Below are 144,179 nucleotides of genomic sequence, written 5' to 3'. Positions count from 1 at the left end.
GCTTTACCAGTATCTTGGTTAAGGGTAGTGCCATATCCTGGTCTCAGTGCCCATGATACGCAAACGTCACAGAGTGGCCAGAGACCCACTGCACCAGAGTCTGTGGTATCCACATCTTATTTATAAACTTGCTGAATTAGAATCTCCAAAGGTAGCGATAAGGATCATGTATTTTAGAGAAATCCTTAGGTGACTGTTGTTCAAGCCAAGACACAGAAATCACGAAGGTGTGACTCATCACAGTGTCGCTGTCCACATTCCAAAGACAGGAGCCGGTTCCTCTTTCAGTTCTGGGGCCACACTCCTAAGGGATGCTAGGCAAGTGCTCTGCCGTCATTTAGCATCCCGAGAGCGGGTATCTGTGTGCGTGCTGCCACTGATCCAGCTCTATCAACAGGACTCTCCCTTTGTAGGTCTCAGCAGTACCCTGCATTCACGAGTGTGAACTTCCTGCTTTCCTCGTGGGAAACACGTCTCCCGGTTCATAGCTGCAAATCTAATGGTTGTAACAGGTCTCTTTGTTAAGCAATTTTATTTTTTTAAAGAAAGAGTTTAGTGGGGCTGGAAAGATGACTCAGTGGTTAAGAGCACTGGCTGCTCTTCCAGAGGTCAATTCCCGGCAACCACATGGTGGCTCACAACCATCTGTAATGAGAGCTGGAACCTTCTTCTGGCATGCGGACATACATGGAGGCAGAATGTTGTATATGAAAGAAAGAAAGAGAGAGAGAAAGAGAGAGAGAGAGAGAGAGAGAGAGAGAAAGAGAGAGAGAGAAAGAAAGAAAGAAAAAGTTTAGTTGGGCATAGTAATGCATGTCCTTAGTCCCAGCACTTGGGAAGCAGAACCAGGCCAACTCCTGTGTTACAGGCCAGCCAGAACTACACAATGAGACACTGACTCAAAACAAAAACATCAAGTAAATAAATAAACAAACAAATAAATAATATGCTGTGGAATAATTCTTGTGAACACAGTGAATATATATTACTCTCATTGGTAAATAAAAAAACTGATTGACCTATAGCAAGGTAGGATAAAGTTAGGTGGTGTAACATGAGGGCCAGCTTGTTGGGGTTTCTGTCCCACCCGGTACTCCACAGCTGGCAAGCCCCAAAGAAAATCACACAGAGAGTCTGCATTAATTATAAACTGATTGGCCCATTAACTCAGGCTACTTATTAGCTCTTGTAGCTTATATTAACCCATTATTCTGATCTATGTTAGCCATGTGGCTCAGTACCTTTCAAAGCAGGGCAGATCACATGTTGCTTCTTCGGAGTCTGGGCAGGAGTGCGAGGAATGGGCTTCCTCCTTCCTAGAATTCTCTTGTTCTCATCACCCCGCCTCTACTTCCTGTCTGGTTGACCCACCTATACTTCCTGCCTGGCCAATCAGCGATTATTCAAAATATGATTGACAGAATACAGACAATTCTCCCACACCAAGGTGGGAAGATCAAACTGGGATGAAGAAGGGTGAGTCAGAGGAGATGCCAGCCAGCTGTCAAGGAAGAAGGATGTGTAGAAAATGAGGTAACAAGCCATGAGCCACATGGCAAATCATAGATAAGAAACAAGGGTTAATTTATGAGTAAGAGTTAGCTAGTAACAAGCCTAAGCTATCAACTGAACATTTATAAGTAATATTAAACCTCTAAGTGGTTATTTGGGAACATCCACCTACAATTATAAATAATAAATACAAAGAATTATTTTTGCCTTATGGTTCCAGAGGGATAAGAGTCCACCTGGCAGGGAGGCATGGTAGCTAAAACAGGAAGCGGAAAGCTCATATCTTTATCCACAAACACAAAACAGAGAGAGATGAACAATTTTAAATTACATCTAGAACATAACAATGTCAAAAAATAAAAGGAGGAGAAGGAAGAGGAGAAAATCGACATCAAGGTTGGGACAGAAATATGGCTCCGCCGGCAAAGGTGTGTGCCCTTCAGCCTGATGACAGCTGACAGCAGGAGAAATCTATGGGTACAAGAGCGATGTATACAAAAGGCACATCACATCCATCTGACAAAACAATAGTAGTGGCCTCCCTGCTGATGCCTATGACCTCCCAAGCCACATATCACTACTCTAGATTGCAATACCAAACATGAGCTTCTGTCTGTGGAGTAAGCCTTAAATCTAGTATGAAAATGCTGATTGAGTCCATAAAAGTTGTACCACCATTATACGAGTGACTACATCATGCCTGGAATGTTGGCTGTTCAATGTCCATTGTACATGTACATACCTGAAATCCAGCCAGCAAAGAGGAGGTTTTCATCTCAGGTCCTGGGTGATTTCTCCATATCTTACAAGTATGGCTAGTCCCTGGCATGTGACAGAGCCCACAGAAGTAGCACAGACTTTATAGGTATCCAGACCTAAGAAGCCTCTTTGGCCAACTACTCTTAGGGAGATAACCTATGAACTTTTCATTCAATAATCTCATGGTTTCTGGAAGTTTCCTCTTTTACTGATATAGTGTATCTTCATTCAGATGCCTAATTGCTATTTTTTTAAATGTCTTCCCACACCTATACAACACTCAAGAGCTTTTTACATACAATAGACAGAATCTCTGCAGACCCTCCACCACCCAGTCTAAGAAAGTGCCAGTTGGCATTCAGCATCTAGAAAGAGTATCTTTAAGAATTATACTCAAAAAGAAAAACACTGAGGTATTCTTTCATCTGAGACTACTAGCTCCAAACTTTCAGAGGTGAGGCCGGGCAGTGGTGGCTCACGCCTTTAATCCCAGCACTCGGGAGGCAGAGGCAGGTGGATCTCTGTGAGTTTGAGGCCAGCCTGGTCTACAAGAGCTAGTTCCAGGACAGGCTCCAAAGCCACAGAGAAACCCTGTCTCGAAAAATCTAAAAAAAAAAACAACAAAAAAAAACAAACAAACAAAAAAACTTTCAGAGGTGAGTCCATAACCTGAAGGAACCACAGACCTCAAGAGGGTAGAAAGGGAACACGACAGGAGAGTTGTGAGAGAGGAGAATAGCAGGACACAGGTGATCTGAAAGAGGAAATGGTAGTGGGATTTAAGTGGGGAGTGAGGAGGGATGTCAGTACAGGGGAGGGAGAAGCAATACTTAATACTAAGGATGTTTGAAAAAACCACAGGGGGTCATTATTTTATATTGAATAAAAATTAAAATGGCAAATAATATATATAAGGACATATAATATATAAAGACATATATATATACACACATATGCATCATATACACATACACATACAATGAAGTGGTGCCATTACAAAGATAATGCTCCCCCAAGAGCCGTAGATTACCTAGCAGAAATTCCAGTGCCAGCATGAAAAATCTTCTCTCCAGTTGTTGGTGAGAAGAGTCTAAGAAACTCTCAAAACAGTATATGCTATTGCTGTTGTCTTCGGTTGTGTCCCAGAAGGTGAAGATGAGTCCCCATTGCTAAAGACACTGTGCATTTCAGACCCAAGACTCAGGAGTCAAGAAGGAAGTCTCCTCTCCAAAAGCTACATTTCACAGGGCAGAAAGATGCTATGCAAGCTGCCAAAAGAGTAACGTAATCAATAGTCCTACCCAGTTATGATGCCTATGAACCAGCATGGCAAGATATCCCTAAAGGTGCAATATTGGAACTTATATTTTGGCAATGACCATTAGCTGTCTAATTGAACTTAAGCTCCCTCAATAAGAGGGAAAGAATACCTAATAATGGAAACTTAGACAACTCTCTGGGACTAATGAGACCATAGATCTTAGAGGAGACATCTAGTCAGAGAAATGTAGCTCTCACTCCTCGCTAGAGAAACTTCTCTTTGTAGCAAATGGATATCATTAAAAGAAGGCACCTGTGGTGGTTTGAAAGAAAATAGCCCCCCAAAGGGAATAGTACTATTAAAAGGTGTGACATTGTTGGAGTATGTGTGGTCTTGTTGGAGGAAGTGCGCCACTGTGGCGGGGACTCTGAGGTCTCATACATGCTCAAGCCACACCCAGGGAGACATACCACTTCCTGTTGCCTGCACAAGATGTAAATCCAACAAACATACCAACCTGTCAGGCAAGACATGCAAATCTGTATAATAGTTGCATGTTCTCTCACCCAGGTAGCACAATAGAGCCAGCCCTATTAGTGGACATGTGGGTAAGCCAACCCTGAAGTTGTGAGCATGGGAGCGCATGGGAGAGCTATCCCTATTTTTCATCTGTTTTGAGGCAGCATGGACTGGAGAGAGATGTTCCCTCACACCCATTAATGCTGAGGCAGGTGGGAAAGCTGGCTCTGAGGTCATCAGAGTGTCCCTGCCCCCACCCCACAAACACCAGCTGTAACTCTTGGGAGAGCAGGCCCTGCACCTCACCTGGACAGCATAGTAGAGCCAACCCTGTTGGCAAAGGGGTGGGTGAACCAGCCTCAATGTTGTGAGCATGGGAGAGCCCCATTACCCATCTGTATTAATGCAGCATGGGTGGGGGAGAGATACCCCTCCAACCCATCAACACTTGAGGCAGGTGGGAGAGTTGATCCTGAGGTCATACAAGCCAAAGAGCTCTTCCTGCCCCTCATCAGCTGCAGCACTTGGGAAAATGGGCCTACCCTTAGCCTGGGCAGCACATTAGAGCTGGCCTTAAAGGTATAGGTGTTGGAAAACAGACCTGGAGGACAAGAAAGTCAAAGAACTAGCCCCACCCCTTGCTCATTGCTACAGGGGTTGAACTAGTCAGAACAATGCTGGAGAGCTCACTCTGGTGGTGAAGTCAGGGGAGAGTTGGCAGGCTGACCAACCCTGCAACTACCCAGGCCCAGAGTCATGGTTATGTGTGGCCCACCCAAAAACTCATCCCACCTGTGATCTGCTGGAGCATGATGGGGGCAAGGGATGTCAGTCCTGTGGACCCAGGACTGCAGGATTTCCATGACACAGGCAGCAACAGCATGTCTAGGAAGAGATACAGTGAGGGCCCAGCATTAATGGTGTAGCAGTGATCAGGGGCCTCAAACCAGACCAACGATTCTTTTTCATAAATGCCTGTATGTAAGAAGTATGGATAAAGGGATTTACTGCGTGACTCACTGTGTCACATTGCAGCTTCCATGATGAGATTTTCCCCTTCTCCCTTTTTTCCTCTCCCCTCTTTTTCTCTTAAATTTTGTTTTGTTTTATTTTGGGGTGGGGAAGGAGATGGGTGGTATCAGAAGGCATGATGCAAAAGACACAAAGAATAAATAAATAATTGTTGCATGTTCGTTACAGTGGTGATCAATTGCCCTCTGGTTGAGTTTTAGGCCACTTCCACAGAAGAGAATCCATAGCTATTACTTTAAACCCCTCAAAAGCCAGTGGTGGGAAAGTTGTAAGATCAAGGTAGGGAAACATAATTCTGTTCTTTAGCTAAATTGGCATCCAACTGCCTTTCTAAAGATATGTGTTTATACCCACTGTGCTGCTTTTTTCCTGCTGTAATTAAACACCATGAGCAAGGCAACTTATAGAAGAAACAGTTTGATTTTATAGTTCCAGAAAGATAAACATCTGTCATGGCAGAGAAACAAGGCAACAAGCAACAGCCATGGCAGCTAGAGCAGAATGCTGAGAGCTCACATCCTTTTTTCTTTTTTTTCCCCCACCCGCCACATCCTTTTTTCTAAGCACAAAACAGAGAGAGCAAACTCAAGTAGGGTAAGGTCTCAACTCTCAAAGTCACCCCCGGTGTTGCACTAGCAAGGCCATACTTTCTAAGCCTCCCCCAAACATGCCAGCAAGTATTCATAAAGGGTTGGGGGAGGACATTCTCATTCAAACTCAGCACCCGTAGGCACTTGTAGTGTGAAGCGGCAGGGCTGCGTCCCGCCACCCGGCTAGCTTTGCCCAAAATAATTACACGGAAACTGTATTCTTTTAAACACTGCCTGGCCCATAGTTTCAGCCTCTTATTGGTTAATTCTCACATCTTCCTTTAACCCATATTTAGTAATCTGTGTAGCACCACGAGGTGTGGCTTACCAGGAGAGATCTTAACCTGCATCCATCTCGGAGAGGAGAATCATGGCGACTCACTATGGCGACTGAAGCGTCTCCCCACTCCTGCTACCCAGCATTCTGTTCTATCTACTCCGCCTACCTAATTTTCTGTTCTCTTAAAGGGCCAAGGCAGTTTTCTTTATTAATTAACCAATGAAAGAAACATAGACAGATAACTCTCCTCCATCAGGCACTCTCAGCCCTAATCAGAGAAACCTCTTTTGCAGCCAGTGATGGCGAATACAAAGACTCATTGCTGCCCATGATACTGAGGGTAAGTGAAGGTGTCCAACCCTAAATAAGACATTTATAACATCCTCTTCACATTGCAGGGGACATTCTGGAAAAGATGGTGGAAAAATTGTAATAGACAGCAGAGAGGGAGAAGGGCTACAAAATGCCACCTTTGGAGCAGTACAGTCATTGGAATCACAAAATTCCCCAGACTCTGGATGTTTGCACTGGATCTGTGGAAGAAAGGGTCCATTAACTAAGTTAAGTCTGCAGAACCCACACAATAGAAGGAAAACCAGCTCTCAAAAGCTGTCCGCTACCTCCACCTGTGTGAATCCCACTGCAAATAAATAAATGGGGAAAAATTCAGCTTTCAAAATGGCAATCTGTTTTAAAATCATTTTTGAAGGCAAAGATCTGAAAACATTTTAAAGACCAAAGAAGATAGATAGATGACAAACAATTACATGTTCAGTATGTCTGTCATGAGGGAACTTCAAATAAAGATAGTAAGATAGCACTCCACATTGACTCACATTCGTAACATTTAAACTCATAACAATGATGTAAACAGGAGCCCCTCTCACCCCTGGTTGGAATAAAAGATGGTATAGCTTATTAGCAGACAGTGCAGAAGGTTTCTTTTAAGTTACCAGATAGTCTAAATAGTCTCAGTGCATGATCCAGCAATTGTGCTCCTATTTGCCCACCTGATTCGAAAATTATACATACACAGAAACTTATATACAAATAGTTAAAGTAATGATTCATAATTGCCCCAAACTGAAAGCAAACCATTTGTTCTTCAACTAGTGAACAGAGAAACAAGCTGGCATATTCATAAAAGGAACTCATTCAGAGGTTACAGTAAAAAGATGAAGGTCATTGGGAACTGGTTTAGGGTGGTTATTTCCTGTTTACATCATTATTCTCCAACCAGCTTTTCACTTGTCACTTGTGGGAAAAAATACCAATGAAATTAGCATAATACCAATGAAATTAGCATAGTAGATACTATTATATTATTGTGAAATATCTGGAAAGTTTATAGTAATTTGAAATTATATTTATGTCTGCTTCACTTTTAATTAATAATTAAACTGCATTCAGCCCTTTTATTTTGACAGAAAATTTAAGTAGAAATAGATGTTCCTGCCAACCTCTTCTCCCCAGTGCCTTCTCAAATCAGTATCTCGTATCAGTGCTGTTTGTTAAAACTGGTGAGCCAATATTAATACATCATTACTAATCAAAGTCCATAACTTACATAAAGTTTCAGTGTTTACTTACACTGTGCATTCTATGGGTTTTGACAAATGCATGGTGACATGTATCCACATTACAGTGTCAAATAGACCAATCTTATAGCCTTAAACAAACCCTTCTTCTGCTTATCTGCCAGTCTTCCCTCCTTCCTCTCTGGCCACTGATCAACCTCAATTCTTTTTATTGTCACCACAGTTTTGCATTGTTCAGACAATTATATAGCTTGAATCATATGGTTTGAAACATTTTCAGATAGACTTATTTCACCTAGCAATATGGACCTGTGTTTCCTCCATGTCTTCTTTTGGCTTAACTCAATTCCTTTAATTAGGAATAATTTTCTTTTGAATGTCTGTGTCTTAGTTTAGGGCTATTGCTGTGAACAGACACCATGACCAAGGCAACTCTTATAAAGGAAGCATTTATTTGTGGTGGCTTGCTTACATTCAGAGGTTCAGTCAATCGTGGCAGAGAGCACGGCGTCAGGCAGGCAGGCTGGTGCTGGGTTAACAGCCGAGTGTCTTACATCCTTCAGCCATCAGGAAGTTGACTGAATGCCACACCGAGTGAAGTTTGAAAAAAAACCTCAAAGTCAGCCCCCACAGTGACACACTTCCAACAGTAGGTGTGGCCCAAATCAAAGGTGTGCTCTCAAACCTCAAGGTCTGTATTAAAGTTTTGTGTCATCCAGCCTCCTCCAGCAAGACCACACTTCCCCCAACAAGGCCACACCTTCTAATAGTGCCACTCCCTGTGAGCTTATGGGGGCCACATGAATTCGAACTGCCACAGTATATATGGTGGGATGCATTCTATTCATTTATTGAATGACATCTTATTTGGTTTCAGATTTAGGCACTTATAAATAAAATTATTTAAACATTCATGTTTCATTTTTATTTTGGTTTACTTGCTTACTTTTGTTGGCTAGGAATCCAACCCAGAGCCTTGTTCACACTAGGAAAAACATTCCACCACTGAGCTGGGCCCTCATCCCACCCTATGCAGGTTTGTATGTGAATATACACTTTGTTATTCTTGCATCTTCAGGTTTACATTGTTGGAATTTTCTGTGTATGTGTGCTTTCCCCCTCAAGATGGTTCATTTTTTTCCCCTTTTCTATCTCTTTGGAAAACTTTGATCAAAGATCAAAACTTTGATCTTGACTTTTTCCAGCCCGGATTCTCATTACATCAACATTAAATATTAAATACAACCAAGTTTTCTCAAAATTGATAGATGTTTTACAATGTGTTTGTGGCTTTCAAAGGCTCTTAAACTTCTAAGAACAAGGCCTTTTCCATAGAGAGGTAGGATATGTGCTGTAACTGAGTCTAGACCACTGAAGTTTTCCATAATGCAATCAAAAGTATCTTACGTTCCTTAAGTTTTATGTGTGTATTTGTAATTTCTCTTTTTACCCTTAACATGTCATTAAGTAAAACTTCTAGCATAAGCATGTCTCAATTTCTGCATATTCCTTTGAGAACAGAATGAAAATTATGATTCCTTAAGGGTAACTCTACAAATGTCACATTCAATTCATGTCTTTTACGCCGTTCTGGGGCCCTAAATATGCAGTAGGAACACATATTTTGCTTTCGTTCTAGACAGCTGGAATGGACAGCTGTACTTCATTGACTAGCAACTGTGTCCAACCCCCTCTTTCTGTCTGCAGGAATCCCCCACTGTTTTGGTGAGGGGGCATCCCCCTTCCCTCTCTGGAAGCACCAAAGGCCAAATTCTGGTGCTTCATAGTTTGGACATTCTGGGTCTGGGCACATTATCTGTGGAAAGCCAGTAATCTTTTTTTCTTTTTAAAGAAATTTCTCTGCCAAATGGCACAAAGATAAAGAGTGGATTTTTAATTCACAGTTGTGGGAAATTGTCTTCAATGACAGTGAGGAGAAATCTCCAAAAGACGTGAGCTGCGTCCTACAGCAAAGATAATTATATCCTTCTAGGCTGTTTCTGCTAAAGTCTTTCAGCTTCTTGGCTGTCTGGAGTCAATCAGTTTCTGTTATTCAAGTCTTATTGCACACTTCTTATACAGGCATCTGAGGAAGACAATGCATTGGATTCCCTAGAACTGGAAGTTGAAAGTAATTGTGAGGCACCCGATACGGGCGGTGGAAACTGGAATCAGGTCTTCTACAAGAGCATTGCCAGCTGTCAACCACTGACTTTTATCTTTTATTTTTTATTTTTATGTGTCTTTTTGTTTTATCTACATGTATTGTGTGCACTATGTGTGCACTCGAGCCCATACAGGCCAGAAAAGGGTGTCAGATCCCCAGCAACTGGTACTGTATATGGTTATGAAATGCCATGTGGGTGCTGGGAACTGAACCCAGTTCCTCTGAAAGAATTAGCAAGTGCTGTTAATCACTGAGCCATCTCTCCTGCCAGACCTTGTTGAAGTAAATTTAAACAGAAATTCTAACAGAACATAATCAGAAATTTAAGATTTTTCATAAATGTTTAGTTGTTAATCTGTCATGACATTTTAGATTTGATATGAACCACAAATACTAGTTACTGAGATTTCTTTATAAAATAATTTTTTGCTGAAAGTGAATTTTTCCCTGAGCATGGCTCCCTTTCAGGTCTCCTGGCAATTTCCTTCCCTTACTTTCACATAGGTAACATACATAAAAAGTTAAGAGGCTAGAAGAGACTGCTGTTCTTCCCAAGGACACAAACTCAGTTCTCAGCACCTATCTTAGGCAGCTCCTAGCCATCTGTAACTCTAGCCCCGGGTCATCTGATATCCTTCTCTTGCCTCTGAGGGTAGGACACCAGCTTATACATGGCATGCATACATACAAAGAGACACACGTGCATACATATAAAATGATCTTTGAAAAGCTTAGAAATTTAGCTCAGAAAGTGAGACAGAGCATGTTTATCTTCTCAAGCCTGAGTTACCTCATTTAATATAATATTTTCTATATTTCTAGTTCCATTCATTCACTTTTCCTGAAATTTTGCTATCACTATTTTTCTGAATACAATGCAATTGCCTATATGTATGGCATTTTATTAGCTATTCATACATGGATGAACATCTGGACTGACTTGATTTCCTTGCTATTATGAATAGAGCAACAATAAACATAGACTAGCAAGTATCTGTGCGATAAGATGTAGAATCCTTTAGGTAGATGCCCAGGAGTGGGGCATCTGGTCATTTGTTAGTTCTATTTTTAGCTTTTAGAGAAACCTCCACACTTCATTCCACAATGGCTGCCCTAGTTTAAACTCCCCCACAGTGAAGAAGTGTTCCTCTTTCCCAATACACTAAGGAGCATTTGTTGAGATCAGTTTTCTTTGTGACAGTCATTCTGACTGGGGTGAGACAGAAGCTCAGAGAAGCTTTAATTTGCATTCCTCTTATGATCAAGCATGATGAGTACTTTAAAATATTTATTTGATATTTGTATTCCCTCTTGGTAATTTTCTATTCAGGTCCTGAAGTGGTTTGAATGAGAATGGACCCCAGAGGTTTATATACTTGAATGTTTGGTCCACAGTTAGTGGAACTGTTAGGGAAGGATTAGGAGACGTGGCCTTGTTGGAGGAGGTGTGTCACTGGAGTGGACTTTGAGGTTTCAAAAGACTCCTGCCCTTCCATCTTTTTCTGTTTCTTACTTGTGGGTCCAAATATAAGCTCTCAGTTTTTCTTTCTGTCATGAAAACCATGACAGAAACCATGTAACCATGGACTCTAAATCCTTTGAAACAATAAAACCAAAACTAAATACATTCTTTTATAAGTTTCCTTAGTCGTTGATGTCTTATCCAATAATATAAAAGAAACTAGGATAGTTCCTTAGTCCTTTTTAATTATATTTTATTTTATTTGAGACAGAGTCTCACTGTTTAGCCCTGGCTAACCTGAAATTCACTTTGTATACCCGGCTGGCCTTGAACTCAGAGAGATCTGCCTTCCTCAGATTCCTGAATGCTGGGATTAGTGTGGTGCATGCCACCAAACCCAATCTTCACACATCACTTATTAATCCTTTACTAGATTATGGTTAGCAAAGATTTTCTCCCATTCTATAGTGTGGCAGTCCTCACCCTGTGGTTGTGAATGATCATTTCAGAGGGGTAGCTTATCAGATATTATGCATATCAGATGTTTACATTATAATTCATAACAGTAGAAAATTAGAGTTATGAAGTAGCAATGAAAATAATTTTATAGTTGGGGGTCACCACAACATGAGGACCTGATTAAAGGGTAATAGCATCAGTAAGGCTGAGAACCACTGACATAGTTAGCAGTTTGATTTATTTCCAGGTATGATGGTACATTCTTGCTATCTCAGCACTTGGAGAAAGGAAGCAGGAAGACTAGGAGATGAAGGTGATCCTTGGCTACATAGTGAGTTGAAGACTAGACTAAGTCAGGAGAGATGCTTCAAAATAAAAATTGAGTAGAGAAAGCCGGGAGGTGGTGGCGCATGCCTTTAATCCCAGCACTCGGGAGGCAGAGGCAGGCGGATCTCTGTGAGTTCGAGACCAGCCTGGTCTACAAGAGCTAGTTCCAGGACAGGCTCCAAAGCTACAGAGAAACCCTGTCTCGAAAAACAAAAACAAAAAAAAAAAATGAGTGGAGAGATGTCTCAGCAGTTAATAGCACTGTTGCTCCTGTAGAAGATCCAGATTCAGTCCCCAGCACCCACTAGGTAGTTCACAGCCAACTATAACTCCTCTTCCCAACGATCCAATGTCTTCTTCTGACCTCTGTGGGTACCAGGCACAAATATGGTACAGATACATACAGACAGGAAAAACACTTGTACACATGATTTTTAAAATCTAAAAATAATTTAAACATTTATTAATTTGCTTTTTATAATAATTATAAATATTGACTTAAAATGATTTTTTTTATTTTAGCCGGATAATTACATTTGCTGCTAACTGTGTTGTGCTTTTAGCTATTTAGAAAACTAAAATTTATTTTGAAATCTATTTTTTAAAACTTTAAATGTTATACTCTTGTGGAATATTATTTCATATATATGAATGTAAGATGTGTTACATTTGTTTGTACTGTGGAACATTTGTTTTAATGATGCAAAGATGTGTTTCATTCATTTATGTTGCATTTCTTTAACTCTGTGAAGCCATGTTACTTTGCCTGTTTGAAACACTTGATTGGGTTAATAATTAGCTGAACAGCCAATAGTAAGGCAGGAGAAAGGATAGACAGGGCTGGGGGCAGAGAGAATAAATAGGAAAAATCTGGGAGGAGAGATGAAGGAGAGAGAAAAGAAGGGGCAAGTTACACAGCCACACAGCCAGACATTGGTGCAGGAGAATTGTCTGTATTCTGTCATTCATATTTTAAATAAACACTGATTGGCCAGGCAGGAAGTATAGGCGGGTCAACCAGACAGGAAGTAGAGGTGGGGCGATGAGAACAGAAGAATTCTAGGAAGGAGGAAGCCCATTCCTTCCGTCCAGCCCAGACCACCGAAGAAGCAACATGTGACCTGCCCTGCTGTGAAAGGTACCGACACATGTGGCTAACATAGATCAGAATGGGTTAATATAAGCCTGTGCTAATGGGCCAATCAGTTTTATGATTTATGGAGATCTGTGTGATTTTCTTTGGGACTTGCTGGCTGTGGGAACTGGGCAGGACAGAAATCCCCACACCCGGCCCTCATGTTACAAGACATGAAATAAGAAGGAAAAAAAAGGATATACAGAAATAGAGAAAGGTAAAAGCTCAGAGGCAAAAAGTAGATGGGATCATTTAAGTTAAAAAAAAAGCTATCAAGAGATAAGCCAAATTAAAATTGGGCACTTATAAGAAAGAATTAAGCCTTTGTGTATATTTGGGAGCTGGGTTGCAGGCCCCTAAAAGAGTAAAAGAACAAAAAACAGCCAACATTGCACAACATCTAAATTTGAAATCACTATCCACTCTTCAAGACTGGTACCTCTAGCTAACTTTATGAATGTTCAACAGACATACTTAGCAGTCAAGACCAATTAGTATAAAGGACTTAAAAGGACAGCCAATATTGTGACCTCTGGCCAGGATCAGTCAAATCCCACGAATGATGGGACACCTCCTAAAAGTCTGGTGAGTTGGGGCTGGAGAGATGGCTCAGTGGTTAAGAACGCTGGCTGCCCTTCCAGAAAACCCAGGTTCAATTCCAAGCACCCACGAGGCAGCTCACACCTGTCTATAACTCAGTTCCAGGGAATCTGACACCCTCACAACAAAGCACATACAATAAAATTAAAGAAATGTTTTGTTTTGTTTTGTTTTTTAAAAAAGTCTGGTGAGTTACATGTCCTTGATCAGAGGTGCCATGGAGATCTCAGAAAATGCCAAAAGAGGAGAGTCATTGTTGATGGTAACATTATTAAAGCTTCTAGAGAAATTCATAAGTTCAGGAAAGCTTTAGCCCATGCTAGCAGATGACACGACTGGCAGAGGTAACTTAAAGGAGAAACAGGACCCTCTTTCCCTAAAAGCAGCTCCTAAGAAGCTTCAACTGACCGTAACAATAAGAGGCAAGGTTAACTTTAGCTGTCTTACACATTCTTTTAAGCAAACCCAGAAGAGAAGTATGACCAAAAAGTCAAAGTCTTGTTACCAAGCAAGTCTCTATCAGACTCTGTCAACATTCTCTTTCTGCCTACTTAGCCTGCCGTGCACCGCGCCCCCGTGTCTGCGTTCGGTGCGCTTTTACCCAGTATGCGAGATTCGGGTAAGGGGCAGGAGGTTAAAATACACAAACACACACACACACACACACACACAGACAGCGACACGGGTCATCCTTGAATTCTCCAAGAATGCCCTCTTTATTGTGTTCAGGGGCAGATTATATAGAGATAGCCACGCCCCAGCCAAACCCACCAGAAACCACTCTCCTGCCATCAGGAACTCCTGAAGTTCTCGTGCTCAGAACAGCTGTAGGCACTCAGATCAGGGGATTACAAGAAATTCAGGATCTGGGGTCTCACTGCTCCCAACATTAGCCCAGGGAACCTGTGTCCATAAAGACTTGCAAAGGCAACCACCCAGACAATCAGCTTTCGGTAATTTCAAAAGGGCCAAACCCAGTTAGAATAAATACTTCAACAGCTACCAAACTCCATGGAATTACTAATTCAGTTGTCCAGAAACTGCTCAAGGTAAAATACAAAGGAACAACTAAGAATTTATAATTTCTATTCAGATGGAATCCCAAAGTCACCTTCAGATAATAACGTCACACATAGCTCCTAATTTTAGAATTACCCAAAATTGGGTGGGAGTGGGAGGCTGGAGAGATGGCTCAGAGGTTAAGAGAACTGACTGCTCTTCCAGAGGTTCTGAGTTCAATTCCCAGCAACTACATGATGGCTCACAACCATCTGTAATGAGACCTCGTGCCCTCTTCTGGCCTGCAAACATACATTCAGGCAGATGCTGTATACATAATAAATAAATAAATCTTAAAAAAAAGAATTACCCAAAATGGGAGATAGCTTCATAATGTTTATAACTGCCCTTATTTATTCCTCACCACACAAATCCTTTCTTGGCTAATATAAGAATACTTCTAAGATGTTTATTTTTCTGGCAAAACTGATTCGTTCGGCTTTGAGTAAATAAAATTTCAATCTCTTCTGTTATTACCGAGAAAATCTCTATCATAACCAAAATCATCCAGGGACTTGACCTATTCTGCTTCTACTTTACCCCAGTCTTCAAAGCATGTCCCTTAACTCATTAATTGAGTCTTAGGTCACATCAAGGCACTACCAGGTAACTGGTATACACTAGTTGCCCAGTTACTAAGGCCCAAATCTGTCTTCTATTTGGATTCTCTCCTACCTCACAGAGGCTTCCTCCAGTCCCAAATCTATGCTCATGGCAAAACAATCCTTGCCTTCCTATTTTTCTTTAATGCATTAAACTTTTGTTCAGGCCAGGCCTGCTGTTCTGGTTTCTTCTTTTCATTGCCAACTTTCTAAATCATTATTTAAACAGATGTGACTGTAGTTGGCCCTTCTGATTTATCTGATAAGATTCCTATTTTGCAGCTTCCTTCAATAGCTAGCCAAGTTTCCTTCTTTCTAAATTAACCAGACTCAACTTTGAACGGTTGTAAACTTTCTCAGTGTCAGTTGAAGTCAGTGCCCCACTCAAAGCCTGTTCACCTGGGCTCAAGTTTCTCCATATTCTCTACTTGTATGGGATACCTTTAACCCTCTTACGGGGGCAACCATGCTGTAAGTATCAAACAGTCCATAATTTAATCTTTCCTTTACTGTGTGCTTAAATCCAGAGAACGTACATACTTTCTTTACAGGATCTGAGGCTATTTTTGTCTTCCAGTTAACTGGACAGGATCATGTACATTGACATTCATCTTTCTATAAATCACATTTAATCAGAGCTACATACCCCTATCATTATATACCATTCTGGCCCAAAAGAGCAGCATGTATATTTCATTGTTATTAGCCCCCAACTTCACCCTAACCAAAGGTACACAAATTGGGAGGCTTATTAATTCTATTTTTAGTGCCCAGAGACTACCCATAGGACTCACAAATCAAAACTACTATACTACCTAGGAATTTTCAGGAATGATTAAGTTAACTTATGACAGTTGTACTTTGAAACTTCTAGGTCCTAGATTTGCTGACAGCTACTGAAGGTATATCCTATGCCATGTTAAAGAAAGGAAGATGCTTTTATCTAAACAAATCTGTAACAGCACATTAGAACCTCCAAAGTAGCATCAAACATACCAGCAATTTTCAAGAACAAGGAATAATTGCCATCCTCTAATATTCAAGGTAGTTCTGAAATTCTCAATTAAAGCAACAGAAAAAGAAAAATGAAAGGGATACAAATAAGAATAAAAAATCTGATGTCTCTATAATTGCAGATGATATGATTCTATACAAAAGAATCCCTAATGACTCTATCAAAAAAACGTAGAATTGATCAACGTTTTCAGCAAAGTGGCAGGTTACAAAACTAACATACAAAATTCAAGTTTCCTATATAAAAATGACAAATATACTGGGAAACAGATAGTATCCCTGAAAAAAAATCTTGGAATAAACCAAACCAAGGATGTGAAATACTTTATAACAAAACTTAAAAACCTAGAAGGCAGAAATTGAGGAAGAGAATAGAAGATGGAAAGATCTCACATGCTCCTGGATTGGCAGAATTAGTATTGTAAACACTGGTCATCCGTAACTGGAGGTTTCTCTCCTGCTCACCCACCAGTTTCCAAATAATCACTTTGAGGCTTAATATTGATTACAAACTGTTTAGCCTATTAGCTCAGGTGTATTATTAACTAGCTCCTACAATTTAAACTAACTCATTTCTATTAATCTATATTTTACCAGGAGGCTCATGGTTTGGTACCTTACACCTTGCTTCCCTAGCAGCTGCTGGCTTCTCGACTCCACCTTCTTTCTCCCTGTATCTGTTTGGATTTTACACCTAGCTATATTCTGCCCTGCTATAGGCCAAAGCAGTTTCTTTATTAACTAACAGTAATAAAACCTATTCACAGCATACAGAGACACATCCCGCATCACATCCTAACAAAAGCAATCTACAGATGCAATCCTAACTAAATGCCAATTTAATTCTTCACTGCAATAGAAAAATAATATTAAGATTCATGTTCCAGGTCAAAAGACCTTAGCTATTAGGAAAGTCAAGGCAATTCTAAGTAAACACAAACAAACAAACAAAAACCCACTATTGTGGGTAGCACCACAGTTGCTTTCAAATTATGCTACAGAGCAGTGGCAATGAAAACATTTTAATGAGCTGGGTGGTGGTGGTGCACACCTTTACTCCCAGCACTTTGGAGACAGAGGCAGGCTGATCTCCATGAAATTGAGTCCAACGCAGTCTACAGAGTGAATTCCAGGACAGGCTCCAAAGCTACACAGAGAAACCCTGTCTTGAAAAAACAAAAACCATAGAAACAGCGCTAGGGTTAGCGAGAACCAGATGGGTACTGGGTGACTCTGTGCCTCACAGACAAAAATCAACTAAACATGGGCAAAGGAGATCGTAAGAAGCTGAGAGGCAAAATGTCCTCATATGCATTCTTTGTGCAAACTTGCCGGGAGGAACACAAGAACAAGCACCTGGATGCTTCTGTCAACTTCTCAGAGTTCTCCAAGAAGTGCTCAGAAAGGTGGGAGACCATGTCTGCTAAAGAAAAGGGGAAATATGAAGACATGGCCAAGGCTGACAAGGCTTGTTATGAAAGAGAAATGAAAACATACACCACCTCCCAAAGGGGAGACCAAAAAGAAGTTCAAGGACCCCAATGCACCCAAGAGGCCTCCTTCGGCCTTCTTGTTCTGTTCTGCGTATCACCCCCCAAATCAAAGGAGAATATCCTAATAATCATTTTTAGAGAAAGTGTCCCACATTCAGGAAAATACAAATGAAAATTAGTTTGAAATTCTAACTCACCCTGGAAAAAAATGGTTGTCAACAAGAAAGAAAAGGAAAACAAATATTGGTGCAAACATACGGAAAGATGAACTCTTATCTACTGTTGGTGGGAGAGAAAATTGGTACAGCCACAGTGGGAATCACCATGGAAATTGCTCAGGAAAACTAACACTAGAATTACCACATGATCCAGCTAGTCCATTACTGAGCATATGCCATATCCTACTACAGAAATACATGCACATCCATGTTCATTGCTGCTCTAGTCACAACAGTTAGGAGATGGGGCCAGCCTAGATGTCCATTAGGTGATGAATACCTAACAAAATTGTGGTGGTGTATATATCCAGTGAAATTTTTCTGAGTTCTTGGATAACTGTATTTTTCTAACTATTTATTATTATTTCAACAATAAATTGTAGACAACTGTCTAATAAGAATAATATTTTATGAACAATGGCTTGAGTGCAACTTGTCTTCGAAGAATTATGTATTAAGAATGTGCTTCCCAGTGTGGCAATGGCAAGAGTGAGTATGGCTTTTAAAACATGAGGCCTAGATGGAGATCACTGGAGACACTGCTCTTAAAGAGAAATAATATGGTTCTTCTGGGACACTGGCTAATGCTTTCAAGAATGGTATAATGAAAGAGCAAGCTTCTCGGCTTGTTGACCAACCATGTTCTTTCTTCATGCTAATGTGTCAATCAGAGTGTCACACAATAGAATTTTAAAACTTTCTATTTAATATTGACATGCACATATAATGCTTTTGGATGAAATATTTTCCTGGATGAAATGTTCCCTCTCCTCTAATTCCTACCGTATTCCCACACCACTTTCCTTTCCTACCTCCCTGATTAATACACAATCTGTTTAGTACTGCAAAGAAAGATAAAATTATGAAATTTACAACCAAATTGATGGAACTAGAAAATATTATATTGAGTAAGATAATCCAGGCCTGGAAAGATAAATGCCACCTAATCTTTCTCATATATGACACTTTGATCCAAATTTTTAGATTTGCATGTTAAATTTGGAGTGTCTGTAGAGGAAGCCAAAAACAGCCCGTAGTGGGGACAGAGGTAGGGAAAAAGAAACCTGAATGGTGACAGAACACATGCAATATTAATGCAGAAGGGAGAAAATTCCTGGAGGTTAAAGGTTTGAACAGTGTTCTGGATAGTTTTATGTTAACTTGGCACAAGGTCAAGACATCTGAGAGGAGGGACCTTCAATTAAAAAACACTTTCAGCCGGGTGGGCCGTAGAGGCGCACACCTTTAATCCCAGCACTTGGGAGGCAGAGGCAGGCGGATCTCTGTGAGTTCAAGGCCAGCCTGGTCTACAAGAGCTAGTTCCAGGACGGACTCCAAAGCTACAGAGAAACCCTGTCTTGAAAAAACAAACAAAAAAACCCAAAACAAAACAAAAAAACCCACTTCCGTAAGATTGGGCTGTAGGGAAGCCTATAGGATGTTTTCTTAATTAGTGACTGATGTAGGAGGGCCCAGACCATTGTGAGTCCCTAGGCTGGTGGTCCTGAGTTCTGTAAGAAAGCAGGATGAGTAAGTATGTTAGAAGGAGCAAGTCAGTAAGCAGCATGCCTCCCTGGCCTTTGCATCATCTCCTGCTTCCAGGTTTCTTCCCTTTGTTCTTGTCCTGAGTTCCTTCAATGATGAACTGTGATATTGTGGTAGTTTGAATGTAATTGACTCCCATAAACTCATAGGAAGTGGCACTATTAAGAGGTGTGGCTTTGTTGGGAGAAATGCGTCACTGTGGGGGCAGGTTTGAGGTCTTATATAAGTTCAAGCAACTTGTTGCAGGCCATTTCCTCTTGCCTGAAGATCAAGACATAGGACTCTCAGCCGCAGCACTATGTCTGCCTGCATGCTGTCATATGCTATGCTACCATGATGATAATGGACTAAAACTCTGAATGCTATATGCCACCCAATTAAATGTTTTCCTATAGGAAGAGTTTTCCCATCCTGGGAGCCATTTCCAAATTACTACACAGAGACTTACATTAATTGTAAATTCTTGGCCAATTATTAACTAGCTCTTATATTTTAAATTAATCCATATTCCTTATTTACACTCTGCAACATTGCAGTACTTTTATTAGCATGACACATTCATCTCCTGCTCCTTCTGCATCTGACTAGTGACTCACAACTCCACTTTCTCATTCCACAGTACTCTGTGTCTGACTGTCTCACTATACTTCCTGCCTGACTATTGGCCTATCAGCTTTTTATTAACCAATGAGAGTAATGCATATTTACAGTGTACAGAGGATTATTACACAGCATTCTCCTCCTCCTTTGTTTAATTAAAAAGGAAGGTTTTAATCTTAACATAGTAAAACTATATATAACAAAACAGTTTTTAAGTAAGAATTACAATGTCTAGTTTATTTGTATTTGGCAAAATTAAGGAAAATACTCTATCATCTAGCTGATCTTTGTGAGTCCAAAGTTTTATATCTAAATTACCTTTTTTTCCATGATATTTACTGAGCTCTACATTTTTCTCTGCTCCCCTCCCTGCCTCTCCCCTCCTCCCTTCAACCCTCTCCCAAAATCCTCATGCTCCCAATTTACTCAGGAGATCTTGTCTTTTTATATTTTCTACTTCCCATGTAGATTATATCTATGTAAGTCTCTCTTAGTGTCTGTATTGTTGTTCCGTATCGTGTCCATCTAAGTTCTCTGGGATTGTAGTTTGTAGGCTGGCTTTCTTTGCTTTATGTTTAAAAACCACCTATGAGTGAGTATATGTGATAGTTGTCTTTCTGTGTCTGGATTACCTCACCCAAAATAATGTTTTCTAGTTCTATCAATTTTCCTGCAAAATTCAAGCTGTTGTTATTTTTTCTGCTGTGTAGTACCCCATTGTGTAAATGTGCCACATTTTTTTTTATCTATTCTTTAATCGAGGGGCATTTAGGTTGTTTCCAGGTTCTGGATATGGCAAACAGAGCTGCTATGAACATAGTTGAGCACATATCCTTTTGGCACAATTGAGCATCCTTTGGATATATACCCAAAAGTGGCATTTCTGGGTCTTGAGGAAGGTTGTTTCCAAATTTTCTGAGAAATCACCACACTGACATCCAAAGGGGTTGTACCAGCTTGCACTCCCACCAGCAATGCAGAAGTGTTCCCTTTCCCCCACAACCTCTCCAGCATAAGTTGTTACCAGTGGTTTTGATCTTGGCCATTCTTACAGGTGTAAGACGGAATTTCAGAGTTGTTTTGAATTGCATTTCTCTGATGACTAAGGATGTTGAACATTTCCTTAAGTGTCTTTCAGCCATTTTAGATTCCTCTGTTGAGAGTTCTCTGTTTAGGTCTGTACTCCATTTTTTTTATTGGATTATGTGATCTTTTGGTGTCCAATTTCTTGAGTTCTTTGAATATTTTGGAGATCAGACCTCTGTCTGATGTGGAATTATTGAAGATCTTTTCCCATTCTGTAGGCTGTCATTTTGTCTTGTTGACCGTGTCCTTCGCTTTACAGAAGCTTTTCAATTTCAGGAGGTCCCATTTATTAATTGTTGCTCTCAGTGTCTGTGCTGCTGGGGTTATATTTAGGAAGTGGTTCCCTGTGCCAGTGCATTCAAGTGTACTTCCCACTTTCTCTTCTGTAAAGTTCAGTGTGGCTGGCTTTATGTTGAGGTCTTTGATCCATTTGGACTTGAATTTTGTGCATGGTGATAGATATGGGTCTATTTTCATTTTTCTACATGTTGATATCCGGTTATGCCACCACCACTTGTTAAATAGGTTTTCTTTTTTCCATTTGATATTTTTTTGTTCTTTATCAAATATCAGGTGCTCGAAGATGTATGGATTGATATCTGGGTCTTCTATTCGGTTCCATTGGTCCTCCTGTCTGTTCTTATGCCAGTACCAGGCTGTTTTCAGTACTGTAGTTCTGTAGCAGAGTTTGAAGTCAGGGATTGTGATGCATCCAGATGTTCTTTTATTTCCCAAGATTGTTTTGCCTATCCTGGGTTTTTTTTTTTTTTTTTTGATTTTTCAAATGAAGTTGAGTACCATTCTTTCGAGGTCTTTAATGAATTTTGCTGGGATTTTGATGGGCATTGTATTGAATCTGTAGATTGTTTTCAGTAAGATTGCCATTTTTACTATGTTAATTCTGCCTACCCAAGAGCATGGGAGGTCTTTCCACTTTCTGGTATCTTTTCCAATTTCTTTCTTCAAAGATTTAAAGTACTTGTCATACAAGTCTTCCACTTCTTTGGTTAGAGTTACTCCAAGATATTTTATGCTGTTTGTGGCTACTGTGAAGGGTGTTGATTCTCTGATTTCTTCCTCAGCCCTTTTATCATCTGTGTTCAGGAGGGCGACTGATGTTTTTGAGTTAGTCTTCTATCCTGCAACATTGCTGAAAGTGTTTATGAGTTGTAGAAGTTCCTTGGTAGAATTTTGGGATCACTTATGTAAACTATCATATCATCAGCAAACAGTGAGAGTTTGACTTCTTTTCCATTGTATCCCCTTGATCTCCCTTTGTTGTCTTATTGCTCTAGCTAGGACCTCAAGAACTATGTTGAATAGGTATAGAGAGAGTGGACACCCTTGTCTTTTTCCTGATTTCACTGGAATTGCTGGGAGTTTCTCTCCATTTAGTTTGATATTGGCTGTTGGCTTGCTGTATAGTGCCTTAATTATGTTTAGGTATGTTCCTTGTATCCCTGCTCTCTCCAAGACCTTTATCATGAAGGGATGTTGTATTTTGTCAAATGCTTTTTCTGCATCTAATGAGATGATCATGTGGTTTTTATTTTTCAACTTGTTTATATGGTGGATTATGTTGACAGATTTTTGTATGTTGAACCATCCCTGCATCTGTGGGATAAAGCCAACTTGGTCATGGTGGATGATGGTTCTGATGTATTCTTGGATTTGATTTGCTAGTAGTTTATTTAGTATTTCTTCATGCTAATGTTTCAATCTGTTGATCACCATATAAGGACAAACCCAGTCCTACACAAAATACTAGAAGGAAAACTCCAACCCAAGGAAGATGGCCACACAAACAAAAACACAGATAATTGATGATCTCATTACAGCAAATCCCAAAGAAGAAAAAAATGCACAAATTAGCATCACCAATGATGAAAACTAAATTAACAGGAGATAGCAACCACTGGTCATTAATATCCCTTAATGTAAATGGACTCAACTCACCCATAAAAAGGCACAGGCTAACAGATTGGATATGAAAACAGAATCCATCCTTCTTCTGCATACAAGAAACACATCTCAACCTCAAAAACAGACATTGTCTCAGAGTAAAGGGTTGGGAAAAATATACCAATCAAATGGACCTAAGAAACAAGTGGGTGTAGCTATCCTAATATCTAACAAAATAAACTTCAAGCTAAAATCAATCAAAAGAGACAAAGAAGGTCATTTCATATTAGTCACAAGAAAAATCCATCAAGAGGAAATTTCAATACTGAACATCTATGCCCCAAATACAAGGGCACCCTCATATATGAAAGAAACACTTAAAACTTAAATCATACATTAAGCCCCATAAACTAACAGTGGGAGACTTCAACACTCCCCTCTTACCACTGGACAGGTCAATCAGACAAAAAATGAACAGAGAAATAACAGATGTTATGACTCAAATGGACTTAACAGACATCTATAGAATAATCCATCCTAACAGAAAAGAATATACCTTCTTTCTCAGCACCTCTATGTTGCGTGTGTTTTTGCAGAAACATTTTCTTTTTATTACTGAACATTCTACTCTATAGATATGCTGTCTTTCATATCTGTTCAGGAACTGGTGGGCATTTGGGCTGTTTCAGACTTTTGTCTATACTGGATTGGGCTGCTCTCAACTGTTGTGTGCATGTTTTATGGACATATGTGCTGTAGGTTTGTAGCCCTAGCCATGGAACTGCTAAGACATATGGTAACCGAGGGCTGGTGTTTTCAGAAACCACAAAACTGTTTTCCAAAGTGGCTGTACCATTTTATCTTCCCAGTAGCTATGTATACAATTACAGTTTCTCTGCCTCTGCCAAAGAACTTGCATACTGTGTATATGTAACAGCATTTGAAATAGTACCTTACTGTCACTTTGACTTGAAGTTTACTAATGGCTAATGTAGAGAATCTTCCCATATATTTTTTGGACATTGGTATGTCATTGGAGAAATGTCTATACTTTTTTTTCTTTTTTTGTTTTCTTTTTTATTTCTTTCGTTTTCTTTCTTTTCTATCTATACTTTTAAATGGTATTGTTTGTTTTTTGATTTTTTTTGTTTGTTTGGTTAGTTTTTGGTTTTCAAGATAGGGTTTCTCTGTATAACAGTCCAGGCTGTCCTGGAATTTGCCTTGTAGTGGAGGCTGGCCTTGAACTCTGCCTGCCTCTGCCTCCTGAGTGGTGGCACGTACCACCACCATCTGGCTTCCTTAAATGTTTTTATAGTAACATTTAATCCTCTTTTCACTTCTTAATGGTGTTCTTTCAAGAAAAAATATTTTTTTTCTTGATATCCAATGCATTTATTTTTATATTTGGTATGTATACCTTTTCTCATTTAAGTTTAGTTTTAGTTTATATTAACTCAAAGATGCAAAATATTCCATGTTCACTTCTCCAGACTGTATGGTTTCAGCTCTTATATTTAGGGATCTGGTGTGTTTTAAGCAGTTTGTATAGGGCTGGAATCCAGGTCTGTTCTCTTGCATGTAGATATCTAGCTGTGTGAGTATGACTTTTTCTTTTTGGTGGGGGGTTTTGAGACAAGGTTTCTCTGTAGTTTTGGAGCCTGTCCTGTAACTAGCTCTTTTAGACCAGACTGGTCTCGAACTCACAGAGATCCGCCTGCCTCTGCCTCCCGAGTGCTGGAGTGCTGGGATTAAAGGTGTGTGCCATGTGAGTATGACTTGTTAAAAGGCAAGTCTCCTCCAGTAAACTGGCTCAAAACCCTTCCTGGAAATCAGCTAACCAAAAAAGGGAGCTTGGATTCATTTTTAAATTCTAATTATAATAATTCTATTGTAATGTTTTATGTAAGTAAAACAAGATTCATACTGCTAGTTAAAATATTCCAATAGAGATTACTTCCTGGGACTTGTATTACTAGTGGTGCATATCCCAATGTTAATGATTCTACTTATGAGAAATTTTAATAAAACCTAGATGATTATATTGATGTTTTAGTCAAATATACTCAATATAATTAGTTATTTAAAATATTTTTCTGTAGTTGAACTTCCAAATATTCCTAAAAATATGACTACTAAATGGTCTCCTTATGAAATTAAAGGTCGAAAAAATAGGTCAGGTGGTTATCGAACACACCTTTAATCCCAGCACTTAGGAGGCAGAGGCAGGCGGATCTCTGTAAATTCAAGGCCAACCTGCTATACAAAGTGAGTTCCAGGATGTCCATAGGTGTTACAAAGAGAGAGAAACCCTATTTTCAAAAACAAACAAAAAATTCCAAAATTAAAAATTTACTCTAATGAACTGCTTAAAAAATGGCATACCTCATTATATTTATCTATAATTAATGCATACCTAGCACAATATAATTGCAAAACACAAACAGTAGGTCTTTTTCTAGAATATACTTCCTGTTCTTCCTGTTTGTAGATTGTAGGCAGTCTTTTCTGTTCTCAAGCAACCACATAGAGACTTAAGATTAATTATAAATGCTTGGCCAGTAGTTTAGGTTTTTCCCCAGACAGGTTTTACAATTTAAATTAACTGATTCTTTATAATGTATGTGCTGCTCTGAGGTTCATTTACCTCCTCTATGAACTTCCTGTGTTACTTCTTCTGTGTGTCTGGCTTGAGACTCTTCAGACTCTGCCCTTCTTCCCAAGATCCTCTCTGCACTGAAAATCCTGCCTAGATATTGGCCAATCAACACATATTCACAGTGTGCAAAGATTGTTCCACAGCAGTAGACCAACAAATTTACCGAAATAATTACAAAAATTACTTCAGGAAAAGCTCAAAACTAATCTTATTGTTGGTATCTTCCCTGAAGAATTGGGAATGGATGCTTATAGCATCATATGTGAATGATTCTGAGTTTATATTTATGATGAGCTTGAAGGAATACTATATCATTAATATACTACTACACTATCATTATATTATCATATATACCATGCATGCTATAATATCTACTATATAACAACTCCTATTAATTAATATATTATCAATTAATAATATTCACTCTGGAAGTAGGATGGCAATCAGGGACAATGACTAAATATTTAGGAATTTCATTTGGCTTTAACAAAATTAGAAAAAAAATGGCTTAAACAAATGGACAGTTTCATGCTTTTTTTGTCTGTCTTTTTAGACCAGCGTTGGTTGGTGAATCCGTATTGTCAAGAATAAACCAGGTCCTTCTGTGTTCTCTTTACCTGACATCCTTAGGCTGTACTTGCTCCTTTGTAATCATATGAGAGCTGGATTTGAGTTTTAGAAAGTAAGGGTGAAGGGGAAAGGTACAGATGAGCCGAATTATCTTACTTTCTTTCCTCTTCCCGTGACAGAATGTCTTGACGAAAGCGTCTTAAGGGAGGAAGGGTGCAGTCCGTGATGGTAGAGAAGTCAAAGCTGCAGTAGCTTGAGGCATCTGTACACATCTCATCCACAGTGGGAGTAGAGAACAATGAGCACACATGCTCTATTCACAGTCTCCATTTCCTGTAGTCCGAGTTCCCAGCCCAGTGAATGGTCCCACGCAGCTAAGATGCATCTCCCCACATCAGTCAACCTAATCAAGTAACCCCACACGTTTGCTCTGAGAAAAGACCATCACGCTTTATTCCTCAGTGTACAGCTTCCCTTTACCAATGGAACAGCAGCCCTAGCATCACTGTCGGCAGCCACTTTGACCACACGTCCCAGAATATACATTTACTGTTGTTATACAAATATACCAGTAAATTAGTTTCAGGTGGAAGTGCTGTGAAGCAGGCGGGTTTTGTTTGCTTTACTGAAAACATTAATTTATCCAGAATGATGGCAGTAGTCAAGTGGTGTCAGCAACTGATCATATGTCCCCATGTGCACGCTCTCTCTCTCTCTCTCTCTCTCTCTCTCTCTCTCTCTCTCTCTCTCTCTCTCTCTCTCTCTCCACCTCTCTTCCTATTAAAAAATACCACTGTGCAGAACATCCTGGAATATGCAATGCTCCTACTTTCGTTTTCTGAATGCTGAGATTAGACGTGGTTTCCACCACACCCAGTTACAATCCATATTCTAGATCTTTGTCAGAGGTGGTCTACAGAGATGTTTAAAAGAACAGCGATGTTATGCTCCGTAATTTTTTATTGTGACATTAGAGGTACTGTGCCCACCTTTTAAAAGATGCATCTGGTATGGAAGTTCATGAATTTCTTGAAAGTATTGTTACAGGAACATCTTAAGGAAATTCTCGGGCAAATATGCCACATGAATATATGTAAATAAATTTTACTTTTCCCTTTTAATGTATGCATAAAGAAACATTCCATTAAAGCATAATGCTCAGATTTTTAAATATAGTTCTCTGTAGTTTGTGTTTCTATAGGTATTTCACACTTTGTTTTCCATAATGTAACCATTGTTACCTGAAAAATTATTGTTCTATTTAAACAGCTTAGTAATACTATGAATTTGCTTAAGATTTAGTACAGTTCAAAGCTCTTGAACTCTTAAGAGAAGAAGCCGTTGGGAGCCTAACTTTCCTTTAGAGACCCTCACAGATGTACCAGACATCTGTCTCCCAGGTGGTTCTACACTTTCTTCCATTTTAAGAAGTATTTCCCAAAGTTATACTCCACAACTTTCACTTAGATTTCATTTTCAGGAACCAATAGATAGTTTCTTCATCTGCAAGGAATGCTGGGGTTTCTGTCCTGCCCGGTACCCCACAGCCGGCAAGCCCCAAAGAAATAACACAGATATCTCTATAAGTTATAAAGCTGATTTGCCCATTAGCTCTAGCCTCTCACTGGCTAACTCTCACATCTTGATTAACCCATTTTTCTGATCTATGTTAGCCATGTGGCTCAGTACCATTTTTCAGTGGGGCAGATCACATCCTGCTGCTTCAGTGGTCTGGGCAGGAGTGGGAGGAATCAATATCCTCCTTCCCAGAATTCTCCTGTTCTCATTATATCATTTCTACTTCCTGTCTGGTTTTCCCACCTTTACCTCCTGCCTGGCCAATCAAAGTTTATTTAAAACGTGATTGACAGAATATAGACAATTCTCCTGCACCACTGTGTGATACGGTTTTTATCTAAGCACATTTAAATTCACACCAAAATCAAAATATTGTTTGGGGGCTTTTGTATATTTGATTTTCTGTTTTTTTGGTGGCATATGTGGAGGGAGTAGTGTCCCATACCCCAAAAAATGCCTCGACACCTCAAGTGCTCGGATTACAGACATATGTGGGCCACTATGCCTGGCCTAAATCAGGAGATTGTTATTTGTAATTAAAATATTATTCATATAATAAGCTGTGGTGGTTAATCTCAATTGCTACCGTGATGAGATTTGGGAAAGGGGCCTCTGGGCATTCTTCCAGGGGATTATTTTATTAGGTCAGTTGAGATGGTAAGACCAACCTGCTGGATGGAGGGGGTGTAATCATTTCCCCCTTCTACTGGTCTAGGATTCTGTACTTTAGGAAATGGAGGAGTTAGTCATTGGTAGTTCATGCCTTTAAATCCAGCATTTGAGAGAGAGAGGTAGGAGGATACCTGTGAGTTCGAGGCCAACCTGTTTTACAAAGCAAATTCCAGGACAGACAGGACTGTTTAAATAGAGAAACTCTGTTTTGGAAAAATTAAAACCAACAACAACAACAAACAACAAAACAAAATAAGAAGAGGAGGAAGTGAGGGGAAAGAACATGAGCTGAGCACAGATTTTCATTCCTCTATGCTTCATGACTGTGGACGCAATGTGACCAGCTTCCTCAAGTTCCTATACTGAGATTTCTTTGTCACAACAAACTCTACTGTAGAACTGAGAGTCAAAATAAACTCTTTCTACCATAAGTTGCTTCTGCCAGCACATTATTTATTTATTTTAAGACAAAGTCTCTTTAAGTAGACGTGACTGGTATGCGCACACACACAAGTGCATACACACAAACAAAAATGCAATGAAAAAATTAAAAAAAACTAAAGAAAAAAATAAAACCACTAATTTCATCATGGGAGTCAGCTTGTTACCTTGACTAATTCTAATTACCTCCCAAAGGTCCAGTCTTTACTGACTAGTAGCAAATATTTGGGAACTAAGTTTCTAGCACATGAATTTTTGGAGGAAACACTCAAGTTATAGCAGTATTATACTTTTCTGTTCTGGAATACATTACTACCATTGGGATCATTGTCAAGTTCAGGAGCAGTAATGTCATTGTATAACAGCTTGCATTCTTGAAAGTAAGGTCATCAAATCTGGACAGATCAATGAGTCTTATTTACTAGAAGTGTACTTTGGGCCAGTTTTCTGCATGTCTTAATCATCCTTGTTACCGCTGATAATTTTTACAGGAAGACTGACATGATAATTTATATCCAGGAGGGAAAACTCATGAGTGAAAGTGAATTCGATGAACTGGAACAAGTGGTGTAAATCAGCACCACCCCTGGACGCCTAGACTATGACTGTCTTACTTGTGCTGTTGTATTAAATGAGAAAATACTTAGCATAGAATGCGGTGCATAATAAGTGTTCAGTAAAGGCATTTGCTTATTCAAAAGTTCACTTAGGTTACTTTAAATAGTAATATTCTGGTATCTTTGTGGTGTGCACAATAGAGCATAAGATGGCTTAGAGTTTTTTTCAAGACTAAGAAAAACTCCAAACCAACCAACCTCTTAAGAGGTTGACAGACACTGTAAAAATTTCTATTTACAAGATCATGGAATGACAGTGTGTGACCTACTTGTGAATTATATATCATTTACAAGCTTGAAGACAACAATCAAGTTCTTATATTTGTGATTTATTGTTGCATTGGCCCAAAGTCCTCTATACTCTTAAATATTGATGAAAACTGCAAAGTATTTTTTTTAAAAAGTACCTACTGGTATTTTTGTTATATTATAAATAAAATTTGAGAAAATTAAACAAACAAATAAACGAACTGGTGTCTGCCTGTAATCCCAGGACTTGTGAGACAAAAGTAGGAAGATTGTGAGTTTGAGGCCAGCTTGGCCTTTAAATAGATAAATAAAAGAAAAAAAACTCATTTAAAGTAACTCTTTTGCTGGGCATATAGCTTTAATTCCTGTACTTGAGAAGCGGAAGCAGGTGGATCTCTGTAAGGCCAGGCTGGTCTACAAGGTTAGCCAAAGGTACATAGAGAAACCCTGCACAAAAAATAATAAAAATAAAATAAAATAAAATAAAAAAGTAACTGTTATACAACCAAAATAACTAGAGTTTAATTGTTTTGCTTTCTGCTAAATCACATCCCCCCACACAAGGTCTCAAGTATCTTAGGCTGGTCTTGAACTTGTTGTGTAGCCAAGGCTGACTTCGAACAACTGATTCTCCTGCCTTTACTTTTTAAGTGCTGGGACTGGGCTTGAAGACCTCTTTTTCTTTTTCTTTTTTTTTTGTTTTTTTGTTTTTTTGTTTTTTTCGAGACAGGGTTTCTCTGTAGCTTTGGAGCCTGTCCTGGAACTAGCTCTTGTAGACCAGGCTGGTCTCGAACTCACAGAGATCCGCCTGCCTCTGCCTCCCGAGTGCTGGGATTAAAGGTATGCACCACCTGCACTTAGCTTGAAAAACCTCTTTTTATTGCCCAGTTTAATGCAATTGAAATTTGATTTTTAAGTACATTTTAAATCTTTTGTGTGTGTGTGTGTGTGTGTGTGTGTGTGTGAAAGAGAGAGAGAGAGAGAGAGAGAGAGAGAGAGAGAGAGAGAGAGAGAGAGAGCATGTATGTGCCCTCATAGACCAAAAGAGAGTATTGTATCCCCTGGAACTAAAGATGGGTGCAAGTCACTATGTGGGTTCTGGGATCTGAACCCAGCACCTCTGAAAGAGAGGCAAATGCTCTTTTTTTTAAAAAAAAAATTTTTTTTTAGGCAAATGTTCTTTAATTGCAGAATCATCTCTACAGTGTCAAATTGTATTCTTCTGGCTTTCTATACAATCTCTTTTAATATTTTGCTTGGGTAAAATATGTATGTCATATACATTACTGGAAGAGGATAAGATTTTTTGTTTTTTGTTTTTCAAGACAGAGTTTCTCTGTGTTGCTTTGGAGCCTGTCCTGGAACTAGCTCTTGTAGACCAGGTTGGCCTTGAACTCACAGAGATCTGCCTGCCTCTGCCTTCTGAGTGCTGGGATTAAATGTGTTTAGTACCACCACCCAGTAGGGCTAAGATTTTAATATACTTTCTAGATTAACTGTGGATATTCTTCAACACTATAGGACAGCTGCATGTAGTTTCCTACCCACGTTCCTTGTAGGTGTCCACAACCATGTTCTAATTTGTGTGGCTGGGGCTCAAACCCATGGTTTTTTGTGCATATCAGGCAAGCTCTCTAACAGAGATACTCCCCCCCCCCCACTAACAGGTCCAAACTTTAAAGAACAGCTTGTGTGGTATGATAATGACCTTTCTGATAAACAAAGAAAAACTATTTTTAAAATCACAGGGGCTATAAAGACATAATTACACAAAAGCACACTAACAGCAAATTGCAAAATTATATATATTATAAATAACATATATAAGATTATATATATATATATAAAGTATACAGTTCCAACTCTATGTAAGTATCATATATTCTTATAGAAACATCTAATTTAAATATTTCCATTGTTTTGGAACTTGAATTCTATTAAAAGTTTTTCCAAGAAAGTTGGGCAAGTGCCCTGGGGAACTTAAAATGCTCCATTTATCCATTTACCCAAATCAGAATCTTGAGGAAGCCTGCACGGGACCAAATTAGACCCTCTGAATGTGAGTGACAGTTGCATAGTTTGATCTGTTTGTAGAGCCCTGGCAGTGGGACCAGGATTTATTCCTGTTGCATGAACTGGCTCTTTGGAGCCCATTCTCTATGATGGGATACTTTGCTTAACCTGAATTCAGAGGGGCGAGGCTTGGTTCTGCTTCAACTTGATATGCCAGGCTTTGCTTTTTTTTCTAATAAAATTTTTATTACTTTATAAATAATACCATTCAAAATTTCCACTTCCTCCCCTTCTACTTCCATCCAGCTGTCCCACTCACCCTTCCCCCCTCTCCCTCCAGTCCTAAGGAGGGCAGGGTACCTTGCCCTATGGGAAGTTCAAGGCCCTCACCACTCCAGCCAATATGCCAGGCTTTGTTGACTCCCCATGGGAGGCCTTATCTTCTCAGAGGGTGGGGAGAGGAGAGGTGGGGGGGTAAGGGGAGGGAAGGGGAATTGTGGTTGGTATGTAAAATAAAATACACTGTCAAATGAAAGAAAATCATATTGCAATGATGCTGAACACAACATAAATTTTCTAGATGTTTCCTATTGATTTGGTAATGTGTCTGAATTTTAGTATTTAATTTAGTATCTAATTCTAGTATCTTGCTTTAATTTTTTTCCTCTGTGTGAACTGATCTTATAAAATTCATTCTGAGAATCATAAAGTAATTTTTAAGAAATATAGCTTCCAGTTTTATATTGTTACGGGACTCCTGAGTGTATGAATGAGAGGATCTCTGATTCTTGGTCTTTCTCTTGCAATTTTCCTTTCTGTGGGTTTGCCTTCTTCAACTTCGATGTTTTTTATTTTACCTTATTATAATTTATCTTGTTATACCTTGTTATCTCTTAGAAGCCTGTTCTCTAATTAAGGACAGAAAGGGACCAGAGGTGGGGAGGAACTGGAAGAGGAAACTCAAATCAGTGTGTATTGTATGAGAAAAAAAATCTAATTTTAATAAAAGGAAAATAATTCCTGGACAAAAAAATTTGATGGATGGCACAAAGTCCACTAAAATATTTTCTGAAGTTTTCTGCTTGAAGCCTGGGCTAAGTTTTATCCATTTACTACAGTTCAAGTTTTCTTTGTAGGGGCAAGGTAGAAGCATCCTCAAGTGGAGTAGCTTATGCTAGAGGAACTACTGTACAAACCTCATTTTGCCTCCTCTGTTCTATTCCAGGTTTAGTTATCTTTTTATGGGGCGGGTCATCACGTAGCGCCCAGATGGGCCATACACTCACCATCATCCTTGCCCTTTCTCAGTTACTCTTGTTGGGAATAGACATGCGCTTTCGCACCGAGCTTTTAAAAGCAGCAGGATGGGGCAGGCTGATCTTATTTTTCTGAAGAAAGTCACTCTCTAAGTGGTCTTAATGAAGAAGCTACAGAAGTGCCAGTTAACAATACCGTCAAGAAGAAATTTGCTTTAGGCAACAGACTTTTAAAACTCAGTTTCCCAGTACTCCCCATCCCTCTCCCCACTCCCGCTGTGTAAAAAAACGTCCCACTGGTGATCCACTCAGGCCTGTCATCTTCTAGCTCAATTTCAAACCTATTCCTTTATCTTCTAGAAAATATCTTTTGTATACTGTGAAGTCTGAGCTACCATCAGTTTGTGATACACTACTTTAACTTGATTGAATTACTAAGTGTTTAAGAACTACCAACAAGCTAATGATCTGAATAAAGTTGTTAAAGAGTAACAACATGTAACCACTGAGCAGACTGCTTAGTCTCTTTCCAACCCTAACAAAAGCTAATAAGCCATTTAGATATTAATCTAATTATCCTGAATGCCTAGCCTCTAGCTGAAGGGCAATCTTAAGGAGATGCGAAGTGAGGGCATTATGTTACTGACAGCCTCACTGGTTTTAGATATAAAGGAAAAAGTACAAAGAAGGGAGTCCCTGGGGTTTTGAAGAATCCTTTGACATTCAACTTATTCTCCAGATTGACTTAAGGTTTTTAAAATGGAACTTCAGTGTTGCGGAAGCTCGAAGCCATGATCACCAAGTATTATTTTTAGGTTACGATGGGTCCTTGAACTTGGGTGTACGTGAGTCTGGTCAGGCTAACGTCATCTCCGCCCTCCGCGGGGAGTCTTGTCTCGCTCACAGCCGTTCCAATCCCGAGGCTGGGATAAGGACAGTCTTCCAGGTTTGCCCGGGTCCTGCCGCGACCTTTCACTGCAGGGGAGCGACGAGCGCCAGAGCTGGCGCTGCCGGGTGCCCCTCCAGCGACAGCACAGCGCAGCCCACGCCTCCTCTCCTTTCTTTAACCCCGCTCCTCCGTCCCACCCCTTCCGGAAGCGGGGCCTCTACGTCACTTCCGGCGACGGTCATGGTCCCGGCGGGAGCGAGCACGCCGCCGCGCAGCGCCTACGTTCCCACCTCCTTCGACGGCGCCACCACTCCCTGTCCGTGTTCCTGAACGTGACGTGCGTGCGCGCCGCCGGCCTAGCGTCGGGCTTCGGGGAAAGGCCGGAGGAGCGCGGCGAGGGGGTGGTGCGGGTGAGGCCCCGCCAGCCAGTCGCGTCGCCTTCCCGCAGGGAGAACGCGGAGCGAAGGGAGGGGCGAGCGGCGCGCGCGGAACCCGCGTGGAGGGGCGGAGGACAGCGGGCCGCGCCCCCGCTCCGGAAACTGCGCGCAGTGCCCTCGGGGCGCGAGGCCCAGGCCCGTCCGAGCGCCGCGGGGTGTCGCCGCCGCCGCCACAGGACGACGTGGACGCGCAGCGGCGGGCGACGGAGGCGTGCTGCGGTCGCGCCCACTGCCCTCCCGCGAGCTCGCTCGCCCCCGACGTCAGGACGATGGAGTGAAGCGCGGCCCGCGGTGGCACTTCCGCGTTGCGCCGCCGGAGCCCGAGGCCGCCGCCGCCGCCGCCGCCGCCGCCTGGCGCGGCCGGCTTTTCTGCTGCCGAGGACAGGATCCTCCCGCGTCTGGCCCGGAGGCCGCTGCGCACACACCGCGACTGGACCCGGGGACGCGCGTCCCGACCCGGATTATCGTGGCGCGGCTCCCGGCCGGCCCTGCTGCTCGCTGCCCCCTCCGCCGCCGCTGCCGTCCCCCTACCCGGCGGGGGACATGGCCAGGGTCTGACCCCGGAGGAGGCCGCACCCGCGCCGCACTCTGCGGCGGGCTCTAGGCGATGCCGAGCAGCTCGGACACGGCGCTGGGGGGAGGCGGGGGCCTGAGCTGGGCCGAGAAGAAGTTGGAGGAGCGCCGCAAGCGGAGGCGATTCCTGTCCCCTCAGCAGCCGCCGCTGCTGTTGCCGCTCCTGCAGCCGCAGCTCCTGCAACCGCCGCCGCCCCCGCCGCCTCTGCTCTTCCTGGCTGCCCCCGGCGCGGCCGCCGCCGCAGCCGCCGCCGCCGCGGCCTCCTCCTCCTGCTTCAGCCCGGGCCCCCCTCTGGAGGTCAAGCGGCTGGCGAGAGGCAAGAGGCGCCCGGGAGGGCGGCAGAAGCGGCGTCGCGGGCCCCGCGCCGGGCAGGAGGCGGAGAAGCGCCGGGTCTTCTCGCTGCCCCAGCCGCAGCAGGACGGCGGTGGCGGTGCCAGTAGCGGCGGGGGTGTGACCCCGCTGGTGGAGTACGAGGATGTGAGCTCCCAGTCCGAGCAGGGGCTGCTGCTGGGGGGCGCCAGCGCGGCAACGGCGGCGACGGCTGCCGGGGGAACGGGGGGCAACGGCGGGAGTCCGGCCTCCTCCTCCGGCACGCAGCGGCGCGCGGAGGGGTCGGAGCGCAGGCCGCGCCGGGACCGCCGCAGCAGCAGTGGCCGCAGCAAGGAGCGCCACCGCGAGCACCGGCGGCGGGACGGGACGCGTAGCGGCAGCGAAGCCTCCAAGGCCCGCGGCCGCCACGGACACAGTGGCGAGGAGCGGACCGAGGCTGCCAAGAGCGGCAGCAGCAGCAGCAGCGGCGGCCGCCGCAAGAGCGCCTCCGCTACGTCTAGCAGCAGCAGCAGTCGCAAGGACCGGGACCTCAAGGCCCATCGCAGCCGGACTAAGTCGTCCAAGGAGCCGCCCTCGGCCTACAAGGAGCCGCCCAAGGCCTACCGGGAGGACAAGAGCGAGCCCAAGGCCTACAGGCGGCGGCAGCGGTCCCTGAGCCCTCTGGGAGGCAGGGACGAAAGCCCGGTGTCCCACAGGGCCTCGCAGAGCCTCCGGAGCCGCAAGTCTCCCAGCCCGGTGGGAGGTGGCAGCAGCCCTTATTCCCGGAGGCTGCCGCGCTCTCCGAGTCCCTACAGCCGGCGCCGTTCGCCCAGCTACAGCCGCCACAGCTCCTACGAGCGGGGCGGCGACGTGTCCCCAAGCCCGTACAGCAGCAGCAGCTGGCGGCGCTCGCGCAGCCCCTACAGCCCAGTGCTCAGGTGAGTCCTGCCCCCTAACCCTAGAAGACCGGGAGCGTGGGGTTAGGCGCTTCAGGCCCACCCGGGTCAGAAGATGGATTTCTAGCGGGCAGGGGTGCTGTGAGAACCTATGGGGGTCGGAGGGACCCCTTCTAAGAGTTCAAAGTTTTAAACTTGTTGCTTTAACTATTAGCAGGTTTTTGCAAACCATTCTGGTCTCCCAGCATTTCTGGTTTGGATAAACCCTAAAAGTAGCTTAATTTGTCTTAATTGTTTTGGAGAAAAGGTTTTGGATTGCAGTGCAGGGACATAATATTGTGTGTAAGTCTCAAATGTGTGTATTGATTCATGTCATGTAGAGTGAACTAAAAGTGGCTTTAAAGTACTTTGTAGGTTTTGTAACTTCTTATATTAACATATTTGGGGCTATAGTCTTTTTGGTTTGAGGTATTGTAAGCTAGCTTTAGGATTGGGGTTATTTTTCTATTCTAGTTTTTGGTAATGCCAAATGGATGGAATACCTGTAAGGTCTGGTTTTGCTGGTGTTCAGTGCAGTGTATGCGTCTATGAAATTTGCAGATCATTTACTAACTGTAAAGTTGTGAGTAGAACGCCTCCGTGTCTTTAAACCGTACGATCTGTATGCATGTATTCATACAGTGTTCAAGTACACACGAAATGCCAGTTTTTTAAGAGTTTTGCAGCTGACAACTCTTACAGCAAGTATGACTTGTGCTTATTATACGATGTTACTTTTTACCTGTAGTATTTTACCTTTGCCAGATAGTTTTTATTTTCTGCAATTCAGTTTGTTTTGCAAACTGGCAAGGTTAAGTTTCATAACTTTATATAGCAATTTGATGTGTAATGGCAATTTTAACAATAGGTTTGTGTTTCTAGATATTTTAGTGAGGTTTTGTTGTTACACATTGGTGATACATGTGTACTATATAGTAAAGTTTGTGTGGTTAGCACTGTGCATGCTTAGTAAATACCTAACAGCACAGGTTATATGCCAGTGCTAGTTTAGGCACTGCAGTGGAGCAGTGAAGGAATGTCATAGGTGCCACGTTGGGGTGAAAGACAGAGTTATTGTCCTCAGAGCTAGCATGTAGAAAGTCCACTCACTAAAACTCTTCTCATGCTGTGTGTATTGACCAGCTTTATTTCCAAAGGGTTGGTTTGGGAAGAAACTTTTCGATAATATTGGCCATCGTTTCTGATAACATGTGGCTCGTGCCTGAGTAAATACATCAGTAGGTAGAAACACATTATGATGTTTGGGCAGTCTGGGTTGGACTTGAATTCAGGCACTGTTTGCACACTTTCTTGTATGATTTGTTCAGTTTCTTAGCAAAACCATTGAAGACTTAGTTTGCTAAACTATAATATGTAATCCTTGTCTTTTTATTACTTCAAGGGATAAATGAAATTTTGCCTTTTATAAAGTATACAGCCTTACAGAAATCTAAAGTGGTTGAATTGCGAATAGTTTGAATTATTAAAAATCTTTTGAAACAGAAATGCACATCCATGTATTTTCCAAAAATAAAGCTTTGGAATAGTCCAAAACAAATTTGGGCACTAGTTCTTTAAAACATGAAGATAGCTGTCATGTTTCCAGGTTTTCTCTCATCAAAAGCTTGTCTTTTTTTTAAATGAGGCATAGTCTTAAGGATTTTGTTATTGCTGTTTGTTTTGCATTGTGTTATTCTTCTAATGTTCTGCTTAAAATTTGGGGCCCAGAATTAATGACTAGTTTTACTTGGAAAACAAGATTTAGAAAAATAGCAAATGTACTTACTGCTCGGGAACATGAATTCACGTGTTCAGCTTAGTGCAAAAAGTTTTATTTACTTCCAGGTCTAGTTGTAGAACCAGATGACTGGCTCTCTAATGAGTAGATGAGGTAGTAAGCGCCACAGTGACCTCTGGCCTTTCTTGTCCACCATTGACTCCTAATGCACAATGCTGTCTTTGGGTACACTTGATAATTGTTGAATAGCTGAGTGAAGGGATGATAGAGTTGACTGAACATAGAAACTGTTATGTTTCTGGGTTACCTGCTTCATTTGAATAAATTATTAATATAGACCATGTGCTGTTCTGTAATACACATCAATATGACATTTTCCAGTCCCCACAGACTAATGAATTACCAGTGTAGATTTTGAAAGGAAATGTGTCCATACTCAAAATAGTATTGAATCATCTAGAGGCTTCCACCTTACAACCTGTTCTTTCTCTGCATTTGTGTCTCCAGTTCTCAGCTCATGCATTTCATAATTTTCTTAGCTTAACTTCTCTTCATTCGCTATTTAATGAATTTTTCTTTATTTCATTGTTGAGGTATGTGAATTCTTACCATCTTCCTGATAAGCCATGTAATAAATGTGAGGTGTGTTGATAGAAGGAAAGCTGAGTGTAGTGTTCTGTGTGGTATGCACTGAAATGGCCTAACAATATCCTCACAAGCAAAGTCTTTGTGATAGTTCCCACTGATGGATTAGGAAACAAATATCCCCAAAACTTGAGTGATTTACTGATGGAATAGGAAATAAATGCTTCAAAGACTTAAGTGTTTTGCATCAAGGTCAGTTTGGATTTAAACCCTGAGCGGATTTGAAAATCTTTAATATTGTGGTATATTCAACAAAACAAAACAAAACAAAAAACCAAACCTTTTAAGGGTACTTAATAGCTTTGTTTCACTGGCTATTTCTCCCTCCATTTAAAAAGATACTTAAAAAGCTTAAAGTATTTTATTTTATGAGCGTTTCTCTGTGTATGTTTGTGTATCACATGCTGGCCTGGTGCCTGCTGAGGTCACGTGATTAGAAAAGGGTGTCTGATGCTCTGTCAGTGGAGTTAGACAGTTGTGAGCCGCCATGTGGTTGCTGGGAATGGAACCTGGACCCTCTGCAAAGAGCAAAAAGTGCTTTTATCGAGTAAGCCAACTCCCAGCCCCTAAGGGATTTTTTTTTTAAAGAAATTTTCTAGTCAGCACTTAGGATATCGAGACAGGAGTTGGTGAAGGTTAGCAAAGACTACATTGAGACCACGTCTGAAAACACAAGAAACAAAATCGGTGTTTCTGATGATACTTTCAGGTTGACTGTAGTTTTTGTTTGTTTGTTAACTTAATTATTTCTATAGCCCTTGGATTGAACCTAGATTGTCTGGCTTGTTAAGCAAGCCTTCTACCACTGGTCTCTTCCAGCCTCAACCTGGTTTTAAAGAACAGTGGGGAGGTTTAAAATCTTTGAGTGATTTTTCTATTTTTTTTGTTTGTTTTTACAAGATAGGCCAGAAATATTTCTCAGAGATAGTAATTATTAGTTTTTGATGACTAATTTGCTGTGGGAGGTTTGACCTGCAGTCACTGAAATCAGGTTAATTACCATCAGTAGGATGAAGTGTATATAAGTGATTTTTGTCTCCTTTTGTGCTCTATTGTATGAGGGTTCAGCAGAAGGCTTTGCTTCTGAATAATACCAAGACTGAGAATCCAGTGACTGGACTTTAAATAGAGATAAAAGTTAAGTCACTGGTGTTTACTAGCCTATTATATGGGACACCTGGTTAAGTTATTTTGTTCTCACAACTGCTGTTCAAAATAATGTGAAATTAGGACACTTTTAAGCTCTTGTTAGAGAATGCTTCTGGTTTGATATGTACATTATAGAAATAAGTACTAGAAATGTTAGAGAATAAGTAGAGAAACAGAAGAGAATGGATCTTTGGGTAAACTGTTTAAAGTTTCCAAAAGTTGTAGTCCTACCTTTCATTCTAAGACGATGAACCTGTATCTTGTCTTTTCTCTGGTCAGTTTTTACCTCATTTTCATGTGTTCCATCGTCATTAAAGTCTCTTTTCTCTTAACAGTAATATTTATATCTGCCTTTCCATTCTTTTAGAAATTTAATTATTTTCATTTTTATTTTTTTCTTGACAGAGTTTCTCTGTGTAACACCGCTGACTGTCCTGTAACTTGTGTTTTAGACTAGGCTGGCCTCAAACTCACTGAGATCTACCTGTCTCTGCATCCCGAGTGCTGAGATTAAAGGAATGCACTATGCCTTTCCATTCTTACATTCTCATTTAGGCTGTCATTATTAATGGGTTAGACTTTCTATTAAGTACTCTCCTACCCCTCTTCAGTTCCTTCAAACACGATCTCACTCTGTAACCCAGATTTTTTTTGTGGCCTGTACTTGAGGCAGTGTTGCCTCAGCCTCTGTAACACTAGTATTAAAGGAGTCAGCTACTGTAACTGTCTCCTCCTAACCCTTTCTGGCTCATGTTTTATTCTTTTTTTTTTTTTTTTTTTTTTTTTTTTTTTGGTTTTTCAAGACAGGGTTTCTCTGCAGCTTTTTTAGAGCCTGTCCTGGACCTAGCACTTGTAGACCAGGCTGGCCTCGAACTCACAGAGATCCGCCTGCCTCTGCCTCCCGAGTGCTGGGATTAAAGGCATGCGCCACCACCACCCGGCTGGCTCATGTTTTATTATTTCTTGCTATATGGTTAAATAGTGTCTATCTCTTTTGTAGGATTGGGTATAGACATTGTGATACATTGTGACTTAATGTCTTTAATTATGACCCCATTCTACCAGGACTCTTATTTTTCAGACACGTATTTTTCTATTAACTGTTCTCTGAGCTTTAAATGGTAGAGAGACATTGATGACCCCTTTTCCCCCTGCTTTGCCGTTTATCTTGCATTCAGAACTCTATCTCAGAACTTAACATCTTAATTGCTTACTCATCTGGATGTTGGTTTGTGCTCTTTATAGCACTGTTTTGTTTTTACTGTAGTGCTGTTAAAAGTTCTGCTATTCTATCTTAATTAATTGGCTGACTACATTTGTTTGTTCTTACTAGATAATAAGCTAAAAGGACAAATTTCCCAAAACTTACTTGGGTAGTAGTGGTTTAATTCTTTAAGTACTCTTCCCCCCTTTCCACAGTAAAGCAAACCAATCTGTACAAGTAACACCTTGAAACTTGCTAGCCATTTTGGTTCACATAGTCTTTAGAATTGGGGAAGTAATTGTGATTTATAGAGAGAGACTTTAGTGGGTAAAAATATTTACTGTACATGTCTTGAATTTGGTTCAGAAGAGAACTGGTTCTGGAAAATTGTCCTCTGACCTTTACATGCCCATGGCCTAAGTGCCTACACTTAACAAACAGCTGTCTTTCTGTCTGTCTTGCTTCCATCCACCCATCCACCCACCCACACATTCACCCATCCACCCATCCACCGATCCATCAAACCAACCTGTCTATCTTCTTAAAGATGAGGCTTTAAAAACACTCCCCACCTGGTATGGGTGGTGGCTCACACCTTTAATTCCTGTCCTTGGGAGGCAGAGGCAGGTGGATCTCTGCATTTGAAGCCAGCTCAAGCTACATTAAGCGAGATTCCCATCTCAAAAGAAACGGAAATCTTAATTTATTGGAAAATAAATAGAATGCTTGGTCTCATTAATGTTGATAAACTCAGACCTGCTGTTTATATTTGCTGTATCTTCTACTGACCAGGATAAACCTTTTGTTTTTCTTGATGACGTATGGTAGAAAGTTTCTGAGTGGACTGTCATTTTATTTGAAACCCTAGAATATAGTTATTTCTGAAAAATCAGTTGAAAGTGAATGTGGCTTAATATTTTTATATAAGGCCTTCCCAACCTCTTCCCCTGTTTTGTAGGTCCCCCCCATCAATATCACTTTTTCTTTTCTTTTTTGGTGGTGGTGGTTATTCTTGGTTTTGTTTTGGGTTACCTTTATCTTACATATGGAAATTTATAAGTTTTTTATATTTATTATGTATACAGTATTCTGTCTGTGTGTGTGCCTGCAGGCCAGAAGAGGGCACCAGACCCCATTACAGATGGTTGTGAGCCACCATGTGGTTCCTGGGAATTGAACTCAGGACCTTTGGAAGAGCAGGCAATGCTCTTAACCTCTGAGCCATCTCTCCAGCCCCGCGATTTATAAGTTTTGAAGTGGGTTTTGGAAGCAAAAGTATCACACTGGAATCAGAATTATTACTTCTTTACAGAGATGGAATTAGGACCTCTAAATTTTGGGACACTCAATGCTGTAGATATGTATTAGAGGATAAAATGTTAGTAAAGTAGGGAATTTATATGAAAAGGTCATTGAAAGGAACTGAAAGTGGTAATTGGGTTAGTTTCTTCCCCACTCTCTGTTGCTGTCTTTAGTTGAAAGGGCACTTTCACTGGGCTGCAGTGCTGCTTACCATGTATCTGAGAGTAATGTTCTCTCTCTGGGTTTTCAAGATGGTTTCTTTGTATAGTGTAGTTTCCTCTTTCTTTTGATACTGCTCTTTTACCCATTTTCAAAGACAATAGAAGCTCATAGTAGAATTTTTCACTTAGTACGGAAAAGTATATGAAATCGAAGTGTTCTGTAAAAACTGATGTTCCTGTAGCACCTGCACCACAGGACTGGTTACGCCAGCTGGGAACTGGCCTGGAGACTTAAAATCACATGCACCACAGACAGAGTAGGACACAGGTCATCCTTGATACAAGAATGCCAACTTAATTGAGCTCAAGGGAAGCTTTATAGAGGAATCCTTAACTAATAGCCACGCCCCCGCTCTCGGGCTCTTTTTCAGCTGCAAACTTCACCAGAACTCACCCCCCTGCTTTTAGGGTCTTGTGCTCAGAGCAGCTGCAGGCACAGGTAAGCAAGTGTTTTTCTCAGTTCATTCACTCCAGCAGGTGAAAGGGTCTGAGGCAGGCAAAGACAATCAAGGGGCAAAGGGTCTGCAGCTCCCAACAGCTCCCCCTCTTCTATATAATTAGACCAGGCTTGCCTTGGGTTGCAGAAGCACATATTCACATCTTAACTGTCATAAAGAACCTTGCCTCAATGCGTGAGGCCTCTGTCTTAGGCTGATTGTGATAGGCTCCTGTCTTACCCGCCTCTGGCTCACTGGTCCCTCCCTAGCCTGCTAACCCATACTGCCTGCTAACCCATACGGCTCTCGGAGGAAGCCCACTTTCTTGGGCAAATAGCTATTTTACATTGCTGTTGCTGCTGTTGCTGCTGCCAATGCCTGTTGTAGAGGCAGAGCAACAGTGTTCTTGAAGATTTCTTTTTTTTGAGACAGAGTTTCTCTTCTTAACATTCCTGACTGTCCTGAACTAGCTTGTAGACTAGGCTGGCCTTGAACTCACAGAGATCCGCCTGCCTCTCCAGAGTGCTGGGATTAAAGGTGTGTGCCACCACTGCCCAGTGGAAGATTTATTTTTTTTTAATGTGTATATGTGTTGTGCCTGCACGTATATATGTGTATCCATGAGTGTCTGTTGCCTGAGGAGCAGAAACAAGCATTGGATCCCCTGGAACTGGTGTTACAGAGTTATAAGTTGCTTCTGTGGGTGCTGGGAACCTAATTGATTTATCTGTAAGAACAGCTACTGTTCGTGACCACTGAGCCATCTCTTCAGCCCTTGTAAATATTCTTAAATCTGATTCTTAGTGTTAAGACATGTGACTCATTGGGACAACTGTTGCCTAAATCTAGATACATGAATTGTTCCCTTTTGACATTTTGATGAATATTCTTTTTTTGTTGTTAAATTTATTTATATTTTCATTATTTGTATGTGCGCGTGTGTGTTCACCTTTGTACTTGCATGTGTTCATGTTCCACTGCATGCTTATGGAGGACAGAGAGCAACTTGGATCTTGGATGAGTTGGTTTTCCTTCTTTTCACTCTGTGGTTCCAGAGCTAGTGGGTGCTTTTTTTTTTTTTTTTTAACTAGCATTGCTGTATTATTCTCTAGCTGTTGTAGCTATGTATCCTAGGCTAGGTTCCAACTCATGGCAATCTGCCTGCCTTAGCCTCCCCTAGTTACTGGGATTACAGGTATGTACCATTCATTATATGTGGCTACATTTTATTTTTAATTGGTAAGTAGTGATTGGGTTTTTGTTTGTTTGTTTGTTTGTTTTTGACACAGTGTGAATGAGCTCTAAAACACCCAGTCCTCCATCTTCCTTAGTGTTTTCTCACTTCCTGACTTTCTGGGATTCCATTCTGGGAATCTCCTCTTAAGTAGTTTTGGAATATCTACTACACTATTGTATAGTCATCATTTTGTGTAATCTCTAAATCTTCCTTAACTGAAATGTTGTACACTTTTGATCAGTGTTTTACTTTCCCTATCTGTCCTTTTCCCCAAACCTCTGTTAGACACTAGCACCTTGTCCACTTATATAGAAGTTCTTAAATGCTTGTTAGAGTAAAACACTTAGACTCCATTCTTCAAATTTACATAACAGTGAAGTTAGGGCATTTGTTTTTCTGTGCGCAACTTATTTCAGTTTAATCTTTTTTAGGTTAATCCACGTTATTTAGATGATAGCATTTTCTTATTTTTCTAATATCTCTCTCTCTCTGTGTATAAATATGAGAGTGTGTGCCTTTGTGCCTGTGGAAGTCCAGAAGAGGATACCAGATTCTCTGGAGCTGGACTTCCAGGATCCTTTATAAGAGCAGCACACATTCTTAACTACTGTGCCATATCTCCAGTTCCCCAAAGTGCATCGTCATTATCATCATCATCATTATTATTACTCCTTTAAATATGTATGTTATAGGAGGTTCTTCTGTTCATGTGTTGCTTTCATTGGTTAATGAATAAAGAAACTGTTTTGGGCTTGATAGGGCAGAACTTAGGTAGGTGGAGAAGACAGAACTGAATGCTGGGAGGAAGGGCAGACAGAGAGCTGCTATGTATCTGCCGGAGTCAGACATGCTGCTCAATCTTTCCCGGTAAGCCACTGGCACGTGGTGATACACAGATTAATAGAAATGGGTTAAATTAAGATGTAAGAATTAGCCAATAAGAAACTAGAGCTAATGGGCCAAGCAGTGTTTTAATGAATACAGTTTCTGTGTGATTATTTCGGGTGTAAGCTAGCTGGGCGGCCAGGACAAACAAGCTGCCTCTCCATGTAACATGTATCTATGTGTGGGTGGGTTTGTGCAGTGCACATGGAAGCCAAAATGAGTTGGCATTCAAGGTGGTTGTGGGCTGCCCAAGGAAGAACAATACATGCTCTTAAACACTGAGCCATCTCTTCAGCCTGGATTTTCTTCTTTTATAAGGCTGAGTAGTATTTCATTCTGTTTATATGTACCACATTTTCTTTGTCAGATCATCTGGTAATGGATACCTATGTTACTCACTATATTTGCTATCGTGCTATAGTAAGCATGGGAGTATAAAATTTTAGTTCACTGATTTCAGTTCTTAGGATTTATATGGAAAAGTCAGATTATTGCCGGGCGGTGGTGGCGCACGCCTCTAATCCCAGCACTCGGGAGGCAGAGGCAGAGGCAGGCGGATCTCTGAGTTCGAGGCCAGCTTGGTCTACAAGAGCTAGTTCCAGGTCAGGCTCTAGAAACTACAGGGAAACCCTGTCTCGAAAAAAAAAAAAGTCAGATTATTGAATCATGTGACAATTCTATTTCTAAAATATAAAACTTACTGTTTTCCATAATGGCTTTGTTAATTTACATAAGCACCAACAGTGAAAAATAGTTTCCTTTTCTCCTGTGTCCCACCAGCCCATTTCAGTTTTATTTTCAGTTTTCTTGTAACAATACTGAACATTTTCCCCAATGCTTATTTTGCCCTTCACAGCTTTTTAAATTTTTTTTTTATATTTTGGAATGGATTACTTTAAACTTGTTACATATTCTGGATATAAGTAAATTCTGCAAATGTCTTGGTATTTGGCATTTTAACTTTTATGATTTATAAAATTGGGGTAAAAAACGTCATTCTGCAGTGAAAAACGATTTTCTCCTTCATTCCAGTGTTCATCTTTATCATGTATTTACACGAGCATACTTAGATTTCCTTCCTCCTTGCATATTCTTGTTAATAGATTTATTATTAGACACATGACACATTTGTATTATATAGACACAGTATTTTAAAAAATGTGTGATCACATTTACTCATCTACCTTTTCAGATGCTCTTCATTCCTTTGTATAGGTCCAGCTTTGTATGTTGACTTTCCTCTGACCAGTGTAATAGATTTCTTACAATGCAGTTTGCTAATCTGTATATTGGAAGGCTATTTTTAAAGATTCTCTTTTGACTATGGAATGCTAAGTCAGTATTATTTCTTTGTCAATATTACTTGACCACACCTGGCCTCCATAGTTTGATGTGAGTTTTTTTCATTTTGATTTTTTTCTTCAGTCACTTGATTTTTTTTTACACCTGAAGTTATTTTTTTAAGTTAATATCTATAGCATGAATAATAAAAAACCCAGAGGTTAGAGCTGAAGATCAGAGAAGCAGGGCAGTAAGCTACCAGAGAGACCTTTTACCTCTGCCAGTGCTCAGACTGAAGGGGCCATCCTCAGACTGCCTAGACTGCACTGTGTGTCTCCACCAAACCTCAGATTCCATACTCCATTGAGTTCCTGTCTCTTCCCCTTTGTATTCCTCTCTGCTCAGCCATATCACTCCTGTCTGCACCTCCCTAGTGTTGGATAAAAGGTGTGTGACTCCTGAACACTGGGAATAAAGGTCTGTGATTCCCAAACCCTGGGATTGAAGGTGTGAGCCACCACCACCTGGATCTGTGTAGTCCAGAGTAGCCTTGAATCTGTCTTCCTCTGTCTCCCTAATCTGGGTTTAATGGTGTGTGCCACCATTTCCTGGCCTCTAATGGTTTAGCTTTGCACTCTGATCTTCAGGCCGACTTTATTCATTAAAATACAAATAAAATATCAGTACATCTAGCACAGTATGTGACAGTTAAGTACCCAGCAAGTGGTCACGTTCAACACCAACTTCCTTTCTTTAAATGTGTTAATATTAACATGGCCTAAAATGACAAGAGAATCTAAGTTGTGTGCAACTTTATGCAAATTATTACTGCTACTCTGACTGCCTTTCATTTTTAGCTTTAAAAACATATTTTGGGTTATGGTTCAGTGAAATAGGAAGAAAGCTTAAGCTCAGTAGAGAAGAACTTATTAGAGCAGATTGTAAAAAATTAGTTATGTGTCTTTTTAAAAAATATATTTAGGGAACCTTGAAAGGAATCACATTTTTAGACAAAGTACAAGATATTTGTTTTGTTATTTTCTAATTTTTAAAATAATGTCCTTGTTGAGATGTAATTTGCATTTCACACAGTTTACTCTTTAGTGTTTTTATTTTCGTTACATATATTTTGAGACAACTTCTTACTATTTTGCCCATGCTGACCTTGAATTTCTGAATTTCCGTTTTCTTTAAGCTCTAGACTTTCTGAAGAGGGTAAAGAACAACTCTCCTTGGTTATGGATTTACTCTGTTAAATTTTATAGCTTAGTAGTCTTCATTACATTTTTAGAGTTTTACATCCATTACTATTATGTCTAGAGCATTTTAATCACTTCTGAAAGAAACCCATGGTCATCAGCATTGACCTTCACCCTACATTTTACCTTCTCCTCCCTGTGACGTTAGTAGTCTTATGTCTGTAGACAGAATTTGGATTTTTCATTTATTTGGAATAATATATTACATGGTCTTTTGGGCTGGTTTTCAAGATCTGTCTTGTGTAATATTTCAGTACTTTATCCCATTTTATGTTCAAATAATACTCTGCTCTGTAGAGAACACTACATTTTACTGTTAATGAATATCTGAGTTGTTAACTTTTTCACTATTAAGATTTGTGCTTCTATGACCTTTTATTATATAAGGTGTTTTTCCTTTCAGATGTATACCTAAGATTTGTTGGATCATGTAATTTTTAATATTTTGAGGAACTACTAAACCGTTTTTCAAAATAGTTGCACCATTTTTACATTGGTAATGATGGGGACCTCCATTTTTTTCTACATTAAACTTACAAGAGTACAAAGTCTGTTTGATAATAGCCCTGTCTTACTTGAATAATGATATCAGTGTGATATTGATTTACATTTCTTTGAGGAGTTGTGAAGTTGAGCATATTTTCATTTGTTCTTAGATATTTGAGAATTCTTTTCTTCTTTTAGAAATGTCTTAACTTTTCTTTTTAAAAATTTGAATTTTATTTTGGTTTATTTTTGAGGCTGGTTCTCCCTGGGTACTTCCAAGCTAGCCTGAGATTCATTTTTCTGCCTCAGCCTCCTGAATTTGAATTTATAAGCCTGTGCCATGCATGCTGCCTGGCTTTCTTACCTTTAGTCTTTTTTATATTTACTAATTAGTTACTCTCAGACATGTAACTGGTATTTTCTCATTTTTATCACTTGTTATAATAGTGCCATTTTTATTTGATTTTCTCTCTTTCTTTAAAGAAAGGTCTCACTGTATAGCTCAGGCTTACCTCAAACTTGGCAGTAGTCTTATCTCAGTGCTAGGATTAGAAGATTGATCCAACATTTCTAGTTTTGTTGTTTGTGTATTTTTCTTAAGTATATTTAAAGTTTTTTTTTTAATGGCATTTAGTTACTTTTATTTCTTATGGTTTTGGATTTATCTTGCTGAACCCATGGTTACAAAGCCTTAGTCCTGTATTTTCTTCCAAAAGTTTTATAGTTTTAGTCTTTAACCCATTTTGATTTTAACTTTTCTGTGTGATGAGTTTCATAAAAAGATCTACTTCTACTTTTAGCCGGGTGGTGCTGGTGCACACCTTTAATTCCAGAACAGAGGAGGCAGCGGCAGGCGGATCTCTGAGTTCGAGGCCAATATGGTCTACAGAGCGAATTCCAGGACAGGCTCCAGAGCTACACAGATAAACCCTGTTTCAAAAAACAAACAAACGAAAAGATCTTTTGTTTTGCATCTCGCTGTCTGCTTATCTTAGGACCATTTGTTAAAAAGATTATTTTCCACTGAATTTTCTTGACATCTTTGGAAATCAGCTGATCATGTATATGAGAGCTTATTTCTGAACTCAACTTGTTGTTTTTTAATTTGTCCATCCCCCTGCCAGTACCTCAGTCTTGCTCATTCTAACTTAAATTTTTGCCTCCCCCCCATTAAGTGTTTTTGGGCCTCCCTTTCCCCATAAATGGTCCTTTTTCTGCATTTGTACTTTATATATGTATGCAACTATGTGTTTGAGGGAAAAGTGAAATACTTGTTCCTCTTTCCACCATTTCCTCTCATTCTTTCTCCTTTCCTCTTTGGCCTTTTTCACATAGTCTCCTTTCTGCTCACATGCCATTTTTTGAACCTAGATATGGTAGAAAACATGACTATTTGTCTTTTATAGGCTGGTTTGTTTTGCTTAATGTGAAAGTTACCTCCAGGTTTATCCATTTTCTGTATATTGACATAATACTTTTGTGTGGCTCTTTGTATGTATGTATGTACTCCATTTTCTTTATTCATTATCCATTTATGGACATAAAGTCTGTTTACATATTCCTGGTATCTTTGTTTAAGAAAAAATTATTCCATAGTGACTGCACTAGTTTATACTTCTACTGCTAGTGCATAATGATTCTTTTGTTATAGTCTCCTCCATATTTGCTGTTCTTTATTGATGGTGACCATTTTGACTGGGGTGAAATGGAATCTTGAGAGGTAATTTTAATTTGCTTGTATTTCACTGACTAAGTACGTTTAATACTTTGAAATATTTGTTGGAGTTAGGCATGGTGGAGCATGCCTTTCATCCCAGTGCTCAGGAAGCAGAGGAAGGTGAAACCCTGTCTTGGGGGGGGGGGAATGTGTGAAAAAGAAAACAGAAACAAACAAAACCAATACAACCCTACCCCCAATATATTTATTGGATATTTATATTTTTTCTTTGCTGGTAAAGCTTTTTTCTTTTTTAATTTTAATGTGCATGTGTCTATGTTTAGGTTCTCTGGAAGGGCAACAAACCCTCTCTCTCTCTTTCTCTCTCTCTTCCTCTCCTTCCTTCCTTCCTTCCTTCCTTCCTTCCTTCCTTCCTTCCTTCCTTCCTTCCTTCTTTCCTTCCTTCTTTCTTTCTTTGAGCCATCTTTCCAACCCTTGTATTTCCTTTTTTGAGAACTGTCTTGTTCTTTTGTTCACTTACCGGATTGAATTTGTGTGTAAGTTTTTGAATTTTTTAATGAATTCTAAGTAATAGTTCCCTGTCAGATGTATGTTTGGCAAAGATTTTAAGTTCATGAGGTCACATTTGTCTGTTAATAACATTGTCTTCAATTTCTTTAATGTCTTTATAGTTTTAATTGTAGGGGTTTTTCTTTCTTGGTTAATTCCCAGGTATTTTATTATTTTCTTTGTGAAGTTACTGAGTATGGGATATTTTTACCTGACTTACCATGAAAGTATATTGAACTTCGTCAAAGGCCTTTTTACTTCATGTATTGAGATGATCAAGTAATTTCTGCCTCTGAAAATATTTATGTGACATACTTATTGAATTATATATGCTGAACCGCCCTTGCAAGGTAGGAGTAAAACCAATGGGGTTAGTGTTATGTGTATGTGTGTGTGTATGTATGTATGTATATATACATATATATATGTATATAGTTTTTTTTTTTTTTTTGGATGCAGTTTCTCTGTGTAGCCCTGGCTGCCCTGGAACTCGCTCTGTAGACCAGGCTGGCCTTGAACTCACAGAGATCCGCCTACCTCTGCCTTCAGAGTGTTGGGATTAAAGGCAGGTGCCACCTCCACTGGCATGTTTATGATCTTTTTAAATATGTTGTTGAATTCATTATGCAGGTATTTTACTGAATATTTTTGTGTTTAATGTTTTCAGCAAGATTAGTTTGTAATTTTCTTTTGTTGTGCTGTCTTTTTTTTTTTTTTTTTGGTAATAGAGTGAATTGGTGGTGTTTCCCCTTTTCTGCTCTGCTGTCTACAGAAGGTTGAGGAATGCTGGTCTGGGTTCTTTAAAGGTGTTAACAGTAAATTTGCCGATCTGAGTTTTTCTTCGGAAATTCCTCACTACTGCTTCAGTTCTGTTATTTGTTATAGATCTGTTTATCCTGTTTGTCTTTTTTTTTTTTTTTTATCAGGGTGCAATGGTTTTGTGTACTTGCAGGAGTCAGACCTTCCACCATGTGGCTCCTGGGTATTAAACTCAGGTTGTCAGTCCTGGCTGCAGGTCTCCTTACCTCTTGATTAAATTTTGGTAAATCATATGTGTCTAGGAATTTGTTCATTTCTTCTATATTTTACATCTTTTTTTTAGTTGTAGTTGGCAGTGTTTTGCCTAATGATTCTTTAGATTTCTTGATGTCTGTTGGAACTTCTCTCTTTTTCCATCTCTAATTTTATTAATTTGGATCTTCTGTCTTCATTTGGTTAGACTGGTTTTCAGTCGTGTGTGTGTGTGTGTGTGTGTGTGTGTATGCGCGTGTGTGCTCTCCCCTCCACAGAGGCACACTTCCTACAGCAAGGCCACACTTACTCAAACATGGCCACATCTCCTAATAGTGCTGCTCCCTGTGGGTCAAGCTTTCAAGCACAGGTCTGTGGGGGACTATTTTAGATATGGTGTTTGCTGCTGTGAAAAGACACCATGATTACAACAACTCTTATAAAGGGAAATATTTAACTGGGGTTGCTTATTGTTCAGAGGTATAGTCCATTATCATCATGGCAGGATAGGGTGCTGGAGAAGGAACTGAGAGTCCTATATCTTGATCTGCAGGCAACAGGAAGTGAACTGAGACACTGATTGTGGCTTGAGCATTTATTAGACCCCCAAATCCACCCCCACAATGACACATTTCCCTCATCAAGGCCATATCTACTCCAACAAAGCCACACCTCCTAATAGTGCCACTCTCTGTGAACTTATGGAGGCTAAGTACATTCAAACAACCACAGGGCCATATCTATTCTAACTACCACAGCTATGAACAAAGTCGAAAAAGTGCCCTTGTGGCAAGATGGAGGAGCATCCTTTGGGTATATGCCCATGAGTGATATAGCTTATGTCTTGAGGTAGGTCAATTCCCAATTTTCTGAGAAACCACCGTATTGATTTCCAAAGTTGCCATACAAGTTTGCATTCTCACCAGCAGTGGAGGCATGTCCTCTCCAGCATGAGCTGTTGCTTTTGCTTTTGCTTTTCACCATTCTAATAGGTCTAAGATGGAATCTTAAAATCATTTTGATTTGGATTTCCCTGATGGCTAAAGATGTTGAACATTTCTTAAGTGTTTCTCAGCCATTTGAGATTCCTCTGTTGAGAATTCTTTTTAGATCTGTACCCTATTTTTTAATTGGGTTATTTGGTTTGTTGATATCTAGTTCTTTATATATTGTGGATATTAGCTCTCTCATATGTGGAATTGATGAAAATCTTTTCTGCAAGCTGTCACGTTTTTCAAGTGACTGTGTCCTTTGCCTTACAGAAGCTTTTCAGCTTCATGAGGTCCCATTTGTTAATTTATTAATAGTGCCTGTGCTGTTGATGTTCTGTTCAGGAAATTGTCTCCTAGGCCACTGAGTCAAGGCTGTTCCCCACTTTCTCTTCTGTCAGGTTCAACTATCTGGTTTTATGTTGAGGTTTTTGATCCACTTGGACTTGAGTTTTGTGTACGATGATAGATATGATTCTATTTTGCATTTTTCTACATGCCACCATCCAGTTAGGCCAGCACCATAATTTTGAAGGTGTTTTCTTTTTTCCATTGGATATTTCTGGCTTCTTTATAAAAAATTAGGTGTCAATAGATGTGAATTTGTGTCCTGGTCTTCAATTCAATTTCATTAATTGACATGTCTGTTTATATGCCAATACCATGTGCTTTTTATTACTATTACTCTGTAATATAACCTGAAATCAGAAGTTCTTTTATTGTACAGGATTGTTTTTAGCTATTTTTTCCATATGAAGTTATCTGTAAAGAATTGTGTTGAGGCCGGGCGGTGGTGGCGCACGCCTTTAATCCCAGCACTCGGGAGGCAGAGGCAGGCGGATCTCTGTGAGTTCGAGGCCAGCCTGGTCTACAAGAACTAGTTCCAGGACAGGCTCTAAAAAAAAAAAAAAAGCTGCAGAGAAACCCTGTCTCGAAAAACCAAAAAAAAAAAAAAAAAAAAAAAGTGTTGAAATTTTAATGGGGATTGTGTTGAATCTGTAGATTGCTTTTGGTAAAATGGGTATTTTTACTGTGTTGATCCTGCTGATCTGTGAGCTTGGGAAATCTTTCCATCTTCTGATATCTTCTTTAATTTTCTTTCTTTAAAGATTGACATTCTTGTCATACAAGTCTTTCACTTGTTTGGTTAGAGACACACCAAGATTTTCTATATTAATAGTGGCTTATGTGAAGGTATTGATTCCCTGATTTTTTTTCTCAGTATGTTTGTTATTTGTATTTAGGAAGCTTCTGATTTTTTTTTTTTTTAAATCTTGTATCCAGACACTTTACTGAAGGTGTTTATCAACTCTAGGAATTCTGTGGTAGAATTTTTGGGGTTGCTTATGTACACTATCATATCATCTGTGAATAGCATTTTTTATCTATTTATTTATTTCCAGTTTGTATTCCCTTGTTCTCCTTTAGTTATCTAGTGCTCTAGCTAAAACATTAAGTACTATATTGAATAGATGTAGTGTTGGGAGCGGCGGGCTGCATTCCCGCTCGGCTCCCACACGGCTAGCTTTACACCCGAAATAATAACACACAAACTGTATTCTTTTAAAACACTGCCTGGCCCATTAGTTCCAGCCTCTTGTTGTCTAATTCTCACATATTGATTAACCCAGTTTTAGTAATCTGTGTAGCACCACAAGAGGTGGCTTACCGGGAAGATTCCAGCCTGCATCCATCTCAGAGAGGAGAGTCATGGCGACTGCTTGAGGCATCTGTCCCAGAGAGGAGAGGCATGGCGATTTACTAACTTCCCTTTTCCCAGCATTCTGTTCTGTCTACTCTACCTATCTAAATCCTGCCCTATCAAAAAGCCAAGGCAGTTTCTTTATCAGCCAATGAGAGTCCTCCATCATTTCCCCTTTTTCTGTTTAAACAAAAAAGGCTTTAACTTTAACAGTAAAATTACATATAACAAAACAGTTATCAAGTAAGAATTACAGTTACAATATTTATATCCATTTTTATCTTTTATCATAACAAAGGAAAACTTTGTGTTCCTGATTTCAGGGGAATTGTTTTGGGTTTCTATCCATTTAATATGTTTACTATTGGCTTGCTATCAATTGTCTTATGTTTAGGTATGTCCCTTGTATCCCTGTTTAATGATGAAGGACACTTAAAAGAAATCCCACACTAGCTCAGAATTGAGAAAAATAGACAGTTATTTATGTAGGGGTAGACTCACAAATCAGAATCCTCTGCTGGGATGGAGAACAGAAACTGAATCCTGTAGCTGGAAAAGCGGGTGGACGCATGCTCTACATCGGCATAAATAGTATAAAAGGCCACCCCCAGTGGGTGGGTAACCACTGGCTGTATACTTCCTCCCTGTTCTCTTCAAGATTTTTTAATTAAGGGGTGTTGGGATTTGTCAAAGGCTTTTTCAGCATCTAATGAGATGATTATGTGTTTTTCTTCCCTATTATGTATGGTGGGTTACAGTGACAAATTTTCATATGTTGAACCATTCCTGCATCTCTGGGAATGATGAATGATCTTTTGGATGTGTTTTGGATTCAGTTTGCAACATCTTATTGAATATTTTTGCATCATTGTTCATGAGGGAAATTGGTCTGTAAATTTTTCTTCTTTGTTGAATCCTTGTGTGGTTTGGGTTCATGGTAAGCCTCCTAAAATGAATTTGGCAGTGTTCTTTCTGTTTCTATTTTGTAGAATAATTTGAGGAGTATTAGTATTAGCTCATTGAAAGTTGGTAGAATTCTGTGCTAAAACCATCTGATCTTGGACTTTTTGGTTTTTCAAGATAGGGTCTCTCTGTGTAGCTTTGGCTGTTTTGGAACTCACTCTGTAGAGCAGGCTGGCCTCAAACTCACAGAGATCCATCCACCTGCCACTGCCTTTGCGATTAAAGGCATGCACCACCACCACCTGACAGATGGGAGACTTTCAGTGACTGCTTGTTTTTCCTTAGGGGTTATAGGTCTCTTTATCTGATCTTGAGTTAACTTTGGTAAATAGTAACTATGGAGAAAATTAGCCATTTCTTTTAGACTTTCCAATTGTGTAGAGTAAAGGTTTTTGAAATATGACCTAATGTTCCTTTGGATATCCTGTGTCTGTTATATCTCTCACTTTGTTTTGATACTTTTAATTTGGACATTCTCTCTCTGCTTTAGTTAGTTTGGGTAAGGGTTTGTCTATCTTCTTGATTTTCTTGAAGAACCAGCTCTTTGTATTTTCTTTGTTTCTTTTTATTGATTTCAGCCCTCAGTTTGATTATTTCCTATTGCCTACTCCTCTTGGTGTGTCTTCTTTTTGTTCTAGAGTTTTAGTGTTGCTAAGTTGCTAGTATGAGATCTCTCCAAATTTTTCATGAAGGCATTTAGTACTTTCAATTTTTTCTTAGCAGCACTGTCATTGTGTCCAGTAACTTTGGGTATGTTGTGCATTCATTTTCATTGAATTCTAGGAAGCCTTTAACTCTTTATTTCTTCCTATACCCATTGGTGACTTAGTAGAGGGTTGTTCAGTTTCCATGAGTTTAGACTCTGCTGTTTCTGTTGTTGAAGTCCGGCTTTAATCCATGGAGAATCCCCTTAGTTCAATATTTTTTTTTAATCTGTTGATTTGCTTTGTGACTGAGTATATGGTCAATTTTGGAGACTGTACCATATGGTGCTAAGAAGAGGTATATTCTTTTGTGCTTGAGTGAACTGTTCTGTAGATATCTGAAGTCCATTTGAGTCATAACGTCTGTTTTATTGTTTCTCTGTTTAATTTCTGTCTGGATAAGCTGTCCGTTGGTGAGAGTGAGGTGTCTTACACTATTAATGTGTGGGATTTTAATGTGTGATTAAATGTTAGTAATGTTTCTTTAACAAATATAAGGGGCATAGGTGTTCAGAATTGAGACATCATCTTGGTGGATTTTTCCGTTGAATATGAAATGCCCTCCAATCACTTTTGATTGTTTTGGCTGAAAGTGTGTTTGTTAGATAATAGGATAACTACACCAGCTTGCTTCTAGGTAAATCTTTTTCCAGCCCTTTACTCTGAAGTAACTGTCTTATCTTTGATATTGTGGTGTGTTTCTTGTGTACAGCAGAACGATAGATCCTGTTTTCATATGCATTCCGTTAGCCTATGTCTTTTTATTGGCGAACGGGGATATTAGTGACCAATGATTGCTAATTCCTGTTATTTTGGTGGTGGTAGTGGTGTGTGTGTGTGTGTGTGTGTGTGTGTGTGTGTGTGTGTGTGTGTGTGTGTATATCTGTCTGGCTATTTCCCTTCTTTGGGTTTTGCTGCTATGAGATTGTCTATTGACTCTGTGTAGTTGTAGCTAACTTTCTGGGGTTGGAGTTTTCCTTCTAGTATCTTCTGTGGGACTGGGTTTGTGGATAGATATTGTTTAAGTTTGACTTTGTCATTAAATTTTTTTTTCTCCATCTGTGGTGATTGACAGTTTTTTTTCTGGGCATAGTAGCCTGGGCTAGAATCTCTTAGAATCTCCAAGACATCAGCCCAGGGTCTTCTGGGTCTTTATTGAGACGTGAGTGTGATTCTGATAGGTCTGCCTTTATATATTACTTGTCTTTTTTCCTTGCACCTTTTAATATTCTTTGTTCCATATGTTTTGTGTTTTGATCATTATGTAGCAAGGAGGCATTTTTTTCCTGTCCAATGTATGGGTGTTCTATGTGCTTCTTCTGCCTTTATGGATAACTCCTTCTTTAAATCAGGAAATATTTCTTCTATTATTTTGTTGAAAATATTTCTAGGCCTTTGAGCTGGAATCCTTCTTCCTTTAGTCCTGTTATTCTGAGGTTTGGTCTTTTCGTAGTGTCTCAAATTTCCTGGATGTTTTATGTCAGAGGTTTTTTAGATATAACTTTTTTTTTTGACTGGTGTATCCATTTCTACTATATTATTGTCAGTACCTGAGATTGTTTCTTCTATCTCTTGTATTCTGTTGGTAAAACTTGTCTTTTATTTCCTGTTCACATCCCTAAGTTTTCCATTTCTAGAATTCCCTATTTGTGTTTTCTTTTAAAAATATTTATTTATTATGTATACAATATTCTGTCTGTGTGTATGCCTGCAGGCCAGAAGAGGGCACCAGATCTCATTACAGATGGTTGTGAGCCACGATGTGGTTGCTGGGAATTGAACTCAGGACCTTTGGAAGAACAGGCAGTGCTCTTAACCATCTCTCCAGCCCTATTTGTGTTTTCTTTATTGCTGCTCTTTGCATTTTCAAGATTTGAAAGGTCTTGTTTTCTTCAAGTGTTTTTTTTTTTTTTTTCTTGGCTTTCTTGAAGGGATTTATTCATTTCTTCTTTAAGGACCTCTCCATCATTTTCACAAAGTTAGATACATCTAGGCATTTGGGTTTGGGATGGTTATAGGTCTAGGTGCTGATTTCTGAGTTCATCTGTTGAGTATGTGTTTTATTCCTTGGTTTCTGTTTCCTCTTTGGTCTTTGGGTCTTTGTGGTCCTTATTTCTGGCAGCTGCCATAATATCTGTTTCATCAGGGAGTCTCTGTCAGTGTTTGATCTTGTTGCAGAATGTTTGATCACACTGAACACAGAGAATATGTTATTTACTGTGAAAACCTGTTTCTAGGTGTGGTGTGGCTCAGCCCTAGTCTTTAATCCAAGAGCTTTCTGCTTGAATATTGTAAATAGGATTAAATAAAGTTGACCGTAGATGAAGAGATGGAGCAAGCAACCAGTTGACTGGAAAAAACCTTAGAGAGTAAGAGTCAGGAGGATCAATAGAGAGACACACAGGAAGTAGAAGGGAGGGGATTGAGTTTGAGTAGTTTTGTTTGAGGAGGTAGGAGAAAGCTTTCATTTCTGGGACAGCAGCAGAGGAGGAAGCAATTGGGTAATTTTTTTTTCTCTCTTGAGCTAGCAGGTTTTCACCCCAGCATTTAACTTCTGAGTCTTCATTGATAAAAGAGAATTATAGAGACTTAGTTAAAAACAACAGAAATTTCTGGCATCTAGCTACAAATTTCATTTTTTGTGACTGAACAGAATTATGTTTTGATTTTATACCACATATTTATCATTCATCTATTGATAAAATCTCAAAATAATTTAATTTGCATTTGTCTGATGTCTAAGACTATTGAGCATCTTTTAGATTATATAGCCAATCTACATTTCTCTTGAATTCTGTTTCTTAGCCCATTTTTTGATGTTTGTTGTTATGGATATTAATTTTCTCATATGACAATCCCCCCCCCCCCATTGCATAGGTTTTGTTTTACCCGATTAGCTGTTTTCTGTAATTTTACTGGGTCCCACTTGCCAGTTGTTGACTTTAATTTCTGTGTAAGTAGCCTGAGTCCTATTGAGAAAGTTTTGCCTGTTACTTTATTTTAAAGTGTTTTCCTTACCTTTCCCTTGATAACGGTTTCAGGGTCTCAGGTTTTTTGTTAAAATCTTTGTGTCCCCCCCTCCCTCTCTCTTTTGGGCAGGGTGAGAGATAAGGATCTGTTTTCATTTTTTCCTCATGTAGATACCAACAGTGTTGCATTTTTCTTTTTTTAAAAGGATGTCTTTTCTTCAGTGTGCATTTTTGGCCTCTTGTCAAAAATTAGGTTGTTGTAGATGTGTGGAATTAAATCCACATCCTCACTTTTATACCATTTGGTCAATTTGGGGGGGGGAGTACTATATTTTTTGTTGCTATAGCTTTGTAGTATAACTCCAGTAGGTTTTGTTTGTTGCAGGGAGAATATTCAGAATTGTTTTGGCTGTCCTGTTTTTTGTTTGTTTTTTCCTGCATGTGTGTATGTGCGCTTCTATATGAAATTTCTTTTAAAAATGTTTGGCTATTTATTTATTTAATTATATATATATATATATATATATATATATATATAAAATATATATATGCTCTATCTGCATGTATGCCTGCAGGCCAGAAGAGGGCATCAGATCCCATTATAGATGGCTGTGAGCTACCATGTGGTTACTGGGATTTGAACTCAGGATCTCTGGAAGAACAGCCAGTGCTCTTAACTTCTGAGCCATCTCTCCAGCCCCCCCATATGAAAATTTAAGATTATTTTTCAATTTCTCAGAAGGGTAGCATTGGAGTTTGATGGGAACCATATTACTGTATTGTATCTGTAAGCTACTTTTGAGAGGATGGCATTTTTTTTTTAATATAAGATAGTCTTTTTTTGAAACTGGTTCTGTTATGTAGCTCTGGCAGTCCTGGAACTCACTATGTAGGCTAGACCAGGCAGGCCTCAAAGAGACGCACCTGCCTCTGCCTCCTTTAATTAAAGGCATATACCACTATGCCCGGCTAGTGGATTTTTTTTCCCATTGTGACTAGGATTGTTTTCTTACTTGGTATGCTTTTTATTTATATATAGAGAGGCTACTGATATTTTTGAAGTTTTTAGAGTCTTTTATGTATAGAATTATGTCATCTGCAAATAAAAGCACTGTGACTTCTTTCCAATTTTGTCCACTTTATCTCCTTCACTTTTCTTACACTCTAGCTAAGTCTTTGAACAGTGTATTAAACAAGAATGAAGAGCTTGGATAGCCTTGTCTTATTTCTGATTCTGGTGGAAATGCTTTGCGTTTTTTTGTTCAGTGTGTGCCTGTTGGGATTGTTGTATATTGTCATTATATGTTTTCTGTGTCCCTATGTACCCTTATACTCTTGACCCATTTTTGTATCTCTGGGATGAAACTTGACTATGATACCTTATCTTTTTGTGTTCTCTTGAATTCAGTTTGCAAATATTTTAATAAGAATTTTTATATTAGTGTTCATCAGAGAGATTGGTCTCTATCATTTTATTTTATTTTAATTTTTTGGTTGAGTTTTTGTCTGGTTTTTGTGTCAGGGTAATGATGGCTTCATAAAAAGGATTTAGAAGTATTCCTTCATTTTTCATTTTGTCGAATAAATTGAGAGTATTGGTGTTAGTTCATTTAAGCTCTGATAGAATTCTGTGTTGTATCCATCTGGTTCTGAGGTTATCTTTGCGTTTTTATTGCTGTAAAGAGACACTATGACCACAGCAATTCTTATAAACAAACACTTAATTGGGGTGGCTGCCTTACAGTTTCAGAGGTTCAGTCCACTATCATCAAAACATCATGATAGAGAGCATGACAGCATCAGGCTGACTGTGGTGCTGGAGCTGAAATGCTACATTATTGAAAGCAACAGGAAATCAATTGACTGTCACACTGAGGGAAGTTTGAGCATATAAGACCTCAAAGCCCACTTCAACAGTGAGACACGTCTTCCAACAAGATCACACCTACTCCAACAAAGCCATACTTCCTAATAATACCACTTCCTTTGAGATTATGGAGGTCAATAACATTCAAACAACCACAGAGGTGTGTTTTATTTGTTTGTGTATTTAGTTGTAAGACTTATTTACTGCTTCTTTCTTATTGGTTGTGCAGGATCTATTGCTTACTTCATTGATTTTTGTTTCGCTTTCTCAGTTTAGTGGAATGTAAGTTTTTGCATTATGGCCTTATGATTCTCTGAATTTCCTCAGTATCTTGAAATGCTTCTCTTTTCATCCTAGATTTTATTAATTTATGTCCTCTTTTTGGGAGGAGTTAATTTGTTCAAAGGTTAATATTTTCAAAGAATCAACTCTTCATTCAGCCTTTGTATTTTTTTTTCACTTCTGTTTTCTGATTTTAGTCTTGACTATTCTCTCTTACCAGCTACTCTTATTTTTTGGTGTTTTTGTTTTTCCAAGGCCTTCATGTGCAACATTAGGTTGTTAATATGAGATCTCTCCAGTTTTGTGATGTAAGATCTCTTTTTAGGACTGTCTTCATTGTGTCCCATAGCTTTTAGTATTCATTTTCAGTGGTGTGTTTAGTTAGCTTTTGTGAGTTTGTGTGCTGTCTTTTCTATTGTTACCCAGCTATATTACTTGGTGATCTGATGGAATGTAGCATGCTATTTCAATTTTTAAGAATTTGTTGGGGCTTGTTTTGTGTCCTAATATGTGGTCTATTTTGGAGAAAATTCTGTGAGCTATTAAAAAAAAGTATATCTAGTGTTTGATTGGAATGTTCTATAAATGTTTACTAGTTCTGTTTGATTTATAATGTCTTTTAACTGTAGAAATTTTGTCTGGATAGCCTTTCTATTGCTGAGAGTGGGGTATTTAAGTCACCCATTGTCACTGTGTTGGGGTCAGTCTGTGATTTTTGATCTTATAGTGGTTTTTTTTTTTATGATATTGGGTACCCCTATGCTTGGTGCATAAATGTTTAGGATTGTGTTAACCTTTTGCTGAAAATTGCCATTAATGAGAATAGTGTCCTTTTCTAGGTCTTCTAACTACTTTTGGTTTGAAATCCATTTTTTCAGATACTCCGTTAGCTTTGCTTGCTTATTTCTTAGTCCGATTTGCTTGGAATACTTTTTCCCATGCTCTGTCCTAAGACCATCACTGATGGTGAGGTGTTTTTCTTAGAGACAGTAAACAATGGATCTTGTTTTCTAATCTAGCCTTTTTTCCTTTTAGTGGGAGATTGAGACCATTAATATTAAGTTATTATTGAAGACTATTTATTCCTACATTCTAGTTATGGTTCACTAGATACAGGGTTACAAATTTTGTTCTCTTAAATATATTTCACCTTTTCCTTAGACAAACATATCCATTGTACAACTGACTTGGCTTACATAAATTCCTTCAGTTTGTTTTTATTATGGAAAGTTTTTCTTTTTCCTTTGATTATGAATGATAATTTCCCCAGGTGTAGTATAGTTTGTATTGTACTCTATGGTGTTTGATTGTTTTTGGTTTTTTGAGACAGAGTTTCTCTGTGTAGTTCTCTAGACCAGGATGGTCTCAACTCACAGAGATCCACCTGTCTCTGCTTCCTGAGTACTGGGATTAAAGGTGTGCGCCACCACCACCCAGCACCATTTACCTCTTGGCTTTACCTTTCTCTATTCAATATACCTCTCTTTACTCCGTGGCTGGCAGTATGAAGGCATAAGTCACAAAACAATCCTACACACCCGTTCAGAATTATGGATAATAAACGGGTTATTTATTTAAGTGGAAAACTTATAGATCACTGTCCTAGACAACAGTCCTCTGAGCAAACAGAAATAGAGTGTAGCAGCTGGAAGTGGGAGCAGGAAGCAAGAGAGCTGGTGCATGGTTACTGCTGCTTTTTATAGTATAGTATAAGAGACCACGCCCAAGTGGGCTGGTATCTTAAAGGCTATTGGCTGAAGGAGCAGAATGTACTCCTGCAGAAGCAGTATAGCTGGGTGACTGGCCCCTGGTGTCCTCTCCTCCCTTTTTACTCTCCTGGAAAAAGGGACTCTCTTTCTGCTCAGGCCCCAATAAAAAACCCTGCTACACTTAGTTCCTCCCTACCATTTCCTGTCAGCTAATTGCTGATTCAGCCTCCTGACCCCAGTTTAATTTTATTTAACCAAACAAATGTAACATGTCTTTACATTGTTAACAAAAACAGCAGAAACAAATGTAATACACCTTTTCACAGTTAATATAATATTTCACAACAAGAATCTGTAGCTGCTGGGTTTTATACATACCTACCAGAAGAAGGCTTTGTTATTCCTCTGAGTCTCATCCTGGGTGGACGGTCTTGCTATTCCTTTGGGTTCCAGGCATTGGGTCCTTGATGTGGCCATGCCTATATTAACAGTACAAATTCCTCATGACTTATCCACTCTTTACATACTCACTCTGAACTTCTTAGCTCTCCACATTTATCTGGGGTCGGGAAGTCCTCTGTTGATAGGTGACTCTGTTCTTCCATCTGAATCATCGAGCGATTGGATTACCAATGCTGTTCTGGTCGGTGGACCGTGCTTCATAGGCAGAATCTCAGATCTGGCCATACCTGTTATAATTCATTACAGTAATTAGAGTATACTCTAGTGAAAAATTCTTTTTGAGCTCCTTGTGCAAATGCTGGCATTGCCCCTTCTTTGATCTTCCTACATGCTGCTTTGAGTTAGTTTTAGCATTAATAAATGCCATGCAGATATGGTGAGGGTTTCTTTTCTAGGCTTGGAATATTTTGTTTGTCTTGTTTCATGATACTGAAATACTAGTCCTGTACCACTTGCTCTGAGTTTTCTGAGAATGTGGTTTGCACAGGGTGTCAGCTGCCAAGCCACCACAGAAGCAGAAACCTTCCTGAAATGTCTTGCTTTTATTCTGTAGATTGCCAGAGCTGTGCTGCCATTGCCTTGGATATTGCCTTTTCCCACCAGCTACCCAAGTGTGTTACTTTTTTTTTTTTTAAAAAAGATTTATTTATTATGCATACAGTGTTTTTCATGCACGTATGCCTGTTCACCAGAAGAGGGCACCAGAATACATTATTGATGACTCTGAGCTTCCATGTGGTTGCTGGGAATTGAACTCAGGATTTCTGGAAGACAGCCAATGCTCTAAACCTCTGACCTATCTTTCTAGCCTCATGTGTTACTTTTCTAATAGCTATTTTTCAGCTTTCCCCAGGTTATTCCTTGGAGACTCTGGCCAACTGTAACTGAGTATTGTTTGCCATATTGGGTATCTCTTTTAGTAATTTTTTTAAAAAAATGATTTTTAAATTCTTATTTTTATTTGTGTATGTTACATATATGCCTCTGTGGGTGTACATATTTGCACACATGGAGGCAAGATGAGGGCATTTTGTGGTGCTCTCTTGTCACTCTTTTTCCTTTTCTTTGAGGCATAAGCTCCCTGAACCTGATTATTTCTAGTTCTGTTATATTAAAAGGAGGTTTTTGTGGTGTATATGAGTGTATGTGTGTATGTGTATGATTCATGTATCCTAGACTGGTCTGAAGCTTGCTGTGTAGCCTTAAACTTTGACCTGATCTTCCTACCTTCAACTTCTGAGTGTAGGGATTATAGTTGTGCCCCCACCAAGACTGGTTTATGTTGTATAGGTGATAGTACTCAGGGCTTCATGCATGCTAGTTAAGTATCAATTGATCTATATCCCCAGTTTCAGTAAAGGCAAATTTTAGATAGGTGGTAAGCATTGTACTAAAACGTTGTATCCCTTGTTAGGCAGATGCAGGAGATGATTAGAGGAATGTGAGAGAAACATTCTGGGCCTGGCATTTGGTTTATTTTTGAATGGTTGGACAAAGGCTTTGGACATGCTGTGGCTAAGAACTTTGGGTAGAGGGGTATTGGAAGATTATTCAGGTGGCTGCTTGGAGAGTAATCAATCAGAAAGGGTGGAGGTTTGATGTAGGAGCCTGGTAAAGAGACTTCTCTAAGTAAGTGATGATGCACATTCTAAAGTAGAGAAGAGTAGTGTAGCTGTTTAGGTTAAAGAGTCTGGAGATTTTAAAGTGGAAAAAATAAGAGAGTTGACAGGACTTGGAGACCAGTTGGATGTCACAGCGGGGGCGGGGGTCTGTGTGGCTTATAGAGTAACTTCAGGTTTCTGCTCTTTTATCTGACATCTTTGAGTATAAGGAATATTTCAGACTTAATACTCTTTATAGGTTTTAATTGTATTGTACTGAGGGCTATGTATGGTAATTGGAAGTAGTGAGGAGGTAGCTAAGCCAGGGCTTCATAACCATCTCTGGTATAGAGGTATATGATGCTTACTGATAATAAATTGCGAGTTTATTTTATAATAATTATTTGGTATGAATACAATTGTATTAAAGACAGAACCAAATCTGAATACCAAAGAAATGCATGTATTTTTCACTTTTACATAAGGAATTAAATGTTGACTTAATACTACTGTCATGTAGAGAGCTCTTAAGTGTTTTTCAGAGTTGATTAATATTCTTGCTTTATGATGGTCAATGCCTAGAGTGCCTCTTTGCATAAATACATGTTATAAAGTGTTAGAGCAGTTTTGGGCTATTTTAGAAATTGATGTGAATTATGTCCTGATCCCATGCCAGAATTGATCTGATGATTTTTGTTTTTGTTTTAAAGAAACTCAGCAGTTCAAACAGCAGTTTTTAAAATATTTTAGCACAATACATTTCAAAGATATTTACTAACTTGTTATTTATGTGCTGAGAAGAGACAACAGGAAGCTAAGAAAATACTATTGTTTTATAAAATCATAAAACTGTATAGTAAAACATTGTTTTTTATACCCTACAGTAGTCTCACATCTGAGCTTTGAGGTTTTTCAGGCAACATTCATTGGCATGGCATAGTGTGAACACATGTCCAGTGAAGAGTGCATGTTGTATGCTCAGAACCAAGGTTGCAGTGAAGCTGCACAGTAACACTGCCAGAAACTCCTCTTATCTGTCACATTTAAGTTTTTTTTTTTTCTTTTTTTCTTTTTTTGGTTTTTCGAGACAGGGTTTCTCTGCAGCTTTTTTAGAGCCTGTCCTGGAACTAGCTCTTGTAGACCAGGCTGGCCTCGAACTCACAGAGATTCGCCTGCCTCTGCCTCCCGAGTGCTGGGATTAAAGGCGTGCGCCACCACTGCCCGGCTCTGTCACATTTAAGTTTGAATTAACTTCTGGTTATTGAATCTTCAGAAACTGCAATTCACATTTTAAAAAAACTGTAGTCTAAGCTATTATGTGTCTTAGTCACTGTTCTATTGTTAAGTGACACTGTGACCAAGACAATTCTTATAAAAAGCATTTAACTGTGTGCTTGCTTACAGTTCAGAGGTTATCCACTGTCATGGTGGGGAGCATGGGACATGTAAGCAATAGCTTAGAATTCTACATTCTGATCCATAGGCGGTGGGGGGGGGGGCGGGGACTGACTGACTGACTGTCATAGGCTTTTGAAACCTCAAAGCACACTCCTAGCAACACATTTCCTCCAACAAGGCCACACCTCCTAATACTTCTAATCTTTTTAAATAGTGCCACTCCCTGGTGACTAACTATTCAGATAATGAGCCTATGGGATTCATTCGTATTGAGACACTCAGACCACCACAATTTGCAGGTATAAATTATATTCAGTGTGAGAATAAATATGCTATGGAAGAGCTTTAAAAGACAGAAGCTGCCAGCATATATAGTCAGGAAAACAGTAGGGAAACTGAAATGGTAGGGAGTATTTTTAAGAATATACTTAAAAAAAGCCGGGCGGTGGTGGCGCACGCCTTTAATCCCAGCACTCGGGAGGCAGAGGCAGGCGGATCTCTGTGAGTTCGAGGCCAGCCTGGTCTACAAGAGCTAGTTCCAGGACAGGCTCTAAAAAAGCTACAGAGAAACCCTGTCTCGAAAAACCAAAAAAAAAAAAAAAAAAAAAAAGAGTATACTTAATATTGTCATCATAGACATTGTTTTTGTTCTAGTTTTATAAAGCATGTTTATTTTCTAATTAATATCAGTGAGTATATGGGTTTATGGGCATAGGAGATTGACTTGCAGGAAAGATAAAATAGCAAGATACCAGCACTTGATCTTTTGATTCATCTGTCTGTTATTTATTTGTTTGTTTATTTATTTATTAAGTATTTTTGTGTGTTTAAGACCATAGGTACAGGAAAGGAGATGATAAACAGCATATTGACAAGCTTACAGGTTGTGCCATTTGGGGTCAACACCCTGTAAAATAAAGTTCCAGAGCATGGTTCATCACAAAGGGGTTAATTTTAGATAGCAATGAGGTAGAATGTAGGTGGAAGGTAATATAGTTTGTGTGGGAGAAGATATGCCTGATAAATTTTGGAACTGGGTTGGTGAGCTTTAAAAATGTTATGAAAGTTTGTAGAAGAAAAGGAAAGTGAAGGATATGGGACATGCAAAAAAATCATTGAACAGCAAGGAAGATTGGTTTGGTTATGCTGTTTACAGAGAGAATATATCAATTGAACAGGGTAGATTAGGAGAGAAGGTGGTGGAATGAAAGAGAAAAGTGATTTTGAGGAAAAAAGAGGAGTGTGGTAGACTATGTAAGTCCCTCTAAGATATCCATTTTATACTCTGGAATGTGTATATAAAGTATGTTGTGGCAAAATACGATTAAAAAGTACTACTTAGGTAGTTCCTGTTTGATGGCAAGGAGGTTTATAGAAAGGTGACTGTGGGATTGAGTCAGAAATGCCAAATGCTAATACATACAGGGAGGAAGTGATGGAAGCAGAAGCCTGAATGATGGATGCCTTGAGTTAAGTGAAACTGGAAAAGGTAAAAGAAGATACTATCTCAAGAGATTTGAGCGGATATAGGTAGTTTAAGTTTTCAAGCTCACTGGATTTCTGTCTCTAGAACTATGACGTAATTGTGTTGCTTTAAGTCACCGTGTTTGGTGTAGTTTGTTAACAGCTACAGTAGGAAATTTTCAGAGGGTATGGATATAAGGCAATGTAGAGTAGTAAGTAAAATAAGGTGGTTGCTGAGATAGCATGTGTTTACCAGGAAATGAAATTTTAGCATGGTTAAACAAATAGAGAATAGTAAAATTAAAAACAGAATGTTAAGAGGATAAAATATTAAGAGAATGATGTATGTATTTCCTAAATCTTAATTTTAGACGGTGCTGGATCTGATATATTCAGTAGTCTAATAGATTAGATAAGGTAGATTTTAAATGAGGTACATTTAAGAAACTCCCATCATTCTGTTGTAAATAATTAGTAGAGTGCATACAACAGGGCATAATAAAGTACATAGGAACATCATTTGTTGTTCTTTGAATATTTTTTTGAGACAGTATCTCATTATATAGCACAGCCTAATCTAGAACTCACTATGTAGACCAGTCTGACCTCAGACACGCAAAGATTTTTGCCTGCTTCTGCCTCTCAAGAGCTGGGATTAAAGGTGTGTCTCCTGGCCAGCCATTTAAAGTTTTAACTAAGAAATGCTTGAAAGAGACCTTTTAAAAATATGAATAATTTAAGACAAAAAATGCAGTTTTTTTTAGTGAATTTTGCTAATCTGATTAGCATAATAATCTCCACTTTTATTTTCCTGCAAATGCCATGATTTCTTTTTTTTTTTTTTTTTTTTTTTGGTTTTTCAAGACAGGGTCTCTCTGTAGCTTTGGTGCCTATCCTGGAACTAGCTCTTGTAGACCAGGCTGGCCTCGAACTCACAGAGATCCACCTGCCTCTGCCTCCCGAGTGCTGGGATTAAAGGCGTGCGCCACTACCGCCCAGCATGATTTCATTTTTGTTTATTGTTGGAAGAGGGCCACTTGTTGGTTCCCATCCCATTGGCTAAAATAATCACACAGAAACTGTATTAACTAAAACATTGCTTGACCCGTTAACTCTAACTTCTTACTGGCTAACTCTTAACGTCTTAATTTAGCCCATTTCTAGTAATCTGTGCACCACCACGAGTTCATGGCCTACCAACCCAGTTTCAGCACTGTGTCCAGCGATGGTTCCATGGCTTCTTTCTGACTCCACCCTTCTTTCTCCCAGCATTCAGCTTAATTTTCCCCGCCTAGCTAAGTTCTGCCCTGCTATCGGTCAAAGCAGTTTCTTTATTCATTAATGGTAATCACAGCATACAGAAGGAAATCCCACATTAGTTTATGGCTCAATAAAGTTCCATTGTGTATACGTACCATGATGTTTTTAACCCATTCATATGTTGATATCATCTTAAGTTGATTCTATTTCCTAACTATTGTGACTAGTGCAGCAATAAATATGGATGTGAAAAAGACACATTTTGAAAAAAATACTTAGCATGGTAATTTTCAGTTTGATAATCATTTTCATACCTCTTGAAAATTTTAAACAAGCTTTTAAAGTAAATGTTACTGTGAGAATTCCATGAGAATGTAAGATAAATAAGGCAAAAAAAAAGTAGGCTAAGAAGTTTTGAGGGTAATGGCTATTGTATTGGATATGATTACATGATCTTCTGTGTTTTCTTTCACCCCAGGAAGTTGCATTGGCAGATGTTGCTCAATAGTGGATTGGATAATCATTCAGCGAAAATAATTTAGTTAGCTAAAAATTATTTTGGTTGTAAGACTTGGCATACCTCTAGACTAGTGAAAGTTTTAGAAAAAATGAAATCTAATTTAGATGACTTAGGAGACTTGAAAAAGAGATCACAAAGGTGATGCAGATTAAGGGAGTTCACAAATAATGCTAAGTCAGCACTAACAGCAAACCCTGAAATGACAAGAATACAGTGCTGTGGAGCCGTGAGGAAAAGGGTATGTCACAGTAGCTATGATGGCAAAGGAGACAAAGCTGCCTGAATTTGTGAGAGTTCACCAAGTACATTTCTCAGAACTGGATTCTTGCCATCTCTGATATAGTTGGAATGACCAAGACACCATGCTCTCTCCCTTTAAGGTAGTGATTCTTAACCTGTGGGTCTCAGCCCCTTTGCCAAACTTCTGCTCCAAAAATACTTATATTACAATTCATAACAGTAGCAAAATTACAGTTATGAAGTAGCAACAAAAATATTTTTATGGTTGGAGGTCATCACAACATGAGAACTGCATTAAAGGGTTGCAGCATTAGGAAGAGAGCCACATTGAGAACCACTGCTTTAAGGGACACTTAACTAGTCTAGTTAATTAATAGTGAGTTCTAGCCTGTTTGAGTTGCAATTCTGGTTTTACTTAAATTGTATAAATCTAAGTAAATTTGGAAATGTTCTTTAAAGCATAAGATAATCTTAGTTTTTAAAAAAGATTTCTTAAAATTTTTGTTTGTAAATATTGTGTGTGTGTGTGGGGGGAATATGTGCAAATGAGTGCAGTGCCCATTAAGATCAGAAGGGGGCTTTGGATCTCCTGGAACCAGGTGCCTGACCGTGGTGCTGAACCTTTGAGAACACTACCTGCTCTTAATTTTCATCACCCTGTGCCATCTTTTTAGCTCCTAAAGAGATCTTTAGTTTACTTAAAACCAGCAATGAGCCAGGCAGTGTTAGCAAATGTCTTTAATCCCAGCACTCGGGAGGCAGAGAGACAGGTGGATCTTTGTGATTTGAAGCCAGCCTGGTCTACAGATGAGTGCCAGGACAGCCAAGGCTACACAGAGAAACCAAGTCTCAAAAAAAAACCACGAAGCAGAAAAACAAACAAGCAGTGAATAGTTAATGTGTTCACTGTAAATTCAACAGATAGAACTATCATAAAAACCCATTTTAATTGTTTACTTAGTTGTGTTTGTGTGCACGTGTGTGCGTGTGTGCATGCGTGCGTGCTTACGTGCATGTTTACATTGAGGTCAAGATATAGTGCAGAAATTGGTTCTCTCCTACCTTATGGGTCCTTGGGACTAGAACTCTTGGTATTTAGATTTGGTGATAAATGGTTTAACACTAAGTTGTCTTGTCCAAGAAAAAAAATTAAGAAATTTTATTCATAAGAAAGAATTTTAGTAAGATTGTTATAGTGTAACTTGTTATAGGTTTAAAGATGCGTTTCTTTCTCACCCTCACAGCTATACCTGAAACATTAGTAAAATGGTAAGGTTTTTGGCAATGTTGGTAAAACTGTTAGTTAAAATCATCAACACTTGAGTTTTGTTTTTTTTTTTTTAAATATTTATTTTATTATGTATCCAACATTCTGTCTGTGTGTGTGCCTGCAGGCCAGAAGAGGGCACCAGATCTCATTACAGATGGTTGTGAGCCACCATGTGGTTGCTGGGAATTGAACTCAGGACCTTTGGAAGAGCAGGCAATGCTCTTAACCGCTGAACCATATCTCCAGCCCTTGAGTTTTGTTTTTTATATTAAATTTTAGGTTATCAGACTGCTAGCTGTAAATAGTGAATGTATCATTAGAATTTGCTAGCAACTTAGCAGAGTCTGAGAATGTATTACATACAATTTTTGTGTCATAGGTAACCCAAGTCATGGTCCTAGGAAATACATTATAGAAAAATTGCTTTACAAAAGTCTCTGCTATTACCTGTGATGAGATGCCATCTCTTTGCTTTCTTTCTCTTGCTGTTCATTGGTAACTATCTGATCAGGGGATACACATATGACTTACATATGTTTTGTTTGGAGCTCAGCCATCTGAAGGGAGAAGAAACAAATCAAAATGTAGCCAAGTTTCCTAATATAGCACTTGCTTTCTATATAAAATTATGCATATTATTTTACAATTTTTCTTTGATTTAAGTGTTTTCACTTATTTTAGTGAATAATTGTAAGTTTATCTTTATTTCGATAATTGGTATGTACAGCTGCTTAATGAATTAGAATATTTTAAAAGCTTGTGTTTTTACTATTCAGAAATAATTGCATATATTTTTATGTAAGGCATGGGGCTTGTATGCAATGATAGCTCAATGCTGAAACAAACTAGGTCTTATATCTACATTTGTTTTGTAGAATTTTGGAGGGAAACTTAGAAGAGGAGTAACAGGGAATTCTGAAGTATCAAAAATAGTGGTAAAGAGACACAATTTATTTGTACCAGAAACTGACTGAGGGAGGAGGGTAGAAGACTTACCTGCTGCTGTCTTTGTTTGATCCTTACTGCCTATTCCTCCTCTCTGACTTAGCAGTGATGGCCTGTTGCTGCCCTAATTGTTATTATTCTTATGAAGTTTTTTATTGTTTTGTTTTAAATTCAGCCTTATCCTTGAGCATTCAGAGAAAAAGATGAATATTTTAAAGAAAATTGCCATCTGGTATTTTACTTTGAAATAACAACAAAACCTTTCAGAGATGCTGTATTATTATTTTGAAATTAAGTAAATTTGTTTCACTTCAGAGATTCAAATTAGCACTATAAAATTTAATTTGGTTACTGACTAAATATTAATTATTTTTCACCAGACGGTCTGCCAAATCTCGAAGCAGAAGCCCATATTCATCTAGGCACTCAAGGTCTCGTAGCAGGCACAGGTTGTCGAGATCCAGGAGTCGCCACTCAAGCATTTCTCCTAGTACACTAACTCTCAAGAGTAGCCTGGCAGCTGAACTCAACAAGAATAAAAAGGCACGAGCTGCAGAGGCAGCAAGAGCTGCAGAGGCAGCAAAGGCTGCAGAAGCAGCTAAGGCTGCTGAGGCAGCTGCCAAAGCTGCGAAAGCCTCAAATGCATCTACCCCTACTAAGGGGAGCACAGAAACTGGTGCCAGTGCCTCACAGACAAACCACGTGAAGGATGTGAAGAAACTGAAAACTGAACATGCACCTTCTCCCTCAAGTGCTGGGACTGCCAAAAGTGACAAAGTAAAGACAAAGCCACCCCTTCAAGTAACAAAGGTAGACAATAACTTGATTGTAGATAAAGCCTCCAAGAAAACAGTTGTTGGGAAGGAAAGTAAAGCTGCTGCTACAAAGGAAGAACCAGTATCTACTAATAAAGAGAAAACTAAGCCACTCACGCCAAGTGTAGGCGCTAAGGAGAAGGAGCAACATGTGGCTTTAGTGACCTCTACATTACCCCCATTACCTTTGCCTCCCATGCTGCCTGAAGATAAAGATACTGATAGGTAAGTGCAAACATTTGAAATTTGTCAGTAACTATTTAAAGAAAAAAAATGAAACTTTAAACTGAGAAGTATGATTTAACTCTGGATTATCCTTCCCCAAACTTAGTATAAAAGCCTTTTTATTTTGTTAGTTTTGGGGGAATGGGTGAGTAGAGAGGATGAGCTGGCTTTGCTCTATGTATGTATGTATGTATGTATGTATGTATGTATGTATGTATGTATGTATGTCAGCCAGCCCTTGGCTGACCTGGAATTTACTGTATAGAACCAGCTAGCCTCTTAGCTCAGGAGCACTCTTCTGCCTGGCTCCGGAGTGCTTAGGTTAAGGGTGTGCACTACCGCATTCAGCTCCAGCTTTCTCAATCTACACTGTTTCTCTCTCTCTCTCTCTCTCTTTTTTTTTTTTTTTTTTTTGCTCCTTGAATGGATGTATATGTTTTTTGGATATGAAATTTTCTACTATTACTGCTACTATAGACATGACTGAGGTAGTCATTTCTTCATTTCTTTCAGTGACTGACTTAAATACAAAGTGTATAAAAAGGAGACATTCTTTTCAGTGAAGTTTTAAGTTATTAAAATGTGAAAAAGAAAAATGGTTAGAAGTAATCACTTGGATCAGGCAGGAAATATTTTTATAGCCTTATTTGTTTTGTTAGAAGTACAATACACTTTGTTAGTGGACTACATGTGGAAGATCATAGCTGTTGATGATAGTCTTATGTTTTCACTTTTTCTGTGCTCTATTCCATGTTATATCTAACAATGAGAATATTTATCATGAAAAATCACAGATTAATTATTTGAATTAGATAACCTGATAGAATGCTGTAAGCTAAAGTTCTGTGCGTCTCAGTCATTATTAACTTTAGTATAAATCAGGACCTGGGGAAATGTAAGCTACCTTAGGTTAATGATGTTTTCATTTTACAAAAGTAAAATGCCTAGTTATTATTCTACAGAGTTGCAAAGTATAATAGACCTCAGGCTTTGTTTGAAAAGGACTGGTGTTTAGATTTTGGTAAGCAAAGAACTGTTGGCTTTCTCTTCCTCTTTTATAAGGGAGGAACCACTCCTTATCTCTCCGGCCCCTTTCACCAATTTTAATGAGCATGGTAGTTTTATGTTTAAAAGTTTCTTTTTAGAAACTTGGTGTGGGTTTTTGTTGTTTGTTTTTGTGTTAAACAGGTTGAAATTGTCTTGTTGATGTAGAGAGATTGTCTTTTCTGATAATGTTTCTGGAAACCTGAATATGGAAGATGTCTTTATTTACATTATTTAAAGATAATTTTAAAGAACAGTAATGGTCTACATAATCTCAGTAGCCATGTTTTAAGGAGTACTTTCCACCTTTGCATTCTTTAAGTATGCCTCTACCCACTCCTAGTTAACTGTCACATTTACATTCTTAAATAAATCTACAAAGATTGTTTGCTTTTTGTGACTGTGATTTTGTAAATCTGTACTCTTGTTATTTTTATGTATTTGGACATTTTATAAAGCTAAACAATAAAATTAGTATTTTAACTTTCTAGAGCAGTGGGTCTCAACCTTCCCAGTGCTGCGACCCTTTAATACAGTTCCTCTTGTTTTAGTGACCCCAACCATAAAAATATTCTTGTTGCTACTTCATAACTGTAATTTCGCTACTATTATGAAACATAATGTAAATATCTTTGTTGGCCCCTATGAAAGGGTCATTTGACCTCCAAAGGGGTTGGGGCTCACAGGTTGAGAATGACCAGAGTCAACAAATGCTAGTATTTAATATCTACTTTTATGCTTTTAATTTCCCTGTATAAGGAAAGTGTATGTGTATACACATCATTTTGAAAATAAGTGGTTGCCGTAGTTTTCAGTTTACTCACATGTGCTGTTAATGTAACCTCAGATTATTACAAGTGTTATTTACCCCCACTTGAAAAGTCTGTCTTACCTCTGAATTTGTCTGATTACTTCTTGATGATGGCTAACTTGCTTTTCTCTAACCTTTCCATTTCCTATAAACTTAGAAATCATTTGGATCTTGGATAAGTTCAGAACAAATAACTGGTTTTGGTTAGAATATTTAGATGATCTTATGTACTTCTTACTGTATGAGGAACAAAATGTTAAACTGTGATGTGATAACTTGGTTAATTGACCAACCAACCTTAAAACCTCTGTGTAGAAGGTACAAATGTCTACTTTAGTATATATTTCTGTAGGATATATATTAGTCAATTTGAAGATCTGTTTTCCCTGAAACTGGTCATCTACTGTTTAGTACTCACTAATAAGATTGCTAATCATTACTATAATAGGAACTACAAATGATGATTTTTTTAAAATGTGATCATTCCTCTTAATAGCTGTTAATAAAGCTAACATAAAAAAGGCAGTACTTCCTCCTCCACCTAGTCCTCTTAATCAAATGGAACTTTTTTTCTACATTATAATCAGTTACAGTCATCAATCTGGGTTTGTCTGATAGGTGCTCTTTTAAGCAAAATCCTTTCACCTTTTTCACTGGACTGGTGCCTCCTTGAGTCTTAGCCAAACAGAGTATGCCAGACTCTGAATCCTTCTCCCAGAACTGCAGTTAACTAACTTCCTTCTGCCCTCTCCTGTGACCCCGACACTCCTCGTTTACTCAAGAGAGCTTGTCCTTTTCTTCTTTCTATGTAGATTCATGTATGTTCACGGAGGGACAGTGCTGCTTCAGAGCAGGTGACGTTTGTGGTTCCTCTATACACATCTCAATAAGCTAGAGATTATTTAAAGTAACTAAACCAGTGTCTCCTATATTGCTTATATTTAATTAGAGAACAAATACATGTTTCTACACAACTATTTACCAATATTATATCTGTTTATTCTGAGCCCATATTGTTGATAAATAGAAATTTGCAAGTGAACACTGTGAAAATACATGTTATCTTCAAGGCCAGGACCAGTATTTTTGAGATGAAAAGAGTTTTTGTCTTTGTTGGGGTAGCTTAGCATAGTTTTCTTTCCTTTCCTTTCCAGCCTTTTCTCAGTGCAGCATCATAATTCTTTGTCTGTCATGCCTACCTACTTTGTTCTGGAAAATTAGAGAAGACATTCATAAGACATGGAAATGACAGTGCTTGTTATTTACAATAATTTTTTTTATAAAATAAGGAAAAACAAAAACTCTTGTCTGAATATTTATGTAAATTCTCTGATTTAAAAATATTGACAGTTTTTTTTTTTTTACAGTACACTGGATAAACTGAATAATACCTTCTCTAGTTTCAATAGGCTTCTTGAATCTTTTAAAATAGGTTGACCATTTTATCTGATATTTTTTTGCTCATTTTTCAGAAAGTTTTCTTACTATTATTTGCTTTTATTCAAAGACAATTTGCTTGTAACACTTGGATGTAATGAGTTTGGACACACACAGCTTTGCAGAGCCAGATCTCCATGCCAAAAACAGCTCTTAATTCCATTTGTTAACACTTAACTTTATTTTCTTTAGCAGTCAAAAATTTCTTCACCTTGTTGGTGTTACATATTTTTTGTTAAGGGATTTTATTTATTTATTTTTGTTACTGTAAAATATGGCAAACATTTTATTAAAAGCAGAAAAATATTTTTGTTATAATATTCTGAAAATATACCTGGTGATTTATATAATAATATAGTTGAATGGAGTTCCTTAAGTTAAAAAAAAAGTGAAGACTTTCAGACCCCTTTCATCAAAATGTACTTAAGTATGTCAGAAAAAAAGAGTTTTACTAAAGTTTTAATACAAGTTAGAGACTAAATTTCTAAATAGGTTACTTTAAATAGGCATAGTTACAAACAGAATAGGTTTCAGATAGAATTTAGCTAACGTTTAGCACCTCATCAGGCTATGAATCCATTTGTCTAGTATTTTATTTTACTGCTTACCAATTTTTTAAAAATCTGACTTTCTATATGAAAGAAACAGTAGCAAAATATTTGTTACTTCTTATTAAATTTCCAGGTCTTTACACAAAACTATAAAAGCCTGTAATATTTGTGAGTAGCAGGATGGTAACATTGAGAAATGGGCTGTGTAATTCCTTACAAATCGCTTTCTTTTCAAATATGTTTACCTGCTAAAGAACCTTCTAGAGAGTAACAGTTATGAAGAACAAAGATTATTTTACCCTTTGTTTGGCAAATAGTTTTCAGTATGTGGTACTAAAGGACCTATGTATTGGATAATAATAATAATAATAATAATAATAACAACAACAACAACAACAACAACAACAATATTCAACAGGAGTAGAAGTGGTGTCAACTAAAGTTAAATTATTTTCAGTGATGTTTATTAATTTTGAGCCTCAGCAGAATATGAGCTTTTCCATTATTAGATTGAAAACTTGTGTGAAAGTATATAAGGTCCAAATTTTATTATTAAAAGGTTCCCTTTTTAACATGTCTTGATTAGGTAACAGATTTTTAGTATTTGGGAAATTTTAAATTATCAGTTACAATTCAGATACAATTAGAAAACTGCAGCTCTTTGGGTATGTTTTAAAGTATAGGACTAACCAAGGTTATAATAATTCTATTATGAAAGGCCAGAGTTCATGATGGCAGAGCAAAGGCATGATAGCAGGAACAGCTTGCAGATCTTCTCTTGCCTCTGTCTCCCAAGTGTTGGGATTAAAGGCATGCTCCACAGTGCTGGGCTGAGAGCTCACATCTGATCAACAAATTAGAGGTGGAGAGAGCACAGGTAATGAATGGCTCTTTAAAACCTTAAAGCCTGCTCTTCAACAATGCATATCTTCTAATTCTTTTCAAACAGTTTTACCAATAGGGATCAAAATGCCTGTGGGTGTTCATTATCAGTCATACCACTACAGGTCTTTAAAAATTAAAAAATCATGGGCGGGAGAGATGGCTCAGTGGTTAAGAGTACTGGCCTTATGGAGATCTTAAGTTCAGTTCCCAGGAACCATATGGTGGCTCATAACAATCTGTAGTGAGATCTGGTGCCCTCTTCTGGCATGCAGGTATACATGTAGATACAGTGTTTATGCATAAAATAAATAAATCTTTTTAAAAAAAGAAAATCACGTTCAGAAAAATTAACACTGAAAAATAATATTGAATTAATTGCTTTGGATTATGTAAATGGAAAAGAATAGTGGTGTGTCATTTGCAGATTGTGATTTTATTTGCTTAAAAGAAAGCATTTCTTCCTACTAGAATCAAATAGTACAAAATTCATGAGGTTTCTTGCAAGCATAACTAGTTGATTTTTTTTCTGTTTCAGTTCACAGTTTTGAAATTAGATCTTTTTTTTTTTTTTTTTTTTTTGGTTTTTCGAGACAGGGTTTCCCTGTAGTTCTAGAGCCTGTCTTGGAACTAGCTCTTGTAGACCAGGCTGGCCTGCCTCTGCCTCCCGAGTGCTGGGATTAAAGTCGTGCGCCACTACCGCCCAGCTAGATCTATTTTTTTTGAAGTTTAAAATTTGTTGTTTTATTTGTATATGTGAATTGTGTATGCTATTTGAATACCATAGTGCTTATATCAGGTCACAGGACAACCTTGGGTGTTGGTCATCCTTATACCATGTTTCAGGCAAGTTCCCTTTGTTTGGCCAATATCAGGCTAGCTGACCCATGAGCTTTCAAGGATTCTTCTGTCTTTTTTTTCCCCTCTCATTTAAAAACACTGGAATTGTAGACTTGTTCTCTGTGTCCAGCTTTATGTGAATTCTTGGATTTGAACTGAGGTTTTTGTGCTTGCATGCCTAGCTCTACTACTCATGGAGCCATCTTCCTAGCTCCCTATGCTTTATTTTATTAAAATAGTCTTAGATTTGCAGAGATAAAAAGATTCTGGAATCCCTGTTTACCTTGCATTTGTTATAATTAATGAGTATCAATATATTACCATTAATTGAGGTGTACATTTTATAGATTTTTCCGTGTCTTTTACTTAATTCTGTGTCATTTCTATTCCTACAAACTTTTCTAAGTTTTGACTTAGTGTAGACAGGAGTTTCTATCCCGCCCAGTCTTTTTTTTTTTTTTTTTTTAAAGATTTATTTATTTATTATGTATACAGTGTTCTGTCTGTCTGTATGCTTGCTGGTCAGAAGAGGCCACCAGATCTCATTACAGATGACTGTGAGCCACCATGTAGTTGCCGGGAATTGAACTCAGGACCTCTGGAAGAGTAGTCAGTGCTCTTAACCTCTAAGCCATCTCTCCAGCCCCCCCCCCCCCGCCCAGTCTTGCAGCCATTTAGCCCTAAAGAAACACACAGAGGCTTATATTCATTATAATATAATTATATAATTATAACTGGATTATTAGTTCAGGCTTATTATTAACTAGCTCTCAGAACTTAAATTAATGTCTATGGTTTAGCCATGTGGTTTGGTACCTTTTCTCAGTAAGGCATTCTCATCTGTATTCTCATCTCTGTGTCTGGCTGGTAACTGATTCTGCCTTTTCCTCTTCCCAGAATTCTCTTAGTCTTGTTGCCCTACCTATATTTCCTGCCTGGCTACTGGCCAATCAGTATTTTATTAAATTAATACGAGTGACAGATCTCTTGTGAGTGACAAGAGCATTAACTCACAGCAAACTTAGTGGTTGAAGAATAGTGTTCTTTTTAGCTGGATGTGAAGTGTGACTTAGGAAATACAACCTATGCATGTTGTTTAAGTCTTAAAACATGACCGTATTTTTATTATATAATCAAATATTTGTGGTTTATGTTGCCCCTCTTTTCTTTTCTTTAGCTTAAGAGGCAATATTTCTGTAAAGGCAGTTAAAAAAGAAGTAGAAAAGAAACTCCGATGTCTGCTTGCTGATTTACCGTTGCCCCCCGAGTTACCAGGAGGAGATGATCTTTCTAAGAGTCCGGAGGAGAAGAAAACAGCAGCACAGTTACACAGTAAAAGAAGGCCTAAGTATGTGCTTGCTTTCTACCTGCACTTAACTTGACTGGAAACATTATATCCTGGATCATTATAAACTTAGAAAACATTGAGATTTAAAATGAAAAGTGTATTTTAATTTTAACATTTATTTATCTATCTATTTATTTATTTATTGTACAGATTGGTTGAGAGTTCTGAAGCAAATTTTTATAAGTGGTATACCTATTTGCCTTGACTAATAAAACCAAATGAAAATTTCTTACAGTTTGTATTTATTAATTTGGGGGTGTTGTATGTCTCAGAGATATATTAGCTGTAGTTAAGATAGCTAATGAATGTGAAACACTGAAACTGAGCGGAGTGAAAGGCAGCATTCAGTGAGCTCAAACAGAGTCAGTAATGGACAGTGCTTCCCTTTGCTTTTAACTACTCATTTTTCCATATAACTCCATACATTCTCAGTTTTCCAAAACACAGAATTTTTCAGAATGGAGGTGATGTAGCTTTATGTTAAATATCTGCTAGAGTTCTTTTCCTTGAAACTAAGGAATGAGAACAATGATGCTTTTAAAAAAATCTACTTAACAAAGGGAAGTTTAAAACTTTGGGGTAGATTTGATTTAGTATTGTTCTTCAGGTAACATGTAATTTAAAAATATGAGGTCATTTTCTAGTATGAGGAAAAAGCGTTAGTCTATCCTTGAATCCTTCTACTTCAATTCTTAAACTTCTGCTACAGTTAAAACACTACATATAACTATTAAACTCTACCCAACTATGGAATTCTGAATCTTGATTTTATATGATTAATTTTCTATACTTGTTTGAGTGAAAATTTTTCAATGCTTTTAGGGTGGTTTTATCCTGCTCTGTGTCTCAATTTGTAAGTAATTTTTAGTCATTTTATTTTGTTAATGTTTGTTAACCTTGTACTATGTGTGTGTGCGTGTATACACATATACATTTCCTTTTCTCTATATGCACATGTATACACACATTTATGGGAAGAGAGAATCATTGACTAGAACAACAAAACTTTATAGGAATAGAGGAGAAAATCTTGACTCTAGTAATGTTGGTTTTTAACCCACTTATTAAAAAGGTACATTTCTAAGAAGCACTGTTGTTTCTTTTTCTTCAAGTTTTAATCTACAGAAGAGTCAGTATGTAGAAATTACAAGTTTTTTATGAAAATTTATAATATCAACCAGTAGTAGCTTTTCTTACATTAATTTTCACAAATACACAAGAATAGGGTGAAATAACAGATTTAAGATTGGGCGGGATTGGTTTTGAATTATTAAACAGTTCATTCAGCTTGCTTGATTGTTTATAAAAACTTCAGAACTATATTTAATAGAATATGTGGGCCTCGCTATGGTGAAATCAAAGAAAAAGATATTGACTGGGGAAAACGCTGCGTGGATAAATTTGATATCATCGGAATTATTGGAGAAGGTACTTACGGACAAGTTTACAAAGCCAGGGACAAAGACACTGGTAAGAATGTTAAGTTTGGGATGGAACGTGCTTACTTTCTGTTTTTCTTCTGATGTATAGTTTAAAAAATTTCCAAAGAAGTAAAAATTTTTTGTGTTGCTGTTTAGTCTTAATTTTATTCTGCATATGCATTTTCTGCCTACTTAAACCAGTATCAGTACATGGAGGTACACAATAAACTTGTAAAAATTGTTCCTTCAGTATTTGTGCTTTGCTTATAGTGGGATTTAGCGATGTGTTCCTTTTGTGGTGAATAGTGATTAAACTCTTTGTACCTAGGCAAAAGTATTAATAGCTTGTTTTTCTTTTTGAGTCAAGGTGTTAAGTATGTAGTCAAGACTGCTTCTACTTCCTCCTGCCTTAGCTTCTTAAAGACTCGGGTTCTAGGCGTGCTCCACCGTGCTTGCTTTTAGGAGCAGGCTGTTTTGCATTAAGAATCATATAGTACTTTCCTTTTGGCCATCTTTCTTTCCTCTATAGAAATTACTCTTTGAACCAGATTTGGAAGGTTACATTTTTTTAGAACATTCATTTTTCAGAGCATAATTAAGAATCTGGGGGGAAGGTTTTTAAAAACTCCAAAGAAGAAAAGTAATTGTGTTAGAAGTCACATTACAGAAGTTTGACATTTTGTTAGATAATGCGTTGAGCTGCATAAGCTAGCTTTTTTTTTTTTTTTGTGGTGGGAGGAGGATTTCTCTGTGTAGCCCATGTTAGCTTCAACCATAGAAGTCTGTCTGCTTCTTACTCCCAAGTGCTTAGATTAATGGTGTGTGCCACCACTCCCCAACAGAATTAGCTTTTTTTTTTAAAGCTTAAGTTTATTTTTAACATGAACTAAGATTAAAACTGACAGCTGTTTGAGGTCATTTAGTATATGGGAGAACACCTTATAGTTAGAAACTAATGAAGGTAGTTACAATATAGAATAAGTATTGGTATCTGTAATATCAATAAGATGAAATTATAACTTTTAGAAGCTTTAATGATTAAAGCATACTATACTACAGGAAAAAGTCATAAAAATGAAAAATAAATTTTAATGGTTAAAAGCATACATTTTTCTCCTTAGAAAATATGTAACATTAGTCCCCTTTTTCCATCCAAAGAAGTAGAATGAATATGTCTTTATTATAGTGAACATTTTCTTATGCTGATTGATGCCCAGCCTACTAAGTCTATGTACATTCCCATAAAACAAAACACTCTAAACCTCCAAAATTTAAAGCATTTCTTGATCTACACTTATAATAACTTTGTGTTTGTGTGTATGTGTGTCTGATTAATTACTTGGTGTCTGATACAAAATTCACACACATCTAAATTATGTGGCAATATAGTATAATGGGGGAAAACGTATTTTTGAGACAAATTGGACCCCATTTTCATGATTAGGTAATTGGTGAATTTGAACAATAAATGCTGGAGTATATTTTCCTTTCAGAGAGGTGAGAGAGAGAGAATGAGAGTGAATGCATATTAATATGAATTAATGAATATCCTGGATATATTGATTGTTCCCTCTTTTACACAGAAAAGAATGGTAAAAATCCCACTCTTCACCATTTTTTTTTTCTGTATCAGTAGAGAGTATAAAACAATAAATACAGACCTTCCTCATCCTAACCAGGTATATAGTGTTCAATGCAATGTAAAAGTTCATAATTTTTTTGAAAGGTTAATTTCTTTAACAACAAATATTATTTGTTATGTTGGAAACTAAAATACTTTCATGAATTATAACTTTAAAATATAGAAATGAAAACTATAAGTATTTAAATAGAGAAATGTATCTTTTGCTAGCTAGTAACCTTATTTTATTTAACTGTCTAATAGGAGAAATGGTAGCCTTAAAAAAAGTACGTCTGGATAATGAAAAGGAGGGCTTCCCAATTACAGCAATTAGAGAAATTAAAATTCTTCGGCAACTCACCCACCAGAGTATCATCAATATGAAGGAAATAGTGACTGATAAAGAAGATGCTTTGGATTTTAAGAAGGACAAAGGTATGTATGCATATTTCATGTTTTTTAATTTATGTTCTTTCCAACTTGAAGATTTTATTACTAGATGATGATCATTCATGTATTGGGTAAATAAAAATGTTCGCTAATATCAAGCTATTTTAAAATTTAGTAGATTTAAAGAATACATTATTTTTAATTAAATGGTTCTTGAGTTTCATAAGTCAGCTAAGTCAAATGTATTTACCAGTGTTACAACCAAGTACTGAATAGTAACACTTTTTTGAGGTTGGATATATATTTAATCTTTTTACTGATCGAGAAAGATATTACAGTATATTTATTGCATTTTTACATTTTGAATTCTATGAATTCACAGAAAAAATAAAAGATATGGGGGATATGTGTGCTTATGCATGTGTGATAGACATGCTTGTGTCTATGTGCTGATGCCAGAGAAGATATCAGGTGTCCTCCTCCGTCACTGTCTGCTTCATTCCCCTGAGAACAGGGTTATCACTGAACCTGGAGTTGTACTGGTAGCTAGCAAGCCACACTGATCTTTTCGTCACTGTCACTACCTTTACGTAGAGCTGGGGTTACAGATGCATGTGACCATTCCCAGCTTTTGATTTTGAATAATCAACTCAATGCTTACCCTCTGAACTATCACCTCAGCCTCCCACTGGCACCTTTTGGCAGGCATGTACCATATTTCAAAGTATGGGATCAGTGTTCTTGAAATTGTTTTCAATAAGTTAATAAATGGTTGCTTTTCATTTAAAAAAATACTATTAAGAAAAGTTTGATTTTTTATTACAAGTGGTTGCCATTGGGCGTGCATTAAATCTAATATAAACATTTAAATTACTTGGACTGTGTCTTAGTGTCTCCCCATAAACCCCCCCCCCCCCCCCCCCAGGTTTCTGTGATAAAATACTCTGACCAAAAGCAACTTGAGAGGTGAAGAGTTTGTTTGGTTTACATTTCCAAGTCATTGTCTTTCACTGAGGAAAGTCGGGGCAGGAACTTATGCAGGACCTCATGGTAGATATCATGGAGAGGAATGGTGATTACTGGCTTGCTAGCTGTCTCATTTTAACTAGTTATCTCATGTAGCCCAGGACAACTGCCACGGTGGTTTGGGCCCACCTCTTTCTATCAGAAATAAAGACAGGGCTCCACATACATCCCACAGGCCGTTCTGATCCAGACAGTTACTTAATTGAAGGCTTTTTCTCTTCCAGTGTGAGCCTGCTTCATCAGTTTGACAATAAAATCAATCATTACAGTTTACAAAATTGTAAACCAACTCTTTACTGGCTGCACATACACAATCTTACTGTTCTGGGATGCACAGTTTTAAATATTTAATAGATCATATAAAATTATTTTTTATAAATTACCCTATTTTTAAAAGTATTCTGTATGTAGTGTAGAGATAAGAATAATCTTAATTGTTACTTCTTATTTTTTTGATGTTTGGAAAATCCGTATTTATTAGTGTGACATTTGCCATGCTTGTTGTCTTAATCTTACTTTATTGCTTCTGAATACACAATAGAAAGGAAGGTGCTTACTAGCTTGACTTTAGTTATAAAATGTCTCTGATTTGAGACTTAATTTATTAGCACTGTGACCTTATTAGGAAGGCATTTTATCTCTTCTTAGCCTATTTTTTTTTTTATCCTTAAAAGGGGACCATTATATCTCTTTCCATGTAGTAAAAATAGTAGTAAGGATCTTAACCACGAGGTAGAATGCAAATAGAATTTGTGTTCCACACTGCAGACAGAGGAGTGTGTGTTCTTCCTCTCACATGCCCTGAGTCTCTTGTTTTCACTGTGGAGTCACTTCCCTGCACTCTCTCTAATCCTAATTTTGCTTGTTTCGATTATGTACTAAGTTTCAATTACATTGGTCTTTGGGAATCCACAAATATGCCAGTAAGCTTTGATGTCTTCAGCTCATTACATATGATACTTCCATGTCAGTACTTGTAACACACACAGACACAAACACACCTTCCCACCATATCCTGCAGTGTATGGTGTTATGGAATTAAAATTTGAAATATGGATTTTCCTCTTATTTATTTATTAATTATGCATTATTCTGCCTACATGTATGCCTGCAGGCCAGAAGAGGGCACCAGATCTCATTACAGATGGTTGTGAGCCACCATGTGGTTGCTGGGAATTGAACTCAGGACCTCTGCAAGAGCAGCCAGTGCTGTTAACCGCCGAGCCATTCCTCCAGCCCCCAAAAGATGGATTTCTTGTTCTTGAATATTACTTTATTCATTCATGATGCCTTACTTGTCCAGTATTTCAAACTTCCACTAAATAGAAACACAGTTTAAAGTATTTCTTCCATTAATAAAAGATTAAAAAAATAAAAACTTCCCAACAACTAAAAATAATTACTTAGCTTATTATTTTCTTTACAAAGATGGGATCTATACCTTTTTTGGTGTGATAATCTACTAAGCACAGTTAACCAATACAAAATTTGTTAAAATGATTAATTGCTAAATGAATGAATAAATGAGCTTTACTTTATAATAATGTTCAGACTTTTAATACTCTTGAAAAGGCTGCTAGTACCTTCGAAAGAAGCATTAATAGTCTTTTCTTGTATTCTGTTTTTGGTCATAACTAATTTGCTTTATTAAATTATTAATTCTTTGAAGCCTTTGGGTTCTTGATTCTTTATAGTGCTTCCCATTTCATAAAACATAAACTTTCATAGATTTTTGATGACCACTTCAAGATATGTTTTATTTTTCAAATTAAAAAATGCAAAATTTCACCTTAAGAGTCTACTGATGTAGCCATTGTGCATTCATTACGCTACAGTGCTTCCACTGTTAGTGTTTAAGTACTGAGGAAATATGAGTACTCTTTTAATTTGTAGTTTTTCTTCAAGATCAAGAAAAGAAACTAGAACCTGGTGGTGGTGGCGCACACCTTTAATCCCAGCCCACAGGAAGCCGAGGCATGTGAACCTATGAGTTTGATGCCAGCCTGGTCTTTAGAGAGTTCCAGGTCAGCAAGGCTACACAGAGAAACCCTGTCTCAAACGAACAAAAATGATGGGGGGAAGGGAAGGAAAAAAGAAAAAAAGGAGAAAGAAACTAATTGGGTGAAGTAGGGGCATGCCTTTAATCCTAGCACTTGGGAAGCTGGGCCAGGTGAGGACATCCTGTTCTGCATAATGAGTTCCAGGCCAGCCAAGGTTATAGAGCGAAACCTTGCCTTAAAAAAATGAATATATACCATGGATTCTCTGGACTGAAAGATTATTTATCTTGATAGAATGGGCATTGTAAGGTTTCTTTACACTACTCAGAAGGAAATTACAACTTAAAAATATGAATTGTTTATTTCTTGAATCATCTAATAGTTTTAGATCATGACTGATTAAGAGTTAACTGAAACAAGGGATAAGGAAGGACTACTGCTATATGTTCTCAAATATAGACCTGTACACACGATATCTAGGAATATAAGGAAGTTCCTAGATATCGTGTGTAGAGGTCTATTATGTATTGTTGTAGTTTCTATTTAGTATCTTGCTAGAAGTATTAGTCAGAGAAATTGCACTAAAAAATAAGATATCCAGATTAGAAAAGAAGCAAAACCATCGTGTGTGCGCATGTGTGTGTGTGTATAGACAAGATACAGTGTACTTGTATATTATGGACAACATTGGGCAAAAGACACAATAAGTAACGTTCACAGGATAAAACATCTAAGATAAACTGATAGTGTAAGTTACAACATTGTAACCTGAAAACTGGGAAACATTGAAAGAATATTAAAAAGACTAAATAGAAAATATTTCATTTTCAAAGCATCTAAGAACTCTATTAAGATAATACTCTTCCCAATTTATCTTCATAGTTATTGCAACCCTTCTCAAAACTAAAGGTGACTTCTTTTTATTTGTGACTTTTTTATATAATTTATTTTTATGTTCATTGGTGTTTTACCTACATGTATGTCTGTGTGAGGATGTCAGAATCCCGGGAGCTGGAGTTCTACACAGGTGTGAGCTGCCATGTGGGTGCTGGGAATTGAACCTGGATCCTTAGAAGAACAGCCAGTGCTCTTAGGATTACTTTTGTTTGATTGTTGAGAGGAGGGTGCCATGATGTGTTTGTATGAGTCAGAAGACAACGTGGTGATAGTCAATTTGCTCCTTCTACCATGTGGGTCCTAGAGAATCAAACTCAGACTCGATTGCAGGTTTTCAGGCTTGGCAGCAAGTTCTCTTATCTGCTGAGCTATTTTGTTGGGCCATTTGGCTTTTCACATGCTGACAAGATATTTATATAAAACAAGATCTGGGATAGTGAGTAGGGTCTGAGAAGGAAGAGTGAAATAGAATGCATTGAATTCAAATCTTATTGTAAAGCTAAAGTGACCATAACTGTCTGGCACTACCATTAGAGTAAAATACTGTATCAACAAAAGAATTTAGAAGTTAGAAATAAAATTTAACGCTTACACGTCAGTTGCTCCTGGTATTTGGGTTAGACTAAAGTGCTAAACGTTATTAGATGACATCAAAAGCACAAACAAGCAAGAAAGGAAAAAATAGTACATTAAACCTCAACAGAATTAAATAGGACCATAACAAAGAATGAAAAGAGGCTGGGCGTGATGGTAAAAGAAGCTGAGTTCAGTGGTACATACCTTTAATTCCTAACACTCAGGAAACAGAGGCGGGTGGATCTATATAATTAGTTCCTGACAGCCATGGCAACATAGTGAGACCCTGACTACAAATAAAAAAGTAAAGAAAGAAGTGAAAGACTACACAGAATAGGAGAAAATAAATATTCATAACATTTTGTCCTCTGTCTGATATGAACTTGTAACAAGAGTATATAAAACAATTTTGAGCTAAATAATTAAAAACAAACCGATTTAGAGAACCTAAGCAGATTTTTCTTTCCAAAGAAGATATATAAATGGCCAAGAATCTCATAAAAATAATTGAACATGGGGGCTGGAGAGATGGCTCAGCGGTTAAGAGCACTGACTGCTCTTCTCAAGGACCCGGGTTCAATTCCCAGCACCCACATGGCAGCTCACAACTGTTTGAAAATCTAGTTCCAGGGGATCTGAAACCTTCACACCAATGCACATAAAATAAAGTTAAATAAACCATAAAAAAATAAAAAAAAAATTGAACATGATAGTCTTTTGGGAAATTTAAGTCAAAACCTCAGTACTATACTAGTTCACACCCATTTATGAATCAGATCAAAGTAACTTGCTGAGTTTGTGGGTAACTGAATGTAATTGCCTCTGAACTGCATACCTAAAAATGATTGAGATGGTGTTCTGTTAATTACTGTTATTAAAGTAAAAAAAAAAACCTCAGTATTTTTCTTTTTGTACTCGTTTTCCTATTTTGGAAAAAAAGGAAGTAATACTACTTAGATTTATTGTGGTCATTTAATGTAATAATGAGAATGAAGTACATTGCAAGATGGCACGCAGTATATAGGTATGGCTTAGTAGTAGGTTAATGGTGAGAACAGAACGAGATAATAGAAGTAGTTGTTTTTTTTTTTTAAGAAAAAAGGATGGATATTTGAAGAAGTGAATAGTTTTAAATCTAGTACAGCTGATTGTATTTAGTGAATGACAAGTTAATTTTTAAAAATACACCTTGTAGTGGCTGGGGAAATGAATCAGTAGGTCAGAATCTTGCTGTGCAACCCTGAGTGATACAGTTTGAATTCCCAGCACCCATCTAAATCTATGCATGCCTATAGCCCCAGAATAATACTTTTCACATAAGTATATTTAGACTTGAGTTCTTTGTTAAATATTTGTGCAGACCTGTGAGCTTGTTGGCCAGCTAGCCAAGCTATCTGAAATGAGCTTCTTATTCAGAGAAAGGTCTTGTCTCAAGGTCATAAAATGGAGAGTAGTTGAGGAATACACTATTATCTTCTGGTCTCCTGCTTACATACAGGTACGTGCAACTCCCCCCCCCCTCCACCTCCATGCACATACATGCTTAGCATGCACACACAAAATTCAATGCTTAGAAGTCTCTAATTATTAATACTAAAAAAAAAAAAATCAAAAAATAAAAGGGAGGCCTGCAAGATGTCCCAGTGGATAGAGGTTGCTTGGAAGGTGGGAAGAGATGTACAAAGATGGGTTATAGAAGCCTGATGATCCAAGTTTAATCTCTGGGAGCCTGGTGGGGGAAGGAGAAGATGTACTCCAAGAAGTTGTTCTTTGACTTCCACAGAAGTGCTACAAAAATGAATAATTACATGCTGTAGTGGGGAGCTGCGGGCCGGCTTCCCGCCGCCTGGCTCCCGGCCACCAGCTAGCTTATGCCCCGAAATAACAACACACAAATTGTATTCTTTTAAACACTGCCTGGCCCATTATTTTCAGGCTCTTATTCACATCTCGACTAACCCATATCTAATAATCTATGTAGCACCACAAAGTGGTGCCTTACCAGGTAGATTCTAGCGTGTGTCCATCTTGGGCTGGAGCTTCATCGCATCTGGTATCTCTCTCTGAGGAGAGGCACGGCAGTCTGGCTAACTTAGGAGAGGCGTGGCATCTTACTGATCCTTCTACCTCACTTCCTCTTCCTGTTCTGTCTACTCCACCCACCTAAGGGGCGGTCTATCAAATGGGCCAGGCAGTTTCTTTATTAGCCAATGAAATCAACTCAAACAGAAGACTCTCCCACATCAACATGCAAAAAACTAAGCTTCAACCATCTAACTAGCTGATAAGAACCCACTAGAAGGAAAAGCAAGTCAATGTTTAACAAAAACAAAGTAGGAAAGATTTAATTAAACATTGTCATACAACCAGGCGTCATGGCATACACTTTAAATCCCAGTACTTGGGAAGGCAGAGGCAAGTGGATCTCTGAGTTCCAGGAAAGCCAGGGCTACACAGAGATAGCATATCTCGAAAAACAACAAAATAAAAACACTTTGGAATTCAGAAACAAAAGACATAAGTGATTATTATATGCATATGTAGTCAATGCAAATAATATGTCTTCTAGTGAAGAGATTTCCACTTTTTAGGTTTTTTTCTAGGCACTTTGTATATAACAAGTATGTATGTTACTTAATTTACTTTTATGTAATTAAGAATGAAGTATGTTTTATTTTGCAAATAAATAATGCTATATACCTTACACAGACATTTATTCTATAGTGTTACAGTTTCAATGCATCTTACTCTGTTAGGGTTTTTCACATAGGTGTATTTTTCTGTATTCAGTATAAATGTGTATTTGGGACTTTTCACGGGTTAAATGATATATCTAGCTCTTTTTCATATTAAAGATTAAAGATATCACCTTATAAGAAAGCTGATTCTAATTTTTTATTAATTTTTTTGAGTACTCAGTTTACTTAAATGCAATTTACTGTTGGTTTTTTATCTTTGTCCATCTACTAAGAAACTTTCCCCTGGTTTGAGATTATACATATTTTCATTTTTTGTCCTTTTTATAACATTTTCATATGTTATATATGTGATATGCATGTGTGTGTTGTGTCTGTGTGTTGTGGGTGCTTGTCTAGCATGTTTGCTCATGCAGGTAGAGTCTAGAGATTGCCGTTGGTGTCTTCCTTGATGACTATTTATATATTGAGCTGTGGTTTCTCACCTGAGGCCAGATTAGTCCATTTGGCTTGTCTAGTTTGCCAGCTTGCTCTAGGGGACCCTCTTTTTCAGTCCTCAAGTTCTAGGATTGCTTAACTGGCTGAGTGATGAAACAACCTCTTTGTGTTTCTTCAGGTTGCTGGATCATTTTACTTTTTCCCTTAGGGATTGTGCTGGTTGGTTTTTATCAACTTGGCACAATCTAGAATCACCTGTGAAGAGGGAATCTCAAGAGAGAAAATGCTGTAGGCATGTCTGTGGGGCATTTTCTTGGTTAATAATTGATATATTGATGTGGGAGGGCCCAGTTTATTGTGGGCAGTACTATCCCTGGGCAGGCGGTCCTAAGTTGTATAAGAAAGTTGACTGAGGCAGGTGTCGTGGCACACACCTTTGATCTCAGCAGTCGAGAGGCAGAGTCAGGCAGATCTCTTGAGTTTGAGGACGGTCTATAGAGTCCGTCCAGGACAGCCAGGGCTATACAGAGAAACTTTGTCTCGAAAAACAAAAAACAAAACAAACGAAAGAGAGAAAGAAAGAAAAAACGGAATAAAATAGAATGTAGACAGGGCAAGCTATTAAGCATTACTTTTCTGTGGTTTCTCTGAGTTCCTGCCTTGACTTCCACTGGTGATGGACTATAACTTGTAATCAAATAAACGCCTTCCTTCCCACATATCTTTTGGTCATTGACTTTATCACAGCAATAGGAAGCAAACTAAGAAAGGATTAGAGAAATTGTTTTGTGTGTCGTTATTTTTTTTCTGTTGTTGTTCCTTACCTACTTATTTTAAACTTTCATTTTCTGTGTCCTGAGGTCTTTTTTTTAACCAGTGGTTTTTTTTTTTTTTTTTTTTTTTCTTTTTGGTGGAGGGGGGCATTGGTGGCAAAGGCCCCATCTTTGGAACATTAACAAGATCTTCCTCCCATTTACTGCATTGCTTAAAATGGTATCCTAGAGATTCTGATGGTCCTCCTCCTATCATCTGGCTGGTAGCTAGGATTGCAGCTGGGTATTGGTCACCACACTCAGTTTTATGCTGTGTTAGAGGTCAGGTCAGCTCGCTAGGCAAAGATTCTACAACTCAACTACATAAACCTGTTGCCTCACAAGTAAGTGGTGTTTTTTGTCTTTGTCTCTTTGTTTTTTATATTTGTTTTGATATAATTGCCCTGTATAAGGTCCCGAATTTTCTGGGTTTTCCTCTTTCACTGACCCTTTCTGTTATATTTCCTGCTAATGTCCTTGTTTATTGTTTTATAGCCTTGTATAGTATTTTAGTTTCTTGTATGTAGAGGTCTTTTCTACTTTTTCTTTAAAAACATTACAGTTATTTTAATACATAATGGATGTGAGGTTTTAAACTTACCAGTGAAGATTTGAATGGAATTATAATGCTGGGAGGGGCAAGGATTTATGAAAAAAGTGTTCACTGGGAAGAGACTCACAAGACTACTCCCAGCTGAGGAGCTACTAATGGATGCTGTGGGAGGAGGAAGAGTCAGGTTTCTTCAGTGGTATGGCTTATGGTAGGTGGTCCATGCTCTCATGGATGGCTGTATACCCATCTATATATGGGCAGTACTAGTTGGATCCAATTATTTAAACACAAAGGAGAAGGATGGGAGTTGGTTTTTGGAGGATCAGTTGGAGGGAGGATTGAGAGAATGAATATAATTAAATACCAAAGAATGAATAAAATTAATATAATGCTATAAAGAGAAGATTTTCATAATCTTTAGAGAATGTTTAAGGAGATGATATGATCCTGGACATAATAAATGCATGATAAATAGTGTTCTTTTTATGTAAAGTAAAATGTGTCTTTTAACTTACAATTTTAATTTGAACTTTTCATAGTTACCCCAAAGATTGTTCTTTATAATATTGCTCATAATAAATAGCACAATTTATATATGTAGTGTAAGGAATTATGAACATCACCGCTGGCACATGACCACTGGAAAATGCTGTAGAGCCATGAAAAACATGTTAAGGTCTAAAAAAATTGTTCTGTTGCTAATTAGAAAATATTTACAAAGAAATAGGTGAACTTTAATGTAATATTTATATAATGTATTCTGTGACCAGAAGGACATATTGAGGAGGAGGGTATATTCATTATCTTCAGTGTAGGCAGTCTCATAGGTATGTATTTCTAGAAACTGCATTGTCACCTTTAAACACATACCATTTATTACTATCAGCAAACATACAGAAGCTGGTAAAAGTATCTTTCTGTTAAAAATGTAAATTTAAAGCCAGGTGGTGGTGGTGCATGCATTTAATCCAAGCACTTGGGAGGCAAAGGCAGGTGGATTTAATTAAAAAAAAAAAAAGCTATGGAGAGCATTACTTCAAAAACTGATAGGATACTGAACTCCCATAGATTTAGTTTGTAGAATTGAGTAACATAATTATTGGGGGCTGGATACCAGGTGGAGATTCTGACAGGAATTGCCTTTTGCAGCCTTGGATCCAGAGGCACTCTGGAACTAGTCCCCCTCCCCATCTTTTGTATACCTTAATCGTTTTTCTTTTCTTTTTGACATTATAATGACATCATTTCTCCTTTTTCTTTCCTCCCTTCAAACTCTTGCTCTCTTTCAAATTCCTGGATTTTTCATTAATAATTGTTACATATGTATACACTTATTCCTGAATATATAAGTATAACCTGCTTAGTCTATATGTTACTTATTTGTGCATGTTTTCAGACCTGAAAACATTTGGTATTGGATAACCAGCTGGTGTGCTTTTTTGTGGTGAAGAGTATTTCTCCAACTGTTGGCATTCTTTGGTTGCCTGTAGTTGTTGTGTAAGGTTGAGACCTCCTGGGCTTTCGTCATCCACATCAGCATGTCTATTGTTGTCTGTATTCAGTTCATGTGTAGGCAGTCACATTAGTGAAACCTTATGAATATAACTTCTGCTACTACTATGAGAGACAGTCTCACAGCAAACTTACTGTTACTCAGACTCTTTTTTTTTTTTTTTTTTTTTTTAGTCTTTTTGCCACAATGATCCTTATCCTTAGGGGGTTGGTTATGTTGTCAATGTATCCTTGGGGCTGGACACAACTCTGTATTTTGATTGCTTGTGGTTTTCCATAATGGTCTCCATCTGTTATAAAAAGAAGTAGAGTCGTTGGGGTGAGGACTACACTTAATCTGTGGGTATAAGAACAAATGTCCAGAATGTAGTTAGGCATTATGCTGGTTTAGGAAAATGGCAGTTGTGGGTTTTCCTCCAAAGATTCATGACTATATTAGCTTCAGGTGGTGGCTGTGTTTCCAGTATCAGACATTAATTTTCTCTTGTTGAGCAGGTCTTGGGTCTAATTAGAGAACTGTTCGTTACCAAAAGGTCATGTATGCCATTACTGCACCCTTAGGATTACTGTGTCATGCTGGTCTATGTTGTGGTTCATAGATATTATAGCTGGTTAGGACAGTTGGTTTCTTCTGTGCTTCATTAGCTTGCATGGTGGCTTCTGGTACCCTGAAAGCTAATCCTCAGGGAGGAGGCTAGGTCATTTCTATCTCAGGGGCCTCTGGGCCCTATTTCTGAAGAGTAAAGTCTTCAGCAATATGGATTTACCTTTCAACTCTAGGAGACGACCAAGGGCAATAACAATAACACACAATATTTTACGAATGTTTTGTATAGCTTTGACCAGCTCAGAAGAGGGCCTCTCCTGTCTCAAGTTGGAAGAATTTTTTTATTTTATTTTGTTTTGTTTTGTTTTGTTTTCCTAGGGGGTCTGTGGCTTCTGGCAGCCTAGATGAGAAATTTTTATTTAAATTATCTATGTGTATTTATATGCCAACTTACATGAATTATAGGTAGTCAGTAGTATAATTCCCTGTGGCTTTTCCAGATATCCATACTATTACTTTACTGTCTAGAACCAGAGGGTTTTTTTTCTCTTTTTTTATATCTCCCCTCCCCACCTCTTTTTCTCCCTCTGGCTGTCCTGGAACTAGCTCTGTAGATCAGGCTGGACTTGAACTCACAGAAATACACCTGTGTCTGCCTTCCAAGTGCTGGGATTAAAGGTATACACCACCACCACCCAGCTACACATCACTTTTGAGCATTCCTATTAACATATCCTTTTACTCAGTGATTCTTTCCTTGGATGTGTTTGGTATATTGATGAACCCATGAAAGATAACTTTTTTCCTTTTTTTGTTGTTTTTTTAAGTAAAAACATTTTGTTTTCCTTTATTTTACAGGTGCCTTTTAGAACAAAGTCTTTAGCGTAGACAGCAAAGACTAACAGAGCTTGATTTTACTGCCATTGATTTCCAAAATTAGTATATTTACATATATTAGTAATTTTAAGATTCAAACTGTAGCTTCCCTTCATATGTGGAATAATGAAATAAAAGTACAATATCTCTCCCTCCATTGTAAACACTTTTATGGCTTACAGGGTGTTCTGATGTGCTGACTTGATTTTGCACAAGAGGTGAGCAGGAAAGTCAGTATTGTCCACATCACACAGGCAGGCAAAGAGTGTAAGTTGATGTGGTTTTAGATCTGTACGGGATACTGAAAAGACTTTTTTTTTTTTTTTTTATTTCTGTCACGTGTTAAAGTTCCAACAGTTCTTAGAACTTCTACTTTTCTATTTACATTGCCCATCTGTTCTGACATGTGTTCTCATTTCAACTAGTGTTCCTAGCATATTCATCATAGCTTATAAAAGTTCCTAATCAGATAATTTTGTTTACTTTTGATGCCGATGCTTATTGTGTTTCTTGAGACTATGTTTTAATATGCTTTGTAAACTTTGAAGTCATAAATAATACATGATTACTGAGGTACTTAGGTCTTTAGTGTAAGCTTTTATGCTCAACTGACTATCTGTTTGGGCTACTTTTACTATTTGTTTTACTAGTTAGGGTTTGAGGCTAGAATGTCCTCTCCTATTTATGGCTTGTCTTCCTAGTTAGTTTTCAGTTTCTCTGAAGTCTTTTTTTTTTCTAAATAGGGCCTGAAACATGCTCTTTTGATGCACTCTCTGGGTTTTCGTCTATGAGCACTATTAACGGTATGGAATTGGGGTAGGGGAACTAATTTTTCTTTAGTTTTTAGTAAGCTTGTGTTGTTCATAGGTACTTCTTAATTGTGACTGGTTTTTCTCACCTTTAAATGAGATAGAAACAACTGGATTGTGCTAGAATTGAGCCTTGTTTTGGTCAGTTGAAGGCTAGGAGGGCTCCAGAGGTGGAAGATTCCCATTGGTTAAGCTCTGGGAAGAACTTCCTCTGAAGGACAAGCCTTGCTAAGAACAAGATGCTCTGGGCCAATGGTTCTCAACCTTCTTAATCCTGTGACCCTTTAATATAGTTCCTCATGTTATGGTGACCCCCAACCATAAAATTATTTTTGTTGTGACTCATAATGCTATGAATTATGTAAATGTAAATGTCTAATATGTGATCCCTGTGGGTTTTGTTTTTTGTGGATTTTTTTTTAACCTTTAAAGGGGTCATGATCTGGGATTATAACAAATATTCCATTTCCTCATTTCACTGGAGACACTGAATTTCTTTCATGATCATTTTGATGTAGGGCTCCAGTGATAAAAATTTAGGAGATGTCCTAGAACCCAAGACTGAATTCATCATTGCATATTGTTATTACCAATTTAATTATATTTATTATTTGTGTGCATGTGTGTTCCCACAAGTGTGTGCTTGTGCATGTACCATGACTTGGAGGTCAGAGGGAAACTTTGTGAAGTCAGTCTCTCCATTCACCTTTGGGTTTCAAGGATTGAATTTATTACTCTCTATTTGCTGAGTCATCTTTGCAGCCCAAATATTCTGTTCTTTAATTTATTTTGTGTGTGTGTCAGGGGGTAAATGCCCATGTATGTATTTCAGAGTGGAGGTCAGAGGACAACTATTGAAAGTTGGTTTATTCCTGCACCTTGTTGCATCAGTTTGAACATAGGTTGTTAGGCCTGTTTAGATATCTCTCCTGGCTAAGTCTGTCCCCTTACCATTTATTCAAACTTAATTCACACTGGGTTTCCAGATCATTGCTTAATTTCTTGTCTTCCTACTTTAGTAATGGCTCCCATGGTGGTTTCTTTCCATATACATACATACATACATACATACATACATACATACATATATATTACCATTGTTTGTAATACATGTACAATACAATACAATATATACATGATATGTGTATGGGGGAAGTAGTAAGAGGGAACTGTGTTGCACATGTGATCAGAGGACAACTTGGTGGAATTTATCATTTTACCTTTTTGTGGGTTCTGGGGATCCACCGCTACTGTCTGGGCTTCTTTGGCAAGTACCTTACCTACTGAGCCACCTTTCCAGCCCCCGTGGATATTTCTCATTGGTTAGTTGTAAGGTTATATATGCCTTTTTTTTTTTTTAAAGTTAGAGATAGTAGTCACAGTTATTTGTCTTCTTCCTGTTTCTCCCCTTTGGGTGTTTTCTCCTATTCTCAACATAAGAAATTATTTTCAACAAATGCTTCTGTTTTCATTTCTTAGTTCTATAATTGGTTTATTTGCTTTTTATCTTGGTGGCTGTCATTAGGAAAGACTATTTTTACCTCGTTATATCTGGGTATTCAGTTATCCTACCACTGCTTGCTAAGACCATCCTACTGAGTGAAATACCATTTTATGTTGTCTATATTCCTCTTTTCCTTTGCTTCTGTGCGGTGGGTGGGTGAGTGTATGTGAGGTGTAGGTACCTGTTTGTGTGGGTGTGTTAAGTGCATGTAGAAGCTTGAGGTCACTATCAACTCTTCCTTCTTTCCCTCTTCCCTTCCCCCCCCCCCTTTTTTCTTATTTGCTCTCTAGTTTTGAGACTGGATTTCTCTTGTAGTCAGTCTCACTGGCCAGTGAACTATAGGGATCTACCTTCCTAACACTGGTATTACAATCATGTGCTGCTTTGCCTGAGTTTTACATGGTGCTGAGGATCTGGAATCAGGTCTTCATGCCTGCCTGTCACCTGAGCCATCTGCTAATCCTACAGGCTATCCTACCTTAAAAATTCAGTGTGCACTTGGAATCTGTTTTTGGATATCCTGAATCATACTTTGTCTTTACAGAAATAATTACATTATAATTTTAAAAACTTTTTAAAATTGGATGCAGAACCATTGTTTATTTATCTCTTTCCTCTTTCAAATGCTTTTTTCTCAGTTTTTTTTTTTGTATAATCTAGATTGTAGGGGATTTTTTTAAACTCATATTTTGCATTTGTTACTTTTCTTGCTGTGATAAAATATTTTGAAGAAATACAAGTTAGGGGAAAAGAATTTATTTTGGTTTATAGTTCATCAAGGGATTTGGTCCAGCGTGGCAGGAAAAGCATATGGCATAGCAGTCAGGAAGCAGAGTGATCCCTTTTCATCCATACACTGGAAGTAGTAAGAGGGAATCAGAGGCCAGGCTGTAAACCTCAAAGCCTGCCTTCATTGTTCTTACGCCAGCAAGATCACCTCTTAAAGATTCCATAGCCTTTCCAAACAGTACTATTAACTTGGCATCAGGTATTCAAGTACATGAACCTACAGGGCATGTTATCATTTAAAGCACAACACTAATAATTTTAGAAATTGGGCTTTTGCATAATTTACAAATTAATTTGGGAAGATTGGCATTTTTATTCTTTTGCACACTCTTGTCTGTGTATTCTATCTTACAAATGAATTTTTAAAATTTTGCATATTTAGTTTTTCTTTCAATTTAATTAGCTATTATCAATAGGTGCTAGTTTATCTTTTAATTGATAGCTAATATTAGTGACTATTATATGTTACACTGTTTCTGAATTTTTTACTTTTTCTGGTAATTTTCCATTGAATTTTATGGTTTCTGGGAGCAGAATATCATTTTGTCTTGTTTCAATTCTTTTTTTTTTTTTTTTTTCCCGAGACAGGGTTTCTCTGCAGCTTTTTTAGAGCCTGTCCTGGAACTAGCTCTTGTAGACCAGGCTGGCCTCGAACTCACAGAGATCCGCCTGCCTCTGCCTCCCGCGTGCTGGGATTAAAGGCGTGCGCCACCACCGCCTGGCTTTGTTTCAATTCTTAGTCCTCTCATTTATTACTACTTAACAGAAATAGAATGGGAAACTTTATTTAAAAATGAAATGTTATCTAGTAATTTTGTTTCAGAATGAAACAGATGAAATTAAATCAATTTTAGTTTTTTTTGTTATTTGAGATAGGGTTTTTCTGAGTAGCCCTGGCTGTCTGGAAAGTCATTTTATAGATTAGGCTGGCCTTGAACATGGAATCTGCCTGCCTCTGCCTCCTGAATGCTGGGACTAAAGGTATGTGCTTCCACACCCAGCTAATTTTAATAATTTTTAGCCTAGTGTCTGCTAAGTTGTCTTAGGTTATTTTAGTGCATAATCAATTTAACATATATTATCATTAAAGGATTTGTTTTTATTTGTGTGTGCATGCATGCCTGTGTATGTGGATGAATGCTCATGGAAGCCAGAAGAGAATGTATCCCCTAGAGCTATAATTACAGCTAGCTGTGAGCCGCTTGATAATGGGTTCTAGGAATTGAACTCAGGTCTTCTGCAAGAGAAACAAGGAATTTTAACCATTGAGTCACCTCTCTAGTCCATTGTCATTAATTATTACCAGTATTGAATTTTCTGAGCAAAGTCGTGCTATATAAAGCAGTTTGGCCTTGCATTGAGATTCTTCTGTGTGCATATTGAATGCTTATATACCACACCTAGTTGTGTAGCATTTTAATGAGATATTAAGTAATAGAAACCTTGTGCACATTTCATACTTAAAAACTATTTTGGACTAGCCGCAAGTCCTCAGTAGCTACCTGTGAGCTAGTGAGTTAATCTGTGAGCTGTGCAATTAGAAATGAAACACATCTTCTAAGTATTAATACTTCCCTTTCTCACCTTTGCTAATGTTGTATACTCTTGGAAAATGTATATTGTTTTGATCTGTTCATTTGGAGTAGCAGTGAGACACAGACATTCTTTGAATATTGGAGGCTCTACTTTAGCCTAATACAGAGCTGGGGAATGACTTTGACCTTCTGGTTTTTCTCTTGCTTCCAAAATGCTAAAATTATAGACATATACCATTGTGTCCATCTGATCATCTATTTTATTTCTCATCTTGTTCTATGGGTTGAGTTTCTTTTGTACTGGCTTATAAGGCCTTCTTTTATAGTAAAGATGTTTGCTTTGTTACATTGCAGAAAATATTTTCCTAGTTGTCATTTCCCCTATTGATTCTGAATTGTCGTCCAGTGGCATTCCTAAATCATTATTTAGAGGAATCTGTTGGTTACATTTTCATTAGTTTGTCTTTGATGTAACTACTTATCTCCTATGGGTTATAATTTTATCTAAATGAGTTTTTTCTGTCATATTTTACTTTTTTAGAATTAAAATTCCTGTTTCCTTAATTATTCGGCAAGCATTTGTAGTCTGTTTTCTGGTGTATATTTTATTTATTACACTGTTCTGTCTTTCTCTAAGCATGAACAGGGCATATTCCTTTTTTTTGGAGGATAATAAAGTTTTATTTATCTGGGGATAAACTAAAAGAAAGAATAACAATCTACAGTCCTCTTTGTGCAATGAGAACTGGAATCAAATCCAGCAGTCAAGAGCCTATGCATGCTTTTCATCTGTATTTATAGTATATGAGGCCATGCCCAAAGTGGGCTGGTATGACTGAAGGAGTTCCAACAGCACCTCCCCCTTTTGTCTAAATGAAAGATTTCTAAGTCTAATAAAAAAAAAAAAACTATAGATAATAAGAACACAGCAAGTGTTGTCCAGGGAAAAGAAGAGGCAAAACATACATAAAAATTGGATTTACAACCAGCATAAACAAAATCAAACAAGAAACAGTGCTAAATATTTTAATAATTATCCTATCCTTGGGGACTAAATCTTATATTAAAAATAACTTGGTTAATTATTAAACAAAATTAACTATGACTATCTAATCTTCAACCCCATAAAAGACCTGAGAAGAGAAATAATACTACTGAGTAAACAGAAAGTAAAATCATTTAACTTCCAAAAAGTACCAGAAATGACAGAGACAACCAGCTACTCAAAAATCTCATTTGCAACATTGGGGCAACCAACTTTGGGTAAGGCAGGAAAGTTTGAAAAACCATCTTACCCTGTCTTGGCATGGGTGGTTCAGTGGTAGAATTCTTGCCTGCCATATTCCTTTCTTATATGGCAAAGTGTATTTTCAACAGTGTTTGACCAATGATCTGATACAGTTTCTTCAAGGTGACTTTATAATTTTTTTCAAGTGCTCTCCTTCAGCCCTTCTCCTTCAGCCAAAAGAATAAAACCTAACCATCAGTCCTTTTATTGAAATTACATTATAGATTTCTATCTTTCTGTGTCTCTCCTCTGTTTGTCTTTCTCTCTGTCTCCTTTGCTTGCCTGCCTGCCTGCCTGCCTGCCTGCCTGCCTGCCTGCCTGCCTGCCTGCCTTCCTTCCTTCCTTCCTCCCTCCCTCCCTCCCTCCCTCCCTCCCTCCCTCCCTCCCTCCCTCCCTCCCTCCCTGTCTGTCTGTCTGTCTGTCTGGTTTTGTGACAGGGTTTCTTTATGTAACAGCTGTGGGTGTCCTGAAGCCAGCTTTGTAGACTAGGCTGGCCTTGAACTCACAGAGATCCTAGTGCTAGGATTAAAGGCATGCACCACCACCTGGCTTAGATTTTTTTCTATTTTGATGTTTAATTCTCGTTAGTTCTAGTCATTTGTGTTTTTCTGTTATTATATCATTAAAAACTTTTTCTTTGTGAGGGTGTGTAGTGTATTCATGTGTTAGGATGCATATGCCTAGATGTGCTCATGGGAAACTGGAGGAAGAAGGTGATCCTGCTATATCCATGTAATTACTCCCTTGAGATAGGTTCTCTTATTGAACCTGATGCTTGCCTTTCAGGTAGCCTGGGTAGCCAGTGAGTATTCAGAACCTACCTGTCTTCACCCCCAACACAGATTATATAAACCCTCACAGCCACACCCAGCTTTTGCTACATGGGTGCTGGAGAGTTGAACTCTGGTTTTCAGGTTTATGCAGCAAACACTCTTAGCCATTGATCCATCTCCCCAATCCTTAAAGCCTACTTTTAATGAATTGTGGTTGTGTATATGATCTTGCTTTTTTTTTCTCTAATCCAGTGACTTCCTCTGTATTCTTTTAAGTTTCCAGCTGTAACAATATTTTCCTTCTAAATATAACTTTGTCTACACAGAATTAGTAACCATGAAGATTTTATCTCAAAATGCCTAGCATTTTCCTATTAAATGTGCTCCGATTATTTTCTTCACAGAGGCACTATAAGTTTTTAGAGAGTATCCTTAGATGCATCATTTTTGAGAGTTCTTTGCTCTGTTTAGAGTTAGGAGCTGATTGTGAACTGTGGGTGTCTTGGGCATGGTGCTATTTTCCTCTTTTCACAGAGGATGCATGACTTTGTTAGGGTTTTTGATTGTTTCGGTTTTTGTTTTTCAAGATGGGGTTCCTCTGTATAGCTTTCCTGGAACTTGCTCTATAAAGTTTTACTTGATTGTACTATTTGTTTGTATAGCTTTGGGTTCAGTTTGTATATGTTTTATTTTATTTAAGATTTTTAAACACTAAACACTGTCTTTTAAACAAATTATGTGTCTGTTGAAAATTTAATAGATGCTATCTAAAGATGACTTTGGTCTGTTTGGGCTCACATCCTTACATTAAAACCAGTTCTCTAAACTTTTAGATTTTCTTTGAAGCATACAGATTTTATTCACTTTCTACTGAAAAACAATTTGTCTGATATTGGTAAGAATTTAATCAGATCGAAACTATAAAATGTGGAGATGAATAGAGTTGATCTGTATTATAATAAATATTTTTAGAAGAAAACTACTTTTACTGTCTTTTGAGATATTTTTAATACTTAGTAGTGAGAGAATAAACAAGTTTCATAAATACATGACAAAGTATTATTTTCAAGGATAATCCCCCATATCAATATTTTATTAAAAATTTTGAGCATCTAGATAGATTGTAGGAATAAAAATCTTTAATATGTTAATTGTTCTCTTTCTCAGGTGCATTTTACCTGGTATTTGAATATATGGACCATGATCTGATGGGACTACTGGAGTCAGGCTTGGTTCATTTTAATGAAAATCATATAAAATCTTTTATGAGACAGCTTATGGAAGGCCTGGATTATTGTCATAAGAAGAACTTTTTGCATAGAGATATTAAATGTTCAAATATCCTTCTAAATAATAGGTATGACTATGAGCTTTATGTATTTAAAGTGTTAATGTAATATATAACTTCCTATAAAATTCATTTTTATTGCATCAGATTTTTTGGGTAATGAACAACAGTCAGCTTAAGTATAAATTTCAGACACGGTGACTTAGTTCTTGAGTACTGTCTACTTGAATAAGTGTTCTGCCTATGCATCACTGAGGTACTTCCTTAAACCTGCGATAGTGTCACACTACTGCCACTGAGATAATAGTGGTGTATTGGGCTACTTTGGGGGTTGTTTCTAAGAGCACCCTTAACACTGTATCCTTTTATAGAATCATTAGGCCCTTCATAAAATAAGGTAGTATTTGTCTACTTTAAAAATATAAATGCTTTGTAAATAGCTGGTACACTGTCTTTTAGGAAATATTACACATGATTGTACATCTTTAGGACAATATAGTCCCTCTAATCGTTTTGATATACAACTGGTTGAATCTGAAAATTAAGAACTTGTAGATGTGGATGATTGAATGGGTGTATAACAACAACAAAAAGAAACTATCCAAAGCAATATGCTACTTGTTACTTTGTAAATTTGCCTTGTACATTTTCCACTAGCTAACTTTGCGTGTAGAACAGCATTTTAATGAGAGAATTTGTTTGTTTTTTTACTGTGTCTTAATTGAGCACCAGGAATATAATATAATATTATATATATATATATATATATATATATTCATGATAGACTAATGCTTTTTTACTTTGTCTTATTTCTACCAGAGGACAAATAAAGCTTGCAGATTTTGGACTTGCTCGTTTATATAGCTCAGAAGAAAGGTAAGAATACTTTGAGATGAATTTTTGTAAGCATGAAGTTCAGTTTTAGATGCTAAATTTACTTTTCTTTTTTCTTTTTTTTTAGACGCTAAATTTATAATGTTAATTTTTTAAAATTTGATTTTATGTGTATGAGTTTTTGGCCACATGTATGTATGTGTACCGCATGCATGTTTTGTACCTATGGAGGTTAAAAGAGATCTTTTGGAGCCTCTGAAACTGGAGTTACAGAGGGTTGTGAACTACCATGTGGGTGCTGGGAACTGAGCCTAGGTTGTCTGAAAAAGCAACAGGTGCTTGTTGAGCTATTTCTCCAGCTGGTTTGTTTGTTTGCTTGTTTTTTAAAAATATAGACACTTATGTTCCCTGAGTAATAATAAAGAAAAATTGGTTTGGCTGATTTAATTTTATAATTTTGTATATTCAGTTTTTAAATAAATTTGATGCTTAAATGGTGGATAGTAAAATTTTATTAAAATGTATGATGTTAAATATGACTTCATGAACTTAAAATTTTTTTAAACTAATACTTAAATTTTTAGTGTGGGTCTAGACATTAAGGTTCTTAATTATGTATTTAATAGTAAAGTTTGGTATATGCTTTGTAAATAGTACATATAAATTCTAAAACTTTGTTTTATTATTTTAAACTTCACCATTTTTGTTTTCGTTTACTTATATTTACAGTAGTCTTTTTTTTCCAACTCCCTTGAACTATTTAAGCAAGCAGTTGTGAGGAAGTTCAGTGTGTAAGACAGAGAAAGATGGAGCTTCTCTGACTAAAGTTGCGGTGTGACTGGTTCTCTTTATGTCTGGTGGTAAAGAAATAGGACTCTTATTTGAATTAATACAGACTTTCAAAATAAATGTTTTGTTGAAATAATTTGTAAGCTGTGTCATTGATTCAGTTTAGTAAATATAGTCAGTGTAGTCATTTTTTCCTTCTTTTACTTATACATTTGTGTAATTATAAATTCTTCATGAAATAAATGTTGTATTTTTAAAATTATTTAATTGGTTTATAAAATTATATCCAATAAATTATTTTGAACTATATATAAAATTGTAGAATTAGCAGACTAATTAGCTAATGTCTTATGTCATTTTTTGTGATAGGAACACTTAAAATCTCAGTAATTTTAAAGAAGATATTGAACTGTTATTATACTCCTCAAGTTGTTTGATAAATCTCTTGAACTTATTCTTACCATTAATTGCAAAGTCTGTATTTTAATTTCTATATACAAGTGAGGTTGTGGGATCTTTGTCTTCTGTGCCTGGCTTATTTAACTTGATCACCTTCAGGTTCATCATGGCATCACATTGAACAACATGATATTTATTATTTTTTATAACTTCTTTTTTATTGGATTTTTTTCATATACTATATTTTGGTGCTGTTCTTTCCACTTCCCCAACTCCCACATCCTCCCACCTCCTTCTCTACTCACCTTCATGATAGTTTATGTGCATATATGGCATACTTTCCTCATCAGTTCTGTGGGGTTGAACACAGTCTGTTGTGTCTGCTGATGTGAATGTTTTGACGTGGTGAAGAAGCGATATATAGTTTGGGTTTTCAAGTCATATTTATATAACCCAGACTGGCCTTTAACTCTGACCCAACTACTCCCACTTTCTAAGTGTTAATATTAAAGATGTGTGTCTGTGCCTGGCTCTAAATTTTTAAATGTTTTTATAATATAATAAAGTTTCTTTTGATAGAATTTGTAAAGGAACTGATTTTAATGTTGCTTAATCTAAAGCTTTATTTGAATAACTATTTTTAAATTTCTGACCAGTCTGGCTATTCTTGGGGGCAGAGGTTATTTGGTTAAGGACTCTATTTTTTCTTTTCTTTTTTTTAAAATAATTATTTATTTATTTTGTTTACATTGTTCTGTCTGCATGTATGCCTGCAGGCAAGAAGAGGGTACCAGATTTCATTACAGATGGTTGTGAGCTACCATGTGGTTGCTGGGAATTGAACTCAGGACCTCTGGAAGAACAGTCAGTGCTCTTAACCTCTGAGCCAACTCTTCAGCCCAGGACTCTATTTTCTTAATATCTTGATATTTCACTGTAGTTGTATTTGTCCTAGGTGCAGTCAGTTATACTTCAATGTAATTTTCTTTCTTTCTTGTTATGGTTCATATTAGAATAATTACCTTTTATAGCTAAAAAGTTCTTTTTATTGAAGATATCCCTGTATACTTGGGATAGATGTTCAAGAAAAAATATTGTATAGCTCCGTGTGTGTGTGTGTGTGTCTTTTCTCATAGGACAAAAAAGCATATCCACAAAAACTGAAATAAATTGCTTTTTCTAGAGGAAAAATTATAATAGCACTTCTATTGCTGTTTTGAAGTTTGAAGAAAAACAATTATAGTCCTAAAATGAGAAACTGATTATAGTCTTTTTGTTATCCTTATTCAGTTATAAAATACTGTTTCTTGAGACAAGAGTTTCAATAAATATATATATATATATATATATATATATATATATATATTCTAGGTCAGGCTCAGACATAACTGTGTAGTTCAGTTACGCCTTGAAATGGCCTCCATGTGGTATTTCTGCCACTACATCAGTGTTGCTGTGAAATGTTGGTTAAGCCAGTTAATGAGTTTCATACTCTAAATATTATTATAATGGATTTAACATTTCCAAAACTGGGTCTGGATGAGATGGCTTAGTAGTTGAGAGGACTTGTTGCTCTTGCAGAGGACCCAGGTTTGGCTTCTAGCAGTCACATGATACCCCACTACCACCTGGAACTCCAATTCCAGGGTATCTAATGCCATCTCTGGTTTTGACCTCTATGGCCACTAGGCATGCATATGGAGCACATAATGATATACAGGCAAAACGCTCATACATATAAAATAAGGAAGAAAAAATTTTTACATCTCCAATTCCTGGGCTCAAAATGTTGCCTAGTAGTAGAGCACCTGTCTAGTGTGTTTGAGGCTGTTCGTTCAATACACAAAACTACCAAAACCCCAAATCCTTCAATGTTCCTACAAAGTTTTCAAACAAATTAACAAATATACATACCTGTTATGTTTTCAAAAGTTGCCATTATCAACATAAAACTTCTTAAATAGTACTCAAAGTCTGCTGCATTTCTTTGTACTCTCATCGAGAAGAGGAAGAAGGGAAAGGGTTTTAACACTTGCTAATCCATTCTCAGGCAGAATGAGTTAAAAGCCTTGTTTGCCATCTAGTGGCTATTCCTGCCTTGCCACTTGTTTAGGGACTTTAAGAAGGGCTCATTGTCCCCTAAATTTAGAATTGTCATTTTCAAGATGGAAACAATGCTTTATTTCGTATACTTTAAAACATGGAATGTGTTCTGGGAGAAGGGAACTCTGACCTGCAGAACTGTCCTATTGTACTGCAGGGAGCTCTGGGGTTTCCAGGTAATGCTGAGGGTCTTATGGGAGGCTGGAGACCAAACATGACAGTAAGACAAGAGAAAGACTATCCCAGACGGATATACATGACAGTGAATAGTGTACCTCAGAAGTCTTCAGAGATGGAAACCTTACTCAGGTCAATGATGTCATTGTAAAATCAAAATAAATTTGCAACTTTTTTCTCTCATATACTCTCCATTTTGATTATGTAAAATAGGAAAGGCAATTAAATTTTCTAGCATTTTTCTATTGTCTTATTACCACCACCTCCTTGGAAATCTCATTCACGTTCTCACTACAGACCTAAATTTCCAGTGTTAATTTTGTGTGTGTGCTATCATGCATTTGCTGCACGTTTCCACCTACATGATCTGCATATCTTAAATTAAGCCCTGTCTACTGTGCCAGAAAAACAAGATACTACTTTTCTTTAATTATCTATTTGTTTCCACAGACATTTGTGTCATATGTGTGTCTGTGTATATGCATATATATTATCAACCATACATATCTGTAAAAATATTCCCTGCATTTAGTTTCTTTGTTTCATTTATTCTCTTCTCCCATTACTAGACACTGCCTTTTCCAGCCACGTCCCCATAGTAGCATTGTTGAACTTAAATTCCCTAAACACAGTGTTCTGAAATGTTTTTGTGGGTCACAGAAATTGTTTTTCTTTTATATGCAATTGTAATTCTTGTTGTTTTATTTTGAAAACTTTGATATTTAAGTGTTTAATTCAGGAATGTACAAATGTCTTTATTCAAAAATACAAAATAAATTATCTGTAGGCATGGGCAATGACAGCAGTAAACCATTATGTATTGTCAATGGAAACCAACAACTAGTGGTTATAGTGACCAGCCAGCCTTCTCTTCAGTCATTTTCTTCAGATGACTTCTCTGAAGTTATCAGTGAGGGACCTGGTCCTTGAGCCTTCTGTCACAGTTCATTGATAAGGGTAAAGCGCTATTCTAGGAATTAGAACATGCCATCTCCCATTCTCCCTCACATTCCCCCATTGCACCTATTCCAGGATTCTTTTCTTTTGGAATTTCAGTCACTACTACTTCTGCTGTAGTTAGCAAGGAGGCCACCCCAGCAGCACCCAGTAATGTAGTTCTTACAGCCAATGCTGGATCAGTGATTCCTTTTTAAACCAAATCTCGAAGCATAGCATCATAACCAACTTCTGAGGAACTCTGCAGAATTTTCTCAACTATCAAAGATCCTTCAACACTTGCATTCTTAGCAGTAGTCATTGCAGGAATTTTGAGTGCTCTTTTAATAATTTCTATACCTATTTTCTGATCTTTATTTGAAGACTTTAATGAATTCAAGGGTGGGATGCAGCGAAGCAGAGTGAACACCCATTAATGCTTAACGCAGTACCTAATTCAATTTTGAATTGTTTAAAGAAAAGAAAAAAGGGAAGATCTTTATATGTTGATTTATTTTGAAGTAGCTAGCTTCACAATAATTATTTGTAAAGTCTTCACAGATGAGTGGTATAAGTAAGTGTCTTTATTTTTCACAAGTCAAACACAAGGCTTTTGTCACACTGCCAGCCAGTTCCCAATAGAGCCAATAGAGCTAGGAAGTAAATCTGGAGTTTTTGGCAGAAACACTGTTCTTTATAGTTTTTTTTTTTTTTTTTTTTGGTTAAGCCCCTGCATCATACCTTGATATTGTGAAAGGACCTTTCAGGTAGAGAGTACTAGGAGCCTCACAAGGTGCTTTAAAGGGTACCATTAGGCTAGCAACAATTTTTGTAGCTGTTTTATAGCAAAGAGTTTGCTGAATTTATTTGAATGAGTATTTTGTATGCATGTATGTATATGCACCATGTGTGTGCAGTACTCAAAGAGGCTAGAAGACTTGAATACCCTTGAGTTGGAGTTAAAGATGGGTTTTGTTTTTTTTTTTTTGTTTTTTTTTGTTTTTTTTGTTTTTTTTTAAAGGCGATTTGGAACTTCCATATGGGTGCTGGGATTTAGACCTGGGTTCTCTGAAGAGTGTAGCCAGTGCTCTTAATTAACCACTGAGCCATCTTCAGTCCCAGATTTGCTGAATTTAACTGGCTTTGTCCTCCCAACTCTCCAGTCATATATATGTTTTTAAGAAGTAGATTAGCAAATTACAGAATATTCATTTTTTTACCACCATAGTCATGTTTAGTTGTTATATTTGGATAGCTTAAGAACTCCCTTAAATACCAAACTAGGAAGCTAAAAAGTGGAAACAAAACCAAAAACCCCTAGCTATTCTGATAATTTTTTTTTAAGGCTTTTTTTTTTTTTTTTTCTGGTATTGTTTCCAGCCTATCCAGATATTTCTTTCCTTACTGATAAAGTGATAATGTCAGCTGCTTTTTCAAAAGCTGGTAATGGAGGCCAGAGGTTGCTTTGGTAGTAAAGTACTTGGCCAGCATGCTCAGGGTACTGGGGCTAATTCCTAGCACTGTAAATTAAACCTAAAACTGGTAGTGTTTTCTCGAGAAGATACCTAATAGAAAGCGCAATTGAGAGTAAACTGACTTTAGACCCTTATTTCTGAAGTATTTATAAAGTTTAGTTTTGCCACCTGTAAATAGCAGCTTCTTGAATGCGCTATTCTAATTTAATGACAGATGGAGTTTGTGTATCTGTCTGATTAGATTATGGAATTTATTACTTAGAACTTTAAGTATGGAAATAAATTAAAATGATTCATATTCTCAGTCTGTCCCTTTTCCTAAGTGATTAACTGCCTACAATCAAATTATTTTTTTTAGTGCTGTATCTTCAAAATCTGATTTTTGTAAAAAGATAGGATTAACTCTTTTCAAAAGTATAATATTTTTTGTAATCCATGAAGAAAAATATGTATGTGTTGTCTTTTTAATATTTTCTATGGTGTAAACAAGGTCTCTTTAGGATGTTGACATTAGGTACCCAGAACAGGAAGACCAAGTTGGAAAGACTAGTTTTTGACGATTCCTGATTTTCAGCTATTTCTGCATTTGGATTATCTCTTCAGATTACAATTCTTACAGTTTCTTAAGATTTAAATTCTTTTTACTTCTAAACATAATTTCAATCTCATTTACTTTGAGCTTTACCTATTACAAATACAACAACATAGTCATAACATGTAACTTTTTTTGGTAATACTATATAAACTATTGAGTGATGTGGTTCGTGAGATTGGCTTCAGTGGTCTCCTAACTCTCCCTAAGTTGAAATTTGCTTTTATGATGAAAGTCTTTCTGCCTGCATACTTTCTCAGTGTGTTCTCTCTCCCCTCTCCACTTAATAGTAAAATGAAAAATGGGGTATGGCTGGGGTCTGGGATAGAACTAGAACACCAACCTACTTTTTTATTGTATATCCCAGGCTGGCCTTAAACTGAAAGTCCTCCTGTTTGTAGCCTGTTGACTTCTGAGATTTTAGGAATGTTAAAGAAGTTTAAAGCATGAAAGCAACATTCACTTCTTCAAAAGTTTTTTCTTTGTTTTGGTTTTTTGTGGCTTTTTTTTTAATTTCAGAGAACTAAAGATTCAGTGTGGTTGGAGCAAGAACTCCTATTAATAAAGGATTTTTTTTAACCTTGTGCACTAGACAAAGGACACTAGAAGCAATGTGCCATAATATTATGTTTTAAGACTATCGTTTTGACTGTGTTTTGGAGAACGAATTATTCTTGAAAAATCTAGAAGCAAAAAAAAATTGATTAGAAGGCTGTTGCACTAAATTTTGATAAAAATTATTATGGCTAGAACTAGGCAGTGGACTATGTTTTAGAAAGAGGTGAATTATGTAATAAGGTTCTTTACTGGAGAATAGTTAGAGCCCATTACCTGTTGTGAAAAATCTGTCTACACTCCTACATATAAGGTTTCTGCTTAAATAGCTGAATACATTTACATTTAGGAGAGGCAAAGCTATTGTAAAAATTTAGTAATGGCTCAAATTATTATAATTTCTCATTTAATGTTAATTGATTGTTGCTTACCTCGTTGCACCATTAATACTTAACCATAGCATCAGTTCAAATGGCAACTGTTTCATATAGTCACCCAGAAGACCTGGCTGGAAGATTGCCGTCTTTTACACATACCTTCTAAGGCTGCTAACAGAAATACGAAAAGAAGGGGGTGGTATTGATACTGAGATACATGACTGGAAAAGCTCTTAGCATGAGTATTCCTGCTCCAGTGGAATGCACTTGGTTGCATGGCCACAGCTCATGAGTGAGGATTTGAAGTGTCCTGTCTAGAGCAGGGCAGCTGCTCTAGAAGAAAGGAACACATCCTAGAGGATGACTGCTGTTTGTGGAGACAGGAAGAGTAAAGCAGTTTTCAGCAGAAGGTAGCAAATTCACTTTTGAAAGCTATGATGTAGGTTCTTATAGATACTTAAAAACTTGAACATTTCAAAGTAGACAAGTGGTCTTAGTATGAAGACATCCTCTATTGGGAAAAATGAGTTTTTCAATGTATAGCATTATGTTACAGGAATTGAAACTATTTCCTTACAAGGTAAAAAGGAATGTGAAAGTATCAAGAAGTATGAAGGAAAAGAAAGGGCATGAGGGAAAAAAAGTTTGTACTTACTGTTAAGTAGTTACAGCATGCCAGTCATTTAAAAGTATACACAAGTTCTTATTTGGACAGAGTGTGATAAAATAAGTATCCAAGGACTAGACATTGGAACTATAAAGGACAGACTAAATCCCTGTTTCTTTTACATGGTATTCAGAGAAATTAAGGATTTAAATAGTACTACAGCTCAAATAAAATGATGACTATAGAATTCTGGCCATGTGACAGTATCTGAAGGAATGTTTGATAGGATAGTTAGCATAGCTGTTTTTGAAGAAGTAAATTGGAACTAACATCTGAGGATGAAGAAAGAAAATTTAATGAAGACCCATGCAAAGAATATTCCAGTAAGAGAAGCTCAGCTCCTGGGAAGCACCCTGGTGTTGAAGAGTCTGAAGTTCTGTAGGGCCACAGGAATAAGATAAATTTTATTTATTTGCAGTGGAATATGACCTGGTTTTATGTTTTTAAAACAAAATATCTTTAAAGAGAAGATAGACAAGGGTATTTTAGGGATGAGAAAACCCATGACTATGCTGTTGACATAGTAGTTGTGACTCAGACTTAGGTTATAACTGTTGAAATTGTTTAAAACAGTGTATTTAAGATGAGTTTGTTAATAGTTTGTGTCTAGCTATCATGGCATACTGTCTGTCACCTTGGCACCTAGGAGGCTAAGACAGGAAGTTTTAGGTTGAGGTCTACTTGAGGGCTACTTGAAGAGCCTATGTCCATTCCTCACCTACAACAGCAGAGAAAACCCCCTGGGTCATCTCCCTGAAGCAGCTAGGTAGGTATTGACAGAATGACCCAGATTTCTCCTGAGTACCCTGAAGGCTTTCCTTCTCAAAAATCCTACAAATTATACAATGAAAGAAATCACTAGAGATTTTATTATATATTGTTAGAGAAACTAAGCATTTAATCTTGCTTAGGTGTGTCCTTTTACATTAATGTTTTTGAATTTCATAGAATGATCTTGTCAAACTTAAAATAGGGAACACCACAACTGAATCTATTCCCCTGAATACTCCTCCCCCAAACTCTGAAATTCCTAAGATTGTATAGAAGTAAAGCATTGAAATGTGTTACTAAATGAGCAGAGGGTATTTGATAAAAACTAACATTTTAGAAATACTTAGAAAACAAAACAATTAACTGTACATTAAATGCTTTGTAATACACTTAGAACTGTACTTTGTGTAGTTTTGTGTTTAATCATTTTGAAAGTTAATATTCTAAATTTGATAAAGGCAGTTAGCCAAACTTAAAGCTAAAAGTGACTATGTAATAAATTGCATAGAATTTGATATATGGCATGTATACTAATTTTTTATTTTGAATACTTCGTTTAAATAAAATATCACTAGGATAAAGTTTCTCTAAGCATTCATTTTTTAAAATTTAAAATATTAGAGATTTATATTAATTTAAATATTTCTTTGAGAGTAGTTAGCCTAGTTTCAATCTTAGCAGCTATATAGGCTTCAAGTTGTATAGACCCTTGAAACAATGTAAAAGCTAGTCCTCCTATGTTTCCAAGCTTTTTTCTCCCCCAGCCAGCTCATCCACACTTCACCTTATACTCCATTGTACCCATATTTTCCTGGGCTTTGTGTTTGTGAATGAGCTTTTACACTCTTGAGTGAAGATAGAAAATATATGGCGTTTAAGACAGTAGAATCATGTCTGATAACTATTGAGAGTAGAGTTTAGACCTTATGCTCTCAGATCTTTTGCTGTGCATCAGAAAATTAATAGTAAGAAAATGGGGAAGGAATTTCAGATTTAAAAGGAATTATGCTTAAATAAGAATGCAACACAATCTCTTTGTAGTTTTCTGATGGAAGCATCATAGTTGTAGCTTGTGGTTCTGTGTAGACTAGACCACAACTAATCAATATTTTGTAGTCAGTATGTACTTTATTTTCACAAACCAGAATGTATCCAAATGTGTTAAATACTTTCCATGATATATCTAGTTAAAAACTTTTGCTAGGGGCCAACTGTGGTGGTGCCCACATTGAATCCTACCACACAGAGGAGGCAAGAAGATCTATGAGTTCAAGGTCAGTCTGGTCTGTACAGTGAGCCCCTATCTCATCAACAAATAAGAGCATACTTCTGTTAGGGAATTGGGTCGAACACTTGCCTAGCACTTGAGAGGTCTTGTATTCAATCCTCAGACCCAAAACAAAAGCAGTTTTTTGTTAGGTAATCTGAACTTGAATTTGGACTACATTTTGTTACGTTAGTCCTATGCTAGGTTTGTGAACCCATTTCTTTATGAATTAGTCATTTAAAGAGCTTTTATGAAAAGGAAAATAATTGCTCAGCAATTAAGTTGATGAGTGGCTTCTTTTTGACCAAATTACAGTTAATAGCTAACTGCTTATTTTTATATTCTCGTGTTGAGGGAATTTCTGCTTACTGTCCATGTGTTTGGTTGTGTATTAAATACCTTAGTTTTAATTCTAATTGTACGATTGCTTTGATTATCCAAAATAGTATTTCTTAAGAGAATCTCTTACTACAAGTGCTAACTTTAAAGAGTGCTATCTGTGTGTGTGTGTTTTGTTTTGTTTTTTAGTCGCCCATATACTAACAAGGTCATTACTTTGTGGTACCGTCCACCTGAACTGCTCTTGGGAGAAGAACGATATACACCAGCTATTGATGTATGGAGCTGTGGGTAAGATAGGAACATTGGCTTATGGTACTAAAAAGTTTTATAATGAGTTCAGATGAGAAAATTTAATAATGACAGCTCTACTTTTCTCTACTAGATGTATCCTTGGTGAACTCTTCACTAAAAAGCCTATATTTCAAGCAAACCAGGAACTCGCACAGCTGGAGCTAATAAGGTAAGCAGCTGGTGACAGTTCTGGGCATGGATGACATCATGCTCCACAGAGTGTTGAACTCATTTCAGGCTTGTCTCTTCAGGCGAGCAGCACGGTTCTCTTGCAGTCTAGTGACTACTGAAAGGAGGTTAAACTAGAGTGTGTGTGTGCCCTCTGATACTGGTTCCCGTGAAACTTAAGGGTTTTAAAGATGCTTTTGTTTGTTCCTGTCTTTGTTATGGTGTTTTTGTAATGAAGAGATGGATTAAAACACAGAACTTAGTCCCTCATAGGACTGAGAAGGAATAGTAATGTGAGGTAGGAGAACAAATCGTTCTGTGTACACATGGTAAGTTTACATTTAACAGTGTCTAGAATATATGTGTATACATATCAATGTATGTCATTTTTTGTAGGCTGTCAGGATATAACTCATACACATTAGTCAACTTTCTGTTTATATTGCTTTTTAAGAGAATTGTTTTGTTTTGTCTTTGTCTTTTCCTATGAAGAAGGGATTTCACATTCTAGTGCAGGCTGGCTTCGAGCTTACTATGTAGCTCAGGCTGACCTTGAACTCTTAGAAGTTCTCTTGCCTTAGCCTCTTTAGTGCTGAAATTACAGGTATAAAGTATCTCACCAAGTTTTAAATTCTTTTATTTTTTAAAAGAGTTTGGTTTTCTCTATAACAACGTAAATTTAGAACTTAGAAGATGCGCATGAACGTATCAGTGAGAATAAGGTGTTTTGGTAGAGAATTTTAAAGGAGACACAAATTTACAGTATTTCTCTTTTCTGACTAAACAAATAAATATAAAGCAACAGACAATAACCAGAGAAGGATTCCAAACTTCATCTTAAAAATTTGAAAGATATCATCCAGAAAGAAGATACTTTAATGAAAGGAAAAGGTCTCGAGAATGGATATTCTGCCTTTAGAGAAGTTCATTACAGGGTTAGAGTTTAGCTACCTCTTAATTCTCCCCTCAAAAGAAAAAAATAAAGCACCCTCTGAAACTTTAATATTGTTCTTTCCAGAGATTAAATCAGATTATTTTTTCTTCTGCTGCTATAGAGCACAGAATAGAAACAAAAAGGTATGTTAGAGCCTCTTTTCTCTGGGGATAACATGTCCACTATAGTCAAAAGTACCCTAGTTAGAACTACTAGCACTGCTTCAATTCCAGGGCAGCCAGTTGCCTCATAAAATTGAAGCACATGTCCTACCGGTGTCCAGACATGGAACTTTTAATGAAATGATTAAGATAAAAGGGTGTGTCAGCCTGTTTCCTTTTGTTACTACCCGAATGCCATAGGCTAGATAATACATACTGAATAGAAATTCAGCTTATGATTCTCAAGGCAGTTCAGAATTGAGAAGCTATGGATGGCAAGGTCCTTTTATTAATAGCAAACTCTGAAAAGCCCTGAGATGACACAGGGAGAGACAGACAAAGCTAAGCAGAGGCTAGTTTTTATAATAGAGATGGCCCTGCAGTAACTCATTAATGAGTCCTACTGACTTTCCCACCCCACAGAATTTATCAAATTCCATTAACATTGGACTTTGGGGTTAATTCTTTAACACATGAAATTTAAGGGACATACAGCCAAAGCAGGTACAGTTTACCAGGAACACATCAAGCTTTTATCTTTCCTTTTTGTTAGACAGAAAAGTGAACTAGAATCAAGAGGAAGTGTTGCTCCAAGTATACTTTTCAGTGCTAATAAAACTTTTATAAGCATTAGTTAAATATTAGGATACACCAAAAATGAGAATTACCAAAGAATTAAGTAGAATATATTCAAATAAAATAGAACAAAGTTAGAAGGTGAAATACGTATTTTAAAAAGAGCAGTAGGGGTGGGGAGATGGTTCAATGGGTAAAGAAAAGACATTTGCCTCAAAGCCTAGTGACCTGAGTTTGAATCAGAGGACCAGTATGATGGAAGGAGAGAACTAATTTCTGAAAGCTATCCTCTCCAGACACCTGTCACTACACATGGACGTGCCTGCTGGGACATACATAGACAAATCAAATTTTGTACATCAAACATAAAAATGTCATGGTTTAAATATTTTCTTAGGAGAAAATATGGCCGTCAATGCAGTCGCGTGCTGTTTACTGACCTTTGGTCAACAACAAATTGTATGGACAGTGGTGAACCAATAAAGCTGAAAATTGCTACCAACCAATGCTATCAGAGTTATTTTTAAACATGGTGTTGCACAGATGGCTTACAGTTTGGGATGCCCACTCTTACTGTGTTAGTCATTTGTAAGCATAGTACATACAGTCATTATGATAGTTAGGATTTCTGTTGCTGTTAAGAGACACCATGACCACAACTCTTATAAAAGGAAAACCTTTAATTGGGTGGCTTGCAAGTCAGAGGTTCAGGACATTATCATTATGAGGAGACATGGCAGCATGCAGGCAGACATGGTGCTGAGAAGGAGCTGAGAATTCTACATCTTTGATCCACAGACAGCAGGAACTGACAGACAGATGTGAACTTTACTAAGTATAACTTGAGCATAGGAGACCTCAAGGCCTAACCCCACTTCTGCCAACAGACCACACCTCCTAAAAGTGCCACTCTCTATAAGCTTATGGGGGCCAATTATGTTCAAACTACCACAATCATTAAAGTACACAATACTCACTAATGGTAATAAACCATTACTGGTTTATTTATTTAGTGTATTATACTTGCTATTCTCATGTGTACTTGTACTTAAAATAAGTTTATTGTAAAAACAATATACCATGTTACTGGCTGCAACCTACTATAACTTCCTCTTTTGATTGTACCAAGAAGCCACATCAAGTGATTGACCTTTACGAAGTAGATTTAAGTACACTCTCTGATGTTTATATGATGAGAGAATCGACTGACAGTTAAGATCCCAGTTGTTAAGCGAGTCAACGACTGTATTGTATAAGTAAGAATGGAAACAATGAAGTGAGCATGCAGGTGACAAACTGAAGCAGCAAAATAAAACCAGGGACTGAAAATACTTAGTGAGCTACAATACAGAAAATGTGGAACTTTATGAATAAATCCAAGATTTCATTTTGGGATTATTTATACATATGCACCATGTAAATTTTGTAACTTATGAATGTGAAAAGAAATTCAGTGAATGAAGACTTTGATAGAGAAAATTACTTAAGATATAAAGAAAATAAAAACTTTGAGATCATTTAATTCACAAAGCATAATTTTAAATACGTTAGAAAGCCCTAAATATATAAAATAACACTATTGAAGTATTACGCTGAAGAACCAGGCTCGGGCATGTTAGCGGTAAAGTCTTGTTAAGTATTTATAAAACCATTAGTTACAATGTTCCTTAAACTATTATATAACATTTTCCCAACTTTCTGTTTCATACTTTTATTTTCTATATTCCTCAGGAAATATTATCTTGAAGATATGGCATGCTAAAAGAATGGGGTTAGTAGCCTGGAACTTTCTAGTAAGGGTACATATTTATCCTACTCAGTTAAGAAATGTGAATATCAAGAGGTGGGTGGATGTTGAATTTTTTTTAAGTTGTTTTATGTAGTTTAGTTAAACATAGAATCAGTATTTCTCAGAAACCTTAAAACATTGTTCACTAGTTAGCAATAAGCAAAAATTTTATATGTGAAAGAAAAGTAAAAAGAAAAGGATTATTATGCTAGTATATTGAAAATGCTTTTAATCTTTATACTTAAATATAAAAAATAGAGACCAAAACTAAATGTTAATGATCTGTTGTGGGTATGATATGTACTAGTTAGTGATACGGAGTTCTTCTATTCAATATATCTTCTTCAAAGAGGAAGCCTTGGCAGGTTAGAAAATAGATCCTTAAATTATGTATTGTATATTTTCCTTTACTATGATTCCCTCTAAACCCTTTTTTTTTTTTAAAATTGTTGGTACTGATTTTGTTGGATACTGGAGCTAGTCTTCAAAAGAAACATTGCTCTAGTTGTTTCGGCTGAATTATTTCACTTAAACTTTCATATAGTTCATTGTATTCTGTTTAGTTTAAAAAGCTAAATCTTAGAAAAGTGAATTTATTTAGGGTCTTTCAAGTTAATAAGTGGGAAAATTGAGCTTTGAATTAACCATTGTATCCATGCAAGAAATGGGACTTCTGAAACTTTTTATATAGAATGCACCTACAGTAATATTTAATAAAGTCATTATTAAAATTATCTATATTTGAGATTTCTAAAGGAGATAAAGCAAACAGTATTCTGGTTTTCATTAAGAACTTTATCATGAGGGCTGTAGAGATGGCTCAGCAGTTAAGACCACTGGTTCCTCTTCCAGAGGACCCAGGTTTAATTGCCAGCACCCAATTGGCAGTTCACAACTGTCTGTAACTACAGGGAAGGGGATCTGACACCCACACATAAAATAAAACTAAATTATTAAAAATAACAATAGCATCAAAAACGACCCATCCTTTAAAAAAGAGAAGTTTATTATGATAAAATACATTGTATTCATGTAGGAACTTTTTAGAGAACGAATAGAAAAATGTTAAAATGTTTTATAGCATTAACACAAATAAGGTTCATCTCAAGAATACAAGGAAATATTAGGGCAAATGTTTTTGCTGTAATTTGTCATTTTAATAGAAATGGCACAATCTGTTTATTTAATAGATTTGAATAAGTATTTGCTGAGGGGTAAGCTCTTTAAGTATAAGGGAGTGTTAGATATAGTAAAAATTTATATCACTAATAGCCATAATAATATTTAATGATAGAATATTAGAGAAAAAAGAGAAAAGAAAAATTGCCTTCTAGTAATTGCCTAAAATTGCGTGAGAACAAAAAGGTTGATTAAACTGAAAATTAAAAGACTCATGATATATTAAAATATATTTATCAATACTTATCTGTAAAGAAAACAGTAGCTTTTAAATATATATACCAACTAGAAAATACAGTAGGGTGGGAGGACATCCTTCTGATAAAATCGCCAGTGTGTGTGCATCTGGAATATTGAAAATCCATAATCTTAAAATTTTAAGATTGTAGAAACTTTTGGAGAAGGATCTGGAGAGGTAACTCAGTGGTTAAGAGCATTTGCTGTTTTTGCCTAGCATCTGAGTTTGATTCCTAGCACCCACATCAAACAGCTAATGATTGCCTGTAATTACAGTTCTAGGGGAGATGATACTCTGTTCTAACTTCCACAGGGCATCATATTTATATGCACAAATTTATACACAGATCCATACAATATGCATAATTAAAAACTAAATAGTTTTTAAATGACTGTTGGAAAGGCATAATTTGTTTTTGATTGTTAGGCTTTAAAGGACTTTTTAAAATGGCAGTTTATCCTTTCTTAAATGTTGTTTGCTTTTATGTTTATGTTTATTTTTAAGTATGTGGGTTTGTGCACATGTCTGTAAGTTCTCCAAGAGTGCCAAAGGTGATAGAGTTTCTGGTGGTTGTGAGCCTTCAGTTGTGGGGTCCTCTGCAAGAACAGCATATGCTCTTAACCATTAAGCCATCTCTCCAGCCTTATTTTATATTGTCCCTCTCACTCATTGTATACAGCAGCAGGGTGTACTGACACATCGTTTAGTCTTAGCACTCCAGAAGTAGAAGCAAGTAGATCGCTGGGTTTGAGGTCAGTCTGGCCTTTTTCATGAGTTTCAGGACAGCCAGAATTACATGGCGAAACTCTGATTTGAAGAAAAAAAAACCCAAAACATTGTTTTTAAAATTTTATATGGATGGGTATATATCATATACATGCAGAGCCTAGGGAGTCCAGAAAGGGTATTGGAACATCTGGCCTTCTGCAGGAGCAGTACATGCACTTAACTGCTGAGCCAGCTCTGAAGTCTAATTTTGTCTTACCTTACAGTATAGCCAGATTTTCCAAACACTGGCTTTCACACTGAACACTTGTTTTTGTTTTTTCTGTCTGTGGGAGGATAAATTTGGAAATAATTAGGAAGGGAGTTGGGGACATTAAGAATAAAAGAACCAGAGGACTTTTTTAAGAATAGGAGAACTTAACACAGCTTATTCAAACAAAATTACAATAACGAAACTACTTGAATAGATATATTCATATAATATATATGAATTAGTGGAATTACATGCGAACTCTAAAAAGCAAAGAAGTTAATGTGTGTGGGCAATAGGCTGTAATATAGAGGATAGCAAGTCAGAGTAATTTGGTTTAAAAATTCTTTTTTAATTTTTTGAGCCAATTACATAGCCTCACTATTTCACTCCAGCTAGCCTTAGAATCACTTTGTAGACCAGGTTGGCCTCAAGGTTGTGATAATATTACTGGCTCCCAAATGTTGGGATTATGAGCATGTAACAACTATGCCCAGCATGCACAATGTTTAGTGATGGCATATTTGTATGTCATAGCTACATATGAGAGTACCTTGGAGTCCAAGGGATAGAAAACCCAAATTTATATTTGTAGTACACATACATGGGGTGGGGACTTACTTTTCATCACTGGCTGGCCTAGATATTAAGAAGACCAGTCTGTCTGAACTCAGAGATCAGATCTACTGTCTCTGGCTCTCAAGTGCAAAGATTAAGGAGTGTGTACCACCACAGTTGGCTCAAGGAATAGGTTCTTAATAGTAGCTATGTGGGAACTTTTATCTGTGTTTGTTAATATATTTCAATGTATATTCTGTGTTTCTCAAACCAACATTTACCAGCTTTCCAGGAGATTAAATTGAAAGAATTTCTGTTAAAACTAGAGATCAAAATTGCCTTATAATGCGCCATCATCATCATCATCATCATCATCATTTTAGCACTGTTTGGGAATTGGTAACTGTGTGTGTGTGTGTGTGTGTGTGTGTTTTATAAATCTTTAAAGCTTCAATTTTGACCCTTTCCTATATATTTCCAGATTAACTGATTAGAAAATACAATGGGCTAAAAACAATAAAAAAAAAAAAAAAAAGACCAAATGCCCATCTTTAATCCCAGTACTCAGGATGCAGAGGCAGTCGGATCTCTGTGAGTTTGAGACCACGCTGTTCTACAGAGCAAGTTCCAGGATAGTCTCCAAAACTACAAAGAAACCTTGTCTCTGGTGGAGGGGGTGGTGAGAAAGCTGTCAATAGGAAACACCAGGTCTTATTTAAAAAAAAAAATACTTAAATAAATTATTGCCAGGATGGAAATGAAATGGAAAGCTTTTAAGTTTAGAATATCAAGAATTTGGGGGTCTTGTGTGCTGCTCTTGATAACTTTAGTACTTATATTTCAACAGTGCATATAAGAAAACATTGAAACTCTTTAGCTTGTGTTTGTGTGAGTGTTAATAGGCACGTGTTTTTTCTCTGCCTGTAACATATTTCTCTTACTCTCTCCCACCTGGCTGTGATTTATACTTAGAACTATAGCAAAAAATCTTCATCTTTTCTCTCACTTAAATTTTCCTTAATATCAGGAGTTGAAAGTGCCCTTCATCTCTCTATTCCAGTATACTCTATATTATTAATGTGCATGTATGTGCCAGGAACCAAGAAAACCATCTAGCCATGTAGTCACAACACAAAGGATGACACAAATACTAACGAAACAGGTAGCATGTGAAGGAATGTCCATTCTGCATAGTCTTGGGAAGAAAAGACCTTGTTCAGTAGACTGATGAGGGTACAGCTGCTTAGAATCTAGCGGAAATGAAGGAACAGTCTAGGAAAAGATACATTCTGAGAGGGGATTAGCTTCATATGAATGAGCCTGTACCCTTTTTTTCTTAACATGTTAATAAGCCTTACCGATAGTTTTTCTAATGCTATCCATATAATCTTGTGATTTTTATATACTAAAGCCTATTTTCCCAATAAACCTGTGTTCATATCAAACTATTGAGGAATTTCAAGGTGGTCAAAGAGTAGAGCAATTAAAATGCATAAATGCTCATGACCAGTGGCACTGCTAACACTGCAGAACTGCATACTTCAAGTCTGCTGCCTTCAGGGTGCTCTTTTTTGAATCTAGAGGTAGTTATTTAGGAAGCTCTGTCTGCTGTTAATACCAGGCTACCTCATGTAGACCATGCCAACACTTCCAAACCAGAGGGAGATGTATACTAAATTCATTTCCTTAATTTGTAACACATAGGCAGTATATTCTGAACATCAACCGTGTTGTAAGATTTTATTTAGTAGGAAGGTTCTTTACTAGATTAAATGTATTTGTGGAAGATTTGGGGATTTTCAAGTTAAATTGTGAATATTAAAGTATTTAAACTTCTTATATGTTATATGAGGGTCTTTTGTATTCTTAACTACTTGATTTTCTTTTAAATACTGGTGGTATTTATTAGTTTTTGTATGTAGTTTGTATTTATAAATTTTTTTTTTTTTTTTTTTTCTTTCTTTCGTTTCTTTTCTTTTCTTTTCTTTTTTTTTTTTTTTTTTTTTTCTATTGTTTAGCCGTATATGTGGGAGTCCTTGTCCTGCAGTGTGGCCTGATGTAATCAAACTGCCATATTTCAACACCATGAAACCAAAGAAGCAATATCGGCGAAAGTTAAGAGAAGAATTTGTTTTGTAAGAAAGGGATGCTTAAATATCCATATTACATTTATTGTTTATTGTGAAGTCACTTTGAGGTTTAAGGTTTTTTGTTTTGTTTGGTTTTTGTCTTTTGCTATTTGAAGCAAAGTTTTACAAGCTGCCCTTGTATTCTCTATGTAGCTGAGGTTGACCTTGAACTCTTTCTTGATCTTGACTGTTAGGTGCTGAGAATATGGGTGTACCTTAGCACACACGATTTGGAGAGTCGTTTCTTAAGAATTCTGTCGTAGTGACCCAGACAGACGTATTGCGGCTCTGCTTCTAGGGCTTTGTGTTGCCCATTTCCCTTTGCTGCATAGAGAGGCCTTCATCCCAGAGTCATTAACTGGGCCAGTACGCTGTATTTGTTTACATGAAAAAACATTAATAATTGTGTTGTAAATTTTTTTTAAAGAGTCTTGAGTTTAGGTTTTTATTTTAGGAGGCTATTTAGTTTTTAATTTATGACAATGGATTGCTCATAGAGTAATAAAAGATGCTGTTTGCTAAACAGTCCAAAAATAACAATAGTTCTTGCAAAGAAAATTGATAGTTATAATACTTCAACTGATTATTACATTAGCTTTTAGATATTCATCACCTGTATGAATTTATTAGTTAATAACAAAGTAATAAGGATTTAAAGATACAGGTAATCAGGGTAAGAAGTTGGCATTAAAAATACAATTTTAAATTAATTTTCAAATTTGATGCCAAATACATTTTTTTAAAATAAGTGCTCACAGAAGCATAGAGCTTGTGTGGAGACAGTGCTTGACTTTTGTGTCCTCTGGTGCTAGTATCCCTGCAGCTGCGCTCGACTTATTTGATTACATGCTTGCCTTGGATCCCAGTAAGCGGTGCACTGCTGAGCAGGCTCTTCAGTGTGAGTTTCTACGAGATGTGGAACCCTCCAAAATGCCTCCACCAGAGTAAGTGACATTCTTTTGTTTTAGATTTTATTTTTGCAGAATCTGGACAGCTTTAAAAACGTTGCTAATTAGTTGTCATGAGCAGAAGATATTCTGTGACTAAGTTGAGTTAGGTAAAACAGGAGAAAAGTATTTGCACATCAAGAGTGCAGGTGCTTGTTTATTGAGTTTATAATAGAACAGCAAAAACAGCCCTTAGCGTTTATTTAACTGCTATAGGATAGTGTTATGTTTCACCTCTAAGAATAAGAACCCCTCAATGTGGTGGAGTCCATCCACCAGGACTTTGGCCTCTGGTGGTCCTGCTTTAGCAGAAGCTTTTGAGTGCTGTGCTAAACTTAATTTTTACAATCCTCTAAGGTAGGTATTATTATTATTATTATTATTATTACTATTACTACTACTACTACTACTACTACTTCTACTACCACTGCTTAACAGAGGAGGAAGCAGGCTCAAAGAGGTTAAAAAACTTGCCCAAGAATACAAATATGGTAAAGGGTGGTGCCAGCTCTCAAACTGAAGTCAGTTTTATAAGAAATAAGATCTGAAAATACTCTAACATATCCTGTACAATAGAAAATCCTTAACATTACCTAGAAGAATGTTTGCAATGAGTAAGATCATAGAAAGAAAATGCATAGTTTCGGTATTGGGATAGCTGATTTCTTGAATCTTCTTACAGCTTCTGTAATTTGTCTCGGGTTGGTTGGGAAGAAGGCAGTCCATTTGCCTCTCCATTATATGGTCTATAGTTTTGTAGGTATTTCCTTGGTAAGTCTTAATGTAATCATTACAGCATTACAAAGCAAGCCTGTCTCCATAAGATATTTTTGTATAATATAATGCACATATTTTTAATGAATAAGCATGAGTTTAAGAGTTCAAATTCTGGCTCTTCCACTTACCAGTTACATGGAGTTTATTTTCACAGGGCTTGACATGATAAACTCCATTAAGATTATATTGAATTATATGTAAGTGGTCCATGGGATAGTTTGAAAGTTAAAGAGTAACTATCATCCGACATACAGAACGACTGAGTCATTCACTAGGTTTTCTGTTGTTTCTTTTTTCTTTTTTACTTTTTTTTCTTTTGACTCAGAGTTTGGTTGTACTACACTCAGAGTTTAGTACGGGCTGACCTGAACTCAATATCCTCCTGTCTGTGCCTCTTGAGTGCTGGAATGATAGGTTTGCACCACCATACCTGGATCAGATACTACTGAACTATGTGTTTAATATTTGTTGTTCTTTTGCTTATTTAGAATATATCAGTAGTTTCCAAGTGGTTTGACTATAGTCACCTATCAAAGTGACTTTTTTTCTCTTTTAACTTTTGATTTTGCATTTTCATTTCTACAGAAAGATAGAATAGGAAAACAAACATATATTCAGTAATTATTGACATATGAACACATTTGCTTTGTTACTTTATAAACTTTTTCTGAAGTAATTGAATATTAAGTTGTTGCATGAATCTATAACAACTAGAACTTCACTATACATCCTATATTATAAAGCATAAGAATTAATAATAGTGCTTATTAAAGTCTCTGCAATAGTCCAATAACTTTTTCTTTTTTACAAACTCCCTGTGGAGTCACCATTGAACCATTTGTTCAGAACTCACATATCTCTTCACTTTTTTGCCACCCTTAGAGGGTTTTGATGACACTGACTTCTTTTTTTAGTGGACATCAAACCCAGGGCCTCACATACCACTAAACTGCATCTTCAGTCCTGATAAGAGCCAACATCCCCAAATCTTATTTTCACTGCTTTTCTGTAATCACGATTAGATTAGTATTTTTCAGTGCCAGAATAATACCTACAAGGTAATATGTGTTACCTGGTAGAGTTCTTCATCAAGAATGTAATATGATTTTGTCCTGTTATTTGTAGTGCAATTCTAATAACATAGTCCACATGAAAGGATTCTCATAAAGATGTATCAAGCTTATTTGGAGTTGATTAATTCCTGAAACCATGTTTACAAGATGCAAAAGATGTAATGGTGAATTTTTAATTAATGATTTTAAGTATTGCAGTTACATTAATATTGTAAATGTATCCACCGGGGTCCATATATTGAGGCCTTTCAAGTTGTGTTTGTAGTAGCTTAGAAAATCTTCAGCATTTGGACATTGTACTGTTTTGATCTTGAACTTTCATTTCTTACATTTTTATTCTAATGGAACTAGTATATTAATCATGGTATTGTACTTTTTAAAAACAGGCTATATACCAATAGATTTTAATTTTAAAATATTTCTTATACTGTACTATGTATGTTAGTATGATAATTTTGTGCTGTATTGTAAACATTTTGGTTAAAACCATCAGTGAATTTTGTTAGCTATGCAGTCTATTAGAAGTGATCTAGCTGAGATCTTTTCCTCTAAGTAATTCATGTAATTTACATACCATGGACTCAGTGCTGTGTATTATAGATTGAGACATGGTTCCACATTAATTATATATTGCTTTTTATTTTCAGAAATGCCCTTGCAAATAAGCAGTCACTGAAAGGAGTTGTGCGTAGCTATAGCACTATCTTTAAACTCCTTCTACAATAAATATCAAAAGCTTTTTTTAATTTCCGGCAGTTGTGGTGCATGCTTTAATCGCAGCACTCAGGAGCAGAAGCACATGGATCTCTGTGAGTTCAAGGCCAACCTGATCTAAAGAGCGAGCAGGACAGCCAGGGTGGTTACACAGAGAAACCTTGTCTCAAAAACAAAACAAATAGGCATCAATAACAACAAACAACCCAAACAAACAAAAAGTCTTTTATTTAAAAAAAGAAAAGAAAATGAGATTAGGAACTGGAGCGATTGCTCATTGGTTAAGATCATTCATTGCAGAGGATCTTGGTTTGGTTTCCAGCTATAAAACTCCAGTTCCAGGGGATAAAGTGCCCTCTTCTGACTCTTGTGGACATCACGTACGCATGGTGCACAGATTTATTTACAGACAAACACACACAAATTAAAAAACAAAATAAAAAAAATAAGATCATTTGAAAAGTCTTTCCCTTGCAGATCTCCTGACAGTAAGGACATCATGTGACCTGAAAGCTCATTTAGATATTCATCAATTTTTTTTAACTGGCTCTACCAGTTTTTGTTCTATGCCTTCATATATTTGTGCGTGTTTTGTTTTGTTTTTGTTACAAACTGTAATTCTTGTCAAACAAGGCCCAGTAACTCAAATTTAATTTTTATCAGAATATGCTTCACTGTGCTTTTCTATTAAAAAGTAAATAGCAGTATACTTAATGGATATTCTGTGAAACTATTATGGTGTGTATGCACTTAGATACGTCACTAAAGCAGTCAGGCCAAGGTTTTAATTGCGTTGATACTGTATTTAAATAAAAAGTTCTCTAAACCACATGTAATACCCTCTACTTTATCAAAAAACTATGAAATAGCAGTGGTATTCCTTTGAAAAATAAGTATATAGCTATCATTTTTGGATACATTTTTAAAATAGTCATATTGTTGAAAAATATTTTGATTATTTTTTTAGAAAAAAACAAATGAGAAAGTATTAAATCAGAAATAATTTCACTAATGTGTAGTGGATATTTTATCAACTTTTCTGATGTCTTTGTAACTTTAAGAAGTTTATATGTCGGGCAGTGATGGCACATACCTTTAATCCCAGCACTCAGGAGGCAGAGGTAGTTGGATTGCTGTGAGTTTGAGGCTAGCCTGGTCTACAAAGCATGTTCTACACAGGTAGAGCTATTACACAGGAGAAACCCTGTCAAGAAACAAACACAAAACAAAAAAAATAGTATTATATAACTATGTGACTAACAAGTGATTTAGATGGCCGCTAGCCTATGCCTTATGAACAATATTAAAACCATTAAACACTCGCACAATAATATGGCCATCTACAATTAAATATTTTGACTGAATAATGATCAGTCAGTGATATCAATCACAAATACAGTGCTACGCCCTTGATAGACATTAACATATTATGTCTGTCCGCAGGAAATAGGTAATAGATGTTAATCCCATTTTTAAAGAAAAACTGTGATACAGAGGTCCAGTAACTTGCCTGACAAGTTAGCAAATTAAGTGACCGAGCCAGCATTTGAACCTTCAAGGAAGCACATACTTTTGATTATCTGGAGAACATGCCTGATTTGTTTGGAGAATCAGTGTCATTAATTAGATTATTGTAAGCTTATGTTTATATTTCGTAGAGATGAGTGTTAAGGTAATTCATTCATAATGAATCTCTTTAAATTATGGGAGGGAACAAATCCTTTCCCTGGATTTCTTTGCTTTTCCACAAGAGTATTGTATTTCTTGGCTGTCATAATGGAGGAGGTGTAATGAATGATTTTATTTACCCTAATCTGTAGTACTACAGTATATTTGAAATCAACATCCCAACAGAGGCTAAAGCACACATCATAAAACACAAACACAGTCCCAGAAAGGAAAGTCTTTTAGAGGGTTTTTGATGCCTTAAAGCTTCCCAGTGTCAACCTTTCCAATTGTCCCTTTGTTTGTTATCCAGGAGTTTTTTGCACGCTGAGGCAATGCACCATAGTAAGATGGCTGAGAGGTATGCCTTCGTTTTGTTTTCAGACCTCAGGTGCACAGACTTGGTTTAATCATGATCCTTGTGTCACTCATCATTGGTCCATGCATGGCTCTCTTTTATTTATTTTAGTTACTTTAATTAGTTTTTTAAATGTTAATAAGCAGCCATGAGCCTACCAAGCAAAAGCTAGAACCTTGAAAATAACCCACTTTAATCATATCATAATCCCTCCTCCTACCTACGTGTCCGTTGCCCTCTTCCTCCTGAGGTAACCATCATTCCTGTTTCCTTATTCTTGTATATATTTTCTGTTGCCATCTGTATGTATTCATAAAAAATTACATTTAAAAATGTAGTTGTTTTTCATTTTATACAAAGGTATCATGCTGTTTTGTAATCCTGTGGAAATGACATTTTTTATTAATATTATATTGCTAAGATTCAACCATTCTGTTGCATATGCCTTTATTTTATAATATGAGAAAGTAATTGTGGAAGAATTTACTTGAGCATTCAGGGCATTCTTCTAGCTCAGTTTTTGAAAAGAGTCCATGTGGAAATGAAGTCCCTTTAAACAACCTCAGGTACATTATTGGAAAGACATTGTGTACCTCTTGGTAAACATCAAGTTGAGAAGAGCAGGTGTATACCACTAGATGGCATTGCTTAAAAGAATCTAGATATTCTGGGCAAGTTTATTAACCTTTCCAAGCCTTAGTTTTCTCACTTTAAGCTAGAGAAAAGTAATAGTAAGTTTCCATGGGCTTTGTAACTGGGATAAAAAGAAAATATTTGTAAATCAAGTAGTTGTCTTTCTTTAAGAAAAAGGTATTTACTAGTGTTCAGTGTTATAGAATTATATTAAAATGATAAATTATTCTAAAATTAGAGGTAATTTTGGTAGTTAATAATCACACAGAATTCTGTTGATGAGTAATGAGCCTCTCTGTGTCTGGATTACCTATTCTTGAGACTCATCTTTAGAATCAGTTTATTTTCAAAGCAATTGGTAATAGTAGTAAATATGTAACTAAAAAGTGAAAGAAAAAGTTTTACTAAAAAGTTTTGTACAAATCTTATGTTCTAGCTTTTACTCTCCTTTATTTATGTCTGGCTTCTACAAATAGCATGTTTCTTCATCCTTTTTCAAATCCTGTTCTGTGTACAGTGTGCTGTAAGAACTGGTTATAAAAGGTTGTATGAAGGGTAATAGCCAGATTTTAACTAATATGTATTCTTCATAATTTTGATGAACAATTACTTATTGATTATTCAGAAGATAAAAGTAGGTCATCTCTACAACGGGGCACTTGTATGTGTGGATGCACAGCAGCTGTGACTGTATGCATTAGGCCCACATGGGATCAAGTCAGACAGAATCCCAGTTGGTGGGAGGGAGTGGGTCATGAAGGCCACTCTCAGCTGAGGAGAAATTGGCAGTTAATGGCTGCTGCGAAAGGGAGAGTCACCTTTTTCTTCAGGGCTGTGGCCTCTGTAGAGTTCACTCCTGTTCCAGCAGGTAGCCCTTTATCCGTGGACATACTGGTAGCACCAAGTAGATTTAGTGAGTTTTAAGAGAGAGAATAGAGGTTTTAGAGGAGCTAGGGAAGGAACTTGAGGGGAGGGCAGGTGGGATGTACTTAATCAGACATTATATGCATGAATAAAATTTTTAAACAATAAAAATTAGGACAAATAAAAAGAAAAATAGTCCATTGCTAAAGTTAAAACCCTAAAGTATGATGGAAGTTTACTAATGTATGTATGTATGTATGTATGTATGTATCTACGTATGTATGTACGTACGTATGTATGTATGTATGTGTGTGTATGAAGTCTTCCAGAATGGTTTGTGGGAGGGGAATAGCTTTAGTGGTACATTGTAACATTTCTTGTTACGGCTTTTGTGATTTAGTATTCATCTATGTTTTTCAGCCTTCCTTTGTGGCAAGATTGTCATGAATTATGGAGTAAAAAGCGAAGAAGACAGAAACAGATGGGCATGACTGATGATCTTTCCACAATCAAAGCCCCCAGAAAGGACCTGTCTCTGGGCTTAGATGACAGTAGAACTAATACACCCCAGGGTGTGCTGCCTCCTGCACAATTGAAATCTCAAAGCAACTCAAGTGTAGCACCTGGTCAGTAATATTTCTGTGGCTTGTTTTGTTCATACTGCTTCATGACCTGTGCTGAATGTGTTTGTTCTGCTTAAACATTATGGCAGAAAGGTGAACGCTGAAGCTTCTTTAGTGAGCTTGGCATTCCTTTATTGTTTGTGCCAGCACAAAGGTCTCATTGCTGCTCACACTATAGTGTTAAGCAATCTCATCATGCATTTGTCATGATTGGTCAGATTTCTTTTTCCTTGTTTCCCTAGTTCAGGAGTCAGTATGCCTTTTATCAACACTAGTCTGTGAAGTTCAGTATTTAATGTCTATGGATGCTTAAGGCATAGAAAACATAGGAAGACATCCAAAACAGCAATAGAAGTTCTTTAGCCCATTGATCAGTATCTTTACATCATCCTTACTAAGAAGCTATATTTTAAAAGATTGGAACCTGCTTTTTAAAAGAATACGTTATACCCAGTTATTTCATTCATTCATATTCATCTATTTATTGGTAAGGTTTCATTGTGTAGCCTTGGCTGTCATGTAACTTTCTTTGTAACCAGGTTGGCCTCAGACTCACAAAGTTTCACCCATCTCTGCTTCCCATGGGCTGGGACTAAAGATGTGTGCCACCATGTTTGGCTAGTTGACAGCTTTTATAAAATGAAATCTCAGTTTCAGGAATCTGCCTGTTCTAGACTGAATATTGGACAAAGAAAAATAACTAGATGTGTCTTACTGATAATGAGTTAACATGCAATATGTGTGTTTGTGTAGGCCTTTCTAACTCAAAATGACCTAACTTTTTTAAAAGTAATTTGAATAAAAATACAGAGATTTTCTCATTTTCTGCAAAATATTCTAGTTTTAATTTCTAAGTTAACTTCACTTTTGAGAGCAGTATAGCCTGATAAGGATTTCAGAATCCAGGACCTTTGGCAAGTTATGCACTCTTTTAGACTGATAAACTACAAAGTGCTCAGAAAGTACCTGACACTGCTAACAGCTGTCTTCACTGCTGATGGTTCAAATCTGCACATATGGTCGTCCGATGGTCTTGGTTTCTCTTTTGAAACATATACTCCTAAAGATGATTACCCAAAATAGAATATAGATTTAATCTATGTTGTAGTTAGATTTTGAACATCATGATGAATAAAGTGAAGTGCTCTGTTTTACATTGTTGCTGAACACCCTTCCTCAAATGTAATTTAAATGATGTGTAATAAAGACATTTTGGGGGTTGGAAAATCTATGAATTATGGCAGTTCTAATTAATACATTTTGTCTTTAGTAATAACAGGCCCTGGACAGCCGTTAAACCACAATGAATTGGCAATTCTTCTAAACCTACTACAATCTAAATCAAGTGTTAATATGGCTGATTTTGTCCAAGTGTTGAACATTAAGGTAAACTCTGAGACTCAACAGCAGCTAAATAAAATAAACCTTCCTGCTGGAATTTTGGCAACAGGTGAAAAACAGACAGATCCATCAACACCACAACAGGAGTCTTCAAAATCATTGGGAGGAATTCAGCCTTCACAGACCATCCAGCCTAAAGTGGAAACTGATGCTGCCCAGGCTGCTGTGCAGAGTGCATTTGCAGTTCTCTTGACTCAGTTAATAAAGGCTCAGCAGTCAAAACAGAAAGATGTCATGCTAGAAGAGCGGGAAAATGGATCGGGACATGAAGCTCCTTTACAACTCAGGCCACCTCCAGAACCCAGCACTCCGGGATCTGGTGAGTGGTTGTTGCTATCTGTGGTGTTCACTGTTCAATGACATTTGTAAAGACATTCTCAGATCACTGGTGACAGTGACCTACTCAGTTTACTTCCTGGAATATATTGTTAGCAAATTGCCCATTTATGATATTATTCTTTATGAATACTATATTTTTTCTAAGATAAATTTACAATAACCCATTATTCTGAACACAAAAGGATAAATATTATGTGTTGTGACCTACTCCCCAAGCTTTAAATATGAACATAGAGAGTACCTTTGAAAAGCTGAATAGTCTATTTCTTTAGTGACCTTTTGTTTAAGTGGTGGTGGACAATATGGGTACTTGTGAGACCTCCTTTTGCATTTGGCATTTGTTAGACATTGAATGTTTGATGATTCTTGGGCCACTCATTTTGAGTATTTCCTTTTCTATAGTAGCTTTTGACCCTTGCTTTTGTTTCACTTAGGGCAAGATGACCTCATCCAGCACCAGGACAGGAGGATCATGGAGTTGACACCAGAACCAGACCGGCCTCGGATTCTGCCCCCTGATCAACGACCTCCTGAACCTCCTGAACCACCACCAGTCACTGATGAGGACCTGGATTATCGGACAGAAAACCAGCATGTACCCACCACTAGTTCTTCACTAACCGACCCTCATGCTGGAGTGAAGGCAGCCCTCTTACAGCTGCTTGCTCAGCATCAGCCCCAGGAAGATCCCAAAAGAGAAGGTGGTATTGATTATCCCACAGGAGACACGTATGTGCCCACTTCAGACTATAAGGACAACTTTGGATCTGCTTTCTCTGCCGCTCCTTATGTTAGCAGTGATGGTCTAGGAAGTAGCTCTGCTGCTCCACCGTTGGAACCACGTAGTTTCATTGGAAACTCAGATATTCAGTCTTTGGAGAACTACAGTACTGCTTCATCTCACACTGGTGGCCCACCTCAAGCTTCTGCCTTTTCCGAGTCATTTCCCAGTTCAGTAGCTGGATATGGAGACATTTACCTCAATGCTGGTCCCATGTTGTTTAGTGGAGACAAGGACCATAGATTTGAATATAGCCATGGTCCTATAGCAGTCCTCACAAACAGCAGTGACCCTCCCACAGGGCCAGAGAGTACTCATCCCTTGCCAGCAAAGATGCACAGCTATAACTATGGTGGTAACTTACAGGAGAATCCAGGTGGCCCTGGCCTCATGCATGGGCAGACCTGGACTTCTCCCGCCCAAGGACCTGGATACTCACAAGGATACAGAGGACACATTAGCACATCAGCTGGCAGAGGGCGAGGCAGAGGGTTACCATACTGAGTATCTTGTTTTTCCTCAGGCACATCATTTTTATCTGGAAAGACTTTTCTAGCTGCAATTTCAGGCAGCAATCCAAGAGACTTGAATAATATTAATTCAACAACAGCTTTATTTTTATGTGGAAAAGGGTCTTGCATACAATAGTGAAAAACAAAAACAAAAAAAAAACTTCGCTTAATTTCATGCTGTTCTTAAAACTAGCTCTATTGATTGTACATCGTCACAGATTTTAGTTAACAGTTTTATTTTTTATTCTTGCAGTTTTAAGTGGATGCTAACATTAGGGACATAATGTTTTTATGGCCCCGTTGCAGATCTTCTGAACTATGCACACTTGTGCTTTTTTTTTGTAAGTTTGGACCAACTTTTATGTAACAACCAACCCTTTCCCTCACCCTTCCAGTTTTACAACAATCAGAAAGGGCACTGATTTATTTGGTATTTTCTTTTTACAAAGCTACCTTTAGTCAAAGGTCACTGTCAGTCTTTGCACCTGCTTTCAGTGTTATTGTGAAAGGTGTACTTTGTGCTCATTTCAGAAAATAAAACACAACCTTTCTCTTGATGCAACAGTTTTATATAAAAAATGGTCAACATTATTTTTGTTTTGTTTTTCAGGTTACCATAACCCAGCAAAATTCATTCAAATGAAATAGTGGTTTTTATATGAAAACTATGGGCAGGGTGGGAGGGGTTGAGTAAGTGCCTTAACTGGTAAGCTTAAGGACTGAGGATGAAGTTAGCCTGTACACCCACTTGTCTTTTAAGGGAGTCTGCATTGTGTTGAAGAGGCAGGAAGCTCTCAATTTTTAGGTGTTGCCTGGCCAGTTCTGTTAAGTCCATTCCCTCTGCCTGTCACACTGTCCTTTTCTGCCTGTCTTTCGCCTGTGTTAACTTTCACTGTTACCTTCTCTTGGTAGAGGTATAAGAGAAAAGAAAGGGAGAACGCAGTACCTTCTGTTACTTCTGAGAAGTACTAAAAACATTATCACTTAAGTGTTTGAAAGTAATAGCTGACTGAATTTTAGAGTACTCTCTTCTTTCTGGCTGCCATGCTGACCCAGTTTCTACTTGGAGGATAGGATTTTTGAAGCAAGTATGTAATAATGATTTGCATAATAAATGTATTAAAGTTAACAGAAGGAGGGTGGCAAACACCATATCTTAAGTTATGTCATTATTTTTAAAAGTCAACTTAAGTAGAAATATGTCCTAGATTTAATTTAGTAAAACAAACAAACAAAAAACTCAGAACTTTGTGAAATTTACTGTAACTCCTGCCAGATTAGAGCAGTGCTACTAGGTTGTTTTAATGTTTTTTTTCTTTTATTAAACTCAACCAAGAAAGAATAACTGTAATGTTGTCAAGTCTCACTATGCTTTACATTCACACATGAACACAAAATTATATTTCTAGAAAGGAACCAAAGGTAAATAACCAGCATCTCCCTTATCACTAATAGAGACTTAGAAACTCTGGGAAGTTGAGTGTGCCAGTTGACAATTTTAACTGTTCTAGTCACTTTTTAATTGGAATCTTCAATAGAGAAAACTGTTATATGACAAGCCAGTTTAACCTCATGTCCTGTATCTATTTGTGACCCTGCATTTCAAAACATGATTCAGGAACCAGTAAGAATATTTTAAAGAAGGTAATTTTCACTTTATGCCTATAACATGAGTTTTTAGTTGACCGTTTTATTTTTGATGGTATTATTTTTGTTGGTGTAACAAAATTAATGGAAGAAAAAAGATTTTGCTTTTGAGTATTGGGTACTAATAAAACATTAGAGGAAGTGAAGAAATGTTTTGAAATTTAGCAAAATAGAGTATCCAAGTTCTGAAATTTCAATATGGTCTTAGCACTTCAGACTTGACTATAAGGGATAGCATCTAAAACTATTATTTGTCACACATGACACTTCTGCTGGCCACAAGCAGCTAACCTAAAGTGGAACTATTTATGTGACATGACTAGCCTGTGTTTTAAAAATTAAATATTTTATATAAAATTGACTTGTGTTTGGATAGTCTTTCTAATTAAACATTTCAGATATACTTGTTGGGACAGTGGCTGGGAAGGCAGGGAAATTGTTGACTTCGAAATAGAAAATTGGAACTATGCCTTTTAATAACCTGTACTTTCTAAGACAGTGTAACAATACCTTATATACATAGAAAAAAGGGATGCCAGTTAAACCATAATGCGATGCTGAGAGGCCAGTTATTGCAGGGTAATCCCAGGCTCAGGTGGTGTTACATGGAAACGTCTTATAACATGGCAAAATAATCAGCCAAGTGTAAATGTAGCTCTGCAAAACAGTATTTCAGTTCAGTGAGTTTGGATTAAGAACAGAGCTGGAAAATCACTAATTATTTAGGTTATTTATATTCTTGAATAAAATCTAAACTAATTATGAAGTTGGGGTAGAAACAAGTCAAACTGCAGATAAAAAATGAACATAAAAACAATAACTTATGGAAAAACATAATTTTCCTGTGAAGTTTGTATGTCTCAATATGAATTTTTCCTGCATGGAAATATCAGTATGTCCCAAGATTCAGTCTTTTCTGTTGGAAAACATAAAAGTATTTTTAGAGAGTTGATTGACTGAGCTGCTTTATGGAATGTGAAACAATGGCAGTTTAACTGTTTCCGCTTCTGTTAGCAAACACAAATGTAGTGAATAAACATGCTAATCTAGTTCTTGGGATATAACCATAATCATGGGGGAGATTTAGTCATGTTATCTATGAAGCTGGTAGAGTTTCTTGTAAATGTATGGAGGGAGAAGCTAGGTGTTTGTTTATGCTTGAGTGAATAAATTATGCTTGAGTGAACGTAACATGAATATTTGAGTAAAGCTTTATATTGAAATTTGAATGGAGAAATAAGGCCCTGTAAGGAAGCAAGGCCAGAAAATTCGGTTCACAATCTATCTTTAACTTGAATCTGACTGGTTCATAAGTGCTGAGATTTGAGGCAAACATGTGCAGTGTGGGTTAGATGCTTCTGAACTGAAACGGCACCTGTGTGTGAAGGTTTTGGTGAGTTTGCTGTAGGCTCACTCCAGGTTGTTTGTGGTGGAACTTAAAATGCAGGTGTTGAATACATACATGTTTGGGATGCTGGCTTGGCTATTTTAGCCTGAACTTGACCCACTAATAAACCACAATACAGCTGAAGAAAAGGCTTAAAAGAGCTTATTTTTTTATACCTGGTATTGTCAGTGTGGTTCCTCTCCACCTATACCACATCTGATTCTGCAGTAATTTTTTTTATTTCGTTGCTTTTTTGTGGCAGCCTCATTTAGCTCTGGCTGGCCTTGAACTAACTAGTTAATTAAGGCTGGCTTTGAGCTCCTGATCCTCCTGCCTCTATCCACCAACTACTAGTATAAAGGTAGCTGCTGCCATGCTTATGCAATACCAACTTCTTACTAAGGAAACTTAATAACCTGATGAATATTTAGACTAGACTAATAATTTATCTAAATTATTAATAATTTTTAAGGGATAGGATATATTTCTGTGAATACTTGCCTAGCAGGCACAATGCCCAGGTTTAATCCCTAGCGTGCGCGCGTGCACGCACGCACTCACACACTTTCTCTAAAAACTTGGTACTGCCAGGCAGTGGCAAATGTCTATATCCTAACGCTTGGGAGACAGAAGCAAGAAGTTTGAGGATAGCCTGGTCTACTTATTGAGTTGGAAATCAGCCAGAGTTACAGGGGAAAAGCCCTTTTTCTTTGTCTATAGAAAAAAACAGGAATAATAAATTTAGAAAACTAGAAGTTGGTATCAGATGTATTTCATGTTTGTAGTTACTAAAAGGCTCCTGTGCATTTTCTACAAGGCTACACACAAATTGAGACCAAGTCATTAAAAATTATTTCTTATTTGCACAGCAGGATTAGTATCAGGCTTACAATTTGCATGTAAATCTTGTAATGATCCTATTAATTCAAATCATTCTATAAGAGACTGCCATTTACCAAAGGACTTATCCAGTTGGTTTTCTTATTAGTAGAAGTTACTAATAATAAGCTGTTACATGATCAGCTGAAGATGGAAGAAACAAAATTATAGTTCTTGACTCATCAGAATTTTTTAGTTCTGACTTTATTAAAATGAATCATCCTCAATTCTCCCCATTAGTTTGTTGTACAGATCATATATATATATATATTTTTTTTTTTTGAGACAGGGTTTCTCTGTAGTTATGGATCCTTATGGATCCTGTCCTGGAGCTAGCTCTTGTAGACCAGGCTGGCCTCGAACTCACAGAGATCCTCCTGCCTCTGCCTCCGGAGTGCTGGGATTAAAGGCATGTGCCACCATCGCCTGGCCCAGATATTATATTCTTTTGCGAGAGTTTTATGTCTCATAGTTAAGTCTAATGTATAAGCCATTTGTTTTTAAAAGGGAAAAAGGTTGTGTTTCATAGTCTCTTAAATAAACTTCCACAAGAATTTTAGGCCAATTTTTAAAACCCTTGTTTTTTGTATATAGTCAAAACAGACTCTAAAGACCATTTGTGATTTAGTGTGCCCTGTTTTTTTTTGCGGGGGGGGTGGTTGGACCTGAGACACTTAGTGCTTTCCACTTAGATGTAGTCTTTAGGAACAGGACACCGAGAGGGTTCTGTCTGGTAGACTTTTTTTGGGGTATTCTGGCTTGTCTATACTTTAGGGAGGCGAGGATTGGGTTTTATGCCTTTTCTGGAGCCTAGACTTAGACTTTGTATCAACAAACAGCTTCTGATATCCAGTTTGTCCTACCCTAGTTTTTGTGTTTTCTGTGTGATTGATTTGGGTATAATCTCTGTAGTGTTTCATCCTGACCCTTGATTCCTGTTTATATGTGCATTTGTGTTTTGTTTCAGTGAGGATTGAATTCAGAACCTTGCACATGTCAGGAAAGTGCTGTATTGTGTTGTGGTTTTTATTATATTTACGCTTCTTAGCAAAATGCACAGCCTGTGTGGATAATTTGGTATAGAACAGAGTTTCAGAGCTTTACTAGCTAGGGATATAGCTCATTTGGTAAGTGTTGACCTAGCATGCCCAAAGCCTCAGGTTGATCCCTAGCACTGGCATAAAAATGCACATGGTACTGCACAGCTGTAATCATAGTATTTGTGAAGTGGAGACAGGATGATCAGAAGTTCACAGTCATCCAGCAACACAGTTCCTGAGGCCATCATGGGATACAAGAAGACCCTGCATACAAAACAAACGAGAGTAGAACTTAAGTTTACATTTTTCTCCTTTTCTGTTTTCTGTTTCTGTCCCTTTGTATCATTTTACCCATTACCCATTTTAGTTGAAAATATATTCAAACTTTCCCTCTGTTAGCTTGCCAGTATTTTGTTGTGTTCCCCTTGAAAGGTCCAAATTTCTATTTGTTGTTCAATGTTGTACTTCTTAGAGAGTCTTGAGTATTGTGAGGTCATGAACTGCCTGCTTTGAGTGCTGAGACTAGAAATGGGTCCTCTGAAAGAGCAGTACTTATTCGTGACCACTGAGCCATCTCTCCAGACCCAGTATTGTAATTATTTGTTTGTATCATTATATAGGAAAGTTAAATCATTTAAAATAAAAATTTGGCCATATTGCTTAGCTATTATTGTTATTAAGTTTTGAGTTGATTGATCTATCCTTTTTGATTTTATGAATGTCTTTAACTTTTAGAGTTTTGGCCTTTATAAACAAATAGATTAGTGATGGGCTACTTCATAATGTATGAGTTCTTTTCCATTCATAAAGCTTATTTATTAGGATCAGGCTCAATTTTTTTTTTAAACAATGATGTTATACAGATTTTCTCCTTTAAGACACCACCCTGTCCTGGTGATGGACACCAGTTAATAGGATCTAATATTAACCCATACATTTAAAATTTTAATATTGCTGTGTACTATTGACTAAGTATTTAAAAATCTGTATCTGTGTTTACTCAGGCAGGCATTAACATGTAGTGGCACATAGGTAAAAGAAGCTGGAATGTTATTTTATTTAGAATATGTCCTGAGAATTAACTGTTGATTGAATAAGTATAAGATGTTTTATTTCTAATTTGATAATCCTGACTCTTTCCTTGAAGGAAATTCTTTTAGTTTTCTTCCTTTCATTTGTATTCTCCATCTGGCCAGGGTTCTGGTTCTAACATGGATCTTGGGAAATTTTCATTTTCTGAACATTTATATATTTTGCAGTATGTTTAAATGAACAGTTAGCATGCAGATGCACATAATATCTATTTTTTTAAAAACAAAGTGTTAATTTCCTCTGGGGGGATGGGAGGCCTAGTCCTTCTTGTTCTTTTGATATGGAGTCTGTAAGTTGTGTTGCCTAGGTTTGAATCTGTGAGCTCCAGCGACACCCTTAGTCCTAAGTGAGCTGGGACTCCTTGTCACTCAGCATTTTGTTTTTCTTGATTATATTTCCCTTTTATTTTCTTCCTTTTCCCAATCACTTCCATTCTCTCACTAGTCAAATACAGTTTCTAATTTATCCCACTATTTGATTCTGGTATGTTAATTTCAAATTTTTCTTGTTTTGTCAGTTGAGTAATCGTTTTCTTCGCCCTTTAAAAGGGAATTTTAATGTTAGGAATCTGATTACTTCTTTGACTGTATTGTTTAAGATTATTGTAGTTTTCATCTGTTATTTTCCAAAACACTGGCAGGATGCCCTGTATTCTTGTCTTACATATTCATTTATACTTACTCATTATTCAGCACATAAATGTTCATATTTATTTACATTTTAACATGAATTCTACTAGATTCTGTTTTAGTATGCTGTAATTACTAAGTCTTCTGTTTAGCTTGTTCTGTCTGCCAGGTTGTTTTGAGACTAGGTGTATATGAGCAGGATGGTCTTAGACTCGGTGACCTTCCTGTTTCAGCCTTTCATGTGCTGAGATTATTTGTGTGTGCCATAATGCTTTGCGACTTCACCTATTTGTTTGACAATTGTGATTGTTGCTTTAAAATATATTTTATTTTTTAATTCTCTAATCTGTGTGTGAGTATGTGCGTGTGAATGCAGGTGTCTAAAAGAGGGCATGAACTCCCCTGGAGATGGAATCAGGGTTGGGAACAAAACTCAGATCCTCTTTTTTTATAAGAGTTCATAACTGCTGAGCTTGTCTCTCTAACCCCTTTGTTTTAATCTTTTCTGAGATTTTTTAAAAATTGTATTTTGATAGCTTCTGTTGGTTTGTAATTTAAAAATTTAACAGATTTTTCTAACCATATATTTTCCTTTTTGAAATGTGTTTTTTTGTTGGTGCTGGGAACTGAACTTGGCCTTGTGAATGCTAATTAAGTGCATTTCCTGACTTACGTACGACTCTCTTGAGTGAATGGCATGAGGGATTCAAAAACGCCTGATGATCTATATGAAAAATAAAATGTATCCACTTCATTTTACTTTAACCACCATTTGTTTTGTAGTAAAGTTCATGATTTTTAGAACCAGTTTTAAAAAGATATTTCTGTTCTTAATACAGCCATTTCCAGAACAACTCTACAACTTATTGGGTGGACTCTTAGATAACATTGTTTTTAGATCAAGAATGCTCATTGCTATTAACATGACCAACAGTTTGTAACAAATCTATTACACAGGAAGAAAGGTGTTTAATGCTAGACATGACTAAGACATAGAGGTCAGAGAGTGAATTACAGGAGACTTTAACAAGTTTTAAGAATCATGCTAAAGAATGTAGAACCATGAGTGGCTGAGATCATTTGACTAGTAGGTGGCTCAGTGCATAAAAACACTTGTCAGGATGTCTGATAACTTCAGTTCCATCTCTGGAACCACACAGAAGACAGTGCCAACTTCTACATGCTGTCTTTTGACCTCCACACATGCACACAAATGAATTTTAAATAGTTGCTCTATCAGGTTAGAGACCCATAGTATAATTTACTGTTCATAGTGGGTAAAAACTGAAATAATTATGTACTTTAGTAGAGAAAAAAAATTAATATACTAAGAAACAATGCATTTTGACTGAACATTCCTATATTGATGCATCTGTTATTTATAAACTAAAAACAAATATGTCTTAGTTACAATTCCTGTTGCTGTGATAAAGAATGTGGCAAAAACAATTTTAATGAAGATTCGTTGAAGCTTACAGTTTAAGGTGTAGTCCATCATAGCAGGGAAGTCAAAGCAGCAGGGGCTCAAAAGAGCTGGTAACATGTCACTCAAAGGAAGAAGAGAGCAATGGATGCTCTTGTCTATAGATCACTTTCCCTCTTTAATACCTTAATCCTTTAATGAGGATTCTTGCACAGGAAATGGTGCCACCCAAGGGGGAAGTCTCCCCACCTGAGTGAACCCAACCAAGATAATGCCCTACAGGCATACCCAGATGCCCATTCCCCAACACTCAGGCTCACAACATTTTCTCCTATTTTCTTTTCTCACCCAGTCACCCTTTTTCTAGTCTTTTCAGAAATTTATTAGGAGCTTGTCTAGATATCATCGTTCACCAGTTAAGAGCATTGACTGTTCCTACAGGAGTCAGGTCTGGTCCCAACCAGCACAGAAGCTCACAACCCTCAAACTCTGGTTCCAGGGTATCTGATAAATTCTGGCCTCCAAGGGTACCAGGCACAAACTTGATGCACAGACATTTATGCAGGGTAAACATCTATACCCATAAAACAAAATATCTTTTAAAATTGTAGTCTGTAGTTTTTTGGGATATTTTATTTTATTGAAAATATTCTTTTCTTACATGATATATCCTATTTATAGTTTCCCCTCTCAGTTCCATCTCGATCTACTTCCTGTCTCATTAGAAAAGAACAGGCCTCTAAGAGATAATAAAATATTGTCTGGCAGTGGTGGCTCACACCTTAAATCCCAGCACTCAGGATGCAGAAACAGGCAGATCTCTGTGAGTTTGAGGCCATCCTGGTTTACAAGACCTAGTTCCAGGACAGGCTCCAAAACTACAGAGAAACCCTGCCTCAAAAGAACAATTTATATAAAGATATAACAAAAATTATTGCAGTCAGGAATCCCATAAAAACACTAAGCTGGAAGCCATACTTTGCATACAGAGGAGCTAGTGCAAAACTCTGCAGGCCCTTTTTAACCACCAAGTGGGATAGTCTTTCGAATCTTAGCTTTACTTTGATGTATCCTAAGTATATGTCTACAGGCCCATTTTTTTACATGGGGTGACAGCCAGGCTCTAAAGCCATAGTTAGTACCTGAGGTAATCATGTATCCTTTTAGACAGGCTGTATGTCGCTACCCTAACAAAAGGCCAGAATGTCTGGCTCCTTTCTCTGTAATTTGGAGGATGCCTAAATAGAGATGCTAATTTCAGCCTGCGTGGCTGAGCTAGCATACTGACAAGGAAGACGTAGGTAGATGTGGACATGACTGAAAGCCATTTCCCTGGTTACCTAGGAAACAATGCTAATGAGTATCAGTTTATGTTTTGATATATAAGGCTGTTTGGAGAATAAAGCAGGGGAATTTTCAACATGAACTCGATTCCATGAGGGATCACAGAGAATCTCCCTCCTGATAAAGCCATTTGAGTTGTGTCTTTATTCCTGTGCCTCCACGCCGGTTCAGATAGTTTATGTCAGTCCAGAGAAATAATTTATGGCTGGGGCTAGTACTGGCCCCCAACATAATGGCGCCCAGCGTGGGGCTGATCCACAACCCCACACACACAAAAAACTGAAGTACGGAGGAGAACGTGAGGAACCCGTGAGAAAAAATTACACCACAGGTGGATACATGAGTACTGAGTACTCAAAAATAGAGATCAAAATTTAAAGAAGTATAGATAAAGCGGGACAAAATTTAAATCGGGAGTAAAAATTTGTATATAATAAGATACATATATATACATATATGTAAATATATATGGGATAAGAAAAAGTGTTCAGTTATATATGTTGGTAGCTAAATGGAGTTAGAGTGGAGCAGAAACAATGGCAGAGATACTTAAATCTGTAAGTGTGATAGACGCGGAGATACAACTTTTATCCTTTGCTAAACGGGTAGAAAAAGTGAAGAAATCGCCTAGGTTATCGCTGAGATTGAGGCGCCACGTGCACGCAGTAGCCAGCTAAATCT

The 144,179-nt window shown here is 37.4% G+C and overlaps 1 protein-coding gene and 1 pseudogene across 4 annotated transcripts; both read left to right on the top strand.

Annotated features, from left to right (window-relative positions):
* Positions 1-17,579: 17,579 nt before the first annotated feature.
* On the top strand, positions 17,580-17,947 carry LOC119817091 (annotated as a pseudogene).
* A 16,776-nt stretch (positions 17,948-34,723) lies between these two features.
* Positions 34,724-136,065, top strand: Cdk13 (cyclin dependent kinase 13). Of its 4 annotated transcripts, none has more exons than XM_038335064.2 (15): positions 34,724-36,359; positions 72,164-72,823; positions 79,566-79,736; positions 81,067-81,206; positions 83,043-83,213; positions 95,845-95,904; positions 102,967-103,156; positions 103,907-103,963; positions 114,558-114,659; positions 114,754-114,831; positions 123,260-123,376; positions 124,183-124,314; positions 130,822-131,027; positions 132,295-132,744; positions 133,199-136,065. In XM_038335064.2, exons 1-15 carry the CDS (start codon positions 35,146-35,148, stop codon positions 134,047-134,049), a joined length of 4,599 nt encoding a protein of 1,532 aa, XP_038190992.1. In that variant the 5' UTR covers positions 34,724-35,145; the 3' UTR covers positions 134,050-136,065. The 4 variants fall into 4 exon arrangements, with proteins under 4 accessions (XP_038190992.1, XP_038190994.1, XP_038190993.1 ...); XM_038335066.2 differs by having other exon boundaries at positions 34,726-36,359; positions 132,475-132,744; XM_038335065.2 differs by lacking the exon at positions 95,845-95,904 and having other exon boundaries at positions 34,727-36,359.
* Positions 136,066-144,179: the final 8,114 nt, after the last annotated feature.

Source organism: Arvicola amphibius, chromosome 6 (genome assembly GCF_903992535.2).
Source record: "Arvicola amphibius chromosome 6, mArvAmp1.2, whole genome shotgun sequence".
Taxonomy (NCBI): domain Eukaryota; kingdom Metazoa; phylum Chordata; class Mammalia; order Rodentia; family Cricetidae; genus Arvicola; species Arvicola amphibius.
The sequence above is the reverse complement of the archived record's forward strand: the minus strand, read 5'-3'. Positions and strand labels throughout refer to the sequence as shown.

What these genes read in the sequence shown, in the direction of transcription:
- Cdk13 (XM_038335064.2), top strand. Translation starts at nt 35,146, where the DNA reads ATGCCGAGCAGCTCGGACACGGCGCTGGGGGGAGGCGGGGGCCTGAGC. An exon ending in GCACAGCTGGAGCTAATAAG is followed by an intron (nt 114,832 to 123,259) that starts GTAAGCAGCTGG and finishes TCTATTGTTTAG; the next exon opens with CCGTATATGTGGGAGTCCTT. An exon ending in TCCAAAATGCCTCCACCAGA is followed by an intron (nt 124,315 to 130,821) that starts GTAAGTGACATT and finishes TATGTTTTTCAG; the next exon opens with CCTTCCTTTGTGGCAAGATT.